At 42.3% G+C, this 144,179-nt stretch overlaps 3 protein-coding genes, 1 long non-coding RNA gene and 1 pseudogene across 5 annotated transcripts; 3 read left to right on the forward strand and 2 right to left on the reverse strand.

The window, feature by feature from the left end:
- The first annotated feature begins 391 nt into the window (after positions 1-391).
- LOC138801024 (transient receptor potential cation channel subfamily M member 7-like) lies at positions 392-56,432 on the forward strand. Of its 2 annotated transcripts, XM_069983423.1 has the most exons (29): positions 392-486; positions 642-776; positions 13,940-13,993; positions 14,865-14,996; positions 16,174-16,296; positions 16,429-16,709; positions 17,991-18,219; positions 18,690-18,848; positions 19,703-19,849; positions 20,680-20,808; positions 29,852-30,130; positions 30,906-31,080; positions 37,793-37,919; positions 39,177-39,358; positions 39,447-39,579; positions 40,557-41,422; positions 43,663-43,706; positions 44,260-44,353; positions 45,375-45,445; positions 45,549-45,586; positions 46,189-46,214; positions 47,401-47,451; positions 47,533-47,598; positions 48,694-48,977; positions 49,115-49,197; positions 49,361-49,566; positions 52,508-52,559; positions 53,960-54,066; positions 54,965-56,432. In XM_069983423.1, the coding sequence occupies exons 1-29, from the start codon at positions 394-396 to the stop codon at positions 55,084-55,086; spliced, it is 4,488 nt and encodes a 1,495-aa protein (XP_069839524.1). In that variant the 5' UTR covers positions 392-393; the 3' UTR covers positions 55,087-56,432. The 2 variants fall into 2 exon arrangements, with proteins under 2 accessions (XP_069839524.1, XP_069839530.1); XM_069983429.1 differs by lacking the exon at positions 392-486 and having other exon boundaries at positions 747-776; positions 13,915-13,993.
- Positions 40,600-44,045, reverse strand: LOC138801040 (uncharacterized). The gene is made up of 3 exons (XR_011364554.1): positions 43,990-44,045; positions 43,789-43,900; positions 40,600-41,149 (listed from the first exon to the last, which is right to left on the reverse strand). It is a non-coding gene; the product is annotated as an uncharacterized lncRNA (long non-coding RNA).
- A 12,176-nt stretch (positions 56,433-68,608) lies between the features above and the next one.
- On the forward strand, positions 68,609-72,819 carry LOC138779469 (migration and invasion enhancer 1-like; annotated as a pseudogene).
- An 11,618-nt stretch (positions 72,820-84,437) lies between these two features.
- USP50 (ubiquitin specific peptidase 50) lies at positions 84,438-105,921 on the forward strand. The gene is made up of 7 exons (XM_069956608.1): positions 84,438-84,788; positions 85,324-85,521; positions 87,410-87,605; positions 93,520-93,735; positions 95,761-95,903; positions 101,958-102,090; positions 105,676-105,921. The coding sequence occupies exons 1-7, from the start codon at positions 84,748-84,750 to the stop codon at positions 105,874-105,876; spliced, it is 1,128 nt and encodes a 375-aa protein (XP_069812709.1). The 5' UTR covers positions 84,438-84,747; the 3' UTR covers positions 105,877-105,921.
- Positions 105,922-107,456: 1,535 nt separating this feature from the next.
- Positions 107,457-142,371, reverse strand: USP8 (ubiquitin specific peptidase 8). The gene is made up of 20 exons (XM_069983465.1): positions 142,196-142,371; positions 135,951-136,133; positions 134,613-134,757; positions 133,693-133,778; positions 131,743-131,860; positions 130,065-130,116; positions 128,851-129,004; positions 126,781-126,943; positions 126,299-126,443; positions 120,430-120,644; positions 119,411-119,830; positions 118,720-118,797; positions 117,747-117,821; positions 116,955-117,205; positions 115,269-115,481; positions 114,650-114,860; positions 111,435-111,671; positions 110,365-110,507; positions 110,120-110,249; positions 107,457-109,540 (listed from the first exon to the last, which is right to left on the reverse strand). Exons 2-20 carry the CDS (start codon positions 136,052-136,054, stop codon positions 109,355-109,357), a joined length of 3,126 nt encoding a protein of 1,041 aa, XP_069839566.1. The 5' UTR covers positions 136,055-136,133; positions 142,196-142,371; the 3' UTR covers positions 107,457-109,354.
- Between the last annotated feature and the right edge of the window lie 1,808 nt (positions 142,372-144,179).

A 144,179-nucleotide genomic window follows, 5' to 3' on the forward strand; every position in this document is an offset into this window, starting at 1 on the left:
TCAGCAGCAGTGAAGATCGTCCGGCCAGTACTGCAGTGCCGGCTGGGATGATCTTGTCTGACACTGGCCGTTCCATGACCTAGTGGGGGTAACGGAACGGCTGGTGTCTATGTGGGAACATGGTCTGAGGGTGAGAATGTGATGCACTACAAAGTATGGGGTAGTGAAACCCCTCATAAATAACCGATATAGCTCACAACCCCCTCAATCCCTAGCTTCTATAGGGCATCACTGCAACCCCTCCCCCATCCCTTATAGTATCATCTTACATCCCCCCCCCCAATGCCACTCCCTCTATAAAAAAAAATTCTAAAATATTGGTTGGTTGAAGTTGGAGCAATAACATTGACAAACTGATATAAACTTTTGATTCCTCTGCTTTCAGGTACAAATATGTCTCCATATGATCAGCTTGTCCTAGCCTTGGCCTGGGATAGAGTAGATATTGCCAAAAATTATATATTCATACATGGACAACAGTGGTTGGTACGGAAGCCTTTATATAAAATTATATGGAATTAAAATCTTGCAGAATGTTGCTGTGTTCTTACTTGCATAGCTTTAATTACACACAAAACATGGAAAAAAAATTAAAATATATTTAAAATTATAATCAACTAATTTATGCTTATTTTCTATAGACAACACCACTGGAACAATTAATGCTGGATGCACTTGTAATGAACAGAGTGGACTTTGTCCAGCTTCTCATTGAGCATGGTGTCAGTATGCATCGGTTTCTGACAATTCCCAGGCTGGAAGAACTGTACAATGCAGTAAGTGATCAGAGGGTGGCAACACTGTCATTTATAAGAAGCTCCAGCTCAAACACTGTCACAAGGCAAATGGGATTTCTTGCTGACAAGGAAAATGACATCAATCTAACTTTGGTGCCTACGTATATAGTATATAGTGAACATAAAATATATAGCCCCTTGTTTAATCCATGCAGATACCTTCTCTGGTTCCATATTTAAAGGGTATAAAAAAAACAGAATAACTTTCTTCTAGAAACAGCACCACACATGTCCTCATGTTGTGCCTGGTGTTGCAGTTTTATTAAAGCAAATTGAGCAGAGTTATAATACCACACACAACCTGAGGACTGGCGTGGTGCTGTTTTTGGAACAAAGTAGCTGTATTGTTCCAATGCTGGATAACCCCTTTTGAATATTTTGAACATTAATAATCACAAATCCAAAAACTGGAAACACTACACCTTGTGGCAATTTTTTTAACAAATTCTCAAATTGGGGAAACACCAATAAACATCACTTTACATGAATACAACAGAGGTTCAACTAGTACATTCTGTAGCCTGGCACTGCACCAGACAGCATATACCCTCTTCTAGACTTGTATATATAGTTCAGTAGCGCATAGCACTTTGTCTTACCGACACTTTAGTGCAATAGCGCACAGTAACTTTTGTTTACGGCACCATGCACTTAAGTTTAGTGTGAAATCTGTAGGTAATCTGCATGAAACACTGTTATTTTTGTTAAGTAGGTTATCTTAGTTTAGCCGCACTCTATAATATTTATAGTGCTTAAAAAGCACTATATTGTAATCCGTATTCCTCTTCTTCTTCCGTTTCTTCTTCCAGCCATTTTCTGCGCGTAATACAGCCCGAACCGCTTTGCGCACAGACTCCGTTCAAACGGCGTTTCGAAGCCCTCGGCGGTGTGTGGTGTGCTATCTATTTTTCGTTTCAATCGGATTTGTCGTTTTTAAGAAATTTACGTTTAACCCCTTGCCGCAAAATGACGTTCCTGGAACGTCATGTAAAGCAGGTAGTTCCCGCAACATGACGTTCCAGGAACGTCATGGCTTCCCTGCCTCCCCCCGCTGTCCCTATAGAAGATCGGGCAGCAGGAGGATGCTATGTCACACAGCATCCCCCTGCTGCCTCTGCCCGGAGGGGAGCCGCGCTCCCCCCGGGCAGTTAACCCCATAAACGCCGCGGTCAATGCGACCGCAGCGTCTATGGGGAGATCGGGCGATCGGGCGGCGGGGGGAGGCTGCAGCACGTTGCCTCCCCCCACCGCCACAACTAGTATGTCCCCCGGCCCCCTCCCCTTGTCCCCCGATACCGGAGATCACCGCTATTACCGTTATAGCGGTGATCTCCGGTACCGGGAATTACCGGCGCCGCCGAGAGCTTTCATCTCCCCCCACCGTGAATCCACGGTGGGGGGAGATGAAAAATATCCCCTCAGACCCCAGATCAGCCCCCCGATCAGACCCCAGATCCCCGTACCCGGGCGGCCATCAGATCCAAGATGGCCGCCCCCATCCCTGCGATGTTTGTTCGCAGGGATGGATATAAAATAATGATCAAAGCCCCATGCTCTCCGCCACCGGAGGTAGCGGAGAGCATGGGGCAGTGATCGGGGACCCCCCCGTGTGGTCCCGGAGCAGGCGATCGGCGGTATATACTATATACCGCCGATCGCCTGTTCCCAGTGCTGCCCGGCACTTTTTATCCCCTGTCACCATAAATCATTGGTGACAGGGGATAAAAACTGTCACTGTGCCCCCCCCCAAGTCGCCCCCCACCCCCCCAGTCGCCCCCCACCCCCCCAGTCACCCCCGTCCCCCAGTCACCCCCCCTTCCCCATATACTCACCGGATCCTGGAGCTCCGTCCTCCTCGACGTCCTGACTGCTTCTGATGTGCGCATGCGCGTCAGAAGCAGTTAGCTCTGAAAATTTAAAGTGACAGAGACCAATTTGGTCTCTGTCACTAAACTATGATTACTGTGATAGAAAATATCACAGTAATCATAGTAATACAGTGAAAATGAAAGTGAAAAAAGAACAAGTGAAAAAGTGTAAATGTGAAAAAGTGAAAAACATACAAACAAAATAAAACACACTTTTTATTATAGTAATAATTGCGGTTTACTCCCAGATTACCCGTAACCACCGCAGGTTGCCCGTATCCGCCCCAGTTTGCCCGTAACCGCCGCAGGTAGCCCGTAAACACGGCAGATTACATGTAACCACCGCACGTTGCCCATAACCACCACATCTTGACCGTAACCACCCCAAATTGCCAGTGACCCCCTCCAGATTGCCCGTAACTACCGCACGCTGCCTCTGACCACCGCACGTTGCCCCTGACCACCGCACGCTGCCTCTAACCACCGCACGTTGCCCCTAACCACCGCACGTTGCCTCTAACCACCGCACGTTGCCCCTGACCACCGCACGTTGCCCCTGACCACCGCAGGTTGCCCCTGACCACCGCACGTTGCCCCTGACCACAGCACGTTGCCCCTGACCACCGCACGTTGCCTCTAATCACCGCACGTTGCCTCTGACCACCGCACGTTGCCCCTGACCACAGCACGTTGCCCCTGACCACCGCACGTTGCCTCTAATCACCGCACGTTGCCTCTGACCACCGCACGTTGCCCCTGACCACAGCACGTTGCCCCTGACCACCGCATGCTGCCTCTGACCACCGCACGTTGCCCCTGACCACAGCACGTTGCCCCTGACCACCGCACGTTGCCTCTAACCACCGCACGCTGCCTCTGACCACCGCACGCTGCCTCTAACCACCGCACGTTGCCCCTAACCACCGCACGTTGCCTCTAACCACCGCACGTTGCCCCTGACCACCGCAGGTTGCCCCTGACCACCGCACATTGCCCCTGACCACAGCACGTTGCCCCTGACCACCGCACGTTGCCTATAATCACCGCACGTTGCCTCTGACCACCGCACGTTGCCCCTGACCACCGCACATTGCCTCTAACCACCGCACGTTGCCCCTGACCACCGCACGTTGCCCCTGACCACCGCACGTTGCCCCTGACCACCGCACGTTGCCCCTAACCACCGCACGTTGCCTATAACCACCGCACGTTGCCTATAACCACCGCAGGTTGCCTCTAACCACCCCAAATTGCCAGTGACCCTCTCCAGATTGCCCGTAACCACGCCAGATTGCCTGTAACGACCCCAAATTACAGGTATCCATCCCAGATTACCTATAAGCACTTCAGTTTATCCGTTACCACCCCACATTGCCCGTTACCACCCCGCGTTGCCCGTAACCACCCCGCGTTGCCCGTAACCACCCCACATTGCCCGTAACCACCCCACGTTGCCCGTAACCACCCCAGATTCTCTGTAACCACCCCAGGTTGCCCATAACCACCCCAGGTTGCCCGTGACCACCCCAGGTTGCCCGTGACCACCCCAGGTTGCCCGTGACCACCCCAGGTTGCCCGTGACCACCCCACATTACCTGTAATCTCATTTTTTATTGTATTTTAGTAACTGCGCTATTCTTATAACTATTACTAGCTGCGGTTTTGCTCCTGTAAATTGGCGCTCCCTTCCTTCTGAGCCCTGCTGTGTGCCCATACAGTGATTTATGCCCATGTATGGGATACCGTTGTACTCAGGAGAACCTGCGTTACAGATTTTGGGGTACGTTTTCTCTCCTGTTCCTCGTGAAATTAAGAAATTTTTAACTAAACAAACATATTATTGGAAAAATTCTAGTTTTTCAATTTTACTGTCTTATTTTGAATACTTTCCTCTAATACCTTTGGGGTCAAAATGGTCACCACACCCCAAGATGAATTATTTGAGGGGTGTACTTTCCAAAATGGGTGGACTTTTGGGGGGGTTCTCTTCTGCTGACACTACAGGGGCTCTGCAAACACACCTGGCGCTCAGAAACTTCTTCAGCAAAATCTGAACTGAAAATGCTAATTTGCGCTCCCTTCCTTCTGAGCCCTCCTGTGTGGCGATACAGTGGTTTATGCCCACATATGGGGTACCGTTGTATTCAGGAGAACCTTCTTTACAAATTTGGGGGTACTTTTTTTCTCTTATTCCTCGTGAAATTGAGAAATTTCAAACTAAACAAACATATTATAGGAAAAATTCAAGTTTTTCATTTTTACTGTCTAATTTTAAATACTTTCCTCTAATACCTGTGGGGTCAAAATGGTCACCACACACCAAGACGAATTCTTTGAGGGGTGCACTTTCCAAAATGGGGTGACTTTTGGGGGGTTTCTCTTCTGCGGACACTACAGGGGCGCTGCAAATGCACCTGGCGCTCAGAAACTTCTTCAGCAAAATCTGCATTGAAAAAGCTAATTGGCGCTCCTTTACTTCTGAGCCCTGCTGTGTGCCCATACAGTGGTTTACGCCCACATATGGGGTACCGTTGTATTCAGGAGAACCTTCTTTACAAATTTTGGGGTACTTTTTTTCTCTTGTTCCTCGTGAAATTGAGAAATTTCAAACTAAACAAACATATTATTGGAAAAATTCGTGTTTTTCATTTTTACTGTGTAATTTTGAATACTTTCCTCTAATGCATGTGGGGTCAAAATGCTCATCCTACCCAAAGATGATTTCTTTGAGGGGTGTACTTTCGAAAATGGGGTGACTTTTGGGGGGATTCTATTCTGCGGACACTACAGGGGCTCTGCAAATGCACCTGGCGCTCAGAAACTTCTTCAGCAAAATCTGCATTAAAAAAGCTAATTGGCGCTCCTTTACTTCTGAGCCCGGCTGTGTGCCCATACAGTGGTTTACGCCCACATATGGGGTACCGTTGTACTCAAGAGAACCTGCGTTACAAATTTTGGCATGCTTTTTTTCTCATGTTCCTTTTGAAAATGAGAAACTTTAATCTAAACGTATATATTATTTGAAAATTTAAATTTTCGATTTTTTTACTGCCTAATTGTGAATACTTTCCTCCAGCCCCTGTAGGGTTAAAATGCTCATTATACCCCTAGATTAATTCTTTAAGGTGTCTAGTTTCCAAAATGGGGTCACTTAGCTAAAATTATTATGTTAATTTGTTTTCCCTAAGACCCATTGGCATCACAACATATGGGGGGTAAATTCGCCCCTGCGAGCCCCTGGGACGAAGGAATATTTAATGAAAAAATAACAATTAAATTTTAATCCCCTCCTCCATGAGGTATAAATAGGCTCCACCTCCCCCTAGACCTCAGTCTAATTATAAAGAAACATAAAACACAGGGAGGGAGTCTTGTGATGCCAATGGGTCTTAGGGAAAACAAATTAACATAATAATTTTAGCTTCCCTTACGTCCCATTGGCATCACAACATATGGGGAATTAGCAAGCATTATCCCCAATGGGCGGGTTATTTATTACGTCCGCATTAAGAACAGATCTTGCAAAGGTTGTTCTTGACAAGAAAAGAAGTATCCAGCCTGAAATATCTCACAAAGGTAGTCAAAGACGACCAGGTAGCTGCCTGGCATATGTCCTCAAGTGGCACAGCGGCACGCTCTGCCCAAGTGGAGGCCACAGCTCTAGTAGAGTGAGCCCTGGTAAATTCTGGTGGATCCAGATCAGCAGAGGAGTAACATAAGGCAATGGAGTCACAGATCCATCTGAATATTGAAGGTTTTGAAGCCTTTCTCCCCTTGTTCTTTCCTGCGAAAGGGATAAAGAAATTCTTGTCTTTACGAAAATCACCTACTCTATGTAGATAGATCTTGATAGCTCTGGATATGTCCAATAAAGAAAGATCCAAGTCTTCTTTAGATGATCCAGTAGGAGAAAATACAGGCAATACTATTGGCTGGTTGATGTTGGCAAATGAAGCCACCATAGGCAGGAATCCTGGAAGGAACCTAAGGATAACTTTGTCTTGGGAAAAAAATCACGTATGGAGGTGCGGAGCCAAGGGCTTGAAGTTCTCCAACTCTCTTAGCAGAGGTAATGGCTAGTAAAAGAGAAACTATCAATGTTAACTTGAAGTTTACTTCCTCCCAAGGCTTAAAGGGAGGAAGACACAGGCGTCTCAACACAAAGGATAAGTCCCATGGGTCTACCTGCTTTACCAGGTTAGGCCTAGTCTAGCCTTAACAAAATTCTTTACCTCCAAGATCTGAAAGAAACGTGAGTTTAGGTGTGCAGAGAGGGCTGCTAACTGCACCTTGATGGAACTAGGTTTTAATCCTTTATAGAAGCCTTCCTGTAAAAACTCCAATGACTGTGGAGTAGAAGGTTTAAGTCCATCAATACTCCTGCTTGCACACCAATCTTGAAAATCTTCCAAATACGTGCATAAGATTTATTTGTAGTGCTACTACGAGCGTGAGAAAGAGTATACTATACCTTCTCAGAAAAACTAGAGTCCAATACGGTCCTCTCAGTCTCCAAGCTGTCAAGCTGAGGCTGGAAAGATTCCTGCACAGATGTTGACCCTGGAATATTAGATCCGGATGCAGAGGTAATCTCCAAAATTCCCCTCTGCTCATATTCATGGGCAGGGTGAACCATGACCCCTTCGGCCAGAAGGGAGTTATTATTATTACTGACGACTGATCTAGACTGATCTTAGTCAAACTCTGGGAATCATGGCTATGGGAAAGATATACGCCAGCTGGTATGTCCATGGTATTGTCATTGAGTCCAATACCGTGGGATTGTCTGCCCTGTAAAGGGAACAGAAATTCCTCAGTTTGGCATTGCTTGCTGATGCCATGAGGTCTCTCTGAGGAAGCCCCCACCTCTGGGTTAACTGAATGAACACTCTCCTTGAGAGAGACCATTCCCCCGGTAATGTCAGGCCTCGACTCAATCCGCCAATATATTGTCGACACCCCTGATATGAATCGCAGAGAGTCTGGTTATTCTGGTTTCTGCCCAACAGAAAAATCTTCTCTACTTCCCTGAGGAGAGAAGGGGATCTGGTACCTCCCTGTTTAGGTACGCCACACAGGTCATGTCATTCATCCGGATTCTGACTGCTCTCTGTAAAATAGGAGGAGAAAAATGAAGAAGAGCTAGGTAAATCGCTCTGAGCTCCCTCACGTTGGAGGGCAGAGCGGATTCCTGTTGACTCCAAGATCCTGCAGTCGTGATGACTGTCAGATGAGCTCCCCAACCTGTTCCTGAAGCATCTGTCGTGATGGTTATCCAGTGTGGTTCTGAAAATAAAACTCCATGTTTGACTTGTCTCCACCACATTAGAGAATGTCTTGTTTGAGTCGATAGAACATCATCGCATCCAAGTCCTTCAGTCCTCGGTTCCATACTGTTAGTGCTTCTCTCTGAAGAAATCTCATGTGCCATAACGCCCATGGCACTGCGTCCGCAGCTGAGGCAAGGAGCCCTAGAAAGCGCATTTATGTTCTTATGGATACCTGACGAGGAGGAATTAGGAATTAAGTCTGATTTCTCTATGTTGATAAGCCAACCTTATTGTTGAAGTATGTCCTGGACATAGTTCAACTGAACTCTCAGAAGATCCTGAGTCTGAGTCATAATCAACCAATCGTCCAGGTAAGGGATAACTTTATCCCCTGTAAACGGAAGCGAACCATCATGGTGACACTACCTTAGTGAAAACAAAGGGTGCGGAGGTATTCCGGATGGAAGGACTTTGAATTTTAAGTGTCTTACCTTCCCCTGTATTTGGATGGCGAAGGCTCTCCTGTGAGCCTTCAGAATCGGTACATGAAGATATGCATCCGGTAGATCTATGGTGACCATAAAATCTCCCTCCTGGAGGATAGATTTTACCGATCTTATGTTCTCCATGTGGAACGTCTTCTTTACGATGCACCTGTTTAGATATCGCAAATCTATAATAAGCCTCCAATTTCCGGATGGCTTCAGCACTAGTAACACTGGGGAGTAAACTCCCTGACCGATCTCAGATAGAGGAACATCCTCTAGAGCCTCAATGAAAAGGAGGTAAAGAATTTCTGTCTCTAGGACTAAGTGTCTTTCTGGCTTAAGATTTCTTGACAGAAGAAATCTTGGAGGAGGAAGAGATGATAAATGAAGGACATAACCATTTTGAATAATATTTAACACCCAGTGATCTTTTCTTAATTCTTCCCAGGCAGGGAGAAACAACTCAGACGTGTTCCCACTGGACAGCTTCTGCGTCAGAAGTCTGGTTTCTTGTTGGTGTCCTTATTCTGCTGCTTCCCGGAACCTCTTCTGGAATAGTTTCTTCCTCGACCTCTGTACTGGTATCTCCCTTTGCCTCGCTGAGGAGATTTTGCTCTGCGTAAGGAATCACCGCTCTTATAGGACAATGGTAGGGACTTCCCCTCCTTGTCAGACAATTCCTCCATTAATTTATCCAGCTCAGAGCCAAACAGCCTACCTGGCTGGAACTCCATATTACAGAGCTGAATTTTGGAGTTAGCATCTCCAACCCAGGGTTTTAACCATAGCGCCCTTCGGCAGCGGTTGAGAGCGTACTAGTTTTTTTACGCTAACCTGGTTCCCTGAGATGCATCATCGCAGAGGAAGTCAATGGCCATAATGACCTTTTTTAAGGAGCAAAGGACCTTGTCCCTGCTAGCTCTACCTTCCAAATTTTCCTGGACCTTGGTCAGCCATCTTCTTAGGCTTCTAGAAACCTCAAAGAAGAAATGGAGACGGCCCCTTGGGCTGCCGCTGCCGTATATGATCTCTTGAGGGCTACCTCCACCCTTCTATCCATCGGATCCTTAAGATTGGATCTGTCCTCCGCAGGCAGCATAGTACATTTTGACAGTTTGGCTATGGCCGGGTCCACCTTTGGAGGCTCAATCCAGTCCTTACATTGTTCTTCCTTGAGAACATATAAGGTCTTAAACCTCTTGCTCAAACCCGGAGCCTTTTCCGGTTCCTTCCATTCCGCCTGTAACATAGACAATGAAGTCTTACCCACAGAAAAAACCCTAGGCTTTTTTGAGGAGGACCAATCCTATCCTCTTCTATTTCCTCAGGGTGTATTTCAGCTTGCACAGCTTAGCAGAGCTTGTGAATTCTATCAGCTGTGAAATACCCCTTGAATAATTCTTTCTCATCTTCAGAAGTAGAAGAGGTTTCAGAAGAAGATGATGACTTAACTTCATCAATCACAGTAAAACTGAAAATGACCATAATCCTACAGCCATAAAGTAATATACTCAAAGGCTGGGAGTAGAGAGAGAAATGCTCCATTTGGTCTTTAACTTAGGACACGGGCGGCGAATCTCATTAGCCGCTAAAGTCTTTTGCACATAGTCCTTGACCCATACAACTACCTCCTGAACATCAGGCTCCTCATAGGTTTAGGTCTGCATGAAGGACAGCGTACTTAGGCATTATAAATATTTTTAGGCATTCATAAATATTTTTATGAAAGAAAGGATGAATCTTATCTGGAAAAAATGATCCTCCTACGGTATCCATAGCCGTCAGGTAGTGGAGTCTCACACTCGGCACTTGAAGTGCTTCCTTAGAAGGTCTTTTTCCAGCAGCAGGACTGGTCTCCATTTCAGACATCTGCAAATAATCAATGTATTACAATACATATAAACCACTAGCCTGGCTAGAGTGATATCGGAAAGAGACACTAGGTGGCAGCAACACTTACTTTTAAGTATATAGAAGAGAGATCACAGCACTTTGCACTCAGATGTTTTCTATTAGATCCAAATGAGCCACAGAAAATCCTTCCAGAGGAAGACAGCCAGACCTAGAGGTAGCAACAGCTTACCTTCTGCCTTGAACACACAGCTAATCCGGCATGCAGAGAGCGCGCGCCGCTGCCGGCCCCTGGAAGTGACATGGCGCTGATGCCACAGTGCTGAGACGCACGCAGCGCCGATGCGTTCCACAGTCGAACGCAAATGGAAGAAAAGCCAGCCACTCGGGTGACACGCAGAGTGCGTTCCAAGATGCACTAGGTAAGAAAAACTTAAAAGCTAAGACCTGCAGAAGCAAATATCAGGATACTACCTGGACACCGGCTCCAGCGGCATCCCAGCAATCATTACCTGGAGAGAAAACCTGAATGCAACAGGTTAACAAAGCATAAAAACGGAGGAGGGACAAAGTCCCCTAGGGCTAACAGCAACGAAGTAAAAAAAGACTGAGGTCTAGGGGGAGGTGGAGCCTATTTATACCTCATGGAGGAGGGGATTAAAATTTAATTGTTATTTTTTCATTAAATATTCCTTCGTCCCAGGGGCTCGCAGGGGCGAATTTACCCCCCATATGTTGTGATGCCAATGGGACGTAAGGGAATGGGGGTTTCCAGTATACAAGCCTTCTAAATCCATTTAAGAACTGGTCCCTAAAAAAAATCAGTTTTGGAAATTTTCACAAAATGTGATAATTTGCTCATAAATTTCTAAGCCCCGTAACACCCTAAAAAAGTAAAATATGTTTCCCAAATTATGCAAGAATAAAGAGGACATATTGGTAATGTGATTTAGTAACTAATTTATGTGCTATGACTTCCTTTTTTAGAAGCAGAGAATTTCAGAAGTTCATAAAATGCAAAATTTTCACATTTTTCTTGATATTTTGATGTTTTTCACAAAAAATACACAAAGTAGTGACCAAATTTTGCTACTAATATAAAGTGTCATATGTGACGAAAAAACAATCTCAGAATCGCTAGCATACGTTAAAGCATCACTGAGCTATAAGAGCATAAAGTGAGACAGGTCAGATTTTGAAAAATGAGCCTGGTCATTAAGGCCAAAACAGGCTTTAGAGGCAAGGGGTTAAAGACCCCAAATTTCCCATAGAAAATAATGGCCCATTGCAAATAATGGCCACACTCTAACCGCTGACAGCCAATCACAGCACATATGCAAATAGCTGAAATATAGCAGCCAATAGGAACTCTAAGGTCTCGTCATGCATTGTATCACACCATCCACAGTCACATGTCCACTATTGGCCAATAGAAGATATAATATATGGAAGGTCCTAAACGATTTTGTCTCCCTGACATGAGTAAGATTGTCATGGTAACCGAGCAATGATCTTTACCATTATAAGTAGCAGAGGTCAGTCAGTAAAATAGCAGAGCTGAGGCAGCCATGTAGCAGGTACGGGATCCAAGCTGCTCTTAAAGGGACGGTACCCAAGCCGCTCTTAAAGGAACGGTACCCAAGTCGCTCTTAAAGGGACCCAAGACGCTCTAAATGGGTCCCTTTAAGAGCAAACTAAGTACCTGTAAGAGCGACCCGGGTCCCTTTAAGAGCGACCTGGGTCCCTTGAGGGGGTAAATGGGTCCCTTTAAGAGCGACCTGGGTCCCATTAAGAGCGACCTGGGTCCCTTTAAGAGCGAAATGGGTCCCTTTAAGAGTGATCTGGGTCCCTTTAAAGGAAATATTTCGCTCTTAAAGAGACCCGTTTCGCTCGAACTGGGTCCCTTTAAGAGTGAAATATGTCCCTTTAAGAGCGACCTGGGTCCCTTTAAGAGCGACCTGGGTCCCTATAAGAGCGAAATATGTCCCTTTAAGAGCGACCTTGGTCCCTTTAAGAGCGAAATATGTCCCTTTAAGAGCAAAATGGGTGCCTTTAAGACCAACCTGGGTCCATTTAAGAGCGAAATATGTCCCTTTAAGAGCAAAATATGTCCCTTTAAGAGATAAATTGGTCCCTTTAAGAGTGACCTTGGTCCCTTTAAGAGCGAAATGATTCCCTTTAAAGAGCGACCTGGGTCCCTTTAAGAGCGACCTGGGTCCCTTTAAAGGACAACTCTCATTGGCTGGAGCGCATCACATGGCTTCCAGCAACCTCAGCCAATCAGGGCTGACGAAGCTGGAAGCCATGTGATGCGCTCCAACAAATGAAAAGGCTGCTGGTGCGCATGTGCACCAGCAGCCTTTTCCGTCCCATTCACTCTCTATGAAGACGCCGAGGAGGAAGAAGACCCGGACCGCCCCCCTGCTCTGACGTCGTCGTCACCAGATGCCGCCCGGGAGAAGAGGACCGTGACGATCGTAATAGGTAATGTATATATTCTTTAACTTCCGGGCGGGGGGTCGGGGGTCCGAAAGTGGGGGAAGGGGGCCAGACCGGGTATTTAACCACATTACAAAGTTAAATAAGCTAAAAAAAAATTTCGTGGGAGTTGTCCTTTAAGGGACCCAGGTCGCTCTTAAAGGGATCCAAGTCGCTCTTAAAGGGATCCATGTAGCTCTTAAAGGGATCCATGTAGCTCTTAAAGGGATCCATGTAGCTCTTAAAGGGACGGGACCCAAGTCACTCTTAAAGGGACCCAAGTCGCTCTTAAAGGTATGGGACCCAAGTCACTCTTATAGGGACGGGACCCATGTCGCTCTTAAAAGAATGGGATCCAAGTTTCTCTTAAAGGGAAGTCACTGGTAAAGGGGCGCTCTTTTCAAGCACTATGTATTTTCCTGGAAATGCAAATCTAGTTCTATTAGATACCCAATATCTTTTGTTATCCCTGATGAGCTTTGGAAACCCAAAAGAAACGGGCCAGGTCGGGATATACTTGTAGGGTACATTACATTTTATTTCTAAGGGGTAGAGCGGGGTAGGGGTCACTCTTTTTAGGGCGAATGCAAAGACTGACCCTTAGTGAGCAGGGGTAGAGATCCACACACACAGTAGGGGCTTCTAGGGTGAGATTCATCACGGAGCTTGGTGGATCATCATTCCCACTTCTTGGAGGGGGCTCCCATAAGACGCACCATGACCATCATCATCTGTGAATCACAGCTCAGATTTAACATCTTAATGAGCTCTGACAAAATGAAAGGTGAACTGTGATTGGGTGCTATGGGCAAAACCGGATAGGTATGGTTTCACACTGTCACAAATATGGAGATTGTCTTTAGTGTGTTAGCATGCGCTGGTTTTGTATGTCATACACTTGGCAATAATTAGACTAGGGCTGCACAGCAATTCCTGGATGCATGCCCAAGAACCATTGTGTTGCATTGCCTGGTTAAGCGACTCCATCACTCATACAAGCGAATGGAATGAAGTTGGGGCATGAATTTGCAAATGAAGGTTTCTTTTGGGTCTTATTCAACATCCCAATGTTCAAAAAAGCAGCAAGACTGAAAAATGTATGTCTTTATGTAATATGAATTACACGTTAGAAGCATTTTAATGAAAGTTTTGTATTTTACAGCAGTCTCTTGTTTTGCCTGTTTCAGGCACAGAATACAAGTAAAGACATCATACTTCATCTCATTCAAGATGTGAAGAAGGTACGTAGCTACTGTATAATGACAAGAGCTATGCAAGGTCGAGGTCTCACATAAATAATTCAAAGAATTAGCCCAGGCAACAACAAGAATACTGCTTTTGGCTACTGTAATGGAGTACTACAAGGCCTCGTAGTTTTATTTACCTAACTTCATTACACAGATCTGTCAGACAATAAGCTGTTTGAATGGTCACTAATGGCAAATGCCTTTATCTAGTATAGTGACTAAATGTAAGACTTGACAGTGTCTGTGATGTGGAAGCCAGATAGCCATGGGCATTACTACAGATATGATTGATGTATATTTCTCAAACCAGCAATCCTAATAAATACCCCATTTATTTTTTTGGGTGGTATTACAGTAGTGGCTATGGTAGTTAGTGCCCTCACAGCTAGCATGCAGCACTTCTAGGTTCGTTAACATGATATGACAGGCCCGCTCAAACTGCTACAGCCACTGATTGGATAAGCAGGCCTGTGATGTCATGTCCCTGAACCTGAAAGTGCTGTACTGTAGGGACCAGAGCTCTATCATCATACCGATTTATTCTTTTTTTTACCCCCATCACTGAGCAAATATCTTAAAGGCGTCTGGCCCAGACAAACAAACCACTTATCTAGAAAGACAATGGTTCTGGCTACAGTATAGTTGAACTCTGAAATACAGTTTGTACCAGCTTTTAGGAAATTACTACGGAACCGATACACAGTCAATTTTATGACAAAGTGGGTTAAGGAACTTGGCCAAATCAAGTCTGTGCGGGTGTCATAATGTGTCATGTTACATTTGTGCATTGTTTCCCATTGTGCATTGCTAATCCTTAGTAGTTTCTTTTTATGATACAACATAGTGATCACTGACTTTATTTCAGGGGAATCTATCAGCAGAATACAAAATCACTCTAATGGATGTAGGACTAGTAATTGAATACCTTATGGGTGGAACATTTCGATGCAACTACACAAAGAAACGCTTCAAAGCAATGTATAAGCTTTTAAACCAGGTATTTATTCAATTGTTATGCCCTGAGTTTGGAATCCTATAGGCTACAAAAGATGTAAAACTTCTTGGCATAGGGGCATACGTAATTACAGAATTCACACAATTTGAACTGTTTTTTTTTACTGTGGCAAATGATTAATATTTTAGAAATTTTGTGCATTTAAAGTGTTCAACTATTACTTCTCTCAGACAAAAATAAAATGAAAAATAAATAAATAAAATAATAATAAAAATAATAATAATAATAATTATTATTAAAAAATATAACAATTGGAGAAACCTGATTTTTTACCTAAATTGACAATCTAGGATGTGACTCTCCTGACAGGGCTTTAACCTACTCAAGCCTTTGTTTCTGAGGGAGATACACTATTGGGACTAGCAGAGGCTTATTTCCCTCTCCCCACTGAAATAAAAATTACAATCCTGCATGATAAAGTTATTGAAACACACATTCAGTCAACAGATATATCTTGTGTATGATAAGTTTATGTGTGCCACCAAACCATCCAAAATCCACAAAATCTTGCAAGCCAACTTTTTTTGTATATATATAAAACAGCATATTTATTGTACTGCAAATTCATGGCACCTTGGCATCACATATAATTCTGCCCTTGAAAATAACCTAGTTATATGCCATGACAAGGGGTCGTCCAGTGTTTTTAAAGGGGAGAAGCATATATCCCCTGTCTTCTCCCCCACCTCACACAGTGCAATTGAGAGAGTACTATTTTATTTAACCCAGTTCTCTTTTTTTTAATTATTATTTTCCTACTGGACAACCTCTGTAATGGAGGGGCATGGCAATATAGGAAGAATAAAACAGTGATAAATGTGAACTATAGTAGACGCTAAAATATTAAACTTTACAAAAACACTGGAATTCCTTTATTTGAAAGAGTGTCAATTGGGCCCCTCAGGACATCTAGTCCAAGTGTAACTGGAAGAGCTGGTTGCCGTACCTGTGGCTGTCTGCTATACAGCAAATTGCTGCAGATACTGTTGCAGAAACTCAGGCAATATGCCTGCCTTCATAATAATGCAGGGTAAATAAAAAAGGGAATGTTTTTATATGAATTTATGAAAATAAGGTGATTTCTATTAATAATCTCCAAAGAAACTACCAATATATTTCATTAAAGCTATAAAATTTTATATTTCAACAAATTTTTCAGAATTCTTTGGCAAAGAGTTCAGTCAGTGCCCCCGCAGGTGAAGAAACCTTCGACAGATCACAGAGAAGAGAAAAAACAAGACACAATCACTTTCTTCAAACAGCTCAGCCTTACAAACCAAAGGTACAAAAAAATTAATTTACAATAAATTTTAATTGGGGGAGGGGGTAAATATTTAGCTCAGAGCACTGATGATGAAATAAGATAGCAGAAATCTACTACACATAGCTGACAATCATGTTAACCTTTTCACAGGATGGTGTATATGAAAAAGAAAACCCACAAAAGCCATGTAAAGTTGGAAGCAATAAAACTGAAGATGATAATGGAAGGCCGTTCCATTATCCATTTAATGATCTTATGGTCTGGGCAGTCTTGATGAAGAGACAGAAGATGGCACTCTTCTTCTGGCAACGTGGAGAAGAATCCATGGCCAAAGCTTTGGTTGCAAGATGTCTTTACCGAGCAATGTCCCATGAAGCTCGACAGTGTGATATCTTTGATGACACGCCAGAAAAACTGAAAGCCTATTCCATGTAAATATTACAATTTTATAAATTACAGTGTATGTCTACAATAGTCCATTCATACTAATTTGTCCAATATCGTCCTGGAAACAATTAAGAGACCACTGCCAAATTATCAGTTTCTCTAGTTTTACAATTTATGTGTTTGTGCTTGACTAAAATGAGCAGTATTCTATCATTCAGATAGAAAATATTGTATTTTAGAGTAGTTTTGGAAGAAAATGACAACTGGTCAAAATAACAAAACCGTTACAGTTACCAGACCTCAGATAATCCTTAGAAAACAAGTTTATATTTATACTAAACCACACAGTACTAATATTTTACCTAAGGTGGAGTCAAGAGATAGATAATTTGTGGAATGTCCCTGATTTTTAAAGAATACCTGTCATGGCTCCAGGCTCTCATAATTCCGTGTGTGTTGAGTAACTTTATGTCACTCCTGAAGCAGAAAACTCCAGCTCAGCTTTGTTTGATGCCTTGTGACCATCTGTCTTCCTCTTGATCACATTTCAGAAGTTTTTTAATGGGGCTCAGGTCTGGAGGTTAGGCTGGATATGACAGGGTCTTGATCTGGTGGTCTACACCTTAATTGACTTGGCTGTATGACACAGGGCATTGTCCTAGTGAAAAATAGCAGAAGTAATCAGGTCCTCTTCCTGGATAACCTTGTATTGTAACTTTATTCTGGTGGCTTTCACAAAGACAAATCTGTCTGATTCCAGCCTTGCTTAAACAGCCCTCCATCATCCCCAATCCTGCAGCAAATTTCACTGTGAATGTGAGACACTGTGGCTTGTAGGCCTCATTGGATCTCCATCTAACCATTACATGACCTGATTCTGGGCAAAGCTAAAAATTAGACTCAACAGAAAAGATGACTTATGGTCCTCTACGGTCCAATCCTTATGGTCTTTTGCAAACTTTAGCCTGGCTTCTTGGCTTCTCCCCAAGTAATGTCCTCCACATAACAAGAGTATAGCATTGGTTTTTATACTGTTGCTTTCTAAATAGGATTTTGTGTAGATGATCACCTAATCAGCAACTAAATAAGTAGATTGAAGTAGGTTTGTGGAATTCAACAAATATGGCAAAGAAATGTCTGTCATACATGTGGAGATTATGCTTCAAGAATAAATTGGAGGGGTCTCTTAATTTTTTCCAGAGCTGTATATATGTAACAAAGATCTCTCTAGTATTTTGTCAACCAAATTCAAAAGGTGTTTATTCTATGCATTTATTTTTTATAGTGTGTGTATTTTTACACTCATTTCTTTGTCCTCCATTCAGAGAATTTGGATACCTTGCAGAAGAACTCCTAGATAAAACCTACAAACAGAATGAAATAATGGCAATGAAGCTACTAACGTATCAGTTGAGCAACTGGAGTCAATCAACTTGCCTTAAACTTGCTGTTTCTGGAAAACTTCGAACATTTGTTTCCCATGCATGCACACAGAAGCTACTGACTGATATGTGGATGGGGAGACTAAACCTAAGGAAACATTCTTGGTATAAGGTAATTATTATGGATTACTCTGAGATTTTTACCATACAGGACCATAACTGTATTTCATGTATTCCATCTTAGGCTAGGTTCACACTACGTTTTTGCAATCCGTTTTTTGCAAAAAAACGGATGAAAAACTGATGCAAAAATGGATGCAATTGTGTGCATCCGATTTGATCCTTTTTTTCCATTGACTTCCATTATTTAAAAAAAACGGATCAAAACTGATCCATTTTTTTTTTAACGTACACAAAAACGCAGTCAGTCTCATTTTTGTGTCCATTAAAAAGAAACAGATTCTTTTTTTATGATGGAAGTCAATGGAAAACAGATCAAAACGAATGCACACAAATGCATCAGTTTTTTCATCCGTTTTTCATCTGTGTTTTTTTTTTTGCAAAAAAAGGATGATAAGAACGAATGAAAATAACATGTTTATTATACCAGCATATTTACTTGTACTGTGTTTGATTTTGTAGGTGATTCTAGGCATTCTGGTCCCACCAATAATACCACTGTTGGGATACAAAAGCAAAGCACAAATGTCCCACATCCCAGTGTCCCCAGATGCACATGAAATGATTCTAAATGAAGGTCTGGAGACGAAGTTCTCTGTAGGCGAAGAAGGATGTGCTGTGGTAAGATCTCAACATTAGACACATTGGCTGGCATGCAGATATTCTTATTTATAAATGTGGTATAAATGAAACATATGTAATTCTCATAGCAACTTTGACTAATAGACAGCTTGTCCTATTTGGAAAGCTGAATGAACCTTTGTAGGAGTTATCGGACAACAGAAATATATTATTTCAAAAGTAGTGGTCAGGCTTGTTAAAAAAAACATGGATCCATGAAAAGGCAGAGAATTTAATCAGTATCTTTTATTTTTTCACGCAACCATGACCCATTTTTTTTTAAAAATCAGTTGCTAGACAATGTATTTTATTCTAGAAATAGCCATAAAGTACAAGGAATATAGTATTGCAGCTCGGCTCTGTTAAAGTGAATGGGGTTGTTGTTTTTTGGAAAAAAGACAAAATACAGAACATGACTCCTTTATCTTTATTATAGACAAAACCTGCTTGACCATTTACTTTTAGACTTTTTCTTTTTTGTAACTATGCTTTAAAACAGAGAAAATGGAAACATCAGCTATTATTCTGAATATAATATTAATTGCTTTAAAATATAAATATTGAAGCCCACACAGCTTTTTTTGTGGCATTTTTCTGGTGTTCTTGACTTTAGGTGTAAATAGCTTTATTTTACGTTTGGCGTTTTTAAGACAAACAGAATTCCATTCAATTCCATTGTGATCAAATTTTTAAGTTTTTTACAGTTTTTGCTAAAATTTAAGCCTGTGTGAAACCAGCCTAAACCCTTGACACAACTTTTCTATCCATTTTAAATCACAGCACCAGGGTCAACTTTTTGTTTCCATATAGTTAATTTTACATTAATATCAATGTTGACTATTCATGTTTTCTAGAATTTTCAGAAAGAAGCTCAGTTGAATGATGGATTTGGAGGAAATGTGCCTGGTATTAAGATTAAAGGAAAGCCTCGCCGTCTTCCACTGGCACAGAAATATTTTGCTTTTTATCATGCACCGATCGTGAAGTTCTGGTTTAACACGGTATTTTTCATACTTTGTCCCATTTTCTATCTTATTCTATTAGAATAGAACCAGAAAGTTTGCTAGGGGACAGATCTATTACATAAATAACACAGAAGGTTTACGTATGTGGGACTGTACATATGTGTGTTTGTGCAAATGTGTATGCAAATATAAATATACAACAGATTGATGCAAGAGTGAGTACTGTATATAGTGGCTTAGCTGTGGCTGAGCACACTCCAAACATGCTGACACTCACTAAAATAAAACACTGGAATAAAAAATAAAATATGAGTATGTAGAGACTATTACAATATAACATTATTTATCCCGCACAGTGTATACCATCAGCCACATAATGTTAGTCTATGTAAGCCATCTGGATCACAAAGACACAGAGCAGGGAGAGAGGTGCAGGCCACTATGCTTCTCTCCCTGCTTTTGCTACTGATGACATGTCTCTATGACACTTCAAATATTTTTGGGGCCAACAGGGACACTTTCATGTTTGTAGAAAATTAATAAAAATTAGAGATGAGCGAACCTCGAGCATGCTCGAGTCGATCCGAACCCGAACTTTCGGCATTTGATTAGCGGTGACTGCTGAAGTTGGATAAAGCCCTAAGGCTATGTGGAAATCAAGGATATAATCATTGGCTATATCCATGTTTTGCAGACAACCTTAGAGCTTTATCCAAGTTCATCAGCCCCAGCTAATCAAATTAGCGAACCGGGTTCGGGTTCGAGACGATTCGAACCCGAACCCGGTTCGCTCATCTCTAATAAAAATAGTAAAAATAATTTGCAATTTACTATTCAATGATACTAATCAGGTGTTTTTTTTTTAGATGGCATATCTGGCATTTTTAATGCTTTACACATATGTGGTTTTGGTTAAAATGGAAAGCAGACCCTCCGTACAAGAATGGATTGTGTTCTCATTTATAGTCACCACAGCTGTGGAGATCACACGGGAGGTGCGTACTAAGCAAAGGTCCTAAACACTGTAATAATAGGGCTGGGTTCACATTGGGGCTGTATATCATTGGAATAAGTTGTTAAAACATGAAGAAGAATGTGTGGCAATGTATCATGGACTGAAAGTCTATCATAAACACCAGGAAGACTTACAGACACTCTAAAGGGCTACGCCAATCTTTCCCCACCAATGCATCCAAAAAGAAATGTTATTCTACAGGTAGTATTGCTTCTTCTTGGTGTCAGACTACTCCCTTCTATGTGTTCCATACAGTATGTCTTGCTTGCCTATTGACTGTATACAGGTGTGAACAGGGCCGGACTGGGACTTAAAATCAGCCCTGGCAATCAAACCCCAGCAGCCCACATACCATATCCTTCCCAATATATCATGGATAGCGGTGTAAAATACAAGCTGTAGCAAATTCTGTTTCATTTAGCCGTGTCCCCACTACTCCCTTAACCCCTTAGCGACCCATGACGTATCTAATACGTCATGGCGCCGCGCAGGGCCGGCCTTTGGGGTGTGCGACCTGTGCACTTGCACAGGGCGCTTCACTCCCGGCCAGCTAGGGGGCGCTCTGGCAGACAGAGAGCTGCACTGCACATCTATGGACGTTAGATGTGCTGCCTGTCTGCTGGAGCGCCCTTCCAGCTGGCCGCCTGCCCTCTTTCATGCCTGGTGGGCTTGCTGAGGGCCCCTGCTGGATTGAGGAGGCTCCAGCAGCTGCCAGACATAGGGAAGAGACCGGCTCCATCCCCCCTCCCCCTCCTGCACTCTCCGTGGATGCCCCCCCTCCCTCTCAGCAGCTCCCAGGCTGGACATACCACAGAAGATCCAGTGAAGAGCTGTGGCCCCCTCTTCTCTGTCCTGGTCCCCCTCCCTCTGCAGTGATGTCTGCGCCCTCCTTTATACAGCTCTGCAGTCGGTGCAGAAGGTAAGGGGGAAGGCCTGCAGGCTGCAAAGTCATGAGGAGAGGAAGATGGAGATAAGTGCAGGCCTGGAGCCTGAGGCCAGCATGAAAAGTAAGTGTCTGTGAATGTCTGTGTGATGGGCCTGTCTGTGTGTGTCTCTGTGTTAGTATACATAGCTCTGTCATGTGTGTATGTGTGTACATAGCTCTGGCGTGTCTGTGTGTGTGTACATAGCTCTGTCATGTTTGTCTGTGTGTGTGTGTACATAGCTCTGTCATGTGTGTGTGTGTGTGTGTGTACATAGCTCTGTCATGTGTGTGTGTGTGTGTGTACATAGCTCTGTCATGTGTGTGTGTGTGTGTACATAGCTCTGTCATGTGTGTGTGTACATAGCTCTGTCATGTGTGTGTGTGTGTACATAGCTCTGTCATGTGTGTGTGTGTGTACATAGCTCTGTCATGTGTGTGTGTGTGTACATAGCTCTGTCATGTGTGTGTGTGTGTGTGTGTACATAGCTCTGTCATGTGTGTGTGTGTGTACATAGCTCTGTCATGTTTGTCTGTGTGTGTACATAGCTCTGTCATGTTTGTCTGTGTGTGTGTGTACATAGCTCTGTCATGTGTGTGTGTGTGTGTGTGTGTGTGTGTGTGTGTACATAGCTCTGTCATGTGTCTGTGTGTGTGTGTACATAGCTCTGTCATGTGTGTATGTGTGTACATAGCTCTGGCGTGTCTGTGTGTGTGTGTACATAGCTCTGTCATGTTTGTCTGTGTGTGTGTGTACATAGCTCTGTCATGTGTGTGTGTGTGTGTGTACATAGCTCTGTCATGTGTGTGTGTGTGTGTGTGTGTGTACATAGCTCCGGCGTGTCTGTGTGTGTGTATACATAGCTTTGTCATGTGTGTGTGTGTGTGTGTGTACATAGCTCTGGCGTGTGTGTGTGTGTGTGTGTACATAGCTCTTGCGTGTGTGTGTGTATACATAGCTCTGTCGTGTGTGTGTATACATAGCTCTGTCGTGTGTGTGTATACATAGCTCTGTCATGTGTGTGTGTGTACATAGCTCTGGCGTGTGTGTGTGTATACATAGCTCTGTCATGTGTGTGTATACATAGCTCTGGCGTGTGTGTGTGTGTGTGTATACATAGCTCTGGCGTGTGTGTGTGTATACATGGCTCTGTCATGTGTGTGTGTGTGTGTACATGGCTCTGTCATGTGTGTGTGTGTGTACATAGCTCTGGTGTATGTGTGTGTGTATACATAGCTCTGTCATGTGTGTGTGTATACATAGCTCTGTCATGTGTGTGTGTCTGTGTGTGTACATAGCTCTAGTGTGTGTGTGTGTACATAGCTCTGGCGTGTGTGTGTGTACATAGCTCTGTCGTGTGTGTGTACATAGCTCTGTCATGTGTGCGTGTCTGTGTGTGTACATAGCTCTGGCGTGTGTGTGTGTGTGTGTGTGTGTGTATACATAGCTCTGTCATGTGTGTGTGTGTACATAGAAGAAGACATTTAAAGAGAACCAATCAGCCCAACTGGGCTGATATGGTTCCCAGGAGCGCTGTATGAAGCTCCTGCAGCAGCCGCAGGACATACCGGCCGCAGTTGCTGCAGAATATTTATACTGGAGAAAAATGAGTTCTATTCCCCAGGCGCACAACAGGCAGAAGCGGGAAGGTAGTCATCTGGGCGGAGGCCATAGAGGCCAGTAACATACCTCTCTTCCTGTCAATCATCCCTCCGAGCGTGCTGACAGGCAGAGAGTGGTGACTAGACACAGACGGTGAGCCACCCAGATGACTACCTCCCTGCCTCTGCCTGTCACGCACCAAGAGAATAAAACGTGTTTTTCTCTGGTATAAAGCTTTTGCAGCAGCCGCGGCTGGTTTGTGCCGCGGCTGCTGCAGGAGGTTTATACAGAGCTCCTGGGAACCATATCAGCCCAATTGGGCTGATTGTTTTCCTTTAAGTTTCCTTTCCACTTTGCTGATAGACTGCAGATTTTCTGCACTCAAACCTGCAGAAAATCCTTAGTGTACCTGCCCTTGTATGAATAGACCCTTGGCGTGGAGGCTTATGTGTGTGTCTGCATGTGCTGTGTGTGTCTGTGTGTATTTGTGGGTAGCTGTGTGGGGGGCTGGGGTGGTAGTTTGGGGAGCTGGGGGTGGTAGTTGTTTGGGGGCTAAGTGTAGTAGTTGTGTGGGGGGCTGGGGGTGGTACTTGTGTGTATGGCTGGAGGGGTTGGTTGTTGTGTATATGGCTGGAGGGGGTAGATGTGTGAATGGCGGAGGGGTAGTTGCATTTATGGCTGGGGGGGGCAGAGTAGTTGTGTGTATGGCTGAGGGGTAAGGTAGTTGTGTGTCCGGCGTGGGTAGTTGTGTGCATGGCAGGGGGGCCGGGTGATGGGTGTTGTCTGGAGGGCAGGAAGCTTTATGTTACTTTAAAGGTGTCGGGGGGGGGGGGGGGCGCCGAAAGAAAGGTTTCGCACAGGGCGCCACTTACCCTAAGGCCGGCCCTGGCGCCGCGGGTGGTGTTCAGAGCGGGGTCCCGCCGGGACCCCGCTCTGAACGGCGCTGATCCCGGCTGACACGTGCAGCCGGGCAGTGCCTCTGTTAGCCGGCGCGGGTCCCGTTGCCGCGCCGGCTAATTAAGCACTTCAATTCAGCTGTCAAACCTGACAGCTGCATTGAAGGGCTTCAGACATCACATCCCTGGTGTCTAGTGGGTCGGATCTCCCCCCCACGATGCGATCGCGGGGGGGAGATCCGTTCTTCTGCCCGTGCCGGGCCTCAGCGTCGGAATGACGCTGATCCCGGCTCGGCAGTAGATTGCTATGGCCTGCAGCAGGCCATAGCAATCTATGACCGATCTCATGGATCTTTGCTGTGTATATACACAGCATTGATCTCTATGAGAGATCATTGCTGTGTATATACAAGCCCCCCAGGGGGGCTTCTAGTCCATGTAAAAAAAAAAGTAAAAAAGTGTTTTTATTAATAAAAAATCCCCTCCCCTAATAAAAGTCCAAATCACCCCCCTTTTCCCATTTTATAAATATAAATTAATAAATAAATAAATAAATAAACATATTTAGTATCGCCGCGCGCGTAATCGCCCGAACTATTAATTAATCACATTCCTGATCTCGCACAGTAAACGGCGTAAGCGCAAAAAAATTCCAAAGTGCAAAATTGCGCATTTTTGGTCGCATCAAATCCAGAAAAAATGTAATAAAAAGCGATCAAAAAGTCGTATATGCGCAATCAAGGTACCGGTAGAAAGAACGCATCATGGCGCAAAAACTGACACCTCACACAGCCCCATAGACCAAAGGATAAAATCGCTATAAGCCTGGGAATGGAGCGATTTTAAGTGACATATATTTGTTAACAATGGTTTGAATTTTTTACAGGCCATCCGATACAATATAAGTTATACATGTTATATATCATAGTAATCGTAACGACTTGAGGAACATGCATAACAAGTCAGTTTTACCATAGGGCGAACGGCGTAAATGCAAAACTCCCCGAAATCAAAACAAATTCGTTTTTTTTTCAATTTGACAGCGCAAATGATTTTTTTCCGGTTTCACAACATATTTTATGGAAAAATTATGCCTGTAATTGCAAAGTACAATTGGTTTTGCAAAAAATAAGCACTCATATAAGTCTCTAGGTGAAAAAATGCAAGCGCTATGGACTTTTAAACATAAAATGGAAAAAGCAAAAGCGCAAAAACGAAAATTGGCTTGGACCTTAAGGGGTTAAACATGTGAACCAACCACCAGCACCTAAAAGTAAGGCTATAACATGATCTGCTGTAGATTTGATGTGGCATATATATGCACTCATTCAACTGATTAAATCAGAAGCATCAAATCCGCATTGGATTAGGTATGAACGTGCCCTTAAAGGGAACCTGTGAGATCTATACCAGGTACACAGCTGTAGATCCCAGCGTACAGATCAGGGACCGGACCTTTAGTCCAGTGTAAACCTCTATAATCAATCTTTTCATTACCAGCTGAAGTGACACAGAGGTGGAGCCACAGCAGCACCCTCTGCCCCCGCCCCTGCCTGCTCTGACTGATGGACGTATAGGCTGCTGCTGCTGCTGCCGCTGCTGTTGTGAAACTTTAGTTGGAAATGAAAAGGACAATTATATAAGTTTACACTGGACTAAAGGTCCTGTCAGTGATATCTCCCTCACACCTGTCTGCTAAGATCTACAGCCCTAGATCTGGTACGGACCTCACAGATTCCCTTTATAGGAGAAAAACATGGCCACCTTCTTCCAGAAACAGTGCCACACTCTTCTTCAGTTTGTGTGAGGTATTGCAGCTCAGTTCCATTGAAGTGAATGGAGCCAAGTTGTAATAACCATACACAGTCTGAGGACAGGGTGGTGCTGGACAAAAGTTACTATATTTTTTAAATCCCTTTTATCCTGACTATGTCTGCACTCCATATAAAGGCGGTCAAAGCTGCTAGATAGCCATTTCCTACTGGATATCTATCTATCTATCTATCTATCTATCTATCTAATATGTAGGGCCCCAGGAAAAATTGAAGGATATATAATGGTAACATAGGTAAGAGTTTTCTGTGCATGATAACACTGTCATAGTTAATAACACCAGTAAGCAAATATTATCACCATACTGTACACGTTACTGCCATACTGTCACTAAGCAAACCCACCAATATTGCCAATACTACCAGTATATAAGTAACAAATAATATCACCACACCATGAGCACGGCCAATACCACCACATAATGACTAATACAGCTACACTGTGACTGAATACAATCCACTATATAAAACACTAATATTACCAATAATACGAGTAATACCATCACACCATGCCCACTACCCTCACCATACAGTGACTGGATAATACCAATATACCATCACACCATGCCCACTACCCTCAGCATACAGTGACTGGATAATACCACTATACTGGCACCAAATAACAGCCACTATATGAAGACCAATATTCTCCCAAAGCAGTGACAATAGAACACAGGTGTTACACTCCGGCCCTCCAGCTGTTACAGAACTACAAATCCCATCATGCCTGGACAGCTAAAGCATGACGGGAATTGTAGTTTTGCAACACCTGGAGGGCCGGAGTGTGACACCCCTGATACTGAGGTAGATCCCAGCTGTATAAAGGTTCTGCAGACCTTATAGGTGATTATAGTGCAATTACATCCTGTCACTCACAGTAGGCGTCTTCCCTGCATGACGAGACGTCCACTTTTCCTTTTCTTCTCCATCTGGCTCCGGCCATCATGAAGGCTTCTCTGGCCATGACTCCTCTCCACGGGATCTGCCAGACAGACATTTTAGGCTTCATGCTCCAGCAACATCCTCATCTATACATCCCCCCATATAGAATAGCCCCCTGCTGTACATCCCCCCCATATAGAATAGCCCCCCCTGCTTCACATCCCCCATATAGAATAGCCCCCCCTGCATCCCCCTCCCATATAGAATAGCCCCTGTGCATCCCCCCTATATAGAATAGCCCCCTGCATGCCCCCCATATAGAATAGCCCCCTGCATCCCCCCATATAGAATAGCCCCCCCTGCATCCCCCTCCCATATAGAATAGCCCCCCTGCATCCCCCTCCATATAGAATAGCCCCCTGCATGCCCCCCATATAGAATAGCCCCCTGCATCCCCCCATATAGAATAGCCCCCTGCATCCCCCTCCCATATAGAACAGCCCCCCTGCATCCCCCTCCTATATAGAACAGCCCCCCTGCATCCCCCTCCCATATAGAATAGCCCCCTGCATCCCCCTCCTATATAGAATAGCCCCCCTGCATCCCCCTCCTATATAGAATAGCCCCCCTGCATCCCTCCCATATAGAATAGCCCCCCTGCATCCCCCTCCTATATAGAATAGCCCCCCTGCATCCCCCCTCCATATAGAATAGCCCCCCTGCATCCCCCTCCCATATAGAATAGCCCCCCTGCATCCCCCCATATAGAATAGCCCCCCTGCATCCCCCTCCCATATAGAATAGCCCCCCTGCATCCCCCTCCCATATAGAATAGCCCCCTGCATCCCCCTCCCATATAGAATAGCCCCCTGCATCCCCCCCTATATAGAATAGCCCCCCTGCATCCCCCTCCTATATAGAATAGCCCCCCGCCCTGCATCCCCCCTCCATATAGAATAGCCCCCCTGCATCCCCTCCCATATAGAATAGCCCCCCTGCATCCCCCTCCTATATAGAATAGCCCCCCTGCATCCCCCTCCCATATAGAATAGCCCCCTGTATCCCCCTCCTAGATAGAATAGTCCCCCTGCACCCCCCTTCATATATAGAATAGCCCCCTGCATCAACCTCCTATATAGAATAGCCCCCTGCATCCCCCTCCTATATAGAATAGCCCCCTGCATCCCCCTCCTATATAGAATAGCCCCCTGCATCCCCCTCCCATATAGAATAGCCCCCCTGCATCCCCCCCATATAGAATAGCCCCCCCTGCATCCCCCCATATAGAATAGCCCCCCTTGCATCCCCCTCCTATATAGAATAGCCCCCTGCACCCCCCCATATAGAATAGCCCCCTGCATCCCCCTCTCATATAGAATAGCCCCCCCTGCACCCCCCTCCCATATAGAATAACCCCCCCTGCATCCCCCTCCCATATAGAATAGCCCCCTGCATCCTCCTCCAATATAGAATAGCCCCCCTGCATCCCCCTCCCATATAGAATAGCCCCCTGCATTCCCCTCCAATATAGAATAGCCCCCTGCATCCCCCTCCTATATAGAATAGCCCCCCCCCCCTGCACCCCCTCCAATATAGAATAGCCCCCTGCATCCCCCTCCTATATAGAATAGCCCCCCCTGCACCCCCACCAATATAGAATAGCCCCCCTGCATCCCCCTCCCATATAGAATAGCCCCCTGCATCCCCCTCCTATATAGAAAAGCCTCCCTGCATCCCCCTCCAATATAGAATAGCCCCCTGCATCCCCCTCCTATATAGAATAGCCCCCCTGCATCCCCCTCCAATATAGAATAGCCCCCTGCATCCCCCTCCTATATAGAATAGCCCCCCCTGCACCCCCTCCCATATAGAATAGCCCCCCTGCATGCCCTCCCTGTGTGGCCACATGTGAAGGGGTTAAAAAAAAAAACATTCTCACCTCACCTCGCTCCCAGCAGCTTCTTCCTCGGCTGGATCTTCGGTCCACGGCGGCGACGGCTCCTCTCCTCTCTCTTCCAGGTCCTCAGTGGCGCGTCAGGGAAGTGATGTCACCGCTTGGGGCCTGGTGGAGGTGGCTGCAGACGTGCCTGCACGCGGCACGTCTGCGGCCCTCGGCACTTGGGGGAAGAACAACGGGGTGGAGACACGCCACCGCAGCCCCCTCCCTCCACCACAGCCCGCTCACCTCGGCCCAGCTGGCCCGCTCCTGACGTGCTCCGCCAATCAATGAAGGGCCGCTGCGGCCCCACGTTGATTGGATTGGAGGAGCATGTCAGGAGCGGGCCGCAGCGGTGATTTTTTTTTCCATTAGACAGCCCGGGCGGCCCACGGACTGGTAATCTGGCCAGCCCAGCGGGCATTTGCCCGCCTTGCCAGATTACCAGTCCGGGCCTGGGTGTGAAGTAGGGAATCAGTGGAGGAATATATGATTGCAGAGAATCACACTACACACAGTTAGTGTGTAATCCATACCTAATACTTGTATTTTCTATGAAATAACAATTCTAGTGAGTATTTTCCTATAGCTCTGTGCTGTTCTGCTGTTAGTACTAATAAAAATGTATGTATGTATGTATGTATGTATGTATGTATGTATAGCCAACTGCATGTTACCAGGTGGGGCGTGGCTACTGTCAGCTCTGATTGGATAATGTAGACTGCGTAGAGGCATGCCCCCAAACTTGTAACACCCACTTGGCTACCTACAAATTCTGTATAGTTGGAGTAACATATCAACGGCACACAGAACACCATCTACTCTATAGTTATAGTATGTTTTTCAAAAGACCTTTGCTTTAAAGTATATGTACATATGAAATGTCATGTAACATGATAAATATGTTAAATTTCTTCATGCTTAATGCTTTCTTCTGTTTTCTTTGTTCCAGATCTTCATTTCAGAGGCTGGAAAAATTAGTCAGAAAGTCAAAGTGTGGCTCTACAGTTATTTCAATGTTAATGAACTTCTGGGAATCATAACATTCTTTGTGGGGTTTGGTCTGAGATTCGGTTCTGGAGACATTTCAGATGGTTCCTCCGAAGACTTAGTGTTTGTTTCTGGAAGAATAATATACTGTCTGAACACTATATTTTGGTTTGCGAAGTTATTGGACATATTAACTGTCAGTCAGGATGCTGGGCCGTATGTCTTTATGATTGGAAAAATGGTAAGATTCTAAACTGTTAGTTTATAAATAAGGCTCTGTTCACACATGAATCCTTTATTATCAGATTATTTCATAGCTAAAATAATAGGGGAAAAAATGTAAGCCCAATATAAGACAATGAATTAAAACAACATATCATAACAGGGCAGGTCTTAGAAGATGGTCTTAGAGGCCCTATTACACTAAAGAGTTATTGGCCCTACTTGGCCGATTAGCAACCGTTTAGGCCGATAATCATTTAGTGTAATAGTGTAAAGTTGATAGGCATTGATCAGTAGAGATGCACAATGTCAGCCAACCGTGATCTTTCAACATGCTGAAAACTCATGATGTGTGCAGCGAGGGTCTGGACCACGTTGTCCCGTGTAACAGGAGTGGCAGCAGACCACCGCTGACTTTAATGGGCAGCCTACGGATTGTTCGGGCGGCCCCTTCCACTCCTCCCGACTAGTTGTATGTGCATGAAGTAGCACAGGCATTAAGCAGGGAAGGATGGGGAAGTGAGCACTAAGCTAAAAGGTCAGTGCTTGCTTCCCTTGGACACCTAGTGGTGGGATTTTTGTAATACAGACACTTGGTACTGACCTATACCTGTTTAGAAAAAGACAGTGGACACTCTGGGACACTGAACAAAGGACACCTAGAAAATCTGCATTTTAGAGACCAATGGACATAGAAATTTAGTGAAAGAATGATAAATCTTAGCTAAAATGTCTATTACTGCATGTTCCTCTCTGCCCTTGTCTTGATTAAAATGATTTCTTCTTTATTTTAGATGACAAGAATGATTTTTGTCGTACTTATCATGGGAATAGTAGTGGTTTCCTTTGGTGTGCCAAAACAGGCGATCCTTCATCCTAATGAAGAACCTTCTTGGTCCCTCGCCAAGGCGGTAGTATTTCGTCCATACTGGATGACCTATGGTGAAATGTTTGCGTATGAAATAGATGGTAAGTTAAGCAGCAATTATCTGCATAGCTACATGTGTATTCTTTAATATGTCGATATTAGAAATTAATCAAAGAAATCAAAGCTGGGACTAAATAAGGACACTTGCACCTTTCTTTATGTTGGTTTTGTATTTTATTGTCTACTAGAAAATGTACCCGGCGCTGCCCGAATATAAACTGTCAGTGTGTTAATTAGATTTGTTCTAAGCTAAAGGTATTGTGTCATCTGAGTTAATCAGTGGAATTAGTGTATACCTGTAGTGCATAGTTGGAGGGGTTCTTTATACCCACAATGTATAGTTTTTAGGGGTCTCGCATATCTGTAGTGCAAAGTTGGGGGGGGCTGTATACCTATAGTGTATAGTTAAGGGGGGTCCTGTATACCTGTAGTGTGTAGTTGGTGGGGGCTGTATACCTGTAGTGTATAGTTGAGGGAGGTCCTGTATACCTGCAGTGTACAGTTGGTGAAGGTCCTGTATACCTGTACTGTATAGTTCGGGGGTCCTGTATACCTGTAGTATATAGTTGGTGCTGTATACCTGTAATGTATAGTTGGTGGAGGTCTTGTATACCTGTAGTTTATAGTTTGAGGGTCCTGGATACCTGTTGTGTATAATTGGTGGAGGTCTTGTATACCTGTATAGTTCGGGGGTCCTGTATACCTGTAGTGCATAGTTTGAGGGTCCTTTATAACTGTAGTATAGAGTTGGTGGAGGTCCTGTATACTTGTAGTGTATAGTTTGGGGTCCTATATACCTGTAGTATATAGTTGGTGGAGTTCCTGTATACCTGTAGTATATAGCTTTGGGGTCCTGTATACCTGTAGTATAGAGTTGGTGAAGGTGCTGTATACCTGTAGTATAGAGTTGGTGTAGGTCCTGTATACCTGTAGTGTATAGTTTTGAGGTCCTGTATACCTGTAGTGTACAGTTTGGGGGTCCTATATACCTGTAGTATATAGTTGGTGTTCATGTATACCTGTAGGGTATAGTTTGGGGGTCCTGTATACCTGTGGTGTATAGTTTGGGGTCCTGTATACCTGTAGTATATAGTTGGTGGAGGTCCTGTATACCTGAAGTATATAGTTGGTGGAGGTCCTGTATACCTGTAGTGTATAGTTTTGGGGTCCTGTACACCTGTAGTGTAAAGTTTGGGGTCCTGTATACCTGTAGTATAGGCACATGCCCATAGTTTTACAGATCTTTCTTGTGACCCAGGTGTACAGGGGTTGGCAAATATATCACACTATCATTTGCTTTAGAGTTCTGGCTGCTCTAAAGGCCCTATTACACTGAGCGATAATCTGTCCAAACAGGCCGAATTGGCAGATTATTGCTCTATGTAATAAAGACAACGGTCAGCTGAAGAAATAATCTTCTAGCTTCTCCCCGTCAGTGTCCCATCTCGGCTAGTGATGAGCTGAGTGGCCTCTTGCTCCAGCGGCCGCTGCGGCTGCAGGAGGCAGGAAGAAGTTATAAGAACACTGGGAGCGTATAAAGCTTATTATTTTACACTGAAAGGACACTTCCGGCCAAAATGTATTTTTTTTCAATATGTTATTACATAAGCAAAGTTAGACAAATTCCTAATGTAGACTATTTATGGGAAATGCACATATACTGGTATTTCCCTCAATTTAGTAGATCAGGCAGGCTTCAAATTCTCTAAAAAAAATGTGATGTCACAACACAGGTTTATATACCTGAAGGGTCCAATAGGGCACAGTATATGTAGAAATTACTTGTAAAAAATTATAGCATCATTTTTTACATGTAATTTCAACATCTAGTGCGCCCCCTGTTGGTAACTTTAGGTACATACACCCAGGTATTGACGTCACTTTTTTTTTTAGAGAAATTGAAGCCTGCCTGATCTACTAAATTGAGGGAAATAGCAGTATATGTGCATTTCCCATAATTAGTGTATAACTTTATAATGTATTGTCTAACTTTGCAATATGTAATAACATATTGAAAAATACATTTTGTCTGGAGTTGTCCTTTAAGGCAAGGGCTGCACGGACATTGCTAACAATGTGCATGCAGCCCTTGCTGCACGATAGTCAAGCCATGTAATAGGTTCTGTAAGGGAGAGCCGATCTAGCAGATTAGCGCTCGCTTTTTCAGCATATCGTGCTGTGTAATATGGCCTTAAGACCTCATGCACATGGTGACCAGGACACACAGAACCTATAAAGTAATATATTGGGTCCTAACACTTCCATGTTATGGAGCAATAGGAACTGTATGGTGAATTGATGAGGCACTAAGTAATGTTAGAAGTAATCCTACTAAGGGCCAAATACTTTTGTAATGTATGGAATGTATGGATCTTTCTTTGTCTACATAAAATCACACAATTTTAAAAAACATATTCAACGTAAAATGCCAAATATGCACAGCTAGAAGACATAACCCTAAGGACATAAGCACACAGGCATAATCTCTGGCAATGTGTTGTGCTGCATTGGGGCTTTCTCTTGTGGGGGGAGAGTGCAGCCTTGAAGCTTATCCAGTAATCCAGTGCTACAAAAACATGGCCACTCTCTTTCAGAGACAACACGACTCTTGTCTCCAGTTCAGGTGCGGTTTGCAATTAACCCCTAGACGACCCTGGACGAACAGTTACTCCATGGAAGTCTGTCACCAGACGACCCTGGACATAACTGTACGTCCTGGGTGTTTCTCCCGCTATGAAGTGCGCTCCGGAGCAGAGCGCGCTTCATAGGAGGTGGGGGCCGGCTGCAGTGAGCAGCCGGCAGCTCACCATTAATGACAGGCTGCAGCGATTACGCTGCAGCGTGTCATTAACCCTTAAATACAGTGACAGCAGCGCGGCTGCGGCGTTTAGGTGTAAGTGACAGGGGGAGTCCCCTGACACTTACCGATCTGGACCCCCGCAGTGTGATCAAATGTGTAAAAAAAAAAGTTAAAAACACCAATACACTACCCCAAAACCCCTCCCCCAATAAAAGTTTAAATAACCCCCATTTCCCATTATATAAATAAATAAATATATAATTATAATTTTATAAATATAAAAATAAATAAACATATAATTAACTGTAGCATGCGTAATTGTCCGATCTATTAAAATATAACAAGCGTCATTGCTAGCGGTGAACGGCGTACACGAAAAGAGGGAAAAAAGTGCGTGGATTACCGATTTGATGTTACATTATATATAAAAAAAAAATTAATAAAAAGTGATCAAAACGTCCGATCTTCACAAATATGGTATTAATAAAAACTAAAGATCATGGCAGAAAAAATGACACCCCATACAGCCTCATAGGTGAAAAAATAAAACCGTTATAAGCATCACAATAGGACCATTTTATTAATAATTAATTGCCAAAAATATATAACATTAGAGAATCTGTGTAACCTGCATATGGTTGTGTTCGGACTGACCTATAGAATAATGGTATCATGTCACTTTTTTCCATATAGTGCATTATGTAGACACAGGAACCCCCTAAACGTTACCATATTGCATTCTTATTTACTTTTTCACAAATTTATATCTTCATAAATAATAATTGTAGAATTCCTTCATACATGTTATGGTAAAATGAAAGTATAACTATTCCTGTAAAAAACAAGCACTTACATGGGTTGTAGATAGAAAACTGAAAGTGCTAGAGCTCTTAGAAGGGGAGCAGGGAAAAACGAAAACACTAAGATCAAAATTTGCGCGGTCCACTGGGTCATTTTGGGCCTGGTCCTCAAAGGGTTAAGCTCCATTTACTTCAAAGGATCTGAGCAGCAAAACCCTGCCCAATATGGAGACAAGAGTGGGGCTGTCTCTGGAAGAAAGTGGCCATGTTTTTGTAGCGCTGGATAACCCCTTTAAAAGGGAGCCTCAGTTCATAACCAAGTGGAAAAGCAGTATGGTTTTGGATATGGCAATCTAGTGTTGCACGATGCACTGAAATATCCATACTACTATCGATATTCCGGGCGGAAAAACAGTTCGATACCAGGATTTCCTGGTATCCAAACTTAATGTTAAACTGCGCTATTATGCAGTTTAGAATAAAGTATAGCGCAGAGAGCACGGCCGGCGGCCATCTGAGCGCCGGCCGTGTTCTCTGTGTGCCGCCCCCTGCTCCCACCTGTCATCTCCTCGGCGCGCGCACCCTCTTCCCCCGTCGGCGCCAAATTCAAATAGCCGGCACATAGCTATTGCTAGTGCCGGCAATGTAACTATATAGATGCCGCTATCACACTGACAGCGGCATTACCCCCCTCCTGAGCCCGCTCCATATACAGTGGGGGTCAGCTACTGTGTGTAGCAGACCCGCGCTGCTAATGACTGCGGGCAGAGCAGGGTCACGTGTGTTACATGACTACAACCCCCATCCTCCCCCTGATAGCAGTTGTGTGTGTTACATGACTACAACCCCCATCCTCCCCCCTGATAGCTGGTGTGTGTTACATGACTACAACCCCCATCCTCCCCCCCTGATAGCAGGTGTGTTACATGACTACAACCCCCATACTCCCCGATAGCAGTTGTGTGTTACATGACTACAACCCCCATCCTCCCCGATAGCAGGTGTATGTTACATGACTACAACCCCCCATCCCCCGATAGCAGTTGTGTGTTACATGACTACAACCCCCATCCTCCCCCCTGATAGCTGGTGTGTTACATGACTACAACCCCCATCCTCCCCCCCTGATAGCAGGTGTGTTACATGACTACAACCCCCATACTCCCCGATAGCAGTTGTGTGTTACATGACTACAACCCCCATCCTCCCCGATAGCAGGTGTATGTTACATGACTACAACCCCCCATCCCCCGATAGCAGTTGTGTGTTACATGACTACAACCCCCATCCTCCCCGATAGCAGTTGTGTGTTACATGACTACAACCACCATCCTCCCCCCTGATAGCAGTTGTGTGTTACATGACTACAACCCCCATCCTCCCCCTGATAGCAGTTATGTGTTACATGACTACTTCCTCCATCACCCCCCTGATATCTGAAGTGTGTGTTACATGACTACAACCCCCATCCCTGGCAGCTGAAGTGTTATTGTCCATACTACCTGTCACTTTCCTGATCACGCACGGTAAACCGAGCAAGCGCAGAAACCACCCAGTTCAGTACCACATAAAAACATGGTACTAAATAAAACTACAGATCGCTGCGCAAGAAATGCCCCTCACCCCCCAGCCAGACAGGCGGAGATAAAAAAAAAAAAAGTGAGGCAGAGTTGGGCAAGTTTTTATTTATTTTAAATAATGGGGACTTTATTTTTAAAGTAATAAAATTAGGAGAACATAAATTGGTTCGTACTGACCTGAACCTGGGGGTGGGGGGTGTCATTTCTATTCTTGTGTTTTTTGTTTTTTTTTGTTTCTTAAATATAATTTATTAAGTATCGAATTGGTATCGAGCATTGAAAAAAAAGCTGGTATTGGTATCGATCTCAAAATACTGGTATCGTGACATCACTATGGCAATCTGATCAATTTCTTTTTAAAAACCATGCAATTATAAGTTTTGTGAACATGCCCTGAAGGTATGCTGAAATGGGCAAAAAACGCTTGAAAAAAATAAAAAATCTCAAAAATTACAGACCACTTCACTGATTTTAGAGCAGAGAGGTGGTTTCTGTTGTAATGTTAGCATTGGACTAGACATTACACTTGGGGAAGCTATCCATGTCAGTAACATTAGGCTGCTTCCCCAAGTCTAGTGTCTACTCTAATGCTAACATGCATTAGAATAGACAATAGGGAGACTCAGTATTGCTAGCTCTACATACAGTAGCACTAGCAATATATAACTATGCTGAGATCAGGTCTTGAGCAACCCTGCAGTCCCCGACACAGCCAATGATGGCAGCAGAGGGTCCCTGTCTACCTTTACTGTTGTCACTCAATGTAAAAATGTTACATTATTCTGTAAATGTTAATGTTATGAAAATTAAATTTTCTTTATTAAAGTTAAAATATTACAAAGTTATATCACTGTATGGCTATGTTCACTATGTTTTCGGTAAAGAACACTGACTGCAATGGAATTGAAGTCAATGCAATGTCACCCGCTGTGTTCACACTTTGTTATGTTAACGCCCTTTCTTTAGAATGAGCATTAAAATAATGTGCCTGCCTATTATTTCCCGAAGCTGTTCAGTACAAAACGTCCAGAAATAATAACTGTTCACACATTGTAATGTTAAAAATAGAACGTTCCTGCAGGCAATACAGAGGTATCAGCTGCAGAAACATCCTGAATGCAGCCCGGCGGCTGTTAAACATAGTGTGAACATAGCCTATTACAGTAAAGTACAAATTATATTTTATTCCTCTTTAAGTACTGAAAACAAAATGTATTTGTTTGGGAAACACACCAAATGTGATCACTAGTAGACTATGTTTGATATATTAAAGTTTACGGGAGCACTAAGGGTATGCCACAATAATAGATGAGCGTACCTCAAGCATGCTCGAGTCTGATCATTCGGCATTTGAATACCAGTGGCTGGTGATGTTGGATGCATCCCTAAGGCTGCATCCAACTTTTTAAACCAATGGTATTCAAATGCAGAGCAATCGGACTCAAGCATGCTCATCTCTAGTTGTGCTCATCTCTAGTCAGAATACACTTTTTACAATGTGAGTCTATGGTCAAGGACTGTTGTCATATATAATATACCTTATGGGTTTCCATCTGTTTTTTTCTTTTACAAGCTTGTGCCAATGACACTATCACTCCGGGCCAATGTGTTACTGGAAGTTGGCTGCATGGATTCCTGCAGGCTGTTTATGTCTTCATACAGTATATTATCATGGTCAACCTTCTCATTGCAATATTTAAGTAAGTAAAATAATCATTTAAAATGGATAATTAGAGGCAGATACAGAAACATATTCTTCTATTCTAAAATGTTTTAATATTCTGATTTTAGTGTTTTTATTTTGTTGCTATTTTTTTAGGGAATTATTATGAGGGCAACCATCTGGACTGTTTTTAACAGCATTTACAAAGTCTCAGCCTAAAATATGACCTAGTGGTCAGGATTATTTTATAATTGTAGACAGTTAAATGGAGGACTAGAAAAAAAATACATCACCAAAAGTTTTTAAATGGATATTCCAGAGGAAAAAAAAAAGTCAGGAAGTTATACAGGTTTCTAAATAACTTCTTTTTAAAGGGGTTATCCAGCGCTACAAAAACATGGCCACTTTCCCCCTACTGTTGTCTCCAGTTTGGGTAGGGTTTTGAAACTCAGTTCCATTGAAGTAAATGGAGCTTAATTGCAAACCGCACCTGAACTGGAGACAACAGTAGTGGGAAAAGTGGCCATGTTTTTGTAGCACTGGATAACCCCTTTAAGAAACTCAAGTCAAAAAAGTCTAGTATTTATCAGCTGCTGTATGTCCTGCAGGAAGTGCTGTATTCGTTCCAATCTGACACAGTGCTCTTAGCTGTCACCTCTGTCCATAGCAATAGGAAATCCCCATAGAAAACCTCTTCTGTTCTAGACAGTTCAGTTTATCAATGTACAGAGGTGGCAGCAGAGAGCATTGTGCCAGGCTCAAAAGAATACACATCTTGCTGCAGGACATACAGCAGATGATAAGTGCTGGAAGCCTTAAGTTTCTTACATAAAAGTATTTTACAAATCTGTATAACTTTCTGACACCAATTGATTTAAAAAAAAATTTTCTCTAGAATCTGCAGCAGTTCAGCAGCAGATTTAATGCTGAGTTCAGTCATTTAGTTACATTGACACCTGCAGCATCAAATCTGCTGCGGAACCTGTATGTGTGAACACATCCTTAAAATATATGTTTAACATAAAAAAAAACCTTTATTTAAACATTTTTGATGACACATTCCCTTTAAATGCATGCTCATTTTAAGTATGGTTGACACTATTCACATCTTTATTAAAACCTTTCCTTGTTTATATTATAACGTTACTTCGCCTCTTTCCTTGTGGATGGAAATAGGCTACGGTACATTTGCAGAAAGAACCATAGAATGGCTGATGAGACTTATTTCTTTTTCACAGAATTCTTTGAATAATTGCTATTTTGTTATTAATGTGTGCTTTTATGTTTCTTGCAGTAATATATACTTGGAGTGTAAAATAATGTCTGATCATCTGTGGAAGTTTCAGCGTTATTATTTCATCATGTTATATCACAACAAGCCTGTGCTTCCTCCACCTTTCATTGTTCTCAGCCATTTGGCTGCTGCCATAAACTGGCTGTGTGGATGTAAAAGAATACTAAAATCTCAGGGTCCACGTAAGTGAAATACACAGCTTTTTTTTACGGCTTCATTCGCTTTCTTATTATTGCTATCCTTTTTAAAACTCCCAATATCTGCCCGCAGAACTCTTTCTGACTGAGGAAGATAAAAAGAAGCTGCATGAATTTGAAGAAAAATGTTTACAGATCTATCTAAAAGACAAGAAAGATGATAATGACTCAATGATTGAAGAAAGAATTCGGGTAACATCGACAAGGTAATTTTTATTGGAAATGATGTTCGGGATACTTTTGGCATATAGCTACAGTATAAGCTGATATCTCATCAAAGTTAGGTCTTGTGTAGGGACGAATGAATTTACAGTAGTAGTGAAGCACTTTGCTAATGTGGCTGTCGGCCTGTCAGTTGGCTGCCTTTGAACTCTGTGCCGCTCCGCTTCGGGTGCCTGGAAAATGTGGATCCAGTCCTGGGAAACTTCTCTCAGTTTCCCAGAATTGGATCCAACTTTTCCCAGCATGCAGCGCGGCACAGTGTTCAAAGGCAGCCGTCTTACAAGCCGACGGCCAAGCCTAGAAAAGCACTTCACTACTACTGTAAATTCGCACATCCCTAGTCTTGTGGACCAACCTGTACAAAGATAGTTTATGAATGTAAATGGGTAATTCCATAGAAAATTAATTCAAATCAACTGGTGTCAGAAAGTTCTACAGATTTGTATTGTAACTTCCTTTTTTCAAAAATCTCAAGTCTTCTAGTAATTATCTGCGGCTGTATGCTTTACAGGAAGTGGTGTGTTCTTTCCAGTCTGATAAGGTTCTCTCTGCTGCCACCTTTGTCTGTGACAGGAACTGTCCAAAGCAGGAGAAAGTTTGCTATGGGGATTTGCTCCTGCTCTGGACAGTTCCTGTTATGAACAAAGATGGCAGCAGAATGGAGAGAATACATCACTTCCTGCAGGGCATACAGCAGCTTATAAGTACTGCAAGGCTTGAGATCTTTAAATGAAACTCATTTACAAATCTGTATAACTTTCTGACACCAGTTAAATAAAAACAATAACACCACATTTTCTCTGGAGTACCCCTTCTTTTCATATGGACAGCCTAACAATGCATGGCAGTTCCCAAGATGCTCTCTTCTCAATAAACAGTTTTCATTTATTAAGTTTATGTCTCCATAGATGTCCATCTTTGCCCGCAGACATCTAATATATGTTGTTATGTTATTTTCTAGAGTGGAAGATATGTTTGATGACATGCAGGATGTCAGAGATCATGTCGACTCCATAAAAAATCTACTTCACCATTTGGATGATCACATTGGACATCTACAGGATCTCTCAGGGCTTACATTAGATTCCATGAAAACCCTCACTGCACACAAAGCCATGGAATTCAAAAGAAGCCAAAGTCTGCTGTCCTGTGATCTGAGCCTTTCCAAGCAAACCACTGATGATGGACTTGGACAGTCAACCACATGGAAGAAGAGTAAAAGCAGTCAAATTTGGGGTCATTCTTTTTCACAGCCGGGTGTAGAAAAGTATAATAAAACTTCAAGTTCACTACAAAGGACCATTGGGTCGTATTTTTCTGCTATGCACAATACTTTGTTTCATTCATCTGATCATCATCCGGAATTTCAGCATGGAGTGGTCTATGATAATAACACAGATTATGACAAACACAAATCTCTAAAAAGCAGGCCCCATGTAACACATGAGACATCAACGCACATATCCTCACCGGAGACTAAGCAGACTGGTCAGTCTAAAAAGAGGGTGGTACAAGTCATACCGAAATGTCAGGATTCAGTCAGTTCAGCCTTGCCTGGAAAGACAGTCAAAGGGAAAGGGTTCGTCAATTGTGCGTTTACCGATGATGACAATAAAGCTGTGTATGAAGATAACACTGGAGATGAGGGTCCACATGACACATCTGAAATACAAGCTATGGCAGCTAAACAGGGATCATCGGAAGGGTCACTGAATGGCGAAAGCAATGACCCTATAGTTAATAAAGATGAAGATAGTGCCAATAATAATAACAATCATAAATTTACTGGAGTATTTCACAAGCTATGGAAACACTGTAAACACTCAGGTAATAGTACTGTGATTTCCTTCCTGCCCTGTTGGGATGCCAGTGCTGTGTGTATGAAAGATGGCAGAAAATTGGCGCCACACTTAGACCTGGTTATTCTCTAGCCTATAGTATCTGAAAACCATTCATCATTGTATTGTAATAATATAACTATAGTATAAATTCTTCTTCGTCTTTTTGCTATTTTTTAGTCTCCTGAGATTTGTGCCACTTTAGGTGCTGTATTAGTACACCACAATGACCAGAAGATATCTGTACTAAGCAGGATGTTAAAATATCAAGTTCCCAACATTTCAAGAACATGTTTAATTTTCTTACTTTCTAACTGCAGCATAATTTATCCCTGGTGTTCACAACATATTTTTAGGCTAAATAACGCCCCGTTGCTTTTAAAATAAAGGACATTATTTTATAATGACAGCCGTAAACAATGAATATTTTTTATTGCCTAACAAAAAAGCTGTATGAACATTGCCTTAGGCTAGACTCACACGTAGCGTATCGCAGCGGATTTCGCGCTGCAAGTTTCCTTCAGTAAAATCCGCTGCAATACTAAATTATATTAAAATATATGGCTTTCCTTTTACACAGCAGATTTAAAGAAACTCTGTACCCAAAATCTGATCCCCCCAAACCACTTGTACCTTCAGATAGCTGCTTTTAATCCAAGATCTGTCCTGGGCTCCATTCGGCAGGTGATGCAGTTATTGTCCTAAAAACAACTTTTAAACTTGCAGCCCCGAGTCCAACGGCCGTAGCCTAGATTATCTATGCCCTAACTTTGCACCACCCCTCTGTCCCTCCTCCCCACCCTCTTCATCATTAGGAATGCCCCTAGAACATTTTCTCCTGTCTGAACATTGCACAGGTGTCTTAACAATCCAGCCCATGTGCCGAGCTGACACAGGTGGGGAATAGGAGGCAATCTGCCTGGAGCATTCCTAATGATGAGGAGGGCAGGGAGTAGGGACGGAGAGGTGGTGCCAGTCTAATGCATACACAATCTAGGCCACGGCTGCAAGTTTAAAAGCTGCTTTTTAGTACAATAACTGCATTACCTTCCGAACGGACCCCAGGACAGATCTTGGATTAAAAACAGCTTTCTGACGGTACAAGCGGTTTGGGGGGGTATTGTGGGTACAGAGTCACTTTAAACTCTGCAACAAGAATATCGTGCTATAGACTTGTAAAAATTAACTTGTAAAACTTCTACTCCCAGCACCATGTTTGAAAGTCCACATTCCACCGGCGAGCTCCCGCAGGCCTCTCTTGGTCCCTGCACACTGACGGCCAATCACTGCACTGTCCCGCCGCAGCCAGTGAGTGGGCCATCAGTATGCAGGGAACCAGAGAAGCACCTGGGAGCGTGCCAGTAGAATGCGGACAGGTAAACATAGTGCTTGGAGCTAAGTAGTTAATCTTTACAATTTAAATCTGCTGCTGGAATGGCGTGCCATGGATATTAATAAAAAATCAGTATCACAGCTGATTTCACTACGAAAAAATCCGCTGCCATACAGTATGTGTGAATCTAGCCTTATGGTGTTTTTCTCATTGACCCGAGTAGAGGAAATACTTGGCAGAAAAAGCCAAAGTTTCCCATGTTTTATGTTGCCCTTGAAAGGGAGATCCCCAATGTCTTGGCTCTGGCTAAAGTAAGAGATAGTTCCCACTGCTAATAATTTCAGCATGATTTGCCTAAAGTCCAGAACTCCTTTAAAGGGGTTGTCCAGCGAAAATCATTTTCTTTCAAATCAACTTCTGTCAGAAAATTATACAGATTTGTAATTTACTATTAAAAATCTCAAGCCTTCTAGTACTTATCAGCTGCTGTATGTCCTGCAGGAAGTGGTGTATTCTTTCCAGTCTGACACAGTGCTCTCTGCTGCCATCTCTGTCCGAGACAGGAACTTTCCAGAGCAACAGCAAATCCCCATAGAAAACCTCTACTGCTCGGGACAGTTCCTGTGTCGGACAGAGGTGGCAGCAGAGAGCACTGTGTCAGGCTGAAAAACACCATTTCCTGCAGGACATACAGCAGCTAATAATTATGGGAAGACTTGAAATTTTTAAATAGAAGTAAATTACAACTCTATATAACTTTCTGAAACCAGTTTTGAAAGAAAAAGATTTTCGCTGGCGTACCTCTTTAAATTCCCATCAAGCCTGGATAACCCCTTTAAAGATGATATTGGTATATTACTAGTCATGATAATATCAATGTTTCTTTTTATTTGTAGGAATCAAGGCTCCAGCTGAAAAGGAGACATATTCGGAGATAGAGGTAATTGTTACTTTTACAATAGGCATATTTGTCAAACTTATGAAGAACTAATAATGAAGTAACATAAGGTGATGACACTGACCTAGTAATCTGTTAATTGTCTGATAAGGATTTGACAAGATCATTGGGAGCAATGGAAGTAGATGTGTCCTCAGATGACCCCAGACATCATATTGCCTAATTGGTAGCTGCCCCTAATAACCAGAGTAGCGAGAGTGAATTTCAGTCTTTTATATGGGGGAACATCATATTTTTATTCCATTTCAAAAAATAACTGACTTACTTCTGAGTAGCTTGGTACAGGGATCAGCAAAATATTCTTCTCCAATGATATATACTAGACAAAAACAATAAACATACAAAATGACAAGGAAAAGAAATGAACATGAGCCAAATTGTGTCAATGAAAATTCCATATACTTCCTATTGCTAAATTTACATTAAGATTCTAAATGACAATCGTAATACTGTGCACAATCTACTAGTATGTCCTTCTCCAAGGCAATCTTAAGAGAATCTCACTAATATCACTTTTCATGTTTCTAAATTGCAGTCATGCCACACGGATGAGCACAATCTCAGAAGATCGCACTCATACACAGAATTAAAGGAAACACAACCTTCTTTACGGACCTCCAGGAGTCAGGGTATGTAACCTATACTCCATATAATTAGATGGGTGCATGCTTTGTGTAGACATTCCACAGAAAAGCTTCATTGCAACCAAATTAGATATTGTGAACAGAGTGAACACAAAGATGGTCCTGTCCTTGATGGAGAGCCGACCAAGCATGAACAGTCATTCTCCACTGAAATGAATGAATGATATCATGCAAGCATCTTGTTAATTTTATTTTATTCTGAAACTTACATTCAGCGCTGTACTTTAAATGTATGCCAACTTTGAGGTAGTACTAGCCCTATTTTATGCGTAGTATATATACTGCTGGCATACAGTTATTTGTGATATATATTGCCGGTATATACTCAACTGTCTAATATATTTACTAATGGTATTGTTATACATACTCTGCTGGTTTATAGTTATGTGTGAGATATTTATTTACAGCTGCTTTATATGTATGTATGTACTGTATGTGATATATGTATTAATGGTATATAGTTATGTACTAGTAGTTATGTATGAAATATACTCACTACTGGTATATACTTATGTATTTATTGATGGTATATAGTTATGTACCAGTAGTTATGTATGAAATATACTCATTACTGGTATATAGTTATGTATTTTGGCACCAAGAGACCACTGGGTGGCACCATTTCAATTCTCACCTGAGGTGGCAGAAAAGCTATAATTGTCCCTGCCTGTATAGTGTAAAATATAAAACAACACTGTTGGAATGGCAGAATTGGGGGGGGGGGGAGGGTTAATGAGGTGATGCTTTAAAAAAAAATAAAAAAATTCTGCTTGCCACATTTTTAATTTTCTCCCACCAGACAACCCTTTAATAGTTGAAGATATAGGAATGTTAGTCTAGATTTATTAATCTGCATGAAACCAAAATTGTTCATATGTTACCGAGCTCTGGTGAATGAAAGCTGAGCTGTGATTGGTTCCAGGCAGATTGATAAATCTAGGCCATTGTTTCAGAAAAAAGTTACAATATAGCATATTTCACTTCCTTCTTATTATCTCTTATGTAGTGGATTTGGATGGTAGATCAATGTCATGTGAAGACCTGTACCAAACAGACTCTACAGCAGCATTACTAAAGGTTTGTAACATCCATTATACGGTACAACATCATGATATGCCTGGATATAACCCCTTTACAGTCATATTTATGTGGGGTTTTGTTTCTTTCTTTTTTTAAACAGGGGCAGTATAGCAGCCGGTACGCTTCCAGCCACAAGTTGTAAGTTTACCATTGTTCTATGATCTCTCAATATTGGAGAATAATTAATAAAATTGGCACAGACAATATTTTAATGTAGCTATGAAATACAATATGGAGCATAACCGGCTGTCACTTGCTTTTCAAGGGGTAAAATCGCTGGTGCTGCAATGATGAAACAAGTAATAGAAGTTTTGACATTTTAGTTATTATGAAGTTATTAGGAATCATCTGTGAGCGGCTCATTTATATGAAATACTTTATTAGGGCATATTTATTAATACTGCCCTAAATGTAGGGAGAATAAAACTGGACATGGCAGGCAGAAACTACACCATGTTTCCTACATTGGTGCACATCGTGTGATTTTTCTTAGATATATTAGACACTTTCCCTTTCTCACCCTACCTCTTGGTCGGCTTATATCACACCAACATTTTGTGCCAGTAAAAGGTGCATGGTAAATGGGCAGCATTTTACTCACTAACCCACAACTCCTTTATAGACAAATTAAAGGTCGGTTAATCGACCATAATTCTGGTTCCTTTTGATTAGTAAATGTCCCCATTGTGTCTCATTTATTGGTTGCTATTGTTACTTACTTTCTGTATTTTTTATTTTAGGCCAATTCTGAAAGAAGGTTTTACAAGTAAGAAATTATTCCAGTAATAAATCCCAATGAGTTGTCTGACTATGATTCCATTTTGGAGAACCTAGGGAAATGTAGAGTGCTCATGGTTTTATACTAAAACTAGAGGTCAAATAAAAGGGGTCATTGGAGATGTCCCTTGGATGGGTAGAATCTGCTCTCTTGTACATCAAACTTCCCTGGTGGAAGTTGCTGACAACTCGAAAAATATCATGTACATGAGGCAAGACAAAATACTGTCTACTATAAGGGCCAGTTCACACTCTGAGGAATTCCACGGCGGAGCTCTCTGCCGTGGAATTCCGCCAGCCTCAGTGTCCCGCAGTGTCTGCATTGGAGAGCGTGTGTGCCTACGCTTCCTCCTTGAAATGTCAATTCTTTGAGAGGAGAGGGGAGGAAGCAGAGGCACGTGTGCCTTCCCATACAGACACTGTGGGACACTAAGGCTGGCGGAATTCCAAGGCAGAGAGCTCCACCGCAGAATTCCGCCGGTTTTACTCGGTGTGAATTGACCCTAAGATATTCTCTTCTATAGGATACTATAAGATACATTCCTCTATAGGATGCTCTCTTTTATCAGTAAGAACAGTTGTTTTCCTACCAAAAAATAAGCACTGTTCTTGATGACAGGCCTGATAAAATTAATATTATATTTCATTGAACACATTTCAAGGCCTTTTAGCCTATTTTTCGGGCAGTGTGGGATGCTGGGCCTTTAATTATGGCGTTTCTGCCTGGAGATTATTTATCTCCCATAGAGTTCTACAAGCTACAGATTGATTTATAATCTGTAGAAATATATTCATGGTTAGATACGGAGGTGGAGAGTAGATGCACTGGTAAATAGAGATTGTTCAATACTTTTATATTTTATGGCTATGTTCACACACACCATTTTTGAAAGTGAAAAAACTCTATTTTTTTTTCGTAACTATGGACGTCCGTTTTTATAAAAAAGGCAATTTTTTGCATAATTCAAACAGTGCAAAATTGTATGTAAAAAAAACAGAAAAGGCTATGTTCACACAATGTATTTTTTTTCTATAACAGACATAAATAATGCTCATTATCTTTTTACGGCGGTAATTATAATTTTAAAAAATAGTGTGTGAACATAGCCAAAATATGTAATAATGTTGAAAATATTGATATTGAAAATAATTAAAACCATTTCTGTTTTTCCCAGAGTTTGGAAGTAATTTCAAAACATCAATGGATACTTCTTTCTATTATTCTGGTAGGCATTCTGTTATTTAGTATTATATTTAATAGATTTACTTTTATTTCATATTAATCGTAACACATATGTCTTCTGCAGCCATTGAAAGAAACAACTTGTATCGGCTTTCCCAGAGTATTCCTTTTACCCCTCTTCCTCCAGTAGGTAAGCAGACAATTCTACTATACCTGACAGAGGAATAAGCTCCTTCTTCCATATTGGCACATACGTACATACGTACATACATACATATGTGAGTGAGCACCTACAAATTTAGATAAATATACTGTGCAGAACATCTCAACTACAACTTTATGGTTCAGTCAGTTTTTTATTAAAACAAAGAAACATCAAAAATGCACAAACATGTACAACCATGTAACTAACATACATGAGAAATCTTGTGTACTAATATCAGGATTCTTAATGAGATCCTCTGTAGGATGGTAATAAAATGGGTGCTGTATGTGAGATACTCAGCAGAACAGTACAATACTATGGGTCTGTTTGTGGAGGTTATGATTAAAGGGGTACTCTAGAGAAAAAATGTTTTTTAATCAATTGGTGGCAGAAAGTTATACAGATTTGTAAATTACTTCTATTTAAAAAAAAAAAATGATCAGCTGCTGTATGTCCTGCAGGAAGTGGTGTATTCTTTCCACTGGGACACGGTGCTCTCTGCTGCCGCTACTGTCCATGATGTAAAAATATCCCTATAGAAAGCCTTTTCTGCTCTGGACATTTCCTAACATTGATAGAGGTGGCAGCTGAGAGCAGACTGAAAAGTATACACCACTTCCTGCAGGGCATACAGCAGCTGATAAGTACTGGAATGATAGCTAGAAACTGTATAATTTTCCAAAATCTTTTGATACAAAACTTTTTTTTCTCGAGTACCCATTTAGGTTCCTCTGCTGGACAGTAATAAAATAGTGGTTGTATCTGCTTCTCAGTCAACATGTTATTCTAGGGCTGTCATTTTGCATTCACTGTTTTGTTGAACTTAAACTTTCTCTTCCTCTTTTGAAATACGTTTTGCTGCTGGCCAGCATAAGGACATTGTATGTACTACTGCACTCAGTGTCCAGAGTTTGGCTAGTATCAGGACCGACCTTGTGTACTTACCTACCTGAGTTATGCAGAAAACATTGTGATGCTGGCCAGCACCAAATGCCCTGATGTTCACAATCTGCATCTGCTATTATAGCTCTTCTCTATGCACTTTTATGATGAATATTTGGTATATATGACCTATTACAGGAGAACTAGTCACTGTGTATCGTCTGGAAGAGAGTTCGCCCAGCATCCTAAATAACAGCATGTCCTCCTGGTCACACAATGGCTTCTATGCTACAATAGAATTTCTTAGTAAAGAAGAGATGGGAGGAGGATTGAGAAGAGCTGTGAAAGTGGCATGCACATGGTCTCAGAGTGATATCCTGAAGGCTGGACATCTCTACATCATCAAGTCCTTCCTTCCCGAGGTGGTGAATACATGGTCAGGGGTTTACAAATCAGAAACAGTGCTCCAGCTAGGTCTCAGAGTGAGTATTTTACAATTCATTGGTCTTTTAACCATTGAGCACATCTGGCAATCTCTATAGGAGTCTATGGAGAGTGATGCAAACTTTGTTTGTCATTAAGGAAATAAGTAAAAACCCATCTCAATCTGATATTTTAGGAAATCCAGCAACAGAGAGCTGCTCAAAAACTTCTTTATGCCTTCAATCAAATGAAACCCAAAAAGATTGCGTACTCTCCAAGGTAAGGAACTGTTACCACTACAAATGAGCTCCATGAATGTAATGGAGGCTGTTTGTGCAGTGTGGATCCCTGCATATCTCTCGCTTGTAAGCACATTCTAACAATGCCATGCTGTGGAATTAGCCAGACGATTAACGTTGTTGTGTGGTTTGTTTGTTGCCAGATTTCTGGAAGTTTTTCTCTTGTACTGTCACTCGGTCAATGAGTGGTTTACAGTGGAAGAATACATGGCAGGAAGGTTTAGAAAATACAATAACAACACAGGTAGTGAGATTGTGCCATCGAATAAGCTGGAGAAGACTATGCTGGCCTTCAGCCACTGGACTTATGAATACACCAGAGGGGAATTCCTGGTCCTGGACTTGCAAGGTATGCTCCTGCTTTGCTTTAAATTGTCTGAATAAATAAAGATGCCAACTAAAAATGCATAAAAATCATGGCAAAAAAGTGACAAAATAACTGTAAAATACGCCATATCCAATTCAATTATAATAGTGGTGCTAGAAGTAAAGATGTGCAATCTTACCAACTCCAGCAAAAATGTATAGTATGGTACCGTGTTAGCCAGAAAAATCCATATCGTGGTAAATACTTGAAATCAAAGTATTTTAGGAGTGATACCTTTATTGGCCAACAAAAAAAAAAAAAAACTTTTAGAGCTGTGAGCTTTCGGGATTCACAAGATCCCTTCGTCAGACAAGTTCACAAATGAATGACTTACAGAAACAGCACAACATTTTAGGGATGTTACAAGCCAGAAGGGAGAGACATCTGTGAATGGGGGGGGGGGGGGGGGGGGTTTGAGGGGGTATATACATCACATAGATAAGCCAGGGCAATAAAAAGGACTTGTTGTAAATTAAAGGTTATTTGGAAGTCCAAGATTGTTGGTCAGTTCAGTCTTATCTGTGGAGTGTGTCCATGTAGTGGGTCATAAATCCAGGTGCCAGGTTTAATCCATGTGTTAATGATTGGAATGTTTTTATCAATTTGAATTCCCACACTTTCCTCTCTCTGTCACTCTGGAAGTGACCTTTGAGGACCATAACCCTTAAATCTGTTATTCTATGGTCCAGTCCTGAGAAATGTTGGCCTACAGGGGTGTTGAGACTTCTTTTTATGGTATGTCTATGTAAGTTCATTCTAGTTTGTAGTTTCTGTTTTGTTCTTGGACTTCCAAATAACCTTTAATTTACAACAAGTCCTTTTTATTGCCCTGGCTTATCTATGTGATGTATATACCCCCTCAAACCCCCCCCCCCCCCATTCACAGATGTCTCTCCCTTCTGGCTTGTAACATCCCTAAAATGTTGTGCTGTTTCTGTAAGTCATTCATTTGTGAACTCCAGCAAGAAGTTCTTCTCACCCACAGCCTCTGCTTAGACAATAATAGTGTAGTGTGGTTGTAGCTATCTCCCCACCAGGCTGTATGTGGACCTTATATTCCACTTCTTCTTCCCACACCTGTATCATGATTTACGCCTGCTAGCAAACATCATGGCAAAAATCTACGCCACTTCCAGAGCAGGTGTAGATTTCTGCCTCTGCCTCAGATTTGCCATTTTTACTTAAAGGGTGCTAACACACATGACCGATGCACAGCAGATCAGCAGCAGATTTGCAGCAGATTCGATGGTGCAGATTTGATGCTGTGTTCAGTTATTTACATCAGATCTGCTGTATATCTGCTGCGTATCGCAGCAGAAAATTCACTGCGATACGGTGTGTGTGAAGCTACCCTAAGGGTACAAACACACACCGTATCGCATCATATTTTCTGTTGCGATACGCAGCAGATATGCAGCAAATTAGATCTAAATAACTGAACACAGCATCAAATCTGCACCATCAAATCTGCTGCAGATCTGCTGCGTATAGTGTGTGTGTTTGTACCCTCAGGGTGTTAACACACACGACTGATGCGCAGCAGATCTGCAGCAGATTTGATGGTGCAGATTTGATGCTTTGTTCAGTTATTTACATCAAATCTGCTGCGTATCCGCTGCATATCCACAGCAGAAAATTAACTGCGATACGGTGTGTGCGAAGCTACCCTAAGGGTGCTAACACACACGACTGATGGACTGATGCGCAGCAGATCTGCAGCAGATTTGATGGTGCAGATTTGATGCTTTGTTCAGTTATTTACATCGAGGCTATGTTCACACTATGTATCTTTCCGTCCGTAGTGTGAACCGCGAATATACGCATGTAGTTTTGAGGTTGATGTGTTCGTTTGAAAGTATACGATATACGGCCGCACAATGCACACTACGTATGAGCTTACGGCCGGATCGTATACGGCGCCGTGAAAAATGAAGAAGACCATTGTTTGAGGACGGAAATGTTCCAACTCACGGCCGTGGATTTCCATGTGGTCCCCTACAAAGTACTTATTTCAGCCAAATTGAACGTGATTTTTAGATCCAAAAGGTTCTGTGTATTTTATTGGGCTGGGCGAAGATTTCCAAGTAAATGACTTGCCTCAGATCGCTTCGAAACAAGCTAGGGAAGCATAACTGTACTGCGGGCGTATGTTCGCGGTCCGCCCGCATGTTTGCAATCCGGCCACATGTCTATTTTTCCCACGGCCGTACTTTCAGCCGCACATGTATGGCTGCGTATGAGGTACGGCCGGACTGATACGTAGTGTGAACATAGCCCAAATCTGCTGCGTATCCGCTGCATATCCACAGCAGAAAATTAACTGCGATACGGTGTGTGTGTGAAGCTACCCTAAGGGTTAGTAACTCCAGCGTGGGGGATGGTACTTGTACACTGGTCTTGATAAATTCCTCCCAATGCCTCTAGGAAAATCTCAGTCTAATATGTGGCATTAAATGGAGTTTACCACTGTATGTTTTTCTGTTATGTTTGGGCTACATAATGGCTGTATATCCTTGTGACACAGAGCCAGAATACATTAGTGTGTGCCTTTATGCACTTAAGGTATAATGCACTTATCACTGTATGTCAGTAGCTTTTAGGGTAATGCACATGGCCGTATTATCTGTCCATTTATATTCATACATAAGAGGACTGCCATAAAGTTGTATGCCAAACTGACAAAAAATAGCATGGCATGTGTATATATTGAGATATCTATTGCAGCTATCTATAATCCCTTGACATTTAGTTAAATCTGTGGTTCTCAGCAAGTATGTGACCTTTCTGAGCACTAGAGTACAGAGTACTTCAGTACTTTTGAAGAGTAAAGGCAATTGACGTACAGTATGTCACGCAAGGGACCTGTGTAAAGAAAGTTCTTCTATGATGTATCCTGTGCTTATCATATTCATGTTTCTTTAAGGTGTTGGTGAAAATCTGACAGATCCATCTGTTATTAATGCAGGGGAACACAGGTGAGATATGGTTATATAAGAGAGATGTCTGCTTACATTCTACAAGAACATAACATGCTGTAACAGAAATGCTAAAAATCCAGAACAAATCTTGTATTACCTGTCCGACTACCTCACAGCACAGTCATAGATTCCTGGGGGGACGTTAATATGTAGAGATTGTGCAATATGGGTTAAAGATAACTCTCCCCTTGGCCAAAGAACATTTCTTACATTGGTGATCTTCCCATCAGGTAAGGCTGGATTCAGACAAGCAATGTCCAGCCAAATTAGTTTAACTTGAATGCTGGGATATTCCCAGCACATGCTTTAAATTAATCGAAAAGAGTGTCATTTTGACCGTTATTCAATACGTATGTACGGGGGTCTGCTGGATGGAATATGGGGGACTTCTGTGCTTTCCCACAGACTTGGATTTTGTAAAATTTATATAACTACTGTGCAGTACACTTAAAGGGGTTGGCCACTTTATAGTAAAATAGTTCAGTCTAAAGTATTAGTAAGTGTACTCCCTGTATATACTGACAGCAGCTCCCTGTGTACCTCATAGAGCTAATATCAGACTCCCCTCCTCCAGGCTGTGCTGCCCTGCTCTGTGGTGAGTCTGTCCATAAGATGGGGAACATGGAGGAGCATATTAGCTCTATGAGGTACACAGGGAGCTGCTGTCAGTTTATACAGTGAGTACACCAACTAATACTGTACACTAAACAATTTTACTATAAAGTGGCCAACCCCTTCAAAAAATATTGGGCATCTACATAAATTCTGTGTACACAGGTTTCTCTTACATTTTTTCAATGGAAAAATTTTAAATTTGTCTGGACTACCTGTTACGCCGCATCCCTGCCCCTCGGGCGTGAGTGGGGCAGAGGATTAGGTTGCACAAAAATGTATTCTAGCAACAAGCATGTGCGCATAAAATTTTTGTGCATCAGGCCCCTTGGTGCCTGAAAAATCAGCATGCGCCAGGCTATAAATGTCCCCTGTGTTTTAAGCCCCTTTGTATTTGTGGATGAAGAAGTTTTCACAAACCACTTAATGCACTTTAGGAAAATATCCATCACATACACAGTGATTGGGTAACAGCATCTAGTGAGGATTCGGCAGAAGGCAGTGTGCTAGGCAGCAGACTGTAAATATCTGTTAGCGTCATTTACATCTATTGAAACCTCTATGGATTAATGACCTATGGATGAATTTATTAGGCACAATGCATTAAGACCAAATATGAATTGTAGTTGTATTATGTGCCTCTTATGTTACCACTGGGGCATTGAAGTTGTAGATTGGTGCAGTACTAGATCCAATCTTATATTATGACATGCTTGACTGCATTGTATTAATAAAGATCATGTTTTCCTTCCATTATTCTCTTTATATTTCTTCCTTTTGATCAGGTCACAAGATATGATATTTGGGCCAGCCAACCTAGGAGATGATGCCATTAAAAACTTCTGCACAAAACATCAATGCAACTCATGCTGCAGATATCTCAACCTTCCTGGTAAGTAAATGTGGGACAATGTTCCCATTCACCAATCAACCATACAATTAAAATGACAGGTGAAGGTGAAGCCAATTACATTTATAATCTTGTAATAATGGTGCCTGTGAAAAAATTATAGCCAGCAAGCGAACAGTCAGTTCTTGAAGTTGTTGTGTTGAGAGCAGGGGAGATTGACAGGCATAGGGATCTAAGTGACTTACAAGGTCCATACTGTTTATGCTGGAAGAAAGAGCATTGCCAAAACAGTATGTAGTTTATATTACCTACCAAAAACAGGACAACCAGTGACCGGGCATATGGTGGGAATATAGTGGCCCAAGACTCACTATTGCTTTTGAGAACAAAGGCTAGTCTCTGAACCCACAGTGCTGCAGACCAAATTACTGAATAAACCACCTACAATAGACCTTGTTCTGATAATTCACCATCTATAAGCACATACCTGAAATCTATATAGATATATAAATGCTGGACAGATAAGCAACTGATTATACTGTTGTAATAATACTTTACTAATTTGTGCAAAGAAGTATAAAATACATTTTAAAAAGATGCAGGAAGCAATACAAATCATTGGATGATAACAGAACACTGGTAAGGGACCGTCATCTCTCCATGCCTGATGGAGAGGTGGGATCAGGTGGGAGAGAACCATTAGAGGTACGAAGGGTAACATCAGTGTTATATAAACGCATTGGGGGATTTATTAACTGATTTGTGCCAGCTTCATAAATTCCAAATAAGAATTATAGATGTAATAGTGTACTACACTAGATATACTAGACAGTAAGAAAAACATAAAACATAACTACCTGTTATATATTGTGAAAATAGAGGTCATTTTACCTTGAGCCTTTTTATAGTTTCAGCTAATTGTTTCTATCTGTTGACACAGAGATGAGAAGAAATGAGTACATGACAGATGCAGCCTTGCTTCGGGGGAAATCTCAAGTCTCTATAGCAAACTGCGGGACAGAAGCTCAAGCCAACAATCTATCAGCATCATGCACTGAGTGATTCCCAACGTGCTGGTTGTATAACTTCTCTGGAGTAGAGATTACTTCTTTGTTATGGCATGCTATCGGTCCGGTTGTCACTTGACGGGTCATAGTAACAGACTGTGCGCACAAGGTTACATGTCTATTAATGCAGCCATTACATCCAATACACAATATTGGAGGTTGTTTACATTATATGTAGCACAAATTACAAGGAATCTATTAACTGTGAGCCATACAGTAGGGTATTATCACCCTAACATTGCAAGATCATTGACGTCCTGGCTCCGTCAATGCACAGTGTTAGGAAATTACAGTGTGTTGTCATTGGCTTCTGCTAAAGAAGAAGTTCTGTGGTGGTGTCTCAGTTACAACAAACCGGTGACATCATTCAGGAGGTCACATTATGTCGCATAGGAGCAGATCCAAAATACAGGACACAACATTTTTCTTGTTGTTTCAGTCATGCATAAATAACTAGAAAGAAAAACTAGATGTGTCTTCAGTTTGTGACTGAAGTGCATCAAAGGTCAACAGATTGTGTCATAGATAAGTATAACAGCATGTAGTTCAGGGCACAGTACAATAAGGGTATATACCATACATATTGTACACAGTGACTATTATCAGTAATATTGTCAGCAATCTATTAATCAATTAAAGCACATTACAAGATTTCTAAAAGTGCAATGCAAATGCACCATGAATTCCTCACGGTCCTTCAACTGCTGCAGAACCTCTTTTTGAGGAGATAGGAAATGGTAGACAGGAAGCACCCCTAACTGATGGGCATGAAACCCTATCCTTACACCAGGTCAAGGCAGCAGTGTTTTTCTGTTCTGCAGCAGCTGGGGCACAGTATTGTATATTTGGCACTGCTGCTCTGAAAAACAAAAAAGCTAAAAGGAAAATGGAGCAGAATCTGTCAACCATTGGTCATCACAGGAGAAGCAAATAGCTTCAAAAGTAGTCTGTGGTGGGTTACATAAGCAATACACAGCACCTATGTAGCATCTCTATATAACCATCAGGTTCTGACATGAGAATGTGATGTTATACAAACATTATTAGAGACTCCATTCCCGTGCATAAAGTATTGGTCTAGATAAAAGAATGATTAATAATGAAATAAATGAAGAAATAGGTAGTGTTTTTTTATATATTGTTTTATTTTTCTAACATTTGTCACTATTTTAGCTAAATATTAGCTACATTCCCTGTAAAACCACTGTTTACAAGCATCTTCACTGTATGTCGTACAGATTGAAAATAGTAATGTCAAAGTTATATACTGTATAACAACATGAAACACTTGAATTTTGTTTTAGCACTGAGTCAAACATGTGGGACCATCATATTTAATGATGGGGGGGTTGTATTATTTTGTTTACTTTTATTGTTTTTCTATTAATAAACAATTTCAGTACCGACTTGAGTATTCTGTATAAAGCCTGTGTTAAACACTGCATGTGTTTTCCCTGTATTCCTTGTCTGTTCACATAGGACAAAAAGGTGTGGATTTTCCATGCAGATTTTTAAATCAACACGTGTCAATTTCTGCAAAAAGGGAACAAGTTCTAGAGTTGAAAATTTTGCAGCATATTACCTGCAGATGCAAGTGCAGATAGAAATGTAATATAAAACCACTATACTCACCAAACTAATCCTCTGGTTCTCTTATGGCAATGTTTCCAAATTGCCTTGAAGTTGTGAGATATTACATTGCATAATATTACACCTTATATACTGTTGTACAGCCCTTGGCCTATAGGAAGCATGCCTAACATCTAAAACCTCTGGATAAGGGTATGTCAGCAAAATCCCCATTGAAGTCAGAATTTGCTATTATGGGGCTTATTAACTAATGTTGTCCCATCAGAAAAATTCTGGGTTTGTGTCCATGTTTACTAAAGGTGTGCAACACAGAATTTCCAAAAACCCCATCAACCCTTTGTTTTTGTCCAAAAAAAAACAAAAGTGGGAGTGTTTTGGGCAAAGCAATAAACAGATTTTTTTTTTAAAGGGGTTATCCAGCATTAGAAAAACATGGCCCTTTACTTCCAGAGACAGCACCACTCCAGGTTTTAGAGGGGACAGTCAAAGACCGCCATATTTATATAGAAACAGGAAGCTACATTTAAGGGCTGTAATACACGGCCCGATGCCTAGTGTAAACAAGCACCGATCTTCTAGATGGGGGCTCACTTACTGAGCCTATTACACGGCTCAATAATCATGCAGCAAGGCCTTCACGGACATCACTATTGATGTCTGTGCAGCCCTTGTCTTAAATATAAAATCATAAACTGTATACATACCTGTTCACACTCCCCGGTGTTCTCCTAGCTTCTGTTTGCTGTCTGCAGCCACCACTAAAACCTCAGAGCTGGTCTCTAAAGTGATAGTTCCCCTTGTCTCAGCCAGTGAGTGGCTGAGCGGCTTGTCACTTCAGAGGCCAACTGGCTCTGAAGTTCCAGCGACGGCTGCAGACAGAGGGCAGAAGATATATACAAGTTTTTGGGGTTCTTTTACACAGTCATCAGCCATTGGCCACACATCGCTATTACACATAGATGATTCTTCAGCAGGTTTAGGACAATGATTAACCGTTGATTGTTTCTTGAGCTGATCGTTGTCTTTACTACATGACGCAATAATCTGACAATTTGACCTGATTGGGAAAACTATTGATTTGTGTAATAGGGCCTTTAGTAGTTTACGAAGAGACTACTTATATGTAACATTCTACCTAGCTACAGTGGTAGGAGTCAGACTAGCAAATTGACACCAATACCCTGGGTCCCATTACAAATAACTCAATAGGACTGGTGACACAAAAAGAAGAATAGATCCAACAGTATCAGGTTTGCATCAGGTGATCCTGTAATAAATTTGGATTGTGCAATATTGTGGCCACATATATGAGGGTAACACAGTGTTCAGCAATACTATGGTGACATTACATCCTGTTGCACACAACATTGCAGCACAAACATAGCAATAGCTGGCGTAGAAGCTGCCAGCAATGACAAATGGTGATAACTGCATGTATAAAAAGGTGAATGTATGACTTCTACCCAATAACTTCCCCATGTGACTAAGACTAAGACATACAAAGTAATGACTGGTACACTTTCCAAGTAAGCACCGCTAGCAGAAGTGTTCTTCTGTAGCCCATTAGCCTCCCTCTATATGTACATTGCACTGCATGAAACTGACTTACTGGTATTTTTATTCACTGGGTATTGGCTCTGTTCTGGTCCTACCCTAAACCATGTGACTGACGTTGCTGGTTATCTGGGAACTCTCTCTCTATTCATTCCAATGACAGCATCAACTTATTTCTCACTGGAGTTGCAGTGTTCCCCTGCATGTTATTGGTGTTATCCATCTTTTGTTGACTGTAAAGGCCATATGCTATGCACTTCTGTTTTGCACTTTGCCAGTGTCTGCACTTCTATGTAATGTACCTAATGTTTGCGTTGTTCGTATTTTGTTAAAGGGGTTTTTTAGGATTAGAAAAACATATTGGTTTTCTTCCACAAACAGTGCCACTCTTGTCCTCCATTTGTGTATTGCAGCTCTGAGTTGTAGTACCGTGTACCACCTGTAGACAGATGTAGTGCTGCTTTTGAGAGAAAGCAGCTATGCTTTTTTTCTCATCCTGGAGAATCCCTTTAATGCTCTGATACTTGTGAATGCTGCTGTCACATAGTGAATACATTATATTTAAACCAAAAACAAGTGAGCTATTCACATACACTAGCTTATAGGCTAATACAAGGAAAACCCTGGAAAATGGGAGGTCCCTTGCTTAGTTCCATGCCCTCTCAGCCTTTTAAGTGAGGAAGTGTAGGAAGATTCTAGGCTTAGCGAGTTAATTTAAAGAGAGGAGCAGCCTAGCTTCCTTTTCTGTAGAGTAGTTCACAGGAGCCCATGGGTATGCTTGTATCTATAGCTCCTGTAAAGAGGGTGCACTGGATGGCATCAGGATGCTGTAGGATTATCATCCTGTTTGGCATCTGTTTTTTCTTAATAAACCCTCTAATTGACCTAATAAATAAAGCAAACTTTAAAAAAAGTCAGTTTAAAAATGGAAATGGAAAATAGGCATGTCGGGCTCCATATTGGCTTCCTAATTTAACAGCTTGCCAGCGCAGAGCTCGATTGAAAGACAGAAACCTAGTGTGAATGTAGCCTGACTTGAATTAATAATAAAAAACAGCAAAATTTAAACAAAGGATCTATTTAAAATAGATAGAAATGGATACAAATTAATCAATTAAAATGGAGAGTTGATCTTATAAAGATCCAGTTGCTTCCTGTAAAAAATTGCCTTTTTATGGATGAAAAAAGCAGGATGTTTAATCAGGATACAAAAAATATGATGTCAACAGCTCCTATTAAAAACAAAAAATGATTTAATAGTCATTAAAAATAACTTTTGACATGCCATCAGGCATGTAGAGAATAGTCCGATAGCATCTGTATGTAATTAGATTACATGCTTTGTTATCTACGGGTACAGCAAATGCAATGTTTCAACCTCATAAAGCCCCCCTGCAATCAGGAGATATAGCTGGGGAAAGAGCACAGCTGCCTTGCTACCCACTCCCCGGAAAAGATGATCGAACATCGGGAATTTTCAAGTTCAATCAGAACGGAAAGGCATCAGGAATCTAATGACGAAGGTTCAAGAAGGTTCGAATTCGAACTTGTAAATTCCCAAAGTTTGATCATCTCTACTCCCTGGCCACTTGCTAATTCCAACATTGTAGCCTCATAGACTTACATTGAGGAAATTAGCCGATCAGGAACTGCAGTCACGCTATCAGCACTTCACTGAAATGGAGTCACACTATCAGCACTAGGAATTACAGTGCTCCTATATACCATGTTTTACGGTAATAGCCAGAACTAGTTAGTTCCAGGCTTCAGAATGTGCCAGGAAGATCATAGGGTGACACCTACATGTGAGACTTACTAAAGAATGTCAACTCTTCAGGTCCATTCACCCACTGTTAACCCCTTCAGATCCATAACTGTTCAATTCCCCCACTGTTAACCCCTTCACATCCACTACAATCTAATTCATCCACTGTTAACCCCTTTAGATCCACAACACTTCAATTCATCCACTTTTAACCCCTACACATCCACCACAGTTTAATTCATATACTGTTAACCCCTTCAGCTCCAGGAATATTTTATTTTTTTCTAACTACATGTAATTTTTAACACCTGAAAACCAGACTCATTTTAATTTATTTCTCTTATTTGTCATAGATATAGAAAAATCATTTTTACTGTAGGGATTTGGATTAATGTGATGGTAAAATGTCTATTTGGGCCTATTTGACGTCCAATAAAACCACGAAATCAAATTGTTATCCAATCTCGTTACCATATCCTGGAAGAGCGCTTACTCTCGTACAGGTTCTGTGATTTTCAGACATTTTTACTGTACGGATTCGGAGTAATGTGATGGTAAAGTGTCTATTTGGGGCTATATGTAGCATTATTTGAAGTCCAATAAAATCACGAAATCAAATTGTTATCCAATCACACTACCATATCCTAGAAGAGTGCTTACTCTGTTACAGGTTCTGTGATTTTCAGACATTTTTACTGTAGGGATTTGGAGTAATGTGATGGTAAAATGTCTATTTAGGGCTATATGTCGCACTATTTGAAGTCCAATAAAATCACGAAATCAAATTGTTATCCAATCACACTACCATATCCTAGAAGAGCGCTTACTCTTGTACAGGTTCTGTGATTTTCAGACATTTTTACTGTAGGGATTTGGAGTAATGTGATGGTAAAGTGTGTATTTGGGGCTATATGTCCAACTATTTGAAGTCCAATAAAATCATGAACTCAAATTGTTATCCAATCACACTACCATATCCTAGAAGAGCGCTTACTCTCGTACAGGTTCTGTGATTTTCAGACATTTTTACTGTAGGGATTTGGAGTAATGTGATGGTAAAGTGTCTATTTGGGGCTATACAACTGATAATTTGAAGTCCAATAAAATTACGAAATCAAATAGTTCTCCATCTTGTTCTTGCATAAGGCCATGCAGCTGCCACTGACTGACAGCTACTTACCGCCCTAGCGGTCTCGTCTCTGCCACCTAATAAAGAGTGCTGAGGGGCCTATGTGAGCTGCTGGCGCTTGCTGATGCCCGTCCCCCGTGCCGACTTCTAAGCTTTTATAGAAGAAGTCTGGCTAAAACATTTTTGTATTGTTATTGTATTGTCACCCAAAAGTTATACAAATCCCTAATATACACCTATTACGGGAAATGCTTAGAAAGTGTTTTTCTCTGCATCAGGGCTTCACTTCCTGAATAACAAGGTGACGTCACTTCCTGGATAACAAGGTGATGTCCCTTCCTGGGTAACATGGTGATGTCACTTCCTGGATAATATGGTGATGTCACGACCCGACTCCCAGAGCTGTGAGGGCTGTGGCTGCCGGAGAGGATATTGGCAGGGGGATGCTCAGTGTTCCTCCGGTGCCCTGTATCCCTCAGTGTCCCCCTGCCATCATCCTCTCCGGCAGCCACAGCCCGCACAGCTCTGGAAGTCGGGTCGTGACATCATCATGTTATCCAGGAAGTTACATAACCATGTTATCCAGGAAGTGACATCACCATATTATCCAGGAAGTGACATCACCATGTTACCCAGGAAGTGACATCACCATATTATCCAGGAAGTGACATCACCATGTTACCCAGGAAGGGACATCACCTTGTTATCCAGGAAGTGACCTCACCTTGTTATTTAGGAAGTGAAGCCCTGATGCAGTAGTAAGTGCAGAGAAAAAAGCGCTTTCTAAGCATTTCCCGTAATAGGTGTATATTGGGGATTTGTATAACTTTTGGGTGACAATACAATAACAATACAAAAATGTTTTAGCCAGACTTCTTCTATAAAAGCATAGAAGTCGGCACGGGGGACGGGCATCAGCAGGCACCAGCAGCTCACACAGGCCCCTCAGCACTCTTTATTAGGTGGCAGAGACAAGACCGCTAGGGCGGTAAGTAGCTGTCAGTCAGTGGCAGCTGCATGGCCCTATAATGCCCTGGGGAAGACTTGCAGAATAGTAAGGGTGCTTTCACACACTGCGGATTTGATGCAGATTTTCTACAGCAGATTTGAAACTTCAGGTTGACTTTGGTTTGGCAACAGACAATCTGCTGCAGAAAATCTGCCTAAAATCTGCAGCATGTGAAAGCAGCTTTAGTCTAGTGGGGCTCCTTGATGGCTCGATTTCCAATCTTCAATGAGGTATTAGTAGATATCTTTTACCGTTGAAAACTAGAAGAAAAAAATAGGCAAGAAATATCGTAAGCTCGCAAGCCACATCAAGGGTCCTTATTCTCTTGCGAGTCCCTAACCTAAACTTAAAAGGAACATAGACTTATTAAACTAGAATAGAAGAACAGTCTTGAAAAAAGTCTCTTAATGGTTATCCTCCATCAGCCATGAAACTGGTCCCTCCTGGGATTGGAAGTAGTCTACCAAGAGCGTCCAACAACAAGAACAACATGGAGAACTATTTGATTTCGTAATTTTATTGGACTTCAAACTATGAGGTGTATAGCCCCAAATAGACACTTTACCATCACATTACTCCAAATCCCTACAGTAAAAATGTCTGAAAATCACAGAAACTGTACAAGAGTTAGGCTAGGTTCACACTGCGTTTTCAGCATCCGTTTAACGGATCCGTTTTTTTTAACGTCCAGAAAAATAGGGTCAGCAACGTTTTTTTGTCCGTTTTGGTCCGTCAAAAAAAACGGATCCGTTTTTTTTTTATAATGGAAGTCAATGGAAAAAACGGATGCACACAAATGAATCCGTTTTTTGCAATCCGTTTTTCATGCGTTTTTTGCAAAAAACGGATGCGTTAAACGGATGCTGAAAACGCAGTGTGAACCTAGCCTAAGCGCTCTTCTAGGATATGGTAAAGTGATTGGTTAACAATTTGATTTCGTGATTTTATTGGACTTCAAAGTGTGCGACATATAGACCTAAATAGACATTTTACCATCACATTACTCCAAATCCCTACAGTAAAAAGGTCTGAAAATCACAGAACCTGTACGAGAGTAGAACAAAAGGTAGAAAAAACAGGCAGAGGACGGCGCCTCGTGTGATACCGCAAAGGTTGTTGGTAATGAGAAAGGGAAAGTAGCAAGGCTCACCTTGTTGCCCCTTTGGCTTATTGCATATCACCCTGAAGTAGGGTAGGTAGATGGAAGGTAGATCCTGACGTGGGTCCAGGCGGAAATCCTTCTGATGTGATGTTAGGCTGCTGAAGCTAGTTGAGGGTACATGAACGGGATACTCCCAGAAAAAAGGGGGCCCGTATGATACAAGAAACAAACGTAAAAACAAGAAATGGCTTGAGACAGCCGTACCCGAGTGATAACCAGCGCTGCCCAACACAGTATTCAGGAGTAGAGTGCAAATAAAAAAGTAAAAGTTTATTGCATGCTGCACATATTACGCGTTTCAAGAGTACTAGGCTCTCTTCATCAGATTAAGTGCACTTAATCTGATGAAGAGAGCCTAGTACTCTTGAAACGCGTAATATGTGCAGCATGCAATAAACTTTTACTTTTTTATTTGCACTCTACTCCTGAATACTGTGTTGGGCAGCGCTGGTTATCACTCGGGTACGGCTGTCTCAAGCCATTTCTTGTTTTTACGTTTGTTTCCTGTACGAGAGTAAGCGCTCTTCTAGGATATGGTAACAAGATTGGATAACAATTTGATTTCGTGATTTTATTGGACTTCAAATAGTTGGACATATAGCCCCAAATACACACTTAACCATCACATTACTCCAAATCCCTACAGTAAAAATGTCTGAAAATCACAGAAACTGTACGAGAGTAAGCGCTCTTCTAGGATATGGTAGTGTGATTGGATAACAATTTGATTTTGTGATTTTATTGGACTTCAAATAGTGGGACATATAGACCCAAATAAACAATTTACCATCACATTACTCCGAATCCGTACAGTAAAAATGTCTGAAAATCACAGACCCTGTACGAGAGTAAGCACTCTTCTAGGATATGGTAGTGTGATTGGATAACAATTTGATTTCGTGATTTTATTGGACTTCAAAATGTGCGACATATAGCCCCAAATAGACATTTTACCATCACATTACTCCAAATCCCTACAGTAAAAATGTCTTAAAATCACAGAAACTGTTCGAGAGTAAGCGCTCTTCTAGGATATGGTAGTGGGATTGGATAACAATTTTTTTTTTTTATTTTATTGGACTTCAAATAGTGGGACATATAACCCCAAATAGACACTTTACCATCACATTACTCCGAATCCGTACAGTAAAAATGTCTGAAAATCACAGAACCTGTACGAGAGTAAGCGCTCTTCTAGGATATGGTAACAAGATTGGATAACAATTTGATTTCATGATTTTATTGGACTTCAAAATGTGCGACATATAGCCCCAAATACACATTTTACCATCACATTACTCCGAATCCGTACAGTAAAAATGTCTAAAAATCACAGAACCTGTACGAGAGTAAGCGCTCTTCTAGGATATGGTAGCGAGATTGGATAACAATTTGATTTCGTGATTTTATTGGACTTCAAAATGTGCGACATATAGCCCCAAATAGACATTTTACCACCACATTACTCCAAATCCCTACAGTAAAAATGTCTGAAAATCACAGAAACTGTTCGAGAGTAAGCGCTCTTCTAGGATATGGTAGTGTGATTGGATAACAATTTGATTTCGTGATTTTATTGGACTTCAAATAGTGCTACATATAGCCCCAAATAGACATTTTACCGTCACATTACTCCGAATCCGTACAGTAAAAATGTCTGAAAATCACAGAACCTGTATGAGAGTAAGCGCTCTTCTAGGATATGGTAGTGTGATTGGATAACAATTTGATTTCGTGATTTTATTGGACATCAAAATGTGCGACATATAGGCCCAAATAGACACTTTACCATCACATTACTCCGAATCCGTACAGTAAAAATGTCTGAAAATCACAGAACCTGTACGAGAGTAAGCGCTCTTCTAGGATATGGTAAAGTGATTGGATAACAATTTGATTTCGTGATTTTTTTGGACTTCAAAATGTGCGACATATAGCCCCAAATAGACACTTTACCATCACATTACTCCAAATCCCTACAGTAAAAATGTCTGAAAATCACAGAACCTGTACGAGAGTAAGCACTCTTCTAGGATATGGTAACGAGATTGGATAACAATTTGATTTCGTGATTTTATTGGACTTTAAATAGTGCGACATATAGCCCCAAATAGACATTTTACCATCACATTACTCCAAATCCCTACAGTAAAAATGTCTGAAAATCACAGAAACTGTTCGAGAGTAAGCGCTCTTCTAGGATATGGTAGTGGGATTGGATAACAATTTTTTTATTTTATTTTATTGGACTTCAAATAGTGGGACATATAACCCCAAATAGACACTTTACCATCACATTACTCTGAATCCGTACAGTAAAAATGTCTGAAAATCACAGACCCTGTACGAGAGTAAGCGCTCTTCTAGGATATGGTAACAAGATTGGATAACAATTTGATTTCATGATTTAATTGGACTTCAAAATGTGCGACATATAGCCCCAAATACACATTTTACCATCACATTACTCCGAATCCGTACAGTAAAAATGTCTAAAAATCACAGAACCTGTACGAGAGTAAGCGCTCTTCTAGGATATGGTAGCGAGATTGGATAACAATTTGATTTCGTGATTTTATTGGACTTCAAAATGTGCGACATATAGCCCCAAATAGACATTTTACCACCACATTACTCCAAATCCCTACAGTAAAAATGTCTGAAAATCACAGAAACTGTTCGAGAGTAAGCGCTCTTCTAGGATATGGTAGTGTGATTGGATAACAATTTGATTTCGTGATTTTATTGGACTTCAAATAGTGCTACATATAGCCCCAAATAGACATTTTACCGTCACATTACTCCGAATCCGTACAGTAAAAATGTCTGAAAATCACAGAACCTGTATGAGAGTAAGCGCTCTTCTAGGATATGGTAGTGTGATTGGATAACAATTTGATTTCGTGATTTTATTGGACATCAAAATGTGCGACATATAGGCCCAAATAGACACTTTACCATCACATTACTCCGAATCCGTACAGTAAAAATGTCTGAAAATCACAGAACCTGTACGAGAGTAAGCGCTCTTCTAGGATATGGTAAAGTGATTGGATAACAATTTGATTTCGTGATTTTTTTGGACTTCAAAATGTGCGACATATAGCCCCAAATAGACACTTTACCATCACATTACTCCAAATCCCTACAGTAAAAATGTCTGAAAATCACAGAACCTGTACGAGAGTAAGCACTCTTCTAGGATATGGTAACGAGATTGGATAACAATTTGATTTCGTGATTTTATTGGACTTCAAATAGTGCTACATATAGCCCCAAATAGACATTTTACCATCACATTACTCCGAATCCGTACAGTAAAAATGTCTGAAAATCACAGAACCTGTACGAGAGTAAGCGCTCTTCTAGGATATGGTAAAGTGATTGGATAACAATTTGATTTCGTGATTTTATTGGACTTCAAAATGTGCGACATATAGCCCCAAATAGACACTTTACCATCACATTACTCCAAATCCGTACAGTAAAAATGTCTGAAAATCACAGAACCTGTACGAGAGTAAGCGCTCTTCTAGGATATGGTAGTGTGATTGGATAACAATTTGATTTCGTGATTTTATTGGACTTCAAAATGTGCGACATATAGCCCCAAATAGACATTTTACCATCACATTACTCCGAATCCGTACAGTAAAAATGTCTGAAAATCACAGAACCTGTATGAGAGTAAGCGCTCTTCTAGGATATGGTAGTGTGATTGGATAACAATTTGATTTCGTGATTTTATTGGACTTCAAAATGTGCGACATATAGCCCCAAATAGACACTTTACCATCACATTACTCCAAATCCCTACAGTAAAAATGTCTGAAAATCACAGAACCTGTACGAGAGTAAGCACTCTTCTAGGATATGGTAACGAGATTGGATAACAATTTGATTTCGTGATTTTATTGGACTTCAAATAGTGCGACATATAGCCCCAAATAGGCATTTTACCATCACATTACTCCGAATCTGTACAGTAAAAATGTCTGAAAATCACAGAACCTGTACGAGAGTAAGCGCTCTTCTAGGATATGGTAAAGTGATTGGATAACAATTTGATTGCGTGATTTTATTGGACTTCAAATAGTGGGACATATAACCCCAAATAGACACTTTACCATCACATTACTCCAAATCCCTACAGTAAAAATGATTTTTCTATATCTAAGACAAATAAGAAAAATAAATTAAAATGAGCCTGGTTTTCAGGTGTTAAAAATTACATATAGTTAGAAAAAAATAAAATATTCCTGGAGCTGAAGGGGTTAACAGTATATGAATTAAACTGTGGTGGAGGTGTAGGGGTTAAAAGTGGATGAATTGAAGTGTTGTGGATCTAAAGGGGTTAACAGTGGATGAATTAGATTGTAGTGGATGTGAAGGGGTTAACAGTGGGGGAATTGAACAGTAGTGGATGTGAAGGGGTTAACAGTGGGTGAATGGACCTGAATGGGTTAAGAGTTGGCATTCTTTAGTTAGTCTCACATGTAGGTGTCACCCTTTGATCTTCCTGGCACATTCTGAAGCCTGGAACTAACTAGTCCTGGCTATTACCGTAACACATGGTATATAGGAGCACTGCAATTCCTAGTGCTGATAGTGTGTCTCCATTTCAGTGAAGTGCTGATAGCGTGACTGCAGTGATCAGGAGATACAGCCAGGAAGTGAACTACGCTGCTGCCTTGTTTTCGCTCGGCGCACATTTCCTGATCACAGTGGGTCTCTGAAGTGAGACCGCTCCCATCAATAACTTTTGACATGCCTGAAGCGCTCCTAATAACCTTGTTGGAGGAGGAAGGGGAGATGCTAGCAATGCCTTGGGGGAAGATGAGAGTGGTCAGTGGAGAAAACAGGCAGTGCCTGAATCCATAGAAGGAAGGTGTCTGCCAACATGGCACATCTGGAAAGATCACTTCTTGTCCCTGTGCAGTTCCTATGGAATATGTATATAGCTCAGCCCTTGCTTCAATACAGCTCTCACACTGTGACTTATAACTTAAAACAAGAGTAGAGAGTTTTTTCATTATGTTAGCTCCTCCTCAGATACATGCCACTTACACATATTCCCCCTTACACCTTAACAAGGTGGGAGGTCATCCCTGTACATTGTAATGGTCATATGTAACCAAATTTGACCCTTCTTATTATTTGATTTTCACATTCACATTACTGTTCAGGGGGAGCGGCTCACGTAGGCGTAGCTTTGGAGATAGTAGGCTGAGTACTACTATCTCAGCATGCAGGATATTGTGTTGCTGCTGGTTTCAAGTAACAAGTCACATGACACAGAATACACCGGCAGAGTGACTAGGCAGATTTCTAAAGCAACTTCCTCTGGTAACACTCCCATCAGATGCTTTAAATCCCAGCACTACAGCCTTTAGCATCAACAGAGAGTTTCGGAATGCAGGCGCAAGCAATGAAGATTCACGTAGAATACTGGTAAGATGCTGCTTTCTGTTCATTTTCACAGATCTAGTATCTGCTCTTTGATAGTTACTATTATTATTTATATTAGCACTATACCATTCCAGTGGATACTATTATTATTTATATTATTACTATAACTTTCCGATGGATATTAGTATTATTTATACTAGTACTATAACATGCCAATAGATACTAGTATTATTTATATTAGTACTATAACATGTTAATGGCTACTAGTATTATTTATACTAGTACTATAACATGCCAATAGATACTAGTATTATTTATATTAGTACTATAACATGCTAATGGATATTAGTATTATTTATATTATGAATATACCATGTCAATGGATACTAGTATTATTTTTATTATTACTATAACATGTCAATGGATACTAGTATTATTACTATCATAAATTACTATAACGTTCCAGGTTTCTATACCTATGCCACACTCTGTGCATGTAGTTAGTTGTATATGTCATTACTAGAGATGAGCAAACCGGGTTTGGGTTCTAGTCCCTCCGAACCCGAACGATCAGCATTTGATTAGGGGGGGCTGCTGAAGTTGGATAAAGCTCTAAGGTTGTCTGGAAAACATGGATACAACCAATGATTATATCTATGTTTTCCACATAGCCTTAGGGATTTATCCAACTTCAGCAGCCACCACTAATCAAATGCCGAAAATTTGGGTTCGGATGGACTCGAGCATGCTCCAGGTTCGTTCATCTCTAGTCATTACATATCCCAGAAATTTTGGTACCAATGTATATCCAACCTGGGAAATAGGTACGTGTAAACAAAAACACCTATCACAGAGGCGTACCAGACTCTAAAAAGATACCAGTGGGACCTAGTGTAAACAGGTCCCAGGATGGCCAGCAAAGGTTGTATATCTTAAACTACTCAACAATACAAATTAGTGTCCCTATAGGAACAAACTACGTTTTGCAAACGAAACTACCCAACGCGTTACCCCCATATGATGACTGATCAATCACTATTCATCAGGGGTTAATTGTTCCAGTTAACCAAGTCAAGTATCCAAAAAAATAAAAAATAAAGTGCTAGATATGTGTACCTAAAAGTAACCCCACTTGTCAGGCAATATCATCAGCTGTGAAACATTTTAGCGTTCTAGTCTCTGCCCAGACAATTATGATAAATAATAATAAAAAAAAAAACACCAGCAAATCTTAGTAATTGAGAGATTCCAGGTGTTAATATTCTCTGTATTATGGAGCGCATGTGTGTATTAGTTACTACAGCAGGATATTATAAGGCCATTTCTTGACACACCTTGTTTCAGCTTTGTATCTTGTCTATCGTGTAATGCACAGCATTGTATATTACATAACTAAAGTGTAACAAGTGTAAACCCCTTTCTAGTTACATGTCTTATCAAACAATGGAGGGAGTTCCCTAACTGCCTCTTTTGTAACAAGGTCCTTATGGCAGTGAAGTAATAGTCATAGGCTCATAGGCAGGGTTTGTAAAATGTCACATAGGCATAAAAGCGTGATATGAGTAATATATTTGTGACAGGTGACACTTACAATCTCTCTCGGCAGCAGGTAACATTGCAGACAAATGTGAGGGGTCTGTAGCAAGCTTACTGGTACAGTTCTTGTAAATATCAAAGAACAACAACAAGAAATACAAAGAAAAAAAAAGTTATGTTAAGTAAATGACTGATGATTTTGCAGAAAAATGTGACAATGTGCCGAACACTGCCATGCTTAATGGTTAGTAATCTCCCCCCCCCCCTCTCCCCGTTCTGCAATATATATTTAAGCTGAGTGAAATTCGATCACTTGGGTTTGTCCGAACCAGTGTGTGCAGCATTTGATTACCGTTGACTGAAGAGGTTGGATGCAGCCCTAAGGCCATAGGGAGCCATATTATACCTGTGTAAAAACAGCCTTATTGCTTAATAAAAATGCATTTGTTTAGAAAAACAATAAAGACATGTACTTTCATATGCATTTTAATGCATTTGTAAACATGTTACAGCAATGTTATGTGTAATAGCAGTCTAGTTGTAATTTTCCCACATGTTGCTTTGCAGCGGAAGGTGAGGATACGAGCCCCGTTATCGGGAACTTGCCTCTGAAATCAAGGAGCATGTACCTGAAGCGGCGATTAGTGGCAGTGTAGGCAGAACTGGTAAGTAGTATTGCATGGTTCTCTAGGTGCTTGGTGTGTTAAGCCATGTTCACACGCTGTGAAAACATTGGCTGTTGTTTGACATGTCAAACAACGGCCGATGTCTGATATGTTCACCCAGCTGATACTGCAGTATCGGCAGTTTGAACATCCTTTTATTTTAATTGGAATGCGGGCACATTTGTGTGCCCCGCACTCCAATTTGCCACAGGCTATTTTGTATGGCCGCTATTCATTGAATGGCGGCCGTACAAAATCTGCATCTAAAAAACATCTCTAAAATCCGTCCCTTTCTTACTGTCGAATCTGCTAAAACTCTCATTGTCGCTCTGATCCATTCCCGTCTAGACTACTGCAATTCCTTACTAATCGGCCTTCCTTCCTCTAAACTTTCCCCTCTCCAGTCCATTCTCAATGCAGCGGCCAGGATCATCTCCCTGTCCAGCCGCTATACCGATGCCTCACCCCTGTGCCAGTCACTACATTGGCTCCCTATTAAACACAGCATACAATAATACAGTAATGACTGCTTTATTACAGCGTTGTGACTATGCATACAGTTCCACGCTCCCAGCATCTTATCACAGATGCTGCCCGGGCAGGGGGGAATCCGTTACAGGCATTTTACGTCCATGTTCCGTGCGAAATACGGAAGGTGTTAATGCAGCCTTAGTGCAAACCAAAATTTACTGTAATTTCACTCATCCCTAAAGATAAGCATAATGTTAACAAGATCAGGCAGTTAGTGGCAACATTACTATAGTCCATGAATCACAACAGTAAATCCGCTTCTACTGAACCTAAGACACACTGTAGCAAAGTCTGCTTACATGAATGCAAGAATAGTAAATCTGGGCCGATATGTGTAAAAAAAAAATTAGATTTTTTAGAAAAGAAAAATTTGTTATATAACAGAGTACTGCATGCAGCTTACAGATGTGGCATGTGAATGCAAACAGTACTGGCATGCCACTGATCCATTATGCAGTATGGAATTTTACTTGGAAATGTCAGGTAGTCCTCAGATAGACCCCAGTACTGATCTTGCAGACTAGATTGTGGTGTGGACAGACACTTTGTTTTAATATTTAAAATAGTAATATTGATGTTTATATAAATGTATACATATATTTCCTAATCAAATAATTTATTACTTACAGGAAGCTTTGAGATTAAAATCAATGATGAGTTGATCTTCTCTAAGCTGGAATGTGGAGGGTTCCCATATTCAAAGGATGTAAGTGCAGATATTTTATGTGCATACTATGGGTTACTTTGATGGGGTTGCAATGGAGCATGATAAATTATTTTTCCGAAAAGCTTTGTAGAAAAAAAAACCAAACTATATACTTTTGTTTGGAACAGCCCATCATTTAACAGCAAAAGGTGGACAACTGTTCATAATGATGGACACAAATAATGAACATTTTTGCATCTGTCATTATGAAAAGATGGCAGATGCCTTTTTGGGCTAAAATCCCATAGTGGGAACATATTTATTTTCATTATTGTTCTGTTTAACTTGGAATTTCTATGGAGAACTGCAGTATGCTGCATCACTATCTGACTGACTTTCTGCATTCATGCCATGCAATATAATAACATAATAGATCATTAAAAAAGGAAAATTTTCTTACTTGTGATCTCTTGTTGTGTATTTAGGTCATAGAACTGGTGACGAAGGTAAAGAATGGAAAACAGGTTGAAAAGATCACCAGGAGCCAAAAAAGCTGTACTGTCCAGTAAAGGAAGGAGTTGAGAACAGACTGGGTTACAGACAAGAGCAGATTCTGCCAATGACTGGTTTCCTCAAAAAGTCGAGGAAATCATGACTAATCTTAGAAGCTGGTCTTAAAGCTTGTAATTCAGCTGAACCTTGCTCCACATCTAATAAATGCTCTAAATGCTGTCTGTTGTGTTATACTTATTCTTCCATCATACAAGTCTCAGGCTGAAGGTGTGACACAATTCCCCAATAACTGCTCAGCACAATCATTACAATGAGCAGGAAGAAATAGGACACTCCCATGTTATATCCATGCTTATTGCTCATCCTAATGATCCGTGGGGGTCTCAGCACTGTAACCTCCGGCTGTTCAAGACTTCTGACATGTCCCTTTGACATATCAGAGGCTTTTCTAAATGGCACATACACTTTAAAAATAAAGAAAAAATACTGACCAAAACACTATGGGTTGGGATTTATCAAGACTGTCATCTCACACCCCAGTCTTAAAAAATCCCCTGCCAGTGCCCGTGCATTTATGTAGAGGTGAGCGCCAGGTGCACCCGATCTCTCCATCAGGGAAATCTACTGCCCTCCACATCCACTTTCTTCTTCACTGTAATCTTCCTTTCCTGTAGTTAGCGGAATATATCTGATAAAAGTAATGTCACACATAAAGCTGAGCAGATTCTGCTGTCAATGTTGTATGTGTATGAGCAGTGTCGGACTGGGATACCTGGGGCCCACCAAAGAAGAATCGGTAAAAAGCGATATACTGACCCGGCCCTATTCTGGATTTATCTGAATCTGCGACAACTCCCTTGTGAATGACATGTTTTTAGTCGAACTATAACTCTCAGAATACCCTACACTCATGAAGCTTTAATGAAGGGTATGTTGGGAGTTGTAGTTTCAGACAGAACAACCCTTTAATAATTGATTGTTGTGCAGAAGCTTCTGGTGGCCGTAATCTGTTACAACCATCAGCCCTAAAGGTCCAGCACTATATCTTTCTACAGTGGCACCTTATATGCACTACAATTCCCAGCATATCCTGAGGGATGCAGACTAAGGCTGGGTTCACACTACGTATATTTCAGTCAGTATTGTGGTCCTCATATTGCAACCAAAACCAGGAGTGGATTAAAAACACAGAAAGGATCTGTTCACACAATGGTGAAATTGAGTGGATGGCCGCCATATAACAGTAAATAACTGCCATTATTTCAATATAACAGCCGTTGTTCTAAAATAACAGCACATATTTGCCATTAAATGACAGCCATCCACTCAATTACAACATTGTGTGAACAGAGCCTTTCTGTGTATTCAATCCACTCCTGGTTTTGGTTGCAATATGAGGACCACAATACTGACTGAAATATACGTAGTGTAAACCCAGCCTATCAGTAAATGCTGGGAGTTGTAGTGCCTGCAGCTGTTGTAGTTAGAGGGTCTTAGGTACATTGTGCACTGGATGCTTTGTGGGAGATCAGAATACATAGTTATGTGAGGGCTCAGTGTGTGGAAGTGACCCCAGAACAGCACTCATGTGTGTATGTCTGTGTGTGTGTGTGTGTGTGTGTGTGTGTGTGTATATATATATATATATATATATATATATATATATATATATATATGAGCAGGAGAATGTAGGGTTAGTAGTATCATGATGGAGTGGCAGGAGTTTCATGGTTTCGACATGTAGGCCTGACAGCTGCCACAGCGTCCCACTGAGGACAGGCAGCAGTACACTATGGCTGTCTGGGGCCCCAGCTGCTGGATGGTCAGTGGGAGTGGGGAAGGGGCCCACCAGAGGATCCTCCGCTGGCCCAGTCCGACACTGTGTATGAGATACCTCAAATGATGGGCAAAACTAGAACCAGCCATGTTGGATTTTAGTATGAGTGATGCTTCATTTCCCTGGGAGATACGGTGAGTATTTACCAGCCGCATATCCCCTTATCCTTGCAATAAGCAAGTGTGCTTATGTGGCATTTGTCTACAGCTGTTTTCTACATATGGCTACCTTAATATTCATATAGGCTACCTGTATGTGGTCTTTTGTTAAAGGGGTTTTATAAGCTGACGAAAAAAATAAGAGTCTTTATTAATCCATAAACAGCACCAATCATGTCCAAATGTTCACCTTATTACAGCTCACCAGCTAATACCACTAGTAAAAACACCAAACATTTTTGGTGCAAATCCCTCCAGGTATACTATAACGAAAACAAGAAGATTGTATACCTACATACAGTATATGAAACAATATATGAAAAGAAACAATGCTCTCTATTGTTAGTACACATTACTAATGGTTAAAAACATCTGTCTAAAGTGCAAACAAATACTAAGTGCAAAAATCAAAGTAATGGACACAGTAGTCAAATAAAGTGCTTAATAAATTATTCAAGTATCACTCATAATGAACAGAGAGAGAATCAGGAGTGGGATTTCCCAATGCCCCACTCATTCTGTAAGTGACCTAAAAGGCTTATATAGCCAAACCTGTGTCACATGATTAATAATACACAGTAAAAAAAATATAATCATGCAAACAACAGGATGAATGGCTTACCAGAGCTTACACTGTCCAAACATGGCTGCCACGGCCTGCAGAAAGAGAAAGTGCGCAGGTGCTGAAGACCAATAGATAGCGTATCCAAGCATATTTTATACATGTCAGTACAGGCCACTGGAAACTCTCAAGTCTGTAAGAGAAATGTGTGAACATGCAACAGAATGACACAGTTTCTGATTTGTAATCCTATTAAGTGATCATTTTGATGACTTTACGGCTGTGCCAGGAGCATGGGAATTGTTTGATTTTTCAGAAGGTAACTTCAGTGACTCAGAGTAAGGACAAGCTGTATAGCATGATCTAGTAGCAGACACATAGCAAAATATAAGCATACAAGTAGGAGGGTCATTTAGGGGGATACGGGTAAGTGATTTACTTATTAGAGGTGGACGTAAAACAAAAAATGAACTCCACAAGTGGAGATTTATCAAACATGGTGTAAAGTGAAACTGGCTCAGTTGCCCCTAGCAACCAATCAGATTTCACTTTTCATTCCTCACAGACTCCTTGGAAAATGAAAGATGGAATCTGATTGGTTGCTAGGGGAAACTGAGCCAGTTTCACTTTACACCATTGGGGAGATTTATCATCATTATAGACCATTTTTGTGGAGTGAAAATGTCGCAAAATTTTGTGCACCCCCATAGCTGCGCAAAATTTTGCGACATTTCGCCTACTTAGACTGATCATGCCTACTTCAGCTTAAGCTGAAAGTAAGCATGATTTATCATGTGCGACTATCTAAAATAGTCGCACATGTGTCACAAACTCACTCCACACTAGAGGTGGTCTATTTCACCACCTATACTGTGGAGTGAGTTTGCTCCGTGGGTCGGGTGCAGGGCACCCGGTCCACGGAGTGTAAAGGGTTAAGTAGTGATGCAGCAGCATCACTACTAACCCCCTGGGGCTGTACAGTAAGGAGGGGTGCTTAGCGCACCCCTCCTTGCAGTACAGGAGCAGGGAATCCCCTTAATTAAGCGGGATTCCCTGCCTACAGGGTTTCCCACCCAAAAGCAGAAAGCAGTCTGCTTCTGGGCAGGAAATTTAAAATCCTGGCACAGAAGTTACAGTCTGGCTCCCAGGGGCTTGAGCCGTGGCAATTTCGGGGGCGGAGCTTATCGTCGCGTGGGGTGGAGCTTACCAGGACATTCGGGGACTGCTGCCAACTGCTGAAGAAGACTCAGCAGGTAACCCCCAGCCCCTAGCATCAACCCCCCCTCCCCCATGGAGATCGCACTGCATCTGCCCCAGGAAGGAAGGGGGCACTTAACCCCCTTCCTTGCTGGTGCAGATGCAGTGCCAGAACAGTCTGGTCCCCAGAAGGTTAAGTACCCTGGGAGCCAGACTGTAACGCCCATGCTGGAGGTCACCCAACTTTCCCAGCATCCTGTAAGGGTTAACCTTACAGGATGCTGGGAAAGCTGGGTGACCTCCAGCATGGGCATGGCAGTTACAGTCTGGCTCCCTGGGACTTAACCCCTTACTTGCTATTTGTTTTTGCTTGTGTCTTTTCTTTTCCAGATACCGGTATGCAGAGGATTACGTCGGATTTGTTTGGACTACGTCAATGACCGGCGGACTTTACTGTTCAATAAAATGGTCAACGAGGGGTGTGGGGGTGTTTTTATTTGAATAAAAAAAAATTCTAGTTGTGTTGTGTTTTCTTTCATTACTTTACAGACTTAGTAGTGGAAGCTGTCTGATAGACGGAATCCATTACTAAGTCAGGGCTTAGTGTTAGCCGGTATAAAATGGCTAACACTAACCCCACATTATTACCCCAGTACCCAATGCCACCAGGGGTACTGGGAAGAGCCGGGTGCCAGTGGTCCCGGAGCGTCAAAATTGGCGCTCCTGGACTGGGGCGGCAGCAGGCTGGTAAGATTTAGGCTGGGGGGGCCTAAACCAATGGCTCTTCCCACCCTGATGTTACCAGGCTGCTGTTGCTTGGTTTTAATCCCGGCTGGTTATGAAAATAGGGGGAACCCTATGCGGTTTTTTTTTTTAAATAAATAAATAATTAAAAAAAAAAACGCATAGGGTTCCCCCTATTTTCATAACCAGCCAGGTTAATAACCAAGCAACAGCAGCCTGGTAACACCAGGGTGGGAAGAGCCATTGGTTTAGGCCCTCTCCAGCCTAAATATTACGAGCCTGCTGCCGCCCCAGTCCAGGAGCGCCAATTTTAATGCTCTGGGACCACTGGCACCCGGCTCTTCCCAGTACCTCTGGTGGCATTGGGTACTGGGGTAATAATGGGGGGTTAGTGTTAGCCATTTTATACCAGCTAACACTAAGCCCTGACTTAGTAATGGATTCCGTCTATCAGACAGCTTCCACTACTAAATCTGTAGAGAAATGAAAGAAAACACAACACACCGAGAAAATATTTTTATTCAAATAAAAACACCCCCACACCCCTAGTTGACCATTTTATTGAACAGTAAAGTCCGCCGGTCATCGACGTAGTCCAAACGAATCCGACGTAATCCTCTGCATACCGGTATCTGGAAAAGAAAGGGGGAAGAAAATGCTCATTACCTAGGAGGCCAACCAGGGCCAATGAGACGATTTTGAGACAATTCTGAGACTATTAAGAGACAATTCTGAGCCAAACGAATCAGCACCACAGAAAATAGACCAGGCTTATCCCTGATAGTAAATTGCACTTTAAATAGACCAGTCTATTCATGCCAAAGCAGAAATAGACCACATCTAGAAAAATCCCTTGTTGATAAATCTCTCCCCATGTTTAGAAACTGTGGGGCAGATTTATCAAACAGTTTACATCGCGCGTGATGACTTAATTTTAAGTGTCACTGTCGTTATAACTTTCAAAACCTAAATCAACAGTAGATGTGAAACAAAGCTTGTTACATACAAGTAATTTACAGTGATTATCATTATTTTTGTTGTTATTATGCTGTAAAACAAAGCTGAACTTACCAGAAATCCAGGTCCAGTCTCCTGAAGGCAGATTTTCTGACTAGTGCTGGTTGAAAAAATGAAGGGGCTAAACACATGAAGTCCTGGCCTGTACAGAGAGTCGCGGCTCAACGTGTCCATCAATCATATAGCTGCCTTCTCTGTGAGCGCTCAGATGACCTGAGAAACACAGAACTTCCTGTATTTAGTTTCTTTGGGAAAAAAAGTGTCAAAACACAGGAAGACCGGTGTTTTTCATGATAACTAAAAAAATTATGACTGCAAATTGCAAACAACTTGCTTTATATCACATCTGTTGATTTATGTTTTGAAAGTTATAATGACAGATACACTTTAAGTTACTGTAAATTGATTAAGAAGCCATGCTTAAATTGGTGGAAATCTTTTCCTCCTCATGGCAGGTGTAGGTTTGATTTTCTGACAATAAGAAAATTAACAGCTAGGAAGTTCAGTTAAATTTTTTCTTTTTATTTGCCCCCTCCCTAAGCATATATATTTGAAAAGTGTCCTGCCTATACAGCCCTTTAATAAACTTCAACCATACATGAAGCACTCCTGCACTTGTGTTTAGTGCATAGTTTGTACTGGCATCTGGGAGTCTTGCAGTAATGTAGAAAGTTGTATGAACACTGACCTGTCCCAAGACAGCAGAATTGGACTTCACCTATAGCATTCAAATTTTCTTGGTCCCAACTAGCTGCTGTGGTTAGATACCTCCAGGACTTAGGGCTGTATTACACAGGGCGATTATCGTTCGAAAAATCGTTAGATCGTTAGATCTAAACAGTAATCGCTCTGTGTAATAGCAGGCAACGATTAAATAACCAACGAGAACCTATTTTCATTGTTGATCATTCACAAATCATTCGGACATCGTTCAGTGTAATGACACGTCAATCTGTCATTCACTGGTCTATTAGCCAGGAAAGGACGAGCGCAAAAATGATAGTAAGTAACAATCATCATCCTGTGTAATAGGGAGAACGATTTAAGATGGTTCGTGAAAGGTAGTCGCTAGAGAATGTTTATCATGAATCGTTGAAATTGTCCAGTGTAATACCACCCTTACAGTCTGAACTGTGTAAAACCACAAGTTTCTTGTTGTCATGAGAACAACAAGAACATATGAAACCACATATTAATGCAAGCATGTAATGAATATCAAGAATAGAAACTATTAGATGAAAACAAATAATGATGGGAACAGATTATGGCACAATGGAGTGATAAAGATGGCTCAGAAACTGAAGCAGAAAGGTAAAGAACAGATGCAAACTACAAAAATTGCCCCTAACTACATTAACTATTCCTTAATCCTACCCTGTGTTTATCCCTGAACACTTACCCTGACACCAGAAGCCACTGCCCATCACTGTCCCTAAAAATATCTCTAATGTAGACGCTAATGTTAGAGCTCGAGCCACGAACTTGACTCCTGGCTCTGCTGGAGCACGCGGCTGGGCTCGTGGATACGCTGACGGCATCCTTGGTAACCACTCAGGCCGGTTGCTGGGGGTGCGCCAACGGCGTCCCTAGCAGCCGGCCTGCTTCTATATAGCGCTGCACCACTTTCTTCTGATGTAGCCGTGGCCAGGGATTTGCCGCCCCCGCCAATCGGCATAAAGTGTTTACAATGTATTTTCATTGACTGACAGCTGACACACCTGTCAGCTGTCAGCACCTGGGCCGTACCTGGAGCCTCAGCCCCAATCGCTTCTAGGGCTTGGACTCTAGGTTCCACAAGTATCTTCCCCTCTGCCTCAGTCCTTGCCTGCAATAGTGCCTAGTTTTCTAGTGTATCTTGACCTAGCATTATTTTCTGCATTGATTTTGTGGTTATCTGACTTCAGGCTCTTGGGGGGCGCCGGGGTACTTCTTTAAGACCCAGAGACAAAAGCCAAGGCTGAGCAAATAGAACAATATGAAACTAGGAGGGATGACAACATGTACAAGAAGCATAACCTCTTTTCCATCTCAAAAAATTCTTTTGCACAACCACTTGTTTTTGATGTCACGAAACACAAGACACGTACAGCTAAAAGAAAAGTACAAGACATAACAGGTATAAACGCACAGTAAAGGCTGTATCCACCGACTTCCCCAAAAGTCAACCTAATTTATCTGTCCCTGTAGACAGGGCTGTATTAACAGCTGCTGCTGCCCTAGGCACTAAACCTGAAGACGCCCCATCTTCACGCACCTATTGGCGATACCAGACCTGACCAACACCACCATAACCCCCAACCCCCTGAAAAGACACCAGATTTACTGGCAAATCTGAACGGGAGGAGGGAAACTAAAAAAAAAATAAAAACAAAAAAAATATTTTTTGTGTCCCCCTGCTCCCTGGTGCTGCCCCCCTGCAAGGTGCTGCCCTAGGCACCGGACCACGAGTGCCTAGTGGTAAATACGGCCCTGCCTGTAGATACTTGTTTGCATGGTTCAAGATATATTTAACTTGTGTCATTTTTGGAATATATGGAGAACTGCCTTCAACTCTCTATCCAGGTAGTAAAAATATATACCTGGTGCCTTGATGTTATGTGCCCTCTATTGCCTGTATACTTGTAAGTAATGCCAGCCTATACACAATTCTTGCATATTGTAGTGAAGTGATTCCTTCCCAGTACAGTGTCATGCTTTAGTGACATGCAGAAGGTGTCAGATTGCCTCGCACATAATTTCCTCCGTTTACATTGCTGTGGCTTTAACAACTGAGTACACAGAATGCTAATGCTCATTGGCCTTTATTTAGGAGTCACTGGAAACCATACTAACCACTCCTACAAACAAAAGGCAGTCACCAAATGCCATTGATTGATTTTTTTTTTCTGAGACGCTACAATCCATTATGTGGGTATGGATGTTACAGTTGCTACTTTAATATGGGCACAATGGGCACCTGAAGATTACTCTACAGTTAGAGTCGTCAGTTCATCCTGCACGCTCTGTGGAAGATGTTTTACTCTGAAACACAGACAGAAAACAAAGGAGGATAAGAAGAAGGCATTTGGAAAAACTACATTTAAAGCACCATTAACAACCAAACACATCTTTCTCCACTTATTGGATGAACAGATACTGGGAAGATTGCAAAAGAGAATGAACAAGAATGTAAGGAGACTGCAGAAAAATGGAACTGGGAGGCTGGTGAAGGTGGAGCAGGCGGATATACTGGAATGGGTGGGACACTTGTTGTTGAGCGATTTGATTGGTCTTCATGGAAAGCCCACAAAAGAATCAGCGGCAGTATCAATGAAAAATTATCAGACTTTTTTCCCACACCAACAATTCCAAGACTGGTTCAGTCTATTTTACACAAAAGAAATGGATAAAGGCAACGTAAAAACTTTGTTTCAAGAAATTAACCATCTACAAGAACAACTTGGGTACAATTTTAGGACAAGTCATGAACCAGCACAAGTTCTCTGCATTGAAAAATATAAAATTCACTTTAGCGATCCCCAGCATCCGAGTGACCTGCGAGTCGTTTTACTGGTGGAAAAAGAAACTGGTTACATTTGTAATTTTTACATTTATTCAATCACTGAAGTTCTCAGACAAACTCAATGCATCCCATTCCTACACATTATACAAAAACTTCTGGGCTCATATTGCAAAAGAAATTACACAGTACAGATTGACCGATCGGCCCTTATAAATCAAGCGATCACCGAAGAGTTTACCAAGATTGGTGTGAAATTACAACTTGTTTCTAAGCTCAGAAGGGACTATGGGTCAGCTAATAGTAAAGAAATCCAAACAGTCAAGGTTTTCAGAGATTACGCCAAGCTGTCCTGCTTGAATGGATACAGTATATTCCCAGGGCATGTAAGAAACAATGGCACCATCACATTTATGGTTGCGTTTTGGCTTTTAGTTCATTTTACTTGTATTAATGCTTTTATTCTTTATGTAATGAAAACTGTAGAGGATTTATCCTTAGAGAAGTTTGTAAAGCTTTTATCACATGAGATGCTTGGAAAGAATGACAATTCAGATATTGTTCAGTGGGAAGAAACAACTTCTGATGAAGATCCAGATACTGATGATGGAGAAAGGTGAGTGTGTAAATGGTATTATGCATTATCTGCACATAAACAATATGATTGTCACCTAATATACATTAAACACACACCCCTCTCACAGGTGGGTCAGGGCGTCCAATTAGAACAACTCAACACTTAACCCCTTGAGGCCGAAGCCCGGGGTACAATACCCCTTTAAACAAAAAAAAACCTCACTACTCTTGTTTATACTTTTGAATAGTTTGCTTCTCTCTGTAATGCAGGATTTTGTCTGCATATTTACCTATAGAATTGTAAGTGCCGTGGAATATGTTGGTGCTATATGAATAAATATTAGCTAGGACCCCTTCACAAATGTCTTTTTTTAGATGTTTCACTGCTGTTTCTTTGGGTGGCTGCCATTATGGGACAAAAATACATCCACATTATGCAAATGACGGACGTGTTTTTGTCTCCAAAGACAGACGCTGATGTTGTGTGAACATAGCGTTACCTTCCTATTAAAAAAATGTAAGTCTTCCAGTATTTATGAGCTGCTGTATGTCCTGCAGGAAGTGGCATCCTTTCCTATCTGGAGAGCAAGAGAGGTTTTTCTATAGGGGTTTGCTACTTGTACTCCGGTCTTCATAAATGTTCCCCCCTCCTCCAAGGTTTTTTAATAGAAGTAAATAAAAAATTGCTAGCACCGCTACATTTGAAAGAAAATTTTTTGGGGTCAACAACCCCTTTAAAGGAGTCCTGGCAGAAACAATCTGACAACTGCTGGGTAAGAATTAGGGAAAAATTTGAAATACTGAATACAAGTACTTAGGGGTGACATTCCCTATGCTGACTAAGCACAGGGCACCTCAGGGGTAGAAAGATCAACAAGTCAAAAGCCAGAAGGAACAGATAAGCCAAAAAATGCTTAAGCCAGAAATTCCAATAAGACAGGGGTCAAAACCAAGAAAGCGATGTCAGGAGCCAAATTAGAACCAGAAAAAAAAACCTGGGGTCACAAATATACAGTAGCGCATACAAAGTCAAGATCCGGGGGCATAGTCAGGTAAGCAGCTATGAGACCTAGCTGTCCGTTTAAATTTCCCACCACAGCATCACTTGGCCCAGCAAGCCTAACATGCCCCGGAACCTGATTAGACAACCAGCTGCCGCTTGTGACAGCTCAGTATCCATGACAACAGGGTCCCACCTCCTGAGTGATGCAGGAGGCGAAGTAAATGGGCAGGTAAGTCCGACACCCATATAGTATTAAGGATATATATAGTGACTATAGGTTGTGCTTCCTAAATATCACATTACGTCCTACGATTTCTACTGTTTGTAAGCAAGCTGATTATCTGAAGGTTGGAAGTATTATGGTCCCCCTATACCCCAGACTTTGACAGTCTTCAGCCATCAGACTTGTTGTTTGGGGCTCTCTCGAATGTCCACTGACAGATGATGATGAAGTCGGTGGAGATAGGAGTCGAGCGTGATGGAAATCACTGCCCGCTCCTTTTTCAAGAGAGATAAACTGCAGCGAGAGCGCTCTTGCTGTGGCTTGCCCCTACCATCCCCATAGAAGACAGAGGAAAGCTTGGCCATGCTGAATGTTCCTGTTTATGGGGAGGACAGGAGCCGGTCGGTTAGTTATTAAAGGTGTATGACCACCTTTAGGCCCCTTTGTGCCCCCATATTGATTTGTCACCAAACCAATGTATTTAATCAGTTTTAGATCTACTGCATATCAGATTAAGAAAGTCTGCAGAAAATCAGTACATGGAAAAATACCCAAATGATTTCCCATTTAGGTAAAACATGGCTTCCTGACCAGTTACAGGCCACCAGAGAACTGCGCTGTCTTTATAGCTGAGAGTTAAAGGGGTTATCCAGGATTACAAAAACAAGTCAGCTTTCTTCCAGAAACAGCACCCCTCTTGTCCTGGGTGTGGTTTTGCAACTCAGTTTTATTGAAGAGAATGGAGCTTAAGATCACACACAACCTGGAGACAAGAGTAGTGCTGTTTTTGGAAGAAAGCTGACATGTTTTTCTAATCCTGGATAACCCCTTTAAATAAACAGTGTCAAATAAACATTGTCAGTCACAAGGCTAAGCTCTTTCAGCTTTCTGGCCTTCTCCGGCAGCCACAAACAACCATGTTTTACCCCCTTTAGGAGGTTTACGTTACACTCACATTTATTGGCCAAACTGACATAAACTGTCTTTATTCCCCATAGCAACCAATCACAGCCCAGCTTTCTTTTCTCTGGTAAAATGAAAGCTGAGCTGAGATTGGATGCCAGTTATTGTCATTGATAAACCTGGGCCGTTGTCTCCATTATGGCTATGCTACACAGACCAAAGGACCTAAGTATATACATCTGCATGTAAAAGATACACTAAGACCATAAGGTTGTTTCCTTGTTGTGATGTCACTGTGATGCTATAGCAACCCGACAGCTTTCCCTCCGCGAAGTATAAAACCACTGCTATACTGGAGAAGAACTGATCGGCCATAATAAACGACAGCTGTCATAGGGCACGTTCGTATTCAGCAAACCGGTTAATGTATGGATGGAAATGAAGAGCCAGATGCACCTAATACTGATACGTAAGTTTGGTAAAAAGATCTACAAGCACTTAAAATGTGTTTGTCATCATTATAAAAATATCTCAGGGATGGTAGTCCAGTAGATGTAGTACCTCATGCCGTCCTGTGTACATTCAGGAATTCAGCATATGGATAGAGATAACCTGTCCTTCATCTGTAAATGGGAGAGCATCATAAATTGTCTAATAGCCCATAGTGACCAATCACAGCTCAGCTTTTCTGTCTTAAACAGCTCTGGTAAAATGTAAGAAGTGCTCTGATTGGTTGCTAACAATTTTTGGTTATCTTCCCCATTATGGGGATGGAACAGCCAATGCACAATACTTATGGATCCCCTGCAGTTGATGGCCAAAGTCAATGACATACGGTTATATGTTTGCACAATATACTCCCCGAGCGGTATTACAGAGGTGTAAAATCTGAACCAAGTTGTTTCGTATCACTACCACAAAGCATAATCCCGGCACACTATACCTTGAAAACCTAATATAATAGAATTTACTACATTTTCTATTGTGTTTTTCTTTTACCACAGTGAGCAGGGAACTTCTGCCACACCTAGCAGGATGAAGCAACAAGATGGCCACCCCGTGCCAAGAAAAGACCCAGGAGTGACTGGCCTATGTAATATAGGAAATACATGTTACATGAATGCAGTATTACAGTGTCTGAGCTGCACCACACCGCTTGTAGAATATTTCTTCTCTTGGCAGTTTGAGATGTTTATTACTAGGTAAAGTACATTTACATCTGCAATTTGTGAAATTAGTCTGTATCAGGCTGGGGCTACAAGACAATTCCTAGTCGTGTGATCAGGAACCACCCTGTTGCTGCCTCATACAAGTGGATAGTATTATGCTGTGACTCCCAAGCAGCTGTAACCCTGCTTGTATGGGGTTCTTGGTGGCATGAATCGTCGTCCAGCCCCAGCCATGGCCTTCAGCTTTAGAATGTTGTACAACTGCATAAGTTTCAAGACAGCCTAACAAATCACGGAGGCTCGAATCAGACTAGATGTGCCCCTAAAAATTGCTTTTTTATTAGTTTTTTGGGTGTTAAAAATGATGTGGCCAGATGTTAGCTAGAGTCAATGGAGAAGTATGAAACACAATACCTACATAACGTTTTTTTTGCTATACCGTGTTTTCAGGGCAGTTTTGTGTTTTTCAGTGCATTGGAAGTTTTTTGAAATTGCAGCAGGGCCTGAGAATGGCATTTTGCCACATAAATGTTGGTGTTTTTTCCCCATAGATTTCTATATCATATCAGCAGCAGATAATACTATGTGTGAATATACCCTAAGACGTTCTTCAGACATACTCTCTCTGAAACATTTTGTTTAGCTTGGTATGAGTTTCAAGGTTTTGTTTTTTATTTTTTATAACTGCGATCTCTTTTTTATTTATTTATTTTTTTTTATCTATAGAGGTCTATGGGAGCAAAAATAACACCAACTAAGAGAAAAAAATCACATAACTAGAATATGCCGTGCTTTGGAAAAACTACTTCTAACCCCAAAAATGCTACTCAACTGAGAAGATACACCGTAAACAAAAAAGCATTGTTGCCCATGTTGTTTTTGTTTTTCTGAAAAGAGTGCTTTTTTCCCCCTAAAATGCTTACAAAAATATGTTACGTAACATATTTACAACATATCAATAGTCCACATTTGACATATATACAAAGTGCATCAGTAGATAATTAAAGTTTAAGAGGGTAAAGAATAGCAGACATGAGAACAAAGCCTCACAGGCGGAGCAATACCAGACACAATCTGAGGACTAGGGTGGCGTTCTAGCAAGAAAGTAGCTGTGTTTTGTTTGTTTTTTTTACTCAAAAGCTCTGCGGCCAAATGTTAGTTTAAGAGTCAATGGCCATACCCACATGACGCTTGTGGTTCAAGGCCTATTTAGTGGCCATTTAAAAAAAAAAAATATGTTATGTGGCTATAAAAGGAGGTGCAAGTCCCAGCCAATGACCCAATCTAATGCACTAAGCACTTCTTTACCCTTAAAAAAAAATCAACAAAAATGTAATGCAGTTTTTTGGTGCCTCCCTCTAAACTAGTTAGTATATGCATTGTTTTCACACACTTTCACGCATTATTAAAAGAAAAAAATCCACAAAAACACACATTTACACGTTCATGTTGTGGCATCCTTTATAGACTCCAATAGTTACTAAACCTATATAAAATAAATCCTGCTCCAAGGAATAGCACAGCGGTCTGCACTATACCATCCAGCATAAAAATGCAAAAATTATACTTTTTTCTGGCTCCTGACAGGTGTCTGGGATCTATGTAGAAGTTTTCTTTATGCACCAGAAGATTTCCTGATGCATTTTCCACAAAAAGGCATTGTAGTTATTGTGTTGTATACCTACCTGTTGACTCCCATCTGGATGCAGTGTTCCCCCCCTGCCCCAGAAAAACAGACGTGCATCCTTCTGGTTTGCATACATCCCTTTTCTGCTTGTGTGAAATAGGTCTAAGAACACAGGCCTAATCTGGAGGAGACAAACAGGGCACCGATTCTATGTTACTTCATTAAAAAAAGAAATGTAATAGTTTTTGCTGATAACTTGATAGCTTCACATATACGTTTATGACTCTTTCACAGAGAGAAGTATGAACTAGTAAATGCATTTGCTAAACTAATGGCAGACATGTGGTTTGGGAAAGACCAGTATGTGTCACCAGGAGACTTCTTGTCTGCTATATGTAATGTTCATCTGCCGTTTGGGAGACGCACTCAGCAGGATGCTCAGGAATTATTGATTTACACCCTCAGTTCATTACATGAAGACCTAACAAACGTAAGTAAAATAAACCATAATTATCAGAACTGGCGCTATAGGGGTGGGAACCAATGATGCGGTTCTATGCATTTCACTAGAGAATGATAGTGTTATACAACAAAACTACAGCGTTACACGAAAAAGGGTGGCTTACATAAATATTGCCTTACTGTAGTCAATAGGGGGAAAAAGGTGCAATGGGTAAGGTATGTTGTGTTCTTATTTTAGTTATGCATATTTACAGGGGTATTCTAGATACACAAAATTCATTACATGGTGCTGAGACCACTATGAAAAAAAGCATACTCACCTGCTTTGGTCCCCTGGAGTTCCCCCTGTGATGTCTTCTGGTGTCCTGCTCATTGCTCTGATTTACACTTCCAAAGTGGCTCATCACTGCAGTGACTGCTAAGGTGTCCCAGCTCAGTCAGTGATTGGCTGAGTAGCAAGCAGAGGGTCAAAGAGGGAGCTGGAAAATGTCCTGGGGGTGCCCCAGGTAGACAGAGTTAGGTAAGTAAAACTTTCCCGTCAAATAGGGGATGTGTGGGTGACAAATGGAGGCTGTGTAGAAGCTTTTTAAACCAATTAGAATAGTGCTTATATCATGGTAGCATATGAAGAAGGTAACAGAAAATTAGTATATAGTAACTGCAAAATAGATATGGACAGGAATAGAAAGAAAATAGAAAAGTAGTCATCATCAGGGCCGCCGATAAGGCAGTACAACTGGTACTGCCGTATGGGGCCCGGACCCTAAGAGACATGGGGGGGGGGCCCGCCGGCCGCTGCCCCCCGTCCGCTACGCTAGGGGGGCCCGCACGGCCCCCCTTGCCACCTGTTTTTGATGGGGGGGAGCACCGGCCCACGGGTGCCTAGTCCGCGCCGGGAGGGGGGGTGACGGAGCGGCCGGGAGAAGGATGGGCAGACAGGCTGGTTCCCTCCCCCCATGCAGCGCCGAGGTCCGGGGTGCGGGGCAGGTGTTGAGCTTCCAGCACACACAGTGTGACAGAGGCCGGAAGCTCCCAGCTGCAGCCCCGCGGTCCCGGATCTTGTCTCCTGCTCGGCGGCGCTCACGTGATGTGACGTCATCGCCGAGCAGGAGAGAAGATCTGGGAACGCGGGGCTGCAGCTGGGAGCTTCCGGCCTCTGTCACACTGTGTGTGCTGGAAGCTCAACACCTGCCCCGCACCCCGGACCTCGGCGCTGCATGAGGGGAGGGAACCAGCCTGCCTGCCCATCCTGCTCCCGGCCGCTCCGTCACCCCCAGCCTCTCCCCTCTGCCCGCCCCCGGCCCCCCTGCATCCTCAGCTGCTCCCCTGCTGGGGGGCAGCCTCTCGCCCTGCCACCCAGCCTCTCCCCTGCCCCCCCCAGCCTCTCCCCCTGCCCCCCCCAGCCTCTCCCCCTGCCCCCCAGCCTCTCCCCTGCCCCCCCAGCCTCTCCCCTGGCCCCCCCCAGCCTCTCCCCTGGCCCCCCCCAGCCTCTCCCCTGGCCCCCCCAGCCTCTCCCCTGGCCCCCCCCAGCCTCTCCCCTGCCCCCCAGCGTCTCCCCTGATCCCTCAGCCTCTCCACCTAACCCTCAGCCTCTCCCCTGCCCCCCCAGCCTCTCCCCCTGCTCCCCAGCCTCTCCCCTGCCCCCCCCCCAGCCTCTCCCCTGCCCCCCCAGCCTCTCCCCTGCCCCCCCCAGCCTCTCCCTTGCCCCCTCCAGCCTCTCCCCTGCCCCCCCAGCCTCTCCCCTGCCTCTCCCCCTAACCCTCAGCCTCTCCCCTGCCCCCCAGCCTCTCCCCTGCCCCCCAGCCTCTCCCCCTGCCCCCCCCAGCCTCTCCCCCTGCCCCCCCCCAGCGTCTCCCCTGCCCCTCCAGCGTCTCCCCTGCCCCCCCAGCGTCTCCCCTGACCCCCCCCCAGCGTCTCCCCTGACCCCTCAGCCTCTCCCCCTGCCCCCCAGCCTCTCCCCCGGTCCCCAGCCTCTCCCCCCTGCATTCTCAGCCTCTCCCCCTAACCCCCAGCCTCTCCCCTGCCCCCCAGCGTCTCCCCTGACCCCTCAGCCTCTCCCCCGGTCCCCAGCCTCTCCCCCCTGCATTCTCAGCCTCTCCCCTGCCCCCCCCCCCAGCCTCTCCCCTGACCCCTCAGCCTCTCCCCTGCCCCCCCCAGCCTCTCCCCTGCCCCCCCCAGCCTCTCCCCTGCCCCCCCAGCCTCTCCCCTGCCCCCCCCCCAGCCTCTCCCCTGCCCCCCCAGCCTCTCCCCTGCCCCCCCAGCCTCTCCCCTGCCCCCCAGCCTCTCCCCTAACCCTAAGCCTCTCCCCCTAACCCTCAGCCTCTCCCCCTGCCCCCCAGCATCTCCCCTGACCCCAGACTCTCCCCCTGCCCCCCAGCCTCTCCCCTGCCCCTCAGCCTCTCCCCCTGCCCCCCAGCCTCTCCTCCCTGCATTCTCAGCCTCTCCCCTGCCCCCCCAGCCTCTCCCCTGCCCCCCCAGCCTCTCCCCCCTGCATTCTCAGCCTCTCCCCTTACCCCCCAGCCTCTCCCCTGCCCCCCAGCCTCTACCTTGCCCCCAGCCTCTCCCCTGCCCCCCCAGCCTCTCCCCCTAACCCCCAGCCTCTCCCCCTAACCCCCAGCCTCTCCCCCTAACCCCCAGCCTCTCCCCTGCCCCCCAGCCTCTCCCCCTAACCCTCAGCCTCTCCCTTGCCCCCCAGCATCTCCCCTGACCCCAGACTCTCCCCCTGCCCCCCAGACTCTCCCCCTGCCCCCCCAGCCTCTCCCTGGCCCCCCAGCAACTCCCCTGACCCCAGCGTCTCCCCTGCCCCCCAGCATCTCCCCTGACCCCTCAGCCTCTTCCCTGCCCCCCCAACCTCTCCACCTAACCCTCAGCCTCTCCCCTGCCCCCCAGCGTCTCCCCTGACCCCAGCCTCTCCCCCTGCATTCTCAGCCTCTCCCCTGACCCCCCAGCCTCTCCCCTGACCCCCAGCCTCTCCCCTGACCCCCCAGCCTCTCCCCTGACCCCCCAGCCTCTTCCCCTAACCCTCAGCCTCTCTTCTGCCCCCAGCCTCTCCCCCTTACCCCCCAGCCTCTCCCCCCTGCCCCCAGCCTCTCCCCCTGCCCCCCCAGCCTCTCCCCCCTGCATTCTCAGCTGCTCCCCTGCCTCCCAGCCCCTCCCCCTGACCCCTAGCTTCTCCCTCTGACCCCCAGCCTCTCCCCCTGCCCCCAGCCTCTCCCCCTGAATCCCAGCTTCTCCACTGCCTCCCTACCGCTCCCCCTGAACCCCAACCTCTCCCCCTGAACCCCAGCTTCTCCTCTGCCACCCTAGCTGCCCCTCCCTGCTGCTCCCCTGCCCCCCAGCTGCTCTCCCTTTCCCCCAGCTGCTCTCCCTGGCTCCCCCAGCTGCTCTCCCTGGCTCCCCCAGCTGCTCCCCCTGTCACCCCCAGCTGCCTCCCTTCCTCAGCCCCCCCCCCCAGCTGCCTCCCTTCCTCAGTCCCCCCCCAGCTGCCTCCCTTCCTCAGTCCCCCCCCCAGCTGCCTCCCTTCCTCAGTCCCCCCCCAGCTGCCTCCCTTCCCCAGTCACCCCCAGCTGCCTCCCTTCCCCAGTCACCCCCAGCTGCCTCCCTTCCCCAGTCACCCCCAGCTGCCCGCCTGCAGACGAGTTATGGTCAGAGAAGTCTTCATGATGGCTGCCAGATGGAGAAGAAAGCAAAAAGTTAGCGACAGCAATTCGAGAAGACGTCACCTGTGAGTCACTAGTAACTGCACTGTAATCACTTCTATAGTGTGCAGAGCCTGTGTACCATTGGGGTCTCAATGGGTCAGTGTATTGTTTGCGGTAGTGTACTGACACAGCCCTGCGGTCACTACAGTACACTAACCCAAACTTTTAAACTAGGACCCAACTACAAGAGCTGCAGGCACTACAACTCCCAGCATATCCTGAGGGCTGTAGACTGTCAGTAAATGCTGGGAGTTGTAGTGCCTGCAGCTGTTGTAGTTGGGTCCTAGGTGCATTATACACTGGAGGCTTTGTGGGAGATCAGAATACAGAGATCTGTGGGGGCTTAGTGTGTGGAAGTGACCCCAGAACATCACTAATAGGGGATAGAACAAAACATCTCCCCCTATCCCTTTTTGTGCTGTTCTGGGGTCACGTCCCTGCACTGAGCCCCCACAGATCTATGTATTCTGATTTCCCACAACGCCTCCAGGACCCAACTACAACAGCTGCAGGCACTACAACTCCCAGAACAGTCTGCAGCCCTCAGGATATGCTGGGAGTTGTAGTGCCTGCAGCTGCTGTAGTTGGGTCCTAGGTGCATCATACACTGGATGCTTTGTGGCATATCAGAATACAGAGATCTGTGGGGGCTCAGTGTAGGGAAGTGACCCCAGAACATCACTAATAAGATATTGGGGGAGATGTTTTTGTTCTATTCCCTATTAGTGCTGTTCTGGGGTCACTTCCCTGCACTGAGCCCCCACAGATCTATGTATTCTTATGTGCCACAAAGCATCCAGTGTATGATGCACCTAGGATCCAACTACAACAGCTGCAGGCACTACAACTCCCAGCATGTACTGACAGTCTGCAGCCCTCAGGATATGTTGGGAGTTGTAGTACAGTAGTACAATCCTATGATAACTGCGGCTGTAGACAGATGTTTTGCTGGACCTTCAGGGCTGATGGTTGTCACCCACAGATTGCAGCCACCAGGAGACTCTGCACACAGTGATTTATTACAGGGTTGTCCTCTCAGAGACTACAATTCCCAGCATACCCTGAGAGCTGTATAAATGGAGGGTGTTCTGAGATTTGTCACAGATACAGATGAATTCAGGAAAGAAGCGGGTCAGCATGTTGTGTCTCACTGGTTGTATATTGGTGGGCCCCAGGTACCCCAGCCCAACACTGGACAGAACCAGTCCCCAAACTAAGACGTCCCCGGCCTCCTTCCTTCCTCCATCACGTCTGTTTGATGAGAACCGCGGGCATCAAGCAGAGCGGCACCCAAGTGCCAGGGTATATACCATGCATGTACAGCAACGTGGGGGGGGGCGCCTCTGCGTGCAAAGTGCCTAGGGCAGCATGAACTCTAAATACAGGCCTGCTCACCGCCATGTATTCGCTATCACTGGCTTGGGTGAGCTAAACTAGTCTGCCTGGGGGGGGTGATTTGTATATGCTCACTAACATGGAACAGCCTCATTATATTAGCCTTATCAACATTCTATGTTAGTGAGCATACCGGGGGGGGGGGGGGGGATATTGGTGAACATATACAAATCAAACAGCCCCCCCCCCCCCCCCCCCCAGACCCTCAAAATTCAATAACCCCAAACGGGGCATTGCCTAGTACTCAACAGCATTCTGAATACAGGGGAACCCCTACCCCACTCTTGTATAAGTTTTAGTCTCCATCATAATGAGCCCTGCTGGGCTTGTAGACACGCTATAAATTGTACGTTGCAGGGGTGAATATAATGCACTGCATACAGAGCACAAGAGGCAGCTATACAAGTAAGTGTCTGTATGGTGACATTTACATTGCACCTTGTTCACATTTAGTTTCTACAATTTTATAACTGTATAACAGAGGTTACATTTTAAGCCACTGGGAAAAATGGGGTATATGAGCCAGTTCTCTAGAATTGATCGGAACCAAATTATACCTCCCAGCAAGGCGTGGGGCGAACACACTATTTTTTTTTTTTTATTAATGTGGGGGGCCCAGACACTTTGGTTGTATGGGGCCCCGAAATTCCTGATGGCGGCCCTGGTCATCATAATCTTATTACTAGTTAAAATCGCATGCTGCTCCTATAGGTTATGATTGCATGGGACCCCTTTGAAGATTTGCAGTCAGGCCCCATGATTATTGTGCCATAATATGCCTAGAGAGTATAAGCTTCTACCTTGATCCAAAGGGTTAAAATATTATACATAATTGTTTCTCTACAGAATCTAAAGAAAAGTCCTTCAGATGCCGGTGGAAGCAAAAGCCGCAGCATGAGAAGTTATGCATCAGAATCTCTTATTACTCGCCTAATGCAGGGAGTTCTCAGACAAAATACAGGGTGTCTGGCATGTGGACACACAAGTCACAAGGATGATGTCTTTACTGTGCTGTCACTACCTATAGCCTCTGCAGATGAATCACATGAATCCTCTATACAGGTAATACTACAGTCATATCTCAGCAAAAAAAGCCAGAAATTCTTACCAATAGATTTACTTTTCATTGTTTTATATTAACATGTATATTACCTGTTTGACACAGTGTGTGAATATTTAAAGCAAATGTACCATCAGGTAATTCGCTTTAAGGGTATAAACCCACACACCGTATACGCAGCGTATTTACTGCTGCGATACGCAGCAAATACGCAGCAAACACGCAGCAAATACGCAGCAGATTAGATCTAAATAACTGAACACAGCATCAAATCTTCACCATCAAATCTGCTGCGTATTTGTTGCGTATCTGCTGCGTATACGGTGTGTGGGATTGTACCCTAAGTGTGGCATATCAATAAAATAATGCCAGTGCCAGTTCCCGCAAATGGCGCCGTACTATTCCCGGGCACTGGCCTGGGCTGAAGCACTGGAGGCAGGCCGCCCCCCCCCCCCCCCCCGAATGGGAGGAAACCCCCGTCCCTCTATGATACAGCTCCATTGGTTCAAAAAAAGGACCACAGCACTGGCTCCCCTGCACCCGCTCCGGTCTGATATGCTACACCTAAAACGAATGTACTGATGGTACATTCGCTTTAAACCATTTGGGAGCTTCTGGCATCATAATGAATGCTGATGCGGGGAGCTCCGAGGTCCAGGCCGCAGAATACTGTCTGTGCACGGTTAGTATTTTGAGAATGGGGCCCCTAGGGGTTTTTCTACATTTTTGGTGCCTCTGAATTCCTCCTGGCTGACTAACTTTAAATTATTAAAGTGATTGGAAATCACTTTAAGACTGGGTTCACACTACGTATATTTCAGTCAGTATTGTGGTCCTCATATTGCAACCAAAACCAGGAGTGGATTAAAAACACAGAAAGGATCTGTTCACACAATGTTGAAATTGAGTGGATGGCCGCCATATAACAGTAAATAACGGCCATTATTTCAATATAACAGCCGTTGTTCTAAAATAACAGCAAATATTTGCCATTATATGACGGCCATCCACTCAATTGCAACATTGTGTGAACAGATCCTTTCTGTGTTTTTAATCCACTCCTGGTTTTGGTTGCAATATGAGGCCCACAATACTGACTGAAATATACGCAGTGTGAACCCAGCCTAAATTAAAATTATTAGTGATGGGAAATCAGACACATAAATCTACAGGATGAAAAAAGCAATCGGTTCTAATATTTCAAGGATAGCGTGACTATTAAGGTATGTGCACATTACGGAATCCCGACGGAAAACCCGTTGTCGATTCCGCAGCTCACACCCGTTCACGGACTCTGGCGGCCGAGCGCATTTCTGCTCCTGCCATAGACTCCATTCTATGCACGGACGGATTCCACCGTCGTCCAAAGAATGAACGGGTTAATTCTTTGGAGCGGGTGCAAGCTGCAGAATCCGCGACGGATTTTCTGTCGGGATTCCGTAGTGTGCACAGAGGAACTATCAAGCAGGTTAGATGAAGGAAGAAAGTATGTCTCTTACCTTCCTCCTCGGTGCTCTGCGGTCTGGTGAGACCATTAGGAGCACGGGGGCAGCTGTTAGGAGCACTCCCTGCCCCATAACGCTGATCCAACCCCAGCCGGCCCGCTGTATGAGCGCTATATGAGCGGGCACTACTCATAATGGGTGCTACAGTTTTCATAAATTGACTATTATCTGCACAGTCCTTTTGCTTTTTGCAGAAATCTATATTTTAGCAACATTATTAATGTATTGTGTACTTGCTTAATTAGTATATTGAGCTTGGGAGATGGTTGAAAGGTAACCCTAGAATTATTTTCAACTTTTAAATAGACTTTCACCACAGATAGTGAGGCCCAGGCACCTTCTTGGTCAGTCTGGTGAGGTTCAGGCATTGCCTTGGTCTGCTGGGTGAGGCTCCAATAGAAAACGTTTGAGAAGCACTGGTCTAACCTGCTCATAGTTCCCCTTTAAGATTTAGTTCATGATAAGATGATACAGCTTTCTAACTTTATGTCACTTGTATCAAATCTTTGTCTCAAACTATAGGAATGCCTTAAATGCTTCTTTCAACAACAAACACTAACCAGGAAAGATAAAATCTTTTGTCCCTCATGTAAAACCAAACAAGACGCTTCAGTGAACACCCAGATATGGAAACTGCCTAAAATTCTAGTACTCCATTTAAAAAGGTAGGATGGCAGCTTAAAGGGTGGGCATATAATTTCCATACACCAAAACACTATGATAATTAATGTCATATTTGATCTATGAATATTTCTAAATAATGTATAGTACGAGACCAATACAAATGTCATGCAGCAAATGTCACTGTATTGAACTTAGTGATCACATCTCATACATGGGTGTGAATAGCATTTGCTGGTCTCATTTAAAAGCTAATACAATTTAACCTCCAGTACAATGAATTCTCTGTGGACAGAATGTCAGTTAGGATTTTAATATGTGAGCAGCAATTACATCTAAATATCATACAGTGTATCTACAGCTGGCTTTACTGGGAGTGACTTTGCAGTTGGATAAACTCTCGCACAATAGAGCTAGATTAAAGGGGTTATCCAGTTAAAATCTTTTTCTTTCAAATCAACTGGTATCAGAAAGTTATATAGATTTGTAATTCACTTCTATTAAAAAAATCTCAAGTCTTCAAGTACTTATCAGCTGCTGTATGTCATGCAGGAAATCTTGTTTTATTTTCAGTCTGACACAGTGCTCTCTGCTGACATCTCTGGCCGAGACAGGAACCAGAGCAGGAGAGGTTTTCTATGGGGATTTATACAAAACCGAGACAGAGTTCCTGTCTCGGCCAGAGATGTAAGCAGAGAGCACTGTGTCACACTGAAAATAAAACATCATTTCCTGCATGACATACAGCAGCTGATAATTACTGGAAGACTTGAGATTTTTTAATAGAAGTAAAATACAAATCTATAAAACTTTTTGATACCAGTTGATTTGAAAAAAAAAAAAAAAAAAAAGATTTTTGCTGGATAACCCCTTTAAATTGCTAGATTCTGGACTGGAGGCACAGAGATCTCAGGTATAGCACCCACTGAATCCTAGGGGCCCATAAAGTTCATCACAGAGGTGTTTTCCTCATAGACTCTGGTTCATGGTCTAACACATGCTGTATAATGGAGGGATTATCTGCTACAAGGAGTCTCATGCAATGCAGTGTGAGCCCTTTATGCACATGGGAGGTTGTATTTTACGAGGATGATGACTGGAAGAATTGTGGTAATGTGCCAGATTTTAAAGAGGCACTGTCACAATTTTTTTTTAAATAAATCAGTAAGGGTCATGACTGCAAGCAGCCTTGTAGTATATGTTTTACTTTATATTTCTTTATGTTTAAATCAACCTTCAACTCACGCTCACTAGCCGTCTCTTTTTTCTCAAACTTGCAATCCATGCTCCCTCTGGTCGATATTTTTGTTCTTCAAAAAGAGGGACTAAAGCCAGGAAGGGACCTATGCAGTCCCAGTCCTTTGCTCGCTCACAGAATGGAATGAGTGTGTGGCGTATGCACTAGTATCAGTTATATACATTTTTTTCAGATGTAAGCGACTGTAAACAATTGCCCTTCTGGCATGGTGAGTGCCTGGCATGACAGGGACATGTGTGCAACTATGGATAAGTGTGTGGCATGCATGCTAGTGTGACCTGTATACAATCTTCAAGCTGTGAGCGATTGTTTGCTATGTTATATGTCAGTGTCAGGTGTGCATGAATAGTTTTGTTTGTCAGAGACAAGTTGGCAAAGTTTCTACTTTATTACAGTAATGAGTGGACATTTTACTTTAATGCAGTAGATATAGAATTCCTATTATGTTGTAGTATAGTGGTAGGAAACATAAGACAATGCACAACTGAGTAATAGGGCTGATGAACAACTACAACTTCTTTCATGCCCTGGTATGTTTGTCATTATGGGAGTAGTAGTTATGCTCAGGGCTGTGGAGTTGGTAAGCCGCAGCTCCGACTCCTGAATTTTATCAGGACCGACTCCAAATCCTGCTCCTTCATAAATGGCCAGTCATATACCAGGGGAGTTATTTATCACACTGGCTCAACAGCTTCTCCCAAATGTCCTACATGATCCCTGGGCGACTTCTGAGGGAATAAGGAAAGATATAAAGCAGCTTCTCCTGTGTGTGCAGTGGATGCAGCCAGTCTCCAGCCTCCATGTCCTGAGCTACTCACAACTGGACTAGATGGAGCAGGTGGTCTTTTCCTGCTGACAATCTTCTATGTTTCTAACTAAATATTCACCATACTTAAATAAACACTGCTAACAATGCCAGAATGCCTGTAATATAGAGGTCAGCCATAGTGATATACAGGGGGGTCACACATAGTGATATAGAGAGGGGTCACTGTGGGGGCACGCAATAGCACGCACACCTTCATACACACAGCTTGCTGCAGCCATAGCGCACACCACACACACACACACACACACACACAATCTGCTTGCTGCAGCCATAGCACACACACACACACCTACAGCCATAGAACACTGAAGAAAAACACACAATCTTCTCCCAGAGAGAAAACACCACACTGAGGACAGAGGTTACTGCTACACTACTTATGTCTTCTCCTCCTCCTCTATATTATACAAGATATCTTCATATTACACTGCTGCTCATATACAGTCATCCAGCATCCAGGAAGAGAACAGCACAGATCTCCCCCCACACAATGGACTCTTCCAGCTCAGAAACAAACTGCCAGTGACTGACAACTTTTCCCCGACCACCCTTATCTAATGGGTCCAGTGTCCTTTTAGAATGTTGCTTACAATATATATTCATGAGCAAAACTTGTAAAGTTCCTATCAAAATTCATTTTTAAATTTTTTAAAGATTTTTTTTAAAGCTGGAGTCGAAGTCGGTACATTTTTTTCGACTCCAACTCCAGCCAAAACTAGCTCCGATTCCGACTCCACGACTCCAACTCCACAGCCCTCGTTATGCTGAGCTGTACATCACTGGTTATGGTACATTCCTGGGGACAGGGCCACTGCTTATTGTTTAAGGGTGGGTTCACACAGCGAATTCCTACGCTCATACCCGCTCGTGGCGGCGCGCATCTCCGCTTGTGCCATAGACATGGCCTGACCGATTCCGCCTTCCGCCGAAAGAATTGACATGTCAGTTCTTTCGGCGGAAATTGGCCATACCATAGAATGGGGTCTATGGCACGGGCGGAGATGCACTCCGCCGCGAACGGGCATGAGCGACAGAATCTGCCGGACCTTATCTGCATGGATGGAGTAGTTGGTACTTTGCTTTACTGAGGCAGAATTTGATCACACACCAAGGATGATTTATTTTTTAATATGATAGGCAACTAAATATATACAGTTATATAATTACATGCTGGAGTTTTTTTTACTGCACTCCTCTACTGCCCTTACCTGTGAGGGCTGATGACATCACTTACTGTACACGCCCACAGAGTTTAGGTTAGGAGAACTGTATATAAGGTGAACAGAGGAAAAGGGCTAATTGCTGCCAAAGCAGAAGACTGAAAAAAGGTCTTGGAAGGGTTACTAATAGAGATGAGCAAACCTGGAGCATGCTCGAGTCCATCCGAACTCGAACTTTCGGCATTTGATTAGCGGTGGCTGCTGAAGTTAGATAAGGCCCTAAGGCTATGTGGAAAACATAGATATAGTCACTGGCTGTATCCATGTTTTCCAGACAACCTTAGAGCTTTATCCAACTTCAGCAGCCCCCGCTAATCAAATGCCTATCGATCGAGTTCGGATGGACTCGAGGTTCACTCATCTCTAGTTACTAACACTAACAAAGCCTACTTTAAAAAAAAAAAAAAAAAAAGACACATTACGACAGGTACTCTACATTATTCTAAATTTGTCTTTAAGGGGTACTCCAGCGCGGGGGGGGACTTTTTCGCTGGGAACGGGGACGAGGTGGCTGAGGGAAAAGACGTCCACTCACCTCCCCGGTTCCAGCGGCGGGTCCCGGATCATGGCGCTCCAGTGCCCAGCCGCTTCCTGGTGTCTGACGTGGGCCCGAGACGTGACTTCTCAGGTCTGCTCAGCCAGTCAGTGAAGGAGGCGGGATCCGTTTCAAGTCCGCTCAGATCCTGCCTCCTTCACTGACAGGCTAAGCGGACCTGAGAAGTCACGTCTCGGGCCCACGTCAGACACCAGGAAGTGGCCGGGACGGGCACCGGAGCGCCGCGATGTGGGACCCGCCCCTGGAACCGGGAGGGTAAGTGGACGTCTTTTCCCTCAGCCACCTCCTCCTCGGTCCCAGCGAAAAAGTGCCCCCCCCCGCTGGAGTACCCCTTTAAGGTATGTTCACACATTCAGGTTTAAATTGTAATTACTGAACACAAAGCCAGGAATGGATATGAAAAGAGTGAAGTCCAAACCTTCCCTTTGTATGTGTCTTCCAAATATGATTTATTCCTGGCTGTGGCTGACACTATTTAGCTACCCAGGCATGTTGGGAATTGTAGTTTATAACAGCTGGAGGGCCGCTGGTCACCCTTGGTTTAAAGGGGTTATCCAGCACTACAAAAACATGGCCACTTTTCCCCTCTCTTGTCTCCAGATTGGGTGGGGTTTCAAATTCAGTTCCATTGAAGTGAATGAAGCTTAATTGCAAACCACACCTGAACTGAAGACGAGAGGGGAAAAAGTGGCCATGTTTTTGTAGCGCTGGATAACCCCTTTAATAGTGTGTTTACACAGACAGATTTATCTGACAGATTTTTTAAGCCAAAGCCAGGAATGGATTTGAAAAGAGGGGAAATCTGAGTCTTTCCTTTATGAACTGTTCCCTGTTTATAGTCTGTTCCTGGTTTTGGCTGCAAAAATCTGTCAGATAACTCTGTCTGTGTAAACACACCCTAAAGCAGGGGTGTCAAACTCACGGCCCTCCAACTGTTGCAAAACTACAATTCCATAGCCTTAGGGTGCGTTTACACAGAGATTTATCTGACAGATTTTTTTAAGCCAAAGCCAGAAACAGAATATAAACAGAGAACAGATCAAAAAGGAAAGACTGAGATTTCTCCTCTTTTCAAATCCATTCCTGGCTTTAGCTTCACAAATTTGTCAGATAAATCTCTCTGTGTAAAGGCACCATTAGGGTATGTTCACAATGAGTAAATTAGGCTGGGTCCACACTGCGTTTCTGCAATCCGTTTTTTTGCAAAAAACGGATGCATTCGTGTACATCTGTTTTGATCCGTTTTTCCATTGACTTCCATTGTAAAACAAAAACGGAACACAAAAACGTTTTGACTGACACAAAAACGTAGCTGACACTATTTTTGTGTCAGTTAAAAAACGGATCCTTTTTTTTTTTTTTTTTTTTTTTACAATGGAAGTCAATGGAAAAACGGATCCACACAAATGTATCCGTTTTGTTCACCAGTTTTTCATCTGTTTTTTGCAAAAAAAAAACGATTGCAAAAACACAGTGTGAACCTAGCCTTAGGCGGAATTTCGCTGCGTAATCCCGCCTGCTTCAGTGTGCCATAGCCTGTCTATGGAAGAGCGTGCGCTCCTCCGCTCATGACATGTCACTTCTTCGACCAGAGAGCGGCAGCAGCAGAGGAGCGCGCACTCTCCCATAGAGGTGCAATGGCACACGGAAGCAGGCGGAAAGTTCCCTTAGGGTACAAACACACACACCGTATACGCAAAAGATACGCAGCAAATACGCCGATTTGATGGTGCAGATTTGATGCGGTGTTCAGTTATTTAGATCTAATCTGCTGCGTATCGCAGCAGTAAATACGCTGCGTATACGGTGTGTGTGTTTGTACCCTTAGGGTACAAACACACAGCAGATACGCAGCAGATTTGATGCTGTGTTCAGTTATTTAGATCTAATCTGCTGCGTATCGCAGCAGTAAATACGCAGCGTATAAGCCGTGTGTGTTTGTACCCTAATGCTGCGTTTACACACACAGATTTATCTGACAGATTTTGGAAGCCAAAGCCAGGAATGGATTTGAAAATAGGATAGATCCCAGTCTTTCCTTTATGACCTGATCCCTGTTTATAGTCTGCTCCGGGTTTGGGCTTCAAAGATCTGTCAGATAAATCTGTCTGTGTAAACGCACCATTAGTCTAAGCTGTCCAGACATGATAGGTATTTTAGTATTGCAATAGCTGGAGGGTCGCAGTTTGACACCTGTAGTTTAAAGGATCCATAATTTACTTCTATCACTTTCAGGTTTGAATATAAAGGTCAACAGAAAAGAAAGCTGAAGACAAATGTAGATTTTCCTCTGAACAATTTGGATTTGACACCGTTCCTCCCAACTTTTTATGTAAAACATCAGAAGTACAGGTTGTATGCCATAGTGGTAAGTATACTGTATAATCAATAGTGATGTTTTCATTCATTAAAAAAAAACAAAAAACGACAAGGGGTAGGGGGGTACTTATCAAACCATGTAAATAACTAGGCAATAATTATCGAATACAAAGCCAGAGATGTTAAAAGTTACTAAAATACAAGGTGGGACAGGCCAACCTGTTTACCAGAGGATCCTCTAAAGGTCTGAGTATTATACACACTCATGTGCCCTATAGGTAGAGCAGAAGACTAGGTTCTATTTAATGTCTAAATGCCCCGAGTGTGCAATAACAGGCAAAGGGGTTATCCAGTCTTTAAAAATTGAGGTCCTGTCCACAGGATAGACTGTGAAAATTAGATCAGCAGGGGTCTACTGTTGGCACTCAAGCTGCTTCAATGTTTATCTCATTTATATCTTTAGCTTGTATTTACAGTCTCCATATTGTGTGTCAGTACAAGGTAATAATGCACTGTCCTATTCACTTATGAGTAGTGTTGAGCAGAGAGGCCAACCTGTTCGGGTTCAACAATTTTCTCCAAACCCAAACACTCTCATTTGACTCCCTGCAGCTGCAGAGGTTGGATGTAGCCTTGGGGAGTCCTAGAAGCTAAAATTATTATGTTAATTTGTTTTCCCTAAGACCCATTGGCATCACAACATATGGGGTAAATTCGCCCCTGCGAGCCCCTGGGACGAAGGAATATTTAATGAAAAAATAACAATTAAATTTTAATCCCCTCCTCCATGAGGTATAAATAGGCTCCACCTCCCCCTAGACCTCAGTCTAATTATAAAGAAACATAAAACACAGGGAGGGAGTCTTGTGATGCCAATGGGTCTTAGGGAAAACAAATTAACATAATAATTTTAGCTTCCCTTACGTCCCATTGGCATCACAACATATGGGGAATTAGCAAGCATTATCCCCAATGGGCGGGTTATTTATTACGTCCGCATTAAGAACAGATCTTGCAAAGGTTGTTCTTGACAAGAAAGAAGTATCCAGCCTGAAATATCTCACAAAGGTAGTCAAAGACGACCAGGTAGCTGCCTGGCATATGTCCTCAAGTGGCATAGCGGCACGCTCTGCCCAAGTGGAGGCCACAGCTCTAGTAGAGTGAGCCCTATTAAATTCTGGTGGATCCAGATCAGCAGAGGAGTAACATAAGGCAATGGAGTCACAGATCCATCTGAATATTGAAGGTTTTGAAGCCTTTCTCCCCTTGTTCTTTCCTGTGAAAGGGATAAAGAAATTCTCGTCTTTACGAAAATCACCTACTCTATGTAGATAGATCTTGATAGCTCTGGATACGTCCAATAAAGAAAGATCCAAGTCTTCTTTAGATGATCCAGTAGGACAAAATACAGGCAATACTATTGGCTGGTTGATGTTGGCAAATGAAGCCACCATAGGCAGGAATCCTGGAAGGAACCCAAGGATAACCTTGTCTTGGGAAAAAAAATCACGTATGGAGGTGCGGAGTCAAGGGCTTGAAGTTCTCCAACTCTCTTAGCAGAGGTAATGGCTAGTAAAAGAGAAACTTTCAATGTTAACTTGAAGTCTACTTCCTCCCAAGGCTTAAAGGGAGGAAGACACAGGCGTCTCAACACAAAGGATAAGTCCCATGGGTCTACCTGCTTTACCAGGTTAGGCCTAGTCTAGCCTTAACAAAATTCTTTACCTCCAAGATCTGAAAGAAACGTGAGTTTAGGTGTGCAGAGAGGGCTGCTGTCTGCACCCTGATGGAACTAGGTTTTAATCCTTTATAGAAGCCTTCCTGTAAAAACTCCAATGACTGTGGAGTAGAAGGTTTAAGTCCATCAATACTCCTGCTTGCACACCAATCTTGAAAATCTTCCAAATACGTGCATAAGATTTATTTGTAGTGCTACTACGAGCGTGAGAAAGAGTATACTATACCTTCTCAGAAAAACTAGAGTCCAATACTGTCCTCTCAGTCTCCAAACTGTCAAGCTGAGGCTGGAAAGATTCCTCCCTGGAATATTAGATCCGGATGCAGAGGTAATCTCCAAAATTCCCCTCTGCTCATATTCATGGGCAGGGTGAACCATGACCCCTTCGGCCAGAACCTAGGGCTAAAAGCAACGAAGTAAAAAAAGACTGAGGTCTAGGGGGAGGTGGAGCCTATTAATACCTCATGGAGGAGGGGATTAAAATTTGTTATTTTTTCATTAAATATTCCTTCGTCCCAGGGGCTCGCAGGGGTGAATTTACCCCATATGTTGTGATGCCAATGGGACGTAAGGGAAAATTGTTTTCCAGGACTCCCTAGGGCTGGATCCAACTTCTGCAGCCGTGGGCAATAAGATGCAGACCGCTTAGATTTGATGAACGTTGCCAAACTTGAACAGTTCGGCCTCTTGGTATTCCACTCAAACATAACTTTGCATATGTTGTTGCCCATGGTGAAGCTAACAATTCATTACATATTTGTTATCTATTCAGTCTTCTTCCCCTAGTTTTGAGCTGCTGCTTTTTGCTTAAGACACAAAGCACTGAGTGACCTCCATCTTCCCCCTCCTCCCTCCCTTCTGAGACGGCTAATGGAAAAAGTGCCCATCTGCAACTTTGTAATGCCGGGAGGAATAATCACAGTTAATTTATTAGCAACTTGACCTTAGTTTAACCCTCTTAGCAATACAAAGAAGCTACAAAGTTGCAGATAAAGCCTGTCAGGGACTTGTATACATCATCCATCTCAGAAAGGAGGGGGGAGAAGGGGGGGGGGGCAGAGAGAAAAGCTTGCACACAGTGTTTTGTCTCTTTTGCAGACAACAGCAGCTCAAAACTGGGGGAAGGAGACTGAATAGATAATAAGTATGGAATGAGTTGTTAGTCTTACAATGGGCAGCAACATATGAAAAGTTATGTTATGAATAGAACAGAACTGCAATACCACACACCAACTGCTGTTTCTGGAACAAAACCACTACTGTATGTTTTTCTAATCCTGGATAGCCCCTGTAAATATCTTGTTCTAAGGATAGTTCATCAATTTTTGATGGCTGTAAAACCCCTTTAATGATCAAAAAAAAAAAGTTTGTCATTAACAGGAAGGTGCATATGTTTTGTATAAGCAGGAGGGCACTCAGGATCATTTCCACGGGTGCGCCCAAGGGTCCTCATCCCTTCTCTGCACAAAATTAGAATGAAATGTCATTTACATTTCTAATTTGAAACCAATGCTTTTTTTCCGCCTTAATGGTGCGTTCACACCTACAGGATCTGCGGCAGATTTCATTTAAATAACTGAGCACAGCATCAAATCTGCTGCAGATCCTGTAGGTGTGAACGCACCCTTAGGGTACAAACACACACACTGTATACGCAGCGTATTTACTGCTGCGATACGCGGAAGATTACATCTAAATAACTGAACACAACATCAAATCTGCTGCGTATTTGCTGCATATACGGTGTGTGTGTTTGTACCCCAAGCCTCATTTACTGCAAGTGGGCTATGTAGATGCACAGAGGTGGGGGGGGGGATGTCTAGTGTGAGTCTAGCCTAACCCTGCTTTGTACTGCAATAACAATTACATAACCATACTGCTTTATTTTTTTTTTAGAATCATTTTGGAGAACTGGATTATGGACACTACACTGCATTTTGCTTGCATCCTGGGACAAAAAAGTGGAATGCCTTTGATGACATCAGGTATTTCCAGCTTACAGAATCTGAGGTGAAAACATCTTCAGCTTACATATTGTTCTACACAAGCCTGGCATTCAGCTTCCCAAAGAAGACTAACTCCTGCTCTCCATTCTGATACTGCATACTGTCATTAGCAATAAATGTACACTCACTGCATAAACGTCTTGCTTTTCCTTCAAGGAGAACTAACTTGAATTTGCAGATTTACTTTTAGTGGTTTATACCCTGCACTCTTAAGATTTATTATATAAGAGGAGTAAGGTCATTACTCTACGTGTTAGGGAGATCACCGGCACTACTGTGAACTAGATCCGGACCCTGTGTCGTGTATCCCGGACTTGCACAGATCCCTGCGTCGGGGTGCACTTCAATAGAAAGACATAGCAATAGCGTTCATGGTAGAAAATAGATGAAAGCACTCACCGCTCTGATGCAAGGTGTCTTTTTATTTTGTAGTGGATAAAAACATGGACATATTAGTCCTGCAGGACGGCAGATGCTAGCTCCTACACAAACATCTCTTTCATGACGGCCATTTCGCGCGCATGCGCGCTTCGTCAGATGATTGTTTGTTTGTGTAGGAGCTAGCATCTGCCGTCCTGCAGGACTAATATGTCCATGTTTTTATCCACTACAAAATAAAAAGACACCTTGCATCAGAGCGGTGAGTGCTTTCATCTATTTTCTACCATGAACGCTAAGGTCATTACTCTTCCTAACCAATTTTTCTTACTTTTGGATGCAGAGTCTATGACACATCTCCAGTTCCCATCTAATCTTTTTTGAATCTTACTCTAAGTGAAATAGAGAAAAAAATATAAAGAACTTTAATTAAAATCAAACAATTCCTCCCAAAAGTTATAAACTTAAAAGGGACTGACTGCCCAGAAAGATAAAGGATGTTTTTTTTTTCATTAAAAATCCAATCCTATCCTGTGGACAGGTCATCAGTAGGTTTTCCCCGAAAAAACATGTTTAAAAACCTCAGTCAATTTTTTGGATTCAAGGGGTATTCCACTCAAACACAACTTTTCATATGCTGCTGCCCATTATAAGACTAACAATTCATTCCATTCTAGCTATCTATTCAGTCTCATTCCCCCAGTTCTGAGCTGCTGCTTTCTGCTAAAGACACAAAAACTGTATGTGAGTGTTTCTCTCCCCCCCCCCTCCCAGACAGCTGCTGTAAACAAATCCCTGGCAGGCTTTATATGCAACTTTTTAGCTTCTTTGTAATGCTGGTAGGGTTAATATGAGGTCAAGTTCCTGGTGAATTCCTTCTGGCATTACAGAGTAGTTACAAAGTTGCAGATAGGGACTTGTTTACATCAGCCATCTCAGAAGGGAGGTGGGGGGGGGGGGGGAGACAGAAAGAAAAGCTCACACAGATTTTTGTCTCTTCAGCAGAAAGCAGCAAATCAGAACTGGGAGAAGGAGACTTAATTGATAATAAGTATGGAATGAATTGTAAGTCTCATCATGGGCAGCAAGATATGAAAAGTTATGTTTGAGTGGAATATCCCTTTAAGTTTTCTTGTAAGGCCCCAATCACATCACATTTTTGGTGTATTTTACCAGAGTACTTTGAGATACTGGCAAAAAGGTGTGCAGATATATGCCTTAACATACAACATCTATTGTTGACTTAATATTGCACAATAACTTAATGTTTGAAAAAAAAAAACCCTCAGTAAATGAAATAGAAGAAAAACTTTATTTAATAAAATGCATTTCAAGAGAAAATTAAGTGCATATAGTTTTCCCCAAAATTTTAACAGAAAAATACTGCACTGAAATAAGGGGAATAAATCTTTTTTTATACACACCAAATGGTGTCATTATCCAGAGCACACTCCTCATATGTACTGATCATAAACATGATACATGGATTACATGTATATGCTTAAAAAAATCATATATAACCGGTATCTGAGATGTTTTGTGCAGCACTTCACATCTAAATGTTGAGAAAACAAAGGTACAATAAAATGATAATGAAGAGATGAGAAAGCTTTGTTTTAGGATGAATCATACAATTTATGTTAGATAAGCGTAGAGGTAAATAAGAATTCTAGAGTGAGGCATCAACCTTTAGATGCCAGTGATCACGGAATAAACTGAACAGGGCAGCCAGGCTTTGAGAACAGAAAGATGAAGCATTAATGATGAGGAAATGTCAATGGCTGCCTAAGTGACACATGCAGGTGGGTAACTCACCATACTGGATGAGGAAAGGTTCTTGATATCGCTTGTCTCATATAAAAATGCTATTACCAGTCATCTCCTGACTGCTTCTAAGCACAATATGATCAGGCACTGCTGTTACTTGTGGACCACTGAAATGTAGTTCTTAAAATTGGAGATTGGACTGACTTGTTAAAGGAAAATACCACCGGCACATTGCTTTTTTGCTCTTTACCTGAATCGACCGGCACAGGCATACTGATGCTACAGTCCCATTTTTGAACCACCGCTGGTGGTCTATTACCAAGCACCGGCCAGGCATGAAGCACTGGAGACGGGCCCGCCGCCCCCAGTGTGATGATCTGCCCTTCCCTCTGTGATGCGGCTTCATTGATTCTAATGCTTCATGTCTATCCGGTGCTTGGTTATAGACCGGCACAGTGCACAGAAACCGGGCGGTGGTTCAAAAAAAGGACCACGGCACCAGCGTTAGTCTATTCATGTAAGAAACAAAAAAGTGATGTACCGGTGGTACATTTGCTTTAAAGATGAGCCATAAATATGAAATTGTGAACTATTTCAGGAATATCTGCTGTGTACTGCCCTCCGAAAGGCTGTCCCCACTAAGGAAACCTGTAAAAGGGGCTCAGCATTGGCTTATTGTGATTTCATAAGTGTAACTGTATACATAGATTTATTCGAATACAACAATTTATCAAGTGCTATAGGTATTTTACATAAATAGAATATACAACAAAGAAAAAAATTATATACATAGGAGAGATGTGCAAGTATGCAGTCATTGATTTAAATACATTCCAAATCAGCTTAGACCGTTTGTATGTCACAGTAGAGAAACATATGGAAAAGGCAAGATAAAGGACACTAGACAAATGAGGGATTACTTATTCAGGGTTTAATAAGGACATATCCAAGGCATTTTAGTATCTTGCTGCTGCCGCCATTTTCATACTTATAGCAATCAGGTCGGTTGCATTGTGTTGTAACCTGAAAGATTGCTCTGAACCTGGCCCGTTACTACCAATATCAGAGTATATATGTGTGTAGTATAGACTAGTCCATAAAGAGCAACAGAGGTAAAAAAAGGTGGAAATTATCTAAGCTACCATTCAATGCTTTTATTATAGAGCGGTCAGTATGATCAACAAATCTAATAGCTGCATGATATTATAAATGTGGCTGCACCTGCCTTATCTCAAATGCAATACCACATTGTCAGAAAAGAAAAAGGATAGCTCTGTTGCTCGACTTCTGATACCCCTGTGATGCTGAACATAGCCTGACATCACAGCATTTCATTCCAAATCTAGAATGTAGAATCCTAAACTTCATTTATTAAAGAAGTTTTCAATGAGTGCTGTCAAAGAGAAAGATGTCTGCACAAAGGCTTATGTCGAAAACTCAGCTCCTCGAAGATCCAGCGAAGTGTAAAAGAGGATGTATGCAGCCGAGCTCTTTACGGATGATACGGATATTTCTGACACTTCGTGGTCATCAAACTTAAACCATCTCTGCCTTATTGCATTCTTGCAGTAAGCCGTGTAATGCCCACCATCCAATCCACCATAGTGATTCTGTCCAAAACATAATTATACAGAAAGTTTAAAGTAGTGAAATGTGGCTCACACAAAGAGAGAGCAACTAGTGGATCCCATTCATGATGACAACTGAATCCATAATTGATCTATGATAAATTTGACTGAAGGCCTTTCTGTTTATAACACCAATGCTGAACTAGAGCCTCACCAGGCCACAGTCTGTATGCCACTGTCCCAACTCTTATTTTCCCAGCGACAAGAGACTTACATATTTTTTACAGTAAACAATATTAGAGAAATCCTGTAGTCCATTAATCCATCATGACTTTCCAGTACGTCAGCCCGTGCTGAACAACTGCTCAAAACTGACAGCAGCATATTAGCATATGTCATTGGTGGTATAGTGGCCTTCACATGGTTCCCAGCTACCATGACAACTGGTCGGACCTCATGATTGTGCCGACCAGATGCCAGAAGTGACCTAACTGCCTAGATGCCACTGACTATGGCACGAGTGTATCCTGTGGATAGCTCATCAGTCTATTTTGCCCAGAAAACCCTTTTAAATGTCAACAAAGCCAGAGAAAAGTGATATTTTAAGAACTTGCTACTTACAGATACACCAAATAAACTGTACTTCTTAAAGGTCTTGGGTCCTATGACATACTGTGACAAGTCAAGGTGTTCCAAAGGAAAATCTACGTATGTCTGAAGTTTTTGTTTCCAGCGTCCTTCATAAGAAAATCTAGAAAACATTCACAGATACAATTGTTAATCTATAAAAAAATGACATAGCTCAAGTGATAAAGCAAAATGCTGCAAAAACACACACACAAGGAAACGACATAGAAGAAACCTACCGTTTTAAGTGCACAAGAAGAACTGGTGGGAGTTTCCAGATTTCTATTTTCTTTATAGAATCTCTTCTAGTTTTACAGTTGCTACAAAAAAATCTATTATTATCCGTGAGCTTCTCTTCTTTGGAAAAAGACTTAAGGCAATCCTAAAAAAAGACCCAATAATTACAAACTGCTTAAAAGGATATCATCAGAAAACTACATTTAGAAACATCTTCTATCATAACTATAATAGTATGTGACACCTGCAGAGTCCTATGTGTGAAAATTTGGCCAATACACTTATCAAGTGAGCACTTCTAAAATTACCCAACAGCAAAATGCATGGATGTCTGCTTCCATAGTCACAGCATCAGCCCATTTACAACTCTGCTGTGAAATAGAACTATCCATTGTTGTCGTCTGCATGCATACTCAAACTTACAACAGATTTTATCAGTTTTTGAAGTTTATCTATCACTTTTAAAAAAAATTACTAAATATTGAAGTGACATTCAGAAATTTTGATCGGTGTGAGTGCTGTAACTTCATTGCTAAAACAAAGGGGCAGAAGTATTTAGCTCTGAGAGCTTAGCAAGTTTCCATAAAATCTATATAGTGTGTGTACTGCTCGTTGGCTCCTGAAGTGTGATTGTAGCCACACTACTCAGCCGAGTGCTTCTGCCGTCCCCTTTGTTTTAGATCTGAAATGCACAGAAAAAAAACTAAATCAGGAGCGGAACTGTTCTCCCAGTAGAAATCTCAGAAGTCAGCAATCACAACTTACGCTTGGTGAGTGGTGAAAATATTCACCACTCACTAGATATATATGCCCAAAACAGTTTTCACATGCAGATCCGCTGCAATCCTCCCAGACAGGCTCAAGGTCTCCCAGTATTGGAGATATTTGCACAAAAGAAGAAAATGCTGAGTGGATACTAGTATCTGCTCTCCATTTTCGGGTTTTTTTTTGTGTGTGCAAATATCCCTTTGTTTTAGTGAGTGATGGGGGTCTCAGAACGTGGACTCCCACTAATTTTTTTTTTTTTTGGATCATAGCTACCTTCAAGAACAGAGCAAATCCAGATAAATACCTGAAGAGAACACTTGCTTGATGATGGAAGCGGTAGTGACAAATACATGAAAGCTTCAAATGTTCGAGATTTTTTGTGGCAGGTAAGACACTGCACAGTTGACTTGAACTGTCCTTGAAAAAGTGCCACTATAATGGACTCATTGAGTTGCTTATGTTTCATCCAAGCCATATCGGCAGCCTGGGAATCATTAAAATGATCATTGTTTTCTTCCTTATGTCTCTTCCTGTTATCAGCCTGTAAACAACACAGAAACCACACTGCTTATTTCGGTCACACATGGCTTACAGACATCAGAAAAAAAGCAGTAAATATTAGTGGTATTATAGCTCAAGTAGCGCTATAGTACTAAAATGGGGTCTATTGTGGTAAAGCCCGTTACATTTTAGGTTGTGAAATGTTACTAGGAGGCTGTGAGACTTTATAGTAGCTAAAATTTAGTATAGTTGATTTATTAAAATTACACACACACACACACTGGCCTATGTAACATAACATCATTGTATATAATAGGGCCACATTCTGGACATGGTGAATTGTTTTTTAATTCTTCTCATTACCACACTGGCCTTCTACACACAACAGTTCACAAAATAAAATGCGGCAAATGAAGACGATGGATGGTCTTGTGATAAAGGACACACAAGACTAAAACAGTTTGTGTTTTACCTGTGAAGCATCAACTTAATGGGGTTGTCCCACCATTACATATAATTAGCTCATAAAAATGCCTTTTAGAGGCTTCAAAAAAAAAATACAAAACAATCAATTAAAGAGTTCTGACATTTCCCAATGAAGTATGAGAATTCATTTTTACCAGCCTAAACCTTTTGTTTCCACATGAAAGACATGGGGGGAGATTTAACAACTGGTGTAAAGTAAGTAGAACTACATCAGTTGCCTCTAGTAACCAATCAGATTCCACTTTTCCTTCTTCACAGATTCTTTGGAAAATGAAAGGTGGAATCTGATTGGTTGCTAGGGGCAACTAAGACCATTCTACTTTACACCAGTTTGATAAATCTCCCCCATGGTGCTTGCCCCCTCAATTTCATTAAAACCAGGTTAAGGACCGCCCATCTGCTCTTTGAGGCTATTAATAAGACGGCTTTGGTGAAAGTTATGATTATAAAGGATAAGCAATTTCCAAAACATAACCAAAGTGTACATAAGAAATAGCCTCCATTAAAAGGACACACCACAGCACAGCATCAGTCAGCAGAAGATGGGAATGAACTAACATGTACTTGTAATAGTTGTAATGGGAAGAGGACAGGGTTTGAACAGGACAAAATATGGACGGTTTAGTTTATGTAGAATTCGGACACAAAACCAACACAGGTCTCTAGTACAAACAAAACAAATCCTTTTGCCTTCACAAACATAAACAAATGGTTTGGCTTACTTACTCTCTACAAGGATCATCAAAGGACACGTAAAATAGAAAATAAAACAAAATGAGATATTTACGTCATGTATACATCATAGGATGTTTCTATGTATAAGATGATACACTAGAAATCTCTACACCACATGAAAGCAGCCAACAAGTGGCATCAGTATCCTGGCAGACAGGCGAGTCACCAAGGAGATCGAAAGGTGTTTAACCCTTTCACGACCTGGGATCATTAATGCCTCAATGCCCAGGTCATGATTTGACATCAGCTTTTGGGATCATAATGATCCCATAGCTGATGTCCCCTATGTCTGCCCCCTCTCCTATGTGACCTGCCGCTGTCATAATCTTTTAACAGCAGCAGGGGAGAGAGGGGGCAGAGAGCGCACGGCTGCGCTGCCAGCGTGCGTCCTGCCTCCCCTACTGTCCCTCACCGGCCTCCATAGCTAGGTTTTTATGGCTACCATCGGGCTCTGCGATCAGTTCGCAGAGCCCCGATGGACACCGGAGAGACAATTCTCCCTCTGTAGAGGGAGAATTGTCCCTCCGGAGCCCTATAGATACTGCGGTCTTGCTGACCGCAGTATCTATAGGGTTAACCCAGAGTTGCGGCAGGTCCCCGGCTATCATCGATAGCCGGGACCCGCCTCGGATGACACAGGCGTAGCTGCTACGCCTGTGTCATCCTCTGCAGGAAATTACAGTGCTGCAGCACCAGGCATAGGCTGCAGCGACGTTAATTTACTGTGCAGCGGCGGGAGGGGGTTAACCTCCATAATGATGAGGAAAGTCAGAAATACTGTTCCTAACCCGACTTCTGAGAAAAGACTTACTAGAGGCTATTGTGTCCTGGTAACAAATTAAAGAGGATCCCTACTTAGAGTGTAGGTGTATTTTTTACAATATGCCATCAATCTGTGCATGGTACTGAAGCCTACGGTTATGTTCACACCTCGGAGGAGGGGGATTTATCACTGTTGCGGCCAGGGCATATGCCACGGAGAAGTCACAGATTCACCCCTTCTCCCTAGCGTATGCTTGCTGTCCCTGGCGTATGCTCCCTGCCTGATGGGCGGGCAGGGAGGTCACACCTGATTTACACATGCTCAGGATTTCTGCACAAGCCATTGATGGGGCTACAATAAAAGTGGTCGGACTGGTAATGATGAAACAATAATGGAATTTCCAGTTCTACTCTGCTTCTCTTTCCCTTTGAATCTGTTTGATGTCTTCCTATACACAATGTAGCAGATCTAATACTGAAAATGTGGCACATTCAATAACGGGATATGGCTTTCACAAAAGGGTTTGGATTCCACATAGATGCGTGGCTTTAATAAGGCACCATGCACCGGGGTTCTGTCAGAAGTTTTCGGAAATTCTAACAACTATTAAGTGGTGCACCACATTTATTCATTGGCTTATATGCTATTTGGTAAACCTTCTCCTACGTTTCAGTAAACCTGTCCCACAATCTATTGTGTACATACATTTTCCAGTAATACATGTGAGTAGCTAAAGTTTTGAATTCCTAAGGCACCAATGAACCCCTGACCTGGTGCCGGTTGCAGAGGATGTACTGTAAATTAAAGAACACACAGGGGGGATTTATATAGCAGTCTTATAGAAGGAATATTCTATATTGTCCATAACAACCAATAACAGCTCATCTTTCAAATATTCATGAGCTCTGGTAAAATTAAAGCAAGGTGTGATTAGTGGCTATGGTCAATAAATAACGTTGCTACTGTAAGACAATGATAGATCCCCCCTTCCATTTTTAAGGAAAGAATGATTTGTATAGTGGCAAGCAGATTACCTTATTGAGATCCTCATGGAGTCCATCCATTAAGAACAGCAGCAGCTCCTGGGAATCTTGTTGGGTGTACCCAGCAAACTGGTCATGGATTTTCCCAATTGTTACCTTGAAGTCTCTAGGGCTTATGTATTTATATTGACCTGTCCATACAGCTTTCATTATAAAGCCAAATTCCTCAGCTACTTCTCCTTTATGGCCCAGGAGATTGGATCTGCACGTTACAAACACAGATATGAGTCACATGCTCACAAATCGAAAAAAAAAAAAAGGTTTATGGAAAAGTCTCAGAGGTCTCCTTCATACATCATATGAAAAACCTAATTATAACGTTAAGAACGAACTATAAGGTTTAAAATTAAAGGGGTAGTCTGTTTATATAATATTATGTAATTTACCTTCCCCACTACCCCATCACCGCTGTCCTTATGGAGCTCCCAGTCCTTCCGCTCAGCCAACCCCAATCCTAGAGGAGCTGTGCAGTGGGACTGGGAGTGCAGTGACAATAGCAGCGGTGGAAGCTAAGTGTTATGTTACTGTTCTATTTAGGACCTGAAATAAATAAGAAAAAATTCTTAGATATCCCTCCCTCACAGAATTATATATCTGCTTGTTTTCTTACTTGTTAATATCTTTTTGGTAATAGCTCTTGTGGAAGTATTCTGTCAAGTGAGGAGTGTTACAGAGACACTGCAGGATGGAATTCATGTAACAAGTATTGCCAAGATTCCTCAGACCAGTAAGACCTGGGCCTGCTCCTCCAAACACCGGATTGAGGCTGCGGATCTTATCTGCCGATAACGCTGAGATCTCGGTCTTAGCATGGGTTGTAGGTCTACAAGAGAAATCATTTTTTACAATGTGTGCACAGATCAACATTTTTCCATACACTTTAATGTAGATTGTTATTAGATTCAAAATACGACCATCTTTATTCCTTTTTTTTGCTGTTACATTTTGCCCTTACGACCACTTAGCCCAAAATGAATCAAGTGGGTGGTCTTACTTAATGACCGACAGTTCTCTCTATGGCTACATTTATACAATCAGCGATTGAGTAGGGCCGCCAACATGACTACTTGGCCCAGAGCAAAGATTTACATGACTAAATGACAAGGTTATCCTGGAACTTTACCCACAGAATTATTTATCAATCGGATCAGCTTAATCTACTTTATAGTAAGATACACAACCAAAGAAATTGCACAAATAATCTAGAAGTATAACAAATCCTTTATTACCATATACATTATATACATAATATTAAAAACTCAAAATTACCATGGGGAATGACACAGATAACACTAAGGCCAGAGGGGGAGTAAGATCTTAGTGCGGTAAACCAACCAAATATATATATATATATAAATATGCTAAAGTGCTATAGTGTAATATGTGCCAATTACAACGCTGCCATCTGGTGGTCACTAATAGTAAAGTACAGGCAATGATGTTAAACTAGAACACCCCAACATAGAAGTGGACAGCTAAACCAGCTCCTGATGAAGAGAGCGAAACGTGCGTCGGGCTTGTGGGCCGGACAGGGGTAAGATCTCAGTGTGTGTGCGGTGCCTGGACGCTGGAGTGTGGTCACATATGAACTGCAATTGTATATGGCGTCTTACTTCTGGCGCTCCTCTGTTAGATGGTGGCCAGCTGAGGAATTACGTACCTGTTTTCCTCTATAGATTATATAGTACTGGTTTAGCTGTCCACTTCTATGTTGGGGTGTTCTAGTTTAACATCATTGCCTGTACTTTACTATTAGTGACCACCAGATGGCAGCGTTGTAATTGGCACATATTACACTATAGCATATTTATATATATATATATATATATATATATATATATATATATATATTTGGTTGGTTTACCGCACTGAGATCTTTCTCCCCCTCTGGCCTTAGTGTTATCTGTGTCATTCCCCATGGTAATTTTGAGTTTTTAATATTATGTATATGATGTATATGGTAATAAAGGATTTGTTATACTTCTAGATTATTTGTGCAATTTCTTTGGTTGTGTGTATAGGCTTGGTTGCACAGTAGATTTATTTAGGCAGGACTTTGTTTTGGGTTGTTTATAGTAAGATGGCTACAGATTCGACTCCATTTTCAGTGTGACAGATTCCTTTAAATCCACTGAAAATAAATTCACTGAATGATTATTAGACTCTCAATACTTATACTACAAAGTATGGGGGGGCGGGGGATGAGCGTGCCTAAAATACATACAAGCACCATTACTATGGCCATAATGTGAAAGGTTCCAGTCATTCAAACAGTCCTATAGGTTAGTAAACGTACTTATTTTCGCGGTTGATTTTTGGTGTTGGTTTCTTTTTTTCCTCATCTTTAATAGCCTGTGTTAAATCAGGTGAAGAATACGACCTCTTCAGCTTAGCATGCTCCTTGTCTATGTCTGAATGTGCCTGAGGCTTGACTTTCTGAACGGGAGTCACAGAAGTGGATAATGGAGCCATTTCAGGTGGATACATATGAACCGTGTGCGTCGGTGAATGATAATAACGGTAAGTACCGGTTACAGGCTCAAGAAACTGTAGGTGGATGAAATAGCAAAGTGGTTATATTCTACAAGGGATAAGAAGAAATAACTGATTAAATTATAATAGATTTTCTATTATATTATTCTTTTTATATCATCATATTTAGATTAGCAGAAATATCATCTACAGTCTGTTCCGTTGCACATTGTCCGTAATTGCATACTACCGCAGGTCTGGATGCACATAATAGATCTTTTTAGTCAAAGCTATATGCAATATTTTATTCCCAATAAAATACAAAAATACATTATTATTTTAGTGCAAATATATGAATCAACTGACAACTGGGTGTTAGAATTTTCCCTAGTCAATAGGGTGTCAACCTGGACAGTCTCGGGTTGGACACACCTCTTTGATGATAGTAACATCCAGCTGTCAATTTAGTCATACATTTCCGGGAGGAATAGCAAAGAAACCACGCAATAAAGATGTCTATTGGAAGGCAGCTACTTTATAGAATGGTCTTCTTCATGCTAAGGCTTTTACAAATGCTTGTGAATAGTTGCTAGAGGCAGAAGTATACGACACTTACCCTCACCCAACCTTCAGGCATTCCAGGAACTGTTCTACCCATCTCTTCACTTCGAGCTCGTATCAAAGGATCTCTCTGAAAGCCAAAGAAAAAAAGATGATGTACCCTTTACAGCAAAATCATTATTGTAAAGTGTTACGATCATTAAAAAAAAAAAAAAAGTTTTGACACAAAGTTTTCATTGGTCAGGGTCACCGCTAATCGATAGGAAAAGAAAGAGCTTCTCAAGCCATCTCTTTTCTTGTTCTAGCAATCCTTAGGTTTCAGCTCTCTCTTTAAGACCTGGCAAAAGGTTGTTTTTGTTAGAAGGGGTTTACCAGTGAAAATGCAGTGGTTAGCACTGTAGCCTTGCAGCGCTGGGGCCCTGGGTTCAAATCCCACCAAGGGCAACAACTGCAAAGAGTTTGTATGTTCTCTCCGTGTTTCCATGGGTTTCCTCCAGGTACTCTGGTTTCCTCCCACATCCAAAACATACAGATAGGTGAATTTAGATTGTGAGCCCTAATAGGGACAGGGAGCAATAATTGGCAAAAACTATGTAAAGTGCTGCGGAATCTGTGTGCGCTATACAAACAAAAGCATTATTATTATTCAGTTTAATTTAGACTGTTAGCATATAAAGCATAAAAGGCTTTAACCTTTATACATTTTAGAGTAATTTTTTTTTGCTTTTGACAAACATTTATATATTTTTTTTTACCAAATAGGAAATATGTCTGCATTTTATTAAATGACAAAAAAAGAAGATTTTTTTGAATGAGCTGTAGTAGAAACCCTACATTTAAGGTTACGTAGTCTCACCCAGATAGCTCTCGTTAATATGCCACTCTATGGACCATTATTTAGCATTCTCCAAAGGAATACACTACTTGCAAAAAAAAAAAAAAAAAAACTAGTGCAGGCGCAAAGAAGGAGGCAGGGTTGTACAGTAACATGCTTCACTTCTGCATTAAAAGAAATCCAATATACATACTTTGGGTCTATCGTCTTCAGCAACCTCCTTTGTAACTGTCCCAGCTTTTTCATTTTGAGGTTCTTTATCAACGTCATGCTGCAAAACAAAGTGTAACATACATTTGCCCCATATATAAAATACATACTGCAACACATATGCAGGGTACACTTAATGAATCACAGGCCACTGAAATTGACTGAAAGAAGTCTATCATTTGCTACTGTAGACAATATTACATGGTGTTTCTTACTATGTACATCTCAAAATCCATCTGTCACTCACCTCTCTATGATCACATGGAAATCAAAAAGACTGCATTACCAAAGGCATGACCATTATGCAGACAATACATAGTCATATGTATCCATATACTGTATGAGATGTGAGACTGTATTTAGAATAGTGAGCTGCATAAGTAAAGGGGGTGAAAATCTACCTCTCATTCTTTACAAAAGAGCATACAGGGGGCTTGAGGGGGGGGGTTCTAGCCAGGAGGCTAATGCAAAGTAGTAATCTTATCTATGGTGACGCAATGACAGATGATGAGACAGAGTCCTTCTTTACAGGACCCCTAATAACTATTTCTTTGGGGTGACTTAGAAGCATGCGTTAAAGGGATTGTGTGCGCATCTACTGCTCTATTCATAGATTCTGCTAACAGAAGAGTCATGTGACCATACCCTTACAGCTACCTGCACACAAAACATACCTTCTTAGGAACAGGAGACACAGACGCTTCTTTTTTTCTCTCATTTATCTCAGTTTTTTTAATTTCCTTATTTTCTTTATCAATTGCAACTTTTTTTTCCTGGTCCTGTTTTTTCTGAGGTGTTCCAGAATCAGATTCTTTGATATTGACCCGATTTATTTCTTTCTCCTCTTGGACATTCGTATCTCCAATTTCTTCTTTGTCCACATTCTCTTTTTGGTCTTGATGTTTTTCTGTTGTGTTTTTATCGGAGGAAGAAGGGATTTCTACTTTGGGAGGTTTGATGTCTAATGGCGGCTTTGTGGAACGATCAGGAATAATTTTACCATTTTGTACTGGATTGCTTTCTTTCACTTCATTCTTAAGTATTCTTTTTTGATTGTCACCAATAACAACAGCTGGCTTCTTCGTGCGATCAATCTACAAGGACATCCAAAATGGCAAGTTAAAAAAAACATGCAAGGAAAAAACCCACAACATACATGACATGCTCTTGAGACATTTCTATGAAAAACTATTTTTTTTTTTTTAAAGTAGTGTATTAAAATATCTACATCAGCAAACTTTGTGAAAAGCCAATATTTACTTGTACGTCTATTCCTACAATCATCTCGTTCTTTTGTACTATATTAGGGTAAATTCTTGACCATACTGCAGTCAAGACTAAAGCCCTGCACCGCAGAGAGTGCACTGTTGAAGTCTCCCTATTAGGCTATGTTTGCACTGTTTGTTTTTTAAAGCAAATCATTTTTATGCAAATATCCGGTTATATTTTGATGATTATTGCCTTATGTCCCCTTCAAAATGATGGCACAGTGCTGATACTCAGCACACCAGACGATCAATAGTTCAGTGGGGCTCTATGTGGTGAATGGGGCTGGAAGTAATGGTCTCAGATTACTGTGTAGTGGCTGGGAGCAGTAACCTGTGTGATCATTATGCAGTTAAGGGAAACTACTACTACTACTACTGACCCTTATGACTGCACAGCTCCAGCCCCACTGAGCTCTTTCACTAACCTGTGGTATTAGCTTGGCTGGATCTGATGGCTGCACTGGAGCTGGGGCTACAGGCTCAGTCTTTTGAGTTATACTGACAGGTTCTTCTATTATTTCTGCTTTGATGACTTTTCTTTCTCCATCTTGTACATCTGGTGTATTCACTGGAGAAGGTTTGACCTGAACAGCAGGTGGAGGAGGTGGTGGCTCTTCCAAAGAGGGATAGCTTAAATTCACTAGTAAAGACAAAAAAAAAAAAAGAAAGGCATAAATTGATCAGAGGGTGGTCCACCTTTGACAAGCTTTTTCCTTATGTACCATAGCAGAGGGAATAATTCTTTTAAATAATTCAGCATCACAATTTGACTGGCTCCTTATGTCTTCTTCCCCTTAGGGCTCGTTCACACTGAGCAAAAGCAGCTGAATTTCTGCACTGAATCAGCGCTAAAATTTCAGCCGTTAAAATAGGTGCAAAGCTCATTTCCATTGTGTTGAATGGAAATTCTGCTCTGCAGTTCACACGGTGGAATTTCCGCACTGAACGTTCCGCGGCTAATCCGCTGTCCGCCAGAAGAATGAACATGTTCATTCTTCCGCTAGCGGAAGCCTATACAAACCAATGGGGCTCTGATTTTCTGTTTCAGCGCGGAATGCGCGCGTATTCAGCACGGAATACAAGCGGAAATTACACGCTGAATCAGCACGGAAATGGGGAAAAAAGGGGGGGAGGAGGATTCTAGTATATGTTCTGGTATAGTCTAGTTTACTCGCTGAATGCATGCGGATTCAGCGCGGATTCCTCGAGTATTCTGCGCTGAATTTGTCAAGAGCTGATTACGAGTGAACACTTTCCTAGCGGAATACGCAGTGATTCCGCTTACATTCTGCTCGGAATTCACCGTCAGTTGATTTCAGGCGGAAATATTTCCTCGCGTAATCCGCCCCTTTTGCTCTGTGTGAACGTAGCCTTACCTTGTAGATTTCTAGGCCCTTGCAGACAGGGTCCTCTAACCCGATATACCAGTTCTATGGCTTTAAAAGCGGGTTACCAGGTGTGCTAGCAGCAGGGGCTTGCTATGACCACCTACTCACCAAGGGATCTATGCAATCAAAATGTACAGTAAATTTGTTTTCTTCAATGCCTTCAAGACCAGAAGTCATTAATGTACAGGTCACAATGAATCAGTGGTCTCCTCCTCACCTTCTAATTTAACACTTGGGGGGGGGGGGGCTTAATTTTTTTGCACTATGATCGGTATGTTTAATGGTGACATTTGTTCAAATAGGAGTTTTTGATTACTTTTATAATTTTTTATATCTATCTATACATACATACACACACAAGCAATCCTGGTGTGCCCCCCCCATTTTTCGTGTATGCTGTTCATTGTGTAGGAATAACATTGTTATATATATTTTTTTCTTTAATACATTATTACAAGCTTTCCATATACACAACATGAGAAATAATAAAAAAAAAAAAACAACATTATTTCACTTCTCCTTTTTTCTACATAATTCATACGTTTCTTATCCCCCCCACCCTTAAATTTCCACCCACACCCGAGGAGAAGAAGGTATAGGATCCATTAAATGAATACAGAATTGAGTATAAAGGCACAAATCACTCTTCGTTCCATTTGCTCCATATCTTATTATATTTTTCAATCCCCGACCTGCTACTCGCCATACTTATCTGTTCGTATCTGCTAATTTTCCTGACCAAATTTTCCCACGTTTTTATATTCGCCATTTGTGGAGCAATCCATGATCTTGTTATTATTACTTTGGCCAACATAATTAATTTCAGCGTTAAGTTGATATAGGTATCTATCCCCGTATCCAACCCAAGAATCACCACTTTACACTCCCTTTTTATTTTATTCCCTATTTTATTTTCTATCTTATCTAATATTTCCCGCCAGAATTCCTGGACTTTCGGACAGGTCCACAATAAATGTATGCTAGTGGCATTTTCCTCATTACATTTGGGGCATTTAGAGTGATCATTATACCCCATACTCTGTAACCTTTTTGGTGAATAGTATAGGCGATGGAGAATTTTAAATTGTATAAGTTTATGGTTCGGGTTAACTGAAACCCTTCTAATGCTTTTAATCACCTTGAACCATTCTTCTTCCGTGATATCTCCTATATTGTGCTCCCACCTTTGTTTTATTCCTATTAAAGCTTTCTCCATTTTTTTCCCAACTAATATTTTATATATTTTGTTCATTTCCCCCTTCTTGTGTCCATTAGTGTTTGCCAAAATATCCATTATAGTATGTGAGTGTGTATACAAATACCCTTTATCCTGTGTATTTTGGATTGCATGTGCTACCTGTCTATAGTAAATAATGTGTTTCTCCTGTATATTATATAGTACTCTAATTTGCGTGAGTGTTCGCATATTCCCCTCCTCCATTATCTGTGAGACTAAACGTACCCCCCTATTTTCCCAAAATTCTTTATGAATTATTTTATTTAATTCTGGTAGATTATCATTCCCCCATATAGGCGTGTAGCAAGTAGAGTTTTGAATCTTGCATATTCTTTTAAGTGCTAACCAAACTTTAAACCACAACCGTGAAAAGGAAGATTTATTCTCAATGTTAACACAAGAATTTCTCGCCTCTAAAAAAAAACAAAAGATCACTCTCCTGTCCTTTCTGATCCCGCATTATCTGTAATCCGATTCCAGATGTTCTATTTCTGCATATATTCATCAACTGGAGGGAATAAAAATATAACTCTATATCTGGCATTTGTAAGCCCCCTTCTGTCTGCCTTGTTGTAAAGTGCTTATATCGCATTCTGTTATTCCTTCCTTTCCAAATCAAGTTATTAAATATCGCTTCAATCCGTCTAAACCACTTATTAGGGATCCAGCATGGGGCTACTCTTAATACATATGTTAGCTGGGGAAGGGCTATCATTTTTATTAGTGCCATACGGTCTGTCATGGACAAAGATAGATTAAGCCATATCTTAACTTTCTTTTCTAATCTGGATAATAATGGCCTAATATTCAACTCAACGAATCTCTCCACTCTTAACGCGATTTCAATACCCAGATAAGAAAAGGAATCATCCACTGACAATACCCTCATACCCAACTCCAATTCTTCTCCTTCTATCCCAATAGGCAGAACCATTGATTTTTGCCAATTTATTTGTAACCCTGATACTTTAACATATGAACTAAACAGTTGCATTACCCTTGGAATATTCTGCACTGGGTCTCTTATAAATAACAAGAGATCGTCGGCATACATAACTATTTTATCCTTCTCTCCGTTCAAGCCAAAGCCCCGAATACCTGGTTCCTGGTTAATTGCAATGGCCAAGGGTTCTATATAGAGTGCGAATAGCAATGGTGACAAGGGACACCCTTGTCGGGTGCCCCTTGTCAGTGCAAAAGGATTCGTCAACCGTCCATTCACCGACAGACGGGCAGTCGGGTTCCCATATAGCATTCTAATCCCCTAACAAACCCCGTACCCAAGTTATAGTGCTCCAGCACTTGCCATAGGAAACCCCACTCCACCCTGTCGAATGCCTTAACTGCATCTATGGACAGGATGGAGCGGGAACCCTCTTCATCAGTTTGTATATTGGCATACAATCTCTCAATATTCCGGCTAGTTGACCGCCCTGGCATAAATCCATTTTAAACTTGTCCGACCAATTCCACCATCTTATCTCGTAGCCTTCCTGCTAAAATTTTAGCAAGGATCTTAAAATCTGAATTCAACAGTGAAATTGGTCGGTAGGAGTCTGGAACAAGTGGGTCTTTACCTTTTTTTTAAAAACACTACTATCGTGGCCTCGCTCATCGATTGCGGGAGACAGCCAAGAGTCCAGGATTCATTATAGAGATCTAATAAGATTGGCAAGAGTGAATCTAGATATTTACAGTAGAACTCTATTGGGATACCGTCAGGGCCTGGGGCTGAGCCTTTTTTGGATCTCCCAATAGCTTGTTTTAATTCCTCTACTCTTATCTTTTGTTCAAGATCCCATACGCCCAAGTCTGTTAGTTTAGGTACCCGGACCTTGTCCAAGTATCCTTGTATATCCGTCTCCATCCTCTGGCTCTCTGAAGTATATAATTCTTCATAAAAAGACATAAATACCTCTTCTATCTTTTCCTGTTCTTTTAGTACCTTACCTTCCCTATTCTTAATTACATAGATCCCTTTCTGTTTTTCTTGTGCCCTTATGACTTATTTGGCTGTCCAGACTCACAGAAATATTTCTCACTCACTTATCACTTACTAGTCATTGCTCCCACTAGCCAGAAACCTACTCCACACTGATGAGGGGCAAAAACCCCGAAACAGCTGTCTGTGGATGGATACCTTGCTGAGGTGGTTTCCTTGACTGGAGAACGCTTTGGCTTGGTTGTTCCTTCCCGGAGGGAAGGTCTGGCTAGTTCACTGACGTCGAGACATGTGACGGTGTCTCTGCAGTGTTCTTTTGCATATTCGATTTTCCAGGGGGCAATGTTCTAGAATACACTGACGTTGAGACACGTGATGGTGTCTCTGCGGTGTTTTGGTTGATCTCCCTGAGGTCAACCAGCGTCCTTTTGCATGCACTTACTAGTCATTGCTCCCACTAGCCAGAAACCTACTCCACACTGATGAGGGGCAAAAACCCCGAAACAGCTGTCTGTGGATGGATACCTTGCTGAGGTGGTTTCCTTGACTGGAGAACGCTTTGGCTTGGTTGTTCCTTCCCGGAGGGAAGGTCTGGCTAGTTCACTGACGTCGAGACATGTGATGGTGTCTCTGCAGTGTTCTTTTGCATATTCGATTTCCCAGGGGGCAATGTTCTAGAATACACTGACGTTGAGACACGTGATGGTGTCTCTGCGGTGTTTTGGTTGATCTCCCTGAGGTCAACCAGCGTCCTTTTACAGAAATATTTCTGGCCCTGAAAGAAGATCCTCTGTTGCGCTTTTTCTACCAGACATTGCGCTAGTTCCTCCTGTGCAGTTTTTAATTGTTGCAGGGTCACATCCGTACGCATATCATGAAAAGCTGTTTCTTTATTTCTCACTATCTCTCTTAGTTTGGATTGTTATATTTTAATAGATCAGACAATACATGAAATATTTTTTAGGTCACGTTGTATTGAGCTTTATTAGGAACCATTTGTAGGTTATTTTTGCAAACACATAGCGATTAGTTGCTTTTTATTTGTGAAAAAAATTTAAAACAAGTTTCTATTCTGAAATTCCATCAGTGAGACCACACGTCACTAGTTGGTCAGGAAGCAGATACTGACAGGTGGTGAGCTGAAGCCACATAAAAACAGGGATAAGAGTAGATGACTGCATATGCAAAAGCATCTGCTGTTTGGATCACAAAAGCTCATGGTTACATGTGGTCTCATTCACTTGGTGATGACTCTGTGTGGTATTTTCTGTTGCGACAGTACTCTGCCTATTAAGGTAAGTAGACCAGAGCCAAGGGGGCTAATGGTGCATTTACACAGAGATTTATCTGACAGATTTTGGAAGCCAAAACAAGGAATGGATTTGAGAAGAGGAGAAATCTCAGTCTTTCCTTTACAACCGGTTCCCTGTTTATAGTCTATTCTTGGCTTCAGCTTCAATAATCTATCAGATAAATCTCTGTGTGTAAATGCACCATTAGCCTTGGCAGCAGCAATTTTGTTGGGTTGTGAAGTCACTAATACTACAGGTGCATAATTGGGGCAGTCACCTCTCAGTGCTTAAATAGTAGCCCTGGCAAAACACAATATATAGCCACCCACAAAATACAGGTCTCTTAATTAAAACCTCATACATCTTAGTTGCTCTTTTGTTTTCCAAATACACACAGAGAGTATGAACACCCTAGAAAAGAAACTGTGTACTTACATGGCCAGACTGCATTTTCGTCTTTGTTTCTTCTAGGCACAGATACTTTCCCATTTGTGGTGAACATGGGATAGCAAAAAAGCCAATTTTCATAGCCACCATCCAATACTAAAGGCTCACTTTTCAGGATAGCCTTTGTTTCCCACTATAAACAAAACATAATATGCAGATATAATATATGACTACAGCCATGTACCATAATCAGTTCTACATTCAATTGTTCTAACTACATTTTTGCTAGCCTTAAACCAGGCTTGTGTATGTAACGGACTAAGGCTTTCTTTAGACAAAAAATTTTGCAAGGCTTTTTTGGCCTAAAGCCTACCCCAAAACTGCATTTTGGTGTTTTTTGGGGGGCTTTTCAACTTGTGTAATATAGTATTTATGTGGCCGTTTAATCCCTGCATTTTGTTTGATTACAAGTCATGTGTTTTCTATGTAGTTAGACATCTCCACTGGTTTCACATGACTTTCTAACTTACCTTGAACAGAGCATCTTTTAAGCTTTGAAGCGTTGTTCCAATTTTTAAGTCTTTGACAGAACTGAACCAGTCCAGCAACACAATATAATCGGCATGACTTCGGGTGTTCCACTGATGTTTTGATGCTTCGGGTAGACCACTTTCAATTTTTGTTGCTGTAAATCTGCAAGGAATACAACTTAACTCATTTGGAACATGCAACAAGATTCTAAACCTTTTCCATAATAAAGCATAAAACGCAAAGAAAACCACAACCACTCTGAAATTGTAAAATAAACAGAAATACTCAACAACAAACTAAAATAGTAAGTGGGAATTTATCTAAAAGTCTCGCTGTCATAACTAAACATTTTAGACATGTCATGGAGACATGCCAAAAGTTTTGATCGGTCCGGGTGTGAGCGTTCAGAACATCGAGCGGGGAGAGCGTGTCTTCTCTCTGCTCGTTCTCATAATCGGTACAGGAAAATAGCTAAAGCCAGCGAGTTACACAATTTTCATAATTCCCATTGACTTGAACGGGAGTTGCAAAAACAGTGCGGCCCCATGAAGTATACTGTTTGTGCAAATCTCATTAGTTATTGGGAGCTGCACAACTCACCAGCTTTGGACAATTTCTGTTTCTTAAAGGAGTACCCGGCGCGGGGGTATTTTTCAGTTATGTCCGGGGATGGGTGGTTATGGACGGCAGAGGTCATTTACCTACCCCATTCCAGCGCCGGGTCCCGGATCGCGGCGCCCGGTAGCCCCGTCCGCTTCCTTGTGTGAACTCCCGCATGAGACGTGACGTCTGAAGGCAGCTCAGCCATTCAGCGGCCGAGGCGGGACTTTGAAGGCAGCTCAGCCATTCTGCGTAGCAGACGTCACGTCTCATGCGGCAGCTTACACCAAGAAGCGCCTGCGGGACAGGTGTACCGGGCGGCGTGATCCGGGACCTAGTGCTGAAGCGGGGTAGGTAAGTGACCTCCGTTGTCCATAAGCACCCCATCCCAGGCCATAACTGAAAAATACCCCTGGGCTGAAGTACCACTTTAACCAGCTTCGGTGGCCACAAAAAAGGCGGAGGGGCCAGGAGCCCTCAATCTAAAGATAGGTGAGATTCAGAGAGATTGAACCCACAACTTGTATATATTCTGTGAGTGTACCAGATAGGTATATCCCTTTAAAGGGGTAGTCCACTCAGGTAATACATGTTAAATAACCCCCCCACCCAAAGACGAAGAATTTGTTGCATACTTTCAGTCTCCTTTCCCCAGCCCCTCCTACACCCTCACTTCCGAGATGGCTGAAGAAAACAGCTAACTGGTTGGCGGTTTCTGCACTCTGTAATGACCGGAGGGTTATTCTGAGATTAACCCTCCAAGCAGAGTGTAGTGACAGCTAGCCAGGGACGATAATTACATGTGTTTACATTAGCCGTCTCGTCAGGGAGGAGGAGGGGTAGATGGAAAGAAAAGTTCACACACAGTTTTCTGTGTCTTTAGCAAAAAGCAGGCTCAGAATTAGGGGAAGGCGACTGAAAAGATAATGACAAGTATGGAACAAACTGTTCGTTTCCAGGAGGAGGAATGATTCAACGTGTATTGTATTCCTTTAAGGCCATGTTCATGCAACTGATTTGAAAAGAAAAAAATCAGTTGCAGAAATTTTAAGCATACCCCCAGATTTTCGCTGCAAATTTCCACTGTGATATTTAAAACTGGCCACAGGGAATGCGGTGACCAGTTTTCACCCTGCTCAACAAGCCAAACAATAGGCTTCCACTTCCTGTTGTGTAGAGATCACTTCTCAGCAGTCGTTATAATCCCTTTGTTGTTTGTAACATTGACAACAAATGATGGGTTGGGATAGGGTGGGTGGTCACCTCCCAACCCCTCCGCGCACAATGACTCACAAACAAAGGTAATAGCTTGTTTTATAAATGAGGTTTTTTCATGTTTTTTTGTGGCTGCTGTAAAGCAAATCTCTGAACTGCAGCAGTTTACACCGCAGGGCAGCAACTTTCATGTACAGAAAATTTTATTTTAATATTAACACTGCCTCGTTCCAAAATAATGGCCACATACATACCCAGGAGATATGGCCTCCTCAGGAACATTTATAGACAGCTTAATATGAGATTCCTCAAAATCCTTTACTCTGCGCACGTCCATTATAACTACATCAATATCTGGGTCCTTCATCATTGCATACAGTTTTTCTGGAGTTATAGATCCATTAGGCACTGTAATTACATATAATAAAGGATTATTTTACATCACAATTAGGATATGCATTGTACAACAGGAAAACAAAGGTAAATCTGACTGATGTGGACATAGCTGTGAATGGACTAACAGACTAAAAGGGTGCCTAAAGTTAGACCATTTATCCCCTACCCACAGGATAAGGAATAAATGTCAGACTACAGGGGTCTGATAGCAGGGAACCCTGTGATCTCAACAACAGGACCCCGAGCCTGGTATGAATGGAGTAACAAGTGTCCCATGTGTGCCACTGCTCCATTCATTCTGTAAGTAGCTGAGTATCATGATCTACTATCCCCAGTGGCTCCAGAGACAAGGACTTGGGGCCCCAGTAGGTGAGCCCCCCACAATCTGTCAGTTAGGTGATACTCTAATGCTGTTTTAGGCCCCGTTCCCACTGAGCAAAACTAGCGGAATTGTCCGCCGCGGAATGCCGTTAGCCTCCCGCTCATAATGGGTATCTATGGGAGGCGCGCGCTCCTGCTCTGTCCGCGCTGAAGAATGAACATGTTCATTCTTCAGCACGGACAGGGCAGGAGCGCGCGCCTCCCATAGACTCCCATTATAAGCGGGAGGCTAACGGCATTCCGTGGCGGACAATTCCGCCGAGGTATTCTGCTAGTTTTGCTCAGTGGAAACGGGGCCTTAGGGTAGCTTCACATGTACCGGATCCGCAGCGGATTTCACGCTGCGAATTTGCAGCGAAATCCGCTGTGGATCCTGGTAGTGTTAGATGAATGGGTCACATACCCGCAGCAGAATTTATTTGAATATTCCACTGCGGATACGTAACCCCCATAGACCTTCACACTACATGGATCCGTAGCGAATTTCAACGCAAACTCGCAGCGCAAAATCCGCTGTGGATCCGGTAGGTGTGAAGGCACCCTAATCTATTCCTTCATAAAACCAAACAGTCTAAGGCCAATAAGAGCATACTAATGGTGTATATAAGTAAACAGATTTTCTTCTGATAATAAAGCACAAGAGTGGAAGTGACAAAAAAAAAACTATCATAGAAAGATACCATAGACCTACCATTTGATGAGACGTCATTCTTAGGAAAGGGCTCTTTTTTGTCACCATTTATCTGAGGGGGAATAATTTGGAATATTTACATTAAGAAATTATCTGTGAAAATTGAACTAAATGTTCAACCATAAGAAAAAATATATAGTGTGAACCTGTTCACATCACATTTAGCTCTGTTCCATGGATATTATTATTTCAAATGGATCGGTAAAATGGTTTATAGATTTTTTTATTTTTTTTTTTAAGAGGGCTTCCGCCTTGGTTAAAAGTTTAATATGACAAGTTTCCATTAGGATGTACTTCGCCATGAACGCTTTACTGGACAAAACACATTATGGTGCATGGCGTCTGTGTCAGATATTTCAAACCAGCTACCTGGCGTATCTGGATTAGTAAACGCCACAATGTATTCTACATGACAAATACATATGACGGCAGATTTTTTTTCTCTACAAAATATTTAAGGATTTTATTCTCCCCTTGCATGTTGTGTTCTTATGCATCTATGTCAGAGCATCTATGCATATTGTGTTCTTATGCATCTATGTCAGAGCATCTATGCATGTTGTGTGGTAATGCATCTATGTCAGAGCATCTACGCATGTTGTGTGGTAATGCATCTATGTCAGAGCATCTACGCATGTTGTGTGGTAATGCATCTATGTCGGAGCATCTACGCATACTGTGTGGTAATGCCTCTATGTCAGAGCATCTACGCATACTGTGTGGTAATGCATCAATGTCGGAGCATCTATGCATGTTGTGTGGTAATGCATCTATGTCAGAGCATCTATGCATGTTGTGTGGTAATGCATCTATGTCAGAGCATCTATGCATATTATGTTCCGATAAATCTATGTCAGAGTACCTATGCACGTTGTGTGCTGATGCATCTATGTCAGAGCATCTATGCATATTGTGTTCCGATAAATCTAAGTCAAAGCAGCTATGCATATTGTGTGGTAATGCATCTATGTCAGAGCATCTATGCATGTTGTGTGCTCAAGCATCTATGCATATTGTGTTCTCATGCATCTATGTCACAGCATCTATGCATATTGTGTGATAATGCATCTATGTCAGAGCATCTATGCATACTGTGTGTTCAAGCATCTATGTCAGAATAACTATGCATATTGTGTGCTCAGAGTACCTATGCATACTGTGTGGTAATGCATCTATGTCAGAGCATCTATGCATATTGTGTTCTCATGCATCTATGTCAGAGCATCTATGCATATTGTGTTCTCATGCATCTATGTCAGAGCATCTATGCATATTGTGTTCTCATGCATCTATGTCAGAGCATCTATGCATATTGTGTTCCGATAAATCTATGTCAGAGCATCTATGCATATTGTGTTCTCATGCATCTATGTCAGAGCATCTATGCATATTGTGTTCTCATGCATCTATGTCAGAGCATCTATGCATATTGTGTTCTCATGCATCTATGTCAGAGCATCTATTCATATTGTGTTCTCATGCATCTATGTCAGAGCATCTATGCATATTGTGTTCTCATGCATCTATGTCAGTACCTATGCATACTGTGTGGTAATGCATCTATGCATGTTGTGGGCTCATACAATACTGTCAGAGTATAAAGTTCCCTTTGCAATCGGTAACAAGTGAACATGAAGCAAACTTCATATACAGGTCAACATAGAAGAAAGATTATTACATTCTCAGTTTGTTGAGGAACTTCAGGAACTTCCTTGGGCAGAGCCTGTCCCTCTTTTCTTTTCTGTTCTTCCTTGTCTCTTTCTTCAAGCCTCTTTCTGACTTCTGCTTCCTCATATCTAGTTATATAAGAATAACATTTTATGTATTACATAATTATACATTGTACCGATACAGCAGTCCTATTATCAAGGTCAAAAGGTAACTGCTTCTAAAAGACCCCCCCCCCCCCCAAACATTTATCACCTATTTACAAGACTGGTTATAAACGGATCATTTCTGGTGTTGAGAGAAACTACAGTAAATGCAGCTAAACCCAAACCTAAGGGCTCAGCCATTGATTTTTATATGGGGGCATACACATTCAATAACTGGTGGCCTCCTGTCCTCTTCATACATAGGAACATCCAGCACAGCCAAACATTCACATGTTCTCTATGGAGAGGGTTAATTCTATATCACACCCAACCCTTAGCTGCACCAACATCATCCATTGGTGTATGATTGCGAAACCGAGCTGTCAGGTTCAGCACATCTACTGTACTTTTGCTCAAAACTAATCATTGCTAAAGGTCCAAATACTGGGAATGGGGGTCTCCCAAACATCTCATTAGATGCACAATCATAGTGATAGAGTTGCAGTCGAGCATGCTCACTGTTACTGCTGTATTCAAGTGCACTAAATAAAAACAAAAAGATAGTGTTTAACCCTTTGAGGACCAGGCCAAAAATGACCCAGTGGACCGCGCAAATTTTGATCTTTGCGCTTTCCTTTTTTCCTCCTCCCCTTCTAAGAGCTCTAGCACTTTTAGTTTTCTATCTACAAGGCCATGTATTGGCTTATTTGTTACAGGAATAGTTGTACTGTGTAATGGCGTCTTTCATTCTACCATAACATGTATGACGGAATCCCAAATATATTATTTATTAAGATATAAATAGGTGAAATCGTAAAAAAGAATGCAATATGGTAACGTTTGGGGGGTTCCTGTGTCTACGTAATGCACTATATGGTAAAAGTCACATGATACCACTATTCTATAGGTCAGTCTGAACACAACCATATGCAGGTTACACAGATTCTCTAATGTTATATATATATATATATATATATATATATATATATATATATATATATATATATTATATATATATATATATATATATATATATATATTTTTTTTTTTTTTTTTTTTTTTTTAATGAAATCCTTTTTTTTAGCAATTAATTATTAATAAAATGGGCCTATTGTGACGCTTATAACAGTTTTATTTTTTTACCTATGGGGCTGTATGGGGTGTCATTTTTTCCACCATGATCTCTAGTTTTTATTAATACCAGATTTGTGAAGATAGGACGTTTTGATCAACATAAAATTGGTAATCCGCGCACTTTTTTCCCTCTTTTCGTGTACGCCGTTCGCAATGACGCTTGTTATATTTTAATAGATCGGACAATTATGCACGCTACGGTATATTATATGTTTATTTATTTATTTTTATTTGTTTTATTTATATAATGGGAAAGGGGGGTGATTTAGACTTTTATTGGGGGAGGGGTTTTGGGGCAGTGTGTTAGTGATTTTAACTGTTTTTTTTTTTTTTTTATACATTTGAAGTCCCTTTGGGGGACTTGTACATACATCACTTTCCTTTTGTACATTATCGGCGCTCTGCTCATTGAGCCTGTCTGTGCAGGCTCATTGACCAGATCGCCGATCGGACCGCACGGAGGCAGGTGAGAGACCTCTGGCGGTCCGTTTTAACTCCCCCTGTCACTTAAACGCCGCGGACACGCGGCAGCGTGTCATTAACGGTGAGGTGCCGGCTGCTGACTGCAGCCGGCCCCCACCTGCTATGAAGCGCGCTCCGCTCCAGAGCGCGCTTCATAGCTCAGGACGTACCGGTACGTCCTAGGTCGTCTATGGGGTTAATAGTGACATCTGACTTACCTGTTCTTAAGACTTTTTGAAAGCTTTTCTGCTTCCTCAAGTGATTTTAATATAGTACTAGGCCCAAGTAATGACTTGAAGTAGTCCTAGAATGAAAGAACCAGTCTGTAAGTGCTGGGGGACATCACTTCTACTGCAAACATAACAATATTAAAAAAAAGGGATCAGAATGGATCAGTTTTTTTTTTTGTTTTTTTTTTTAACGGACACAAACATTAGGTCAACTACGTTTTCTTTTAAATCAACTGGTGTCAGAAAGTTATATAGATTTGTAATTTACTTCTATTTAAAAATCTCAAGTCTTTCCATACTTACAAACTGTTGTATGTCCTGCAGGAAGTGTTTTTTTTTTTATTTACATTCAGAAACAGTGCTCTCTGCTGACATCTCTTGCCGAGACAGGAACTGTCCAGAGCAGTAGCAAATACTCATAGAAAACCTTTCCTGCTCTGGACAGTTCCTGACTCGGCCAGGAACTGATGTCAGCAGAGAGCACTGTGTCTGAATGTAAATAAACAACACTTCCTGCAGGATATACAGCCGCTTATAAGTATGGCAAGACTTGAGATTTTTAAATAGAAGTAAATTACAACTCTACATAACTTTCTGACACCAGTTGATTTGAAAGAATTTTTTCCCCCTTGACAGCCCCTTTAAGACGTCAAACCAATAGATAGAATAACACAAGAGAAGTCGGACACACAGCTTTGCTTTAAATCCAACGTGTGCATATATATCTTTTGGCACAGTATGGCACCTGTCATACAAAAATGTGAGCCCAGGCATGGAGACATCTGCTGGTCACTAGAAAGAAGGGGCAGCAGCAGCATTTCTCTTTGCCTCTTGTTGACTTCAACCATAAAATATGAATAAAAGGTGAACTTATGATGTTGAAAATGAAAACAAAATTAAAACTGTACCTGATTTTGCTTGAAATCTGCCCTCTTTTTAACTATCTCAAATACAAATAAGAATTTCATATAGAGGACATAGGCTTTTTCTTCATCTCTGTCAAGTCTGCACTCCTCTGCTTTCTGGAAGATCTTGCTGGCAGTGGCGACATAGCTTAATAACAAAAATAAAACTGGGTGAATAAAAAGCAATGCATTACATGTACATATGTATTTGGAAATAAGGATCCTGCAATCTACCTTATGGCTATGTTCACACTACGAAAGTTACGTAATAATTACAACCATTGTAACAACGGCCGTGATTACTACAGAACTTATATAGTGTGGCTTTCTAAGAAATCCTGGCCGGAGTGTATACACATTGTATAACCTCCAGCCAGGATCCCTAGCGGCGCCGCAGGAAACTGACATGTCAGTTTTCAGCGGCCGCAGAAAACCTGTCAGTGCACACAATGGAGCATGCGTCTCCGGCCGCACGCTCCATTGTGTGCCGCAGGAAATTCGGATGCAGGCACACACAGATGCATCCACATCAGAATTCATCGGCTGTGAAGATCATCCTGCAGTACCGTCCGGGATGATCTTCTCTGACACCGCTGTTCCAGTGTCTTACTACGTAGGAACATAACCTATAACAGGATATCATATCTCCATTTCATGGGCTATAAAACCTTCTCTTAACCTTTGTATTGCAGTTACTTTCAGAACTATGACAATGTAGAGATAAAAGAAACTAGTTACTAGTAAACATTGCACAGTAAACATATACAAAGAAGTAGAAAAAGAAACTATTACATCAAAGCTACAACGAGTAGGATACAATTTTGCCAATTCGTATAAACTATAGAGCCTATGGTTGAGAGGACTCACACCCCCAATCCGGAGAGGGGTGGTTGGTCTATCAATCATCATGAATGGTAAAAGAAACATTAGGGATCTGTTACCCAGTACTACTGTATGTATATCACTGGTAAACCTGTGCCCGAATACTTTAGTATACATCAGCATACTTTTTGTCTGTGACTTATTATATATCAGCAAAACTCAGCAAAAAAGAGATTTGAACTGGGCCCTTAAGGACAAAGCCACTTCACAACATTAAGAGGTGCCTATCCACAATGGCTTTACTTTATTCAAGATTTATTGCAACACATTTCCCTACACATTGTGCAATGGCAAACACCTAATATTACTTGGAACATGATGGAATTGCAGCCAAGACAAACCGATTAAAATCTGACACTTTCACTAGAAAATGAAGTGTATAGCCGAATATGTGACGTTACTCAATCCACTGAGCACAGATTACTTTATTCCTCCATGTTACATTAGACGACATAATACCTCTTTGTACTGGATGTATCTGCTTTGACTTCAGCTTTCTTATTGAGCTCGGAGAGGGATGTGGAAAGATACAGCTCCTTGGGTTGTGCCGATGCTGTCGGCATGATGCCCCCAGGGATTCGTTCTCTTTTGTTCACATTAGCATTGGGTCAATCTTCTAGCCATCCTGGTATCAATGAGCGCCTTTGTACAAACAGGTAGAAACAAATTAATAAGGTTACCAGTGCCAGGTAATCCTGACATAGTACGACTCATGGAATATACCCTACAGCAATTTTCTTTCACACTATTCTAGCTGAAACCACTCTGTTAACCTAAGCAGCCTGCGGGGCTCACCTTACGGATGCTATACTTCCTCTGTAAATAGTTAAAGGGATACTCCAGAGGAAAAAAATAGTTTCCATCTTAACCTATGTCAGAAAGTTACACAGATCAGTAAAGTCTATATATTGGGAGTTGGCCCGGCCAAGTCTACGGAGCTTCATACTGAATGGTACTGTGGGCAGCATTCATTGGTGAGCTGACACCTACCTATATTTTGCACATTTTTTTCTTTGTAGTACCCCTTTAATAATTATGGGATTTATGTACTCATAATACTTTTGTCGTGAAGGCAGGGGGTGAGGTTCAGAGGGAAAACAGGTAAGATGTCGGTTGCACAAGATATTATAAATGATGTTACAATAGTGGTGAACAAGAACAGGGGATTTTAGGAAATGCTGCGAAGCATTAAGGTGATTGTGAGATTATTTCCATGGACAATACTCATGAATTCTCGGTAAACACGTTTATATACACACACATTACAAGCAAGAAAGGATCCTACTAATAGGGTCTACTATATGTAAACAGAAATCCTTACAGCTGCTAGATTAGACAAGTCATGTCCTGCAAATGTAAATGCCACTGGCATACTTCCCTGTTATAATTCACAGTATGTACAGAGTATGTGTATAATTCACTAACTTTTAAATAACTCACACATCACAGGTTCTGAGAGACAAGACTACAATGTGTATGTGTGTGTGTGTGTGTGTGTGTGTGTGGGGCACCACAATTTCTGCATGTGTCAATAGTAAGCTACACAGCAGGAGGTGAGCGGGTTGTGTGATCTTGGTACAGAAAAATATAGAGATCCTGGCAGTATCTTTCTCTCCCTGCAGCTGTGGGCACTGAAGGATGAAGGCAGAAAGCCTGTTTGAAACAAAACCAGCTCCTAAGATGCCAGTAGTTTGGTGCAGACACATGAGTATATCTGGGCTTGCGTGTGTGAACATAGCTTTACTGTGCTGCTGACCTGTGACTGCAGAGATCACTAATCACATATATACTGTCCTGAGTATCCGCACAGGAAGAGATCACTGGTTACATATATACAGTCCTGAGTATCCACACAGGAAGAGATCACTGGTCACATATAATGTCCTAAGTATCCGCACAGGAAGAGATCACTGGTCACATATATAATGTCCTGAGTATCCGCACAGGAAGAGATCACTGGTCACATATATAATGTCCTGAGTATCCGCACAGGAAGAGATCACATATATACTGTCCTGAGTATCCGCCCAGGAAGAGATCACTGGTCACATATATACTGTCCTGAGTATCCGCCCAGGAAGAGATCACATATATACTGTCCTGAGTATCCGCCCAGGAAGAGATCACTGGTCACATATATACTGTCCTGAGTATCTGCCCAGGAAGAGATCACTGGTCACATATATACTGTCCTGAGTATCCGCCCAGGAAGAGATCACATATATACTGTCCTGAGTATCCACCCAGGAAGAGATCACATATATACTGTCCTGAGTATCCGCCCAGGAAGAGATCACTGGTCACATATATACTGTCCTGAGTATCCGCACAGGAAGAGATCACATATATACTGTCCTGAGTATCCGCCCAGGAAGAGATCACTGGTCACATATATACTGTCCTGAGTATCCGCCCAGGAAGAGATCACATATATACTGTCCTGAGTATCCGCCCAGGAAGAGATCACTGGTCACATATATACTGTCCTGAGTATCCGCCCAGGAAGAGATCACTGGTCACATATATACTGTCCTGAGTATCCGCCCAGGAAGAGATCACATATATACTGTCATGAGTATCCGCCCAGGAAGAGATCACATATATACTGTCCTGAGTAGCCGCCCAGGAAGAGATCACTGGTCACATATATACTGTCCTGAGTATCCGCACAGGAAGAGATCACATATATACTGTCCTGAGTATCCGCACAGGAAGAGATCACTGGTTACATATATACAGTCCTGAGTATCCGCACAGGAAGAGATCACATATATACTGTCCTGAGTATCCGCCCAGGAAGAGATCACTGGTCACATATATACTGTCCTGAGTATCCGCCCAGGAAGAGATCACATATATACTGTCCTGAGTATCCACCCAGGAAGAGATCACATATATACTGTCCTGAGTATCCGCCCAGGAAGAGATCACTGGTCACATATATACTGTCCTGAGTATCCGCACAGGAAGAGATCACATATATACTGTCCTGAGTATCCGCCCAGGAAGAGATCACATATATACTGTCCTGAGTATCCGCCCAGGAAGAGATCACTGGTCACATATATACTGTCCTGAGTATCCGCCCAGGAAGAGATCACATATATACTGTCATGAGTATCCGCCCAGGAAGAGATCACATATATACTGTCCTGAGTAGCCGCCCAGGAAGAGATCACTGGTCACATATATACTGTCCTGAGTATCCGCACAGGAAGAGATCACATATATACTGTCCTGAGTATCCGCACAGGAAGAGATCACTGGTTACATATATACAGTCCTGAGTATCCGCACAGGAAGAGATCACTGGTCACATATAATGTCCTGAGTACCCGCACAGGAAGAGATCACTGGTCACATATATACTGCCCTGAGTATCTGCACAGGAAGAGATCACATATATACTGTCCTGAGTATCCGCACAGGAAGAGATCACTGGTCACAAATATACTGTCCTGAGTATCCGCACAGGAAGAGATCACATATATACTGTCCTGAGTATCCGCCCAGGAAGAGATCACATATATACTGTCCTGAGTATCCGCACAGGAAGAGATCACTGGTTACATATACACAGTCCTGAGTATCCGCACAGGAAGAGATCACTGGTCACATATAACGTCCTGAGTATCCGCACAGGAAGAGATCACTGGTCACATATAACGTCCTGAGTATCCGCACAAGAAGAGATCACTGGTCACATATATACTGCCCTGAGTATCTGCACAGGAAGAGATCACATATATACTGTCCTGAGTATCCGCACAGGAAGAGATCACTGGTCACATATATACAGTCCTGAGTATCCGCCCAGGAAGAGATCATTGGTTACATATATACTTTCCTGAGTATCCGCACTAGAAGAGATCGCATATAGACTGTCCTGAGTATCCGCCCAGGAAGAGATCACATATATACTGTCCTGAGTATCCGCCCAGGAAGAGATCACTGGTCACATATATACTGTCCTGAGTATCCGCCCAGGAAGAGATCACTGGTCACATATATACTGTCCTGAGTATCCGCCCAGGAAGAGATCACATATATACTGTCCTGAGTAGCCGCCCAGGAAGAGATCACATATATACTGTCCTGAGTAGCCGCCCAGGAAGAGATCACTGGTCACATATATACTGTCCTGAGTATCCGCACAGGAAGAGATCACATATATACTGTCCTGAGTATCCGCACAGGAAGAGATCACTGGTTACATATATACAGTCCTGAGTATCCGCACAGGAAGAGATCACTGGTCACATATAATGTCCTGAGTACCCGCACAGGAAGAGATCACTGGTCACATATATACTGCCCTGAGTATCTGCACAGGAAGAGATCACATATATACTGTCCTGAGTATCCGCACAGGAAGAGATCACTGGTCACAAATATACTGTCCTGAGTATCCGCACAGGAAGAGATCACATATATACTGTCCTGAGTATCCGCCCAGGAAGAGATCACATATATACTGTCCTGAGTATCCGCACAGGAAGAGATCACTGGTTACATATACACAGTCCTGAGTATCCGCACAGGAAGAGATCACTGGTCACATATAACGTCCTGAGTATCCGCACAGGAAGAGATCACTGGTCACATATAACGTCCTGAGTATCCGCACAAGAAGAGATCACTGGTCACATATATACTGCCCTGAGTATCTGCACAGGAAGAGATCACATATATACTGTCCTGAGTATCCGCACAGGAAGAGATCACTGGTCACATATATACAGTCCTGAGTATCCGCCCAGGAAGAGATCATTGGTTACATATATACTTTCCTGAGTATCCGCACTAGAAGAGATCGCATATAGACTGTCCTGAGTATCCGCCCAGGAAGAGATCACTGGTCACATATATACTGTCCTGAGTATCCGCACAGGAAGAGATCACATATATACTGTCCTGAGTATCCGCCCAGGAAGAGATCACTGGTCACATATATACTGTCCTGAGTATCCGCACAGGAAGAGATCACATATATACTGTCCTGAGTATCTGCCTAGGAAGAGATCACATATATACTGTCCTGAGTATCCGCCCAGGAAGAGATCACATATATACTGTCCTGAGTATCCGCCCAGGAAGAGATCACATATATACTGTCCTGAGTATCCGCCCAGGAAGAGATCACTGGTCACATAAATACTGTCCTGAGTATCCGCCCAGGAAGAGATCACATATATACTGTCCTGAGTATCCGCACAAGAAAAGATCACTGGTCACATATAATGTCCTGAGTATCCGCACAGGAAGAGATCACTGGTCACATATATACTGTCCTGAGTATCCGCACAGGAAGAGATCACATATATACTGTCCTGAGTATCCGCACAGGAAGAGATCACTGGTTACATATATACAGTCCTGAGTATCCGCACAGGAAGAGATCACTGGTCACATATAACGTCCTGAGTATCCGCACAGGAAGAGATCACTGGTCACATATATACTGCCCTGAGTATCCGCACAGGAAGAGATCACTGGTCACATATATTCTGTCCTGAGTATCCGCACAGGAAGAGGAGATCACTGGTCACATATACACTGTCCTGAGTATCCGCACAGGAAGAGATCACATATATACTGTCCTGAGTATCCGCACAGGAAGAGGAGATCACTGGTCACATATATACTGTCCTGAGTATCTGCACAGGAAGAGATCACTGGTCACATATACACTGTCCTGAGTATCCGCACAGGAATAGATCACATATATACTGTCCTGAGTATCCGCACAGGAAGAGATCACTGGTCACAAATATACTGTCCTGAGTATCCGCCCAGGAAGAGATCACATATACGCTGGGTTCACACTATGTATATTTCAGTCAGTATTGTGGTCCTCATATTGCAACCAAAACCAGGAGCGGATTGAAAACACAGAAAGGATCTGTTCACACAATGTTGAAATTGAGTGGATGGCCGCCATTTAATGGCAAATATTTGCTGTTATTATAAAACAACGGCTGTTATATTGAAATAATGGCCGTTATTTACTGTTATATGACGGCCATCCACTCAATTTCAACAGTGTGTGAACAGAGCCTTTCTGTGTTTTTAATCCACTCCTGGTTGAGGTTGCAAAATACCAAGCAAATACTGACTGAAATATACTGTGTGTGAACCCAGCCCTATACTGTCCTGAGTATCCGCACAGGAAGAGATCACTGGTTACATATATACAGTCCTGAGTATCCGCACAGGAAGAGATCACTGGTCACATATATATATATATATATACACACACACACACATACAAACAAGTGTTAACCTTATGTTATGGGTGGCACCATCTTATAGCAGACACATGACTATGGAGCAGTGATGGCGGGGGCTCCTATGGTGGCATTACAGGGGGCACCTGGAGGAGGCACAGTATGATGGGTTGTGTATGGGCCAGCTATAGACTCTGCAGGACATGGGGTCTGTGCAGCACTATTACCTATGCACTATATTGCAGTATACCATACAGACATAGGGCTGCTATACAGAGCTGCCCTAACCTTTTACCGTAGTGACACTAGATGTATACAACACTCTGCAGCTCAGAGCATGCTGGCACCTGTAGTGCACCACAAGCACATCCCATAACACTGCACTTCACAGGGCACATCACATGACAGCTTCTCCCGGCCGCTTCCTATATCCCGGGCGGGCCGCACCGCACACCCCATGGAGCCCCGCCGCCTTACCGAGATCATCCGGTCCCCTGCTGCTCCCCCCCAGGACGGCGGCCATGGCTCACAAGGACAGCACAGGGACGGCAACTCCCGCGGATCCACACGCTAAAATGGCCTCGGATTGTTTTCCTAGCGATGTCAATGAGAGGCCGGCGGGATGACGTCACCAGCCGCGGGCACGAGCTCCTCTCCAGCGCGCTCCCGCGGAGTCCTGGGATAGGAGGGCGGCTAGCCCAGACCGGTCCCTGCTGTCCTGCACCGCTCCCGAGCGCCCCCCACTGACATCTGCCCAGCTGTGCACCATACCATGCTCACTATACTATACTATATATGTGCGCTTGTTATTATTTTGCATCTAGAAGTTGCAACTTTCTTCTGTATGAAACTTTGCAACTTTTTGGCATTTTTACTTAGACTCTTGTCATCTTTTTAAAAGGCATCAGTCAGTGGTTTCATGCTGACAGAGACAATGCGCAGCTAAAGGGAAACTGTCAGTAATGTTTCACATTCATCACTAGGGGACAAAGTCTGTCTATTGTCCTCTATGTCCACGAAACTAAATGCTGTTAAAAACAGCTCAGGCAAGATGGCAGCCAACAATGTACACTAAGGGTCCGTTTACACACACAGATTATCTGACAGAATTTTGCAGCCAAAGCCAGGAATAGACTATAAACAGGGAACAGGTAAGACCGAGATCCTCTTTTTTTCAAATCCATTTCTGGTTTTGGCTGCAAAAATCTGGCAGATATCTGTCAGATAATCTGTGTGTGTAAAGGGACCCAAAGTGAAATTAATTATGCTGCGTTTACACTGAGAGATTTATCTGACAGATCTTTAAAGCCAAAGCCAGGAACAGACTATAAACAGGGATCAGGTCATAAAGGAAAGACTGGGATCTATCCTCTTTTCAAATCCATTCCTGGCTTTGGCTTCCAAAATCTGTCAGATAAATCTCTCTGTGTAAACGCACCCTCAGAGTCAGAAAAAACTGATTATCCCAAACTTCTGCCGTGGCTATAAACAGTGGGGAAAATAAGTACTGGATACACTGATGATTTTGCAACTTTTTCTGCCTACAAAGAATGGGAACGCCTGTAGCTTTTATTGTAGGTACAATTTATCTGTGAGAGACAAAACCTAAAGAAAACATTTCCAGAAAATCACATTGTATGAATTATAAAAAAAAATATTTTGCATTTTATTGCATAAAATAAGTACAGTATTTGATACAATAGAAAAACATCTTAAAGGGGTAGTACGGCGCTAAACATTTATTCACAAAATAACACACATTACAAAGTTATGCGTAGTGAGAAACCAAAGGAAAAAAAACTCATATGCAAACTGAAGCAAACTGATGTACAAAAGGGAGGTTTTTTTTAAAGCTAAAATGCAAATGGACCATAAAAAAAATGAACATTTTGCATCAGTCTGCTCATCAGTTTATGCTTATCCGTTTAATTTGTATAGACGGATCCGTTAGCAAATAAGAAAAATGCTAGTGTGAACCAAGCCTAACAAAAACTTTACTTTCACGCTGATGAAAGCTTTGATGACAAATGATTATGCAACAACATCCTTAAAGGGGTACTGCGGCCTCGGGGTATTTTTCAGATATGGCCAGGGATGGGGTGGTTATGGACGGTGGAGGTCACTTATCTACCCCGTTCCAGCGCCGTAGCAAAGTCCTGCCTCGGCCGCTGAATGGCTGAGCTGCCTTGAGATGTCACGTCTCATACGGCAGCTCACAACAGGAAGCGGCTGTGGGACGGGTGTAAGTGACCTCCGCCGTCCATAACCACCTCATCCCTGGCCATAGCTGAAAAATACCCCCGGGCCGGAGTACCCCTTTAAAGCCATATTACACAGCACTATAATAAGGGGAAAGCAAGGGCCATCCTGACAGGTCAGCGCTTGCTTCCCTCTCGTTCTCTGCTTGCTGCTTGTGCTATTACATGCACAGACAGCAAGCGAGAGGAGCTATAGGGGGGTA

This window comes from Dendropsophus ebraccatus, chromosome 1, assembly GCF_027789765.1.
Source record: "Dendropsophus ebraccatus isolate aDenEbr1 chromosome 1, aDenEbr1.pat, whole genome shotgun sequence".
NCBI classification, from domain to species: Eukaryota; Metazoa; Chordata; class Amphibia; order Anura; family Hylidae; genus Dendropsophus; species Dendropsophus ebraccatus.

What these genes read in the sequence shown, in the direction of transcription:
- LOC138801024 (XM_069983423.1), top strand. Translation starts at nt 394, where the DNA reads ATGTCTCCATATGATCAGCTTGTCCTAGCCTTGGCCTGGGATAGAGTA. An exon ending in CTTCTCATTGCAATATTTAA is followed by an intron (nt 37,920 to 39,176) that starts GTAAGTAAAATA and finishes TGTTTCTTGCAG; the next exon opens with TAATATATACTTGGAGTGTA. An exon ending in TGCTCCAGCTAGGTCTCAGA is followed by an intron (nt 48,978 to 49,114) that starts GTGAGTATTTTA and finishes CTGATATTTTAG; the next exon opens with GAAATCCAGCAACAGAGAGC.
- USP50 (XM_069956608.1), top strand. Translation starts at nt 84,748, where the DNA reads ATGGATGGAAATGAAGAGCCAGATGCACCTAATACTGATAC. An exon ending in GATGCACCTAATACTGATAC is followed by an intron (nt 84,789 to 85,323) that starts GTAAGTTTGGTA and finishes CTTTTACCACAG; the next exon opens with TGAGCAGGGAACTTCTGCCA. An exon ending in TTTGAGATGTTTATTACTAG is followed by an intron (nt 85,522 to 87,409) that starts GTAAAGTACATT and finishes ACTCTTTCACAG; the next exon opens with AGAGAAGTATGAACTAGTAA.
- USP8 (XM_069983465.1), bottom strand. Translation starts at nt 136,054, where the DNA reads ATGCCGACAGCATCGGCACAACCCAAGGAGCTGTATCTTTCCACATCC. An exon ending in TTCCTCAACAAACTGAGAAT is followed by an intron (nt 130,117 to 131,742) that starts GTAATAATCTTT and finishes ATTCCCCCTCAG; the next exon opens with ATAAATGGTGACAAAAAAGA. An exon ending in GAATGACGTCTCATCAAATG is followed by an intron (nt 129,005 to 130,064) that starts GTAGGTCTATGG and finishes ATGTAATTACAG; the next exon opens with TGCCTAATGGATCTATAACT.